Source organism: Micromys minutus (assembly GCF_963924665.1).
Source record: "Micromys minutus genome assembly, chromosome: 12".
In the NCBI taxonomy this organism is placed as follows: domain Eukaryota; kingdom Metazoa; phylum Chordata; class Mammalia; order Rodentia; family Muridae; genus Micromys; species Micromys minutus.
In genome coordinates, this window is record NC_137981.1 from 50,039,361 (window position 1) to 50,183,165 (window position 143,805).

The 143,805-nt window shown below is 43.0% G+C and overlaps 4 protein-coding genes across 8 annotated transcripts; 3 read left to right on the forward strand and 1 right to left on the reverse strand.

Moving 5' to 3' along the window:
• Positions 1 to 20,047: 20,047 nt before the first annotated feature.
• On the reverse strand, positions 20,048 to 24,300 carry DOK2 (docking protein 2). Its single transcript, XM_080926137.1, has 5 exons — positions 24,178 to 24,300; positions 22,947 to 23,228; positions 22,622 to 22,709; positions 21,680 to 21,861; positions 20,048 to 21,218 (listed from the first exon to the last, which is right to left on the reverse strand). Exons 1-5 carry the CDS (start codon positions 24,247 to 24,249, stop codon positions 20,604 to 20,606), a joined length of 1,239 nt encoding a protein of 412 aa, XP_080782263.1. The 5' UTR covers positions 24,250 to 24,300; the 3' UTR covers positions 20,048 to 20,603.
• Positions 24,301 to 31,957: 7,657 nt separating this feature from the next.
• On the forward strand, positions 31,958 to 120,003 carry XPO7 (exportin 7; the record flags this gene model as incomplete). 4 transcript variants are annotated; one of them, XM_080926354.1, is made up of 28 exons in its annotated part: positions 31,958 to 32,089; positions 74,435 to 74,581; positions 76,896 to 76,989; positions 77,786 to 77,952; positions 79,009 to 79,101; positions 81,590 to 81,694; positions 83,669 to 83,834; positions 84,674 to 84,747; positions 86,216 to 86,335; positions 87,636 to 87,782; positions 89,194 to 89,366; positions 91,792 to 91,985; positions 92,350 to 92,455; positions 94,639 to 94,774; positions 95,248 to 95,321; positions 96,454 to 96,534; positions 97,316 to 97,379; positions 97,776 to 97,884; positions 98,809 to 98,915; positions 101,954 to 102,042; positions 102,890 to 102,997; positions 107,188 to 107,270; positions 107,660 to 107,874; positions 108,238 to 108,376; positions 109,637 to 109,797; positions 110,387 to 110,485; positions 111,940 to 112,067; positions 119,930 to 120,003. In XM_080926354.1, the coding sequence occupies exons 1-28, from the start codon at positions 32,072 to 32,074 to the stop codon at positions 119,958 to 119,960; spliced, it is 3,228 nt and encodes a 1,075-aa protein (XP_080782480.1). In that variant the 5' UTR covers positions 31,958 to 32,071. The 4 variants fall into 4 exon arrangements, with proteins under 4 accessions (XP_080782480.1, XP_080782478.1, XP_080782479.1 ...); XM_080926352.1 differs by lacking the exon at positions 119,930 to 120,003 and adding an exon at positions 112,958 to 114,470; XM_080926353.1 differs by lacking the exon at positions 119,930 to 120,003 and adding an exon at positions 112,958 to 114,470 and having other exon boundaries at positions 79,009 to 79,074.
• A 6,098-nt stretch (positions 120,004 to 126,101) lies between these two features.
• On the forward strand, positions 126,102 to 132,890 carry NPM2 (nucleophosmin/nucleoplasmin 2; the record flags this gene model as incomplete). The annotated part of the gene is made up of 7 exons (XM_080926752.1): positions 126,102 to 126,159; positions 126,275 to 126,360; positions 126,452 to 126,565; positions 128,635 to 128,728; positions 130,241 to 130,401; positions 130,527 to 130,567; positions 132,731 to 132,890. 7 exons carry the CDS (start codon positions 126,102 to 126,104, stop codon positions 132,888 to 132,890), a joined length of 714 nt encoding a protein of 237 aa, XP_080782878.1.
• A 5,022-nt stretch (positions 132,891 to 137,912) lies between these two features.
• Positions 137,913 to 142,838, forward strand: FGF17 (fibroblast growth factor 17; the record flags this gene model as incomplete). Of its 2 annotated transcripts, none has more annotated exons than XM_080926249.1 (5): positions 137,913 to 137,947; positions 138,114 to 138,150; positions 140,682 to 140,859; positions 141,060 to 141,166; positions 142,545 to 142,838. In XM_080926249.1, 5 exons carry the CDS (start codon positions 137,913 to 137,915, stop codon positions 142,836 to 142,838), a joined length of 651 nt encoding a protein of 216 aa, XP_080782375.1. The 2 variants fall into 2 exon arrangements, with proteins under 2 accessions (XP_080782375.1, XP_080782376.1); XM_080926250.1 differs by having other exon boundaries at positions 140,715 to 140,859.
• Between the last annotated feature and the right edge of the window lie 967 nt (positions 142,839 to 143,805).

Consider the following 143,805-nt stretch of genomic DNA (forward strand, 5'->3'; position numbering starts at 1 on the left):
CCTGAGACCTAGACTCACACTTGTGACTGCTCAACCACCATAGACAATCAGAAACCACATCTTAAGTAGGACCCCTGAATCTCCCCACCAGGTCAGTTCTTCCCTCAGCCTTCCCCCATGTCAATCAGTACTGCTCCATTCTTTCCTGCCCCCAAATCACCCTCACAGGGGCTGTAACCTGCAAGCATCATTTCCCAACATCCACCACCTCACTACAGTTACCCAGACATTCACCAACATCATGTGGCCTGGTTTACTACAGTGGCCCCTCTATGCTTCAACTTGTCCCCCAAAGCCTGGTCTCAGTACAACAGAATGAGATGCTTCAAATTCAGTCAGATCCAGAGCATCTGGGTGACCCAGTTAGGGAGAAGCATCACTATAAAAAAAAGAACAGATTGGATCTGGTGTGGTAGTGCAGTCCTGGAATCCCAGCACTCAGAAGGCAGAGACAAGCTAGTTTCTGTGAGTTCCAAGACAGCCAGACTCTGTCTTATAAAAAGAAAAGATAGAGAAGAAAAGAAAGAAGGGAGAAAGGGAGGGAAGAGGAGAAAGAGAAAAAAGAAAGAAATGGAAAAAAAAAACAAATAAAACCAATGCTCCAAAGAAAGAAAAGAGCCTCCACAATCCACAAAGTTTAGGCTGACTGAAAGAGAAAAAAATACCAAAAAAGATGGACCACACACCTAAAAGAAGCTAATCTGAACACTGCCCCAGTTGTATAGTTCCCTGGCAGGGAAGGAAAAACAACCTATCCAGAAGTATACCAGACAGCCTAGGGGGAAAAAGAGTGGGTGGAAACCCACACAAACCTCACACAGTTGTGGGGTTAGCACCACTTCCTCCAGTATATGGTCAGCAGTGGTGCACAATTCCATTGTGTCTGTCATTCTGTATGACTAGCAGGACAGTGGCCAGACACCACCTTCAGAGCGGTCCTAATCTATGATACTGAGAAACGCAGCTATCTTGAGAAACCAAAGAGCAGAAACAACCACAAATCTATCCTGCCAGAGACAACCCTGAGAGGCAGTTATAAAGAACAGGAAGTCTAGACACAGATCAGCCAGGAAAGTACGGACAACAGGAGGCTTTGCTCACATAGTCTTCTGTGTCCCTGTGCTCAGAAGTTGGGAACAGGGCTCGTCAACTGAGGCAGTCATTAGAACTTGGTAGCCTTGAGCCTGAGGCCAGTGGGAGAATCAACCTCTGAAGTCAGCTGCCGGCCATTCAGCAATGCAGAGCTCAGAACTCTGGAGTGCGTCCCTCCCTTCATCGGGGAGACTAATACTTAGGGCATCTTGAAAACGCAATGACATGTCCTTCATCTATAAAGATCACAGTACTGGGGTTACTTCCTCTTGGGAAACAGCCTCTAAGATATTAGTCATCCCCTACGGACAATGAGCTTAGGAATATCCAGAGTGTAAGAGAACCAGCCCAGCTCACAAGCTAAAGCTAAGTGTGGCCAGCAGATGCCCCTGCTATACAAAGAAGATGAATAATAAATAGTTCTGATAGGTATCACGTTGATCCAAGGCAAACTCAACACCCACATTAAACCACAAGAAAGAATCTGCAAATGCAACTGACCCTCCACAAGCCTGCACGTGCGACTGTCAGTTTCTTAAGTTTTGTGGAACACAAAGAAGCTGCTCCAAGAGCTGGGGAGTTTTCTTCTTTAATTCTGTGTCCTCTCCCTCTCCTCCCACATTATGCTTCCTCTTTTCTTTCTGCAGCAACTCTAAAGGCCGGATGAACATAGACCAAGTCCTGAAAGTAAGACCTTCCAACCAAGATTGCTGCCTCCAGCAAAGCTGTTACCGAAAACGGACGGATAAATAAAGATACTGCAGGACAAGCCCAAACTGAGGCAGTCCGTATCCACCAAGCCAGCAGTGTGGACAGTGCTCAAAAGAAGACTGAGGAGGAATACAGACAGGCTCAACCAGAAGAGCACAAGAAAGAGCCAGTCTGATGAGGGGAAAAGACGAACCAGGGCCAGCTGGGAAGGAACCCGTTATGTCAAACCTAACACTAATGGGAGAAGAGTGGATACTAACGGAACCACCAGAAAAACAAACCAGAAAAATCACAAGGATTAGTAAACGGGAAACCAAAGCCAGGTATCCACAGTGTGTGTCCCAAATCATAAATCAAATTAAATAAAACCCAAACAGGACATCTGTGACCGGCAACCGGCACAATGGCAGCATTAGCCAAGTCGTCCCCATGCTTGTCTCACCTGTCCACGCCGATTGTTTATCCTCTTTCACTTGGGGGCCCTGTGCTCACATCCAGCCAGGCTTCCTCTTGTCACCCAAGAAAACCACTGTGATAAACTGAAATCAGATGATCTTCAAGTCAGAGGACCCAGGTGACAACCACATCACTGTTGCCAACATGATGAGTGATGTTGGGTAAATCCCTTGGCCTTCAGCTTCCTTCCTGCAAGATTTCAGATTGTTCCGAATCTCTTCACTTGGAGTTCAGTGTTCCTGAGATCGTAGTGATCTTATGAGCTCACTCACAGAGGAAAGTGTTCACTGCAAAGAGACCTGGAAAGGTGCTCAGTGTATTGCCAGGGATATCCAATGATGAAATTCAGATTGAGTGGCACACAGGGTACTTTCTTAGATAGATGGGATGGGACACTCTGAGCACACAGTTAGCAACCTGACTATATGAAAAACCTGTTTAACACTAGATTCTAGGCCTACTATGAGCCTCAGACCCTACCTACTCAGCAGAGCCGTGTCTGTTCCCCACTAAGTATGACCTTCTCTTCTATCAAAATCAAGAAGCCGGGATAAAGGCAGCAGTTTTGATCTTTGAACAGAAAATACTGTAGGTATTTTATTTACCTAGGTGTCTGTACACATGTATGCATACAAACACAAAGAGAGAACAGAAAACTGTAGGTATTTTATTCACTTAGGTGTCTGTACACATGTGTGCATACATACACAGAGAGAGAGAGAGAGAGAGAGTGAACAGAAAAAAAGTAGGTATTTTATTCACTTAGGTGTCTATACACGTGTGCATGCATGTATGATGTGCATACAGAGAGGGAGAGAGAGAGAGAGAGAGAGAGAGAGAGAGAGAGAGAGAGAGAGAAAGAGAGAGAGAGAGCAGGGTGGGGGAGAAAGGATATTAAGGGCAAGAAAGGGCCAGGAGGAAAATCAGCCTTGACAACCTAATAAATGTCAATTTCTGAGGGGGGCTGAGTGGAAGATGAATCCTTAGAACTTTAATTGGAGACATGATGCTTTCCCTTTGCCAACAGCCCTGCCTCCTGCAGATCCCTCTACAGATAGTAAGTCCCTTGCCTATCTCTAATTGATGGTAGGCCTCTGCATGCTAGGATTTGTTTCTGGGCTGTCCAGATGCTAATGCCCCTCAGAGAGGAGCAGAAAAGCAGCAGGACAGGGCACCCCCAAAGTAAAAACCCCAATAGGCTGATCGACCTCACAAACAACACTCTGAGAAAAGACATAACCCCCCGCCCCCGACTGGGGATACTTACTTTAGACCAGGCAGCAAGCCTTCCTGCTGTCTTAATAGCTCCTAATGACAGCAGGTTAAAAAGACAGCATATTATTATTATTATTATTATTATTATTATTATTATTATTATTATTATTATATAAGTACACTATAGCTGTCTTCAGACACCCCAGAAGAGGGTATCTGATCTCATTACAGATGGTCATGAGCCACCATGTGGTTGCCGGGATTTGAACTCAGGACCTCTGGAAAAGCAGTCAGTGCTGCTAACCACTGAGCCCTCTCTCCAGCCCTGGAAAATGGCATCTTAAAGAGACATCTCCTTTTATTCACTGCTGAGAGTAGACCCCAGAGCCCCCTGAATGGTAAGCAAGTGCTCTACCACTGAGCCACACCTCTTGCCCATAGATACCTCTCTTGATGAATACTGATATCTTTCCAATGTTTGCCTGTTGCGAGCATCACTACAACAAAGAGCTGTAAAGAGATCCTTGGCACTTATGCAAATATAAGATATAGTCCCAAAAGTGGGATTGCTAGGTCAGAAGAGCTGTGTATTTAAAACATTGATAGCTATTGCCAAATTACCCTCTGCCAATGCTCCGCACACTTCCCTTCCCATGAGAAAGATGAGGGTGCCTATTGCTTCTCAGCATCGCCATTACAGGGTGTTATCAACTTTCTGGCCCGTTGCCAATCTGACGGGTGAGAACATTATTTACCAAGGAGTAATTTTAACTTACATTTCTCTTATTCTGCATGCGGTGCCGAGTAGCCCTCTGCATTTAAAAGCCATTTGTGTTTCCTCAAGTCAGACACACTAGCCGTTTATCCCTCTGTCCTTTACATCCCTCTGAGATGCACAAGGCAGATATTCATATCTGCATTTTAAAATGACAAAGCAAAAGCGCAAAGCATCTCAGACTCTGGCTCAAGTGTGAAGAGCTTTTGGGGCCACTTGGCAGGAATTCGACCTTGGGCCAGGACTGGGAAGCTCAGGCAGGAATCTGATTTTAGACTAGAACAAAGAAGTAGGCTTCAGGCAAGAGTATGACTTTGGGCTAGGACAGTGAAGTAGGCTCAGAAACAGAAACATTGATCAAGGGACTATGTTTATTGCCTTGTTTGTTCTTTGACTGTTTGTGTTTATTGTCTTGCTAGTTCCTTAACCTAGAACTGACCTTATTACTTGCATGTAACTAAAATGGTATAAAAGCAGATTGGGAAAAAATAAACCACCTCTGCCTCAGAACTGGCTGGGATCATGCTACAATGTTGTCTAATTGTCTTTTTTCTTTTTAATCCTCGCTCCTAAGCTGGAGAACCTGTTGACTGACTGAGCTGGCTTGTTCACTCAGAGTTACAAGTTGATGAGGCAGGTCCAAAGCACCTTGGAGGGTTCCCCCTTCCCTGGGCTAATAGTTTTAGTTTTTGTCATACTTCTTTTGGATCAACACACACACTCACACACACACACACACACACACACACACACAATATCAGGATGTGTTAGAAAAGCAAGCAAGGGACCAGGAGTCAGGCTTCTGGTTGTAGTGAGTTGCTGTGTTTCTGAGCAAGTCCCTTGACTCTCGAATCAGACCTTCCATATTTGTTAAACCAAGATTTGAACTAAATCACCAAAGCCCCTTTCTAGGAAATGTTTGTAGTGGGCAGAACTCCATGAATTTTTTATTATTTCTTTTCAAGTAGAGGAAGTAAACATCCTACGGTGAGAACTTTCAAATCATAACCATCTGTGTGAACTTAGTTTAATCAAAGGTAGGGAGTGAATAAGCAGGAGGGGGAGGGGAAGGGGCTTCAGGAAGAGTTGGGAAGGAAAGGGGTGTCCTTACAGTTCTGTGCTGGAGCCAGACAGACCCAGGAGTTCATTGTAGAGTTTGCAGCTGATTGGTGTTTGGTTGAGGGCTTAAAGTTGGCCACGGAGGGAATCAGGTCACTGTGGAAATATTTACACCACAGTGTTGAGCAAGTGCTGCAAATGACTCCTTCCCATCACCAGCTCTGCCTGAAAGAGAGCAAATAATAATAATAATAATAATAATAATAAATAATAATAATAATAATAATAATGAATAGAGGCACTGAGGTGTTGACAAGCAGGTTGGAGGGTAAGAGAACAAGACATTCTCCCAAACGACATTGTCATGCTTAGACAAGAGCTATTGACCACAGACGTAGTTAGGGCATCAGTTGCCTCTATGAGGAAGAGCTCAGGCCCTAGTGAAAACTGCAGTGTTTCTATGTCCACTCCTCATATGCCAGCTGTGTGACCTTGAGTGAGTTAAGGCTGTGCCTAAGGTTCTCCATCTGAAAAATGGGGAAGAAATGAGCTCTGTTGCTCTCTTGGTAGGGGAGTGGTGATGAGTGAGCAAAGCAGAGCAGATGTTAGAGCAGGTGTTAGAGCAAAATGGTAGCTACAGCTACACTGAGCTGAAATCCCCAGGCATGAGGTCCCTGGTCTGCCAGTAACCATAGGTTCTGGGCAATTATTTTCTCCCCTCTATACCTGGTTCTATTCCTATAACCAAGGGTTTGGAGCCAACCAGCCTTCTCCTTCTGCAGTGTCATGGTCCTTTGACCCATCACACGATGAGCTCCACTTTCATTATTAAAATGGCCTCCCTACAGTAGACCACAATGTTCTCTTCCCCTTCTTTCTCTGCAGGGGCCTCCCCTGTGGCTTGGCATTCTTCCTTTTCCCCACCACACTCCAAGAGCATTCTAGTATGACCGAGGATGGGTCTCTTAGTCTACAGTGCTATTTTTTTTCTTCCTCTAGCTTAGGGTTGTTTCTTTGACATCATCGCTAGAAATCTGTGATGCTCAAGTAGTTGGACCTCCTTCCCCTGGACCTCAGTACCCCAGAGCTATTCCCCATCAACACCCAGCAGCATCACACCACACCATGGGGAGCTGCCAACCTCCCTGACTAAACTCTTTGGGCATCTCTGTGTAGTTTTCTTCTATGCCCCTTCACCTACCTAGAGAAGGTCCCCAAAAGAAGAGTAGAGCATAGACGGAGTCCTAGCACAGTGTGAAATGAGCCCGAATCTACCCTGCCTGTCCTCACACCATAACACATCTTAGCCTGGTGATTCCCCAGAGCTGAAAATGTTAGTGTGGGAAAGAGAACAAATCCCCCAGCCTGGGACCTGAAAAGGACACTCTAACCTGTTGGGCTGCCTAAAGGCTATAAGTGGCCTTGAGCTTCTCAGCTTTTGTGGGCTGTCACCCATGCTGGGGTGGGTCCTGGTGATGCAGCTGTCTTTGAGTCATTTCTGCTCCACTAGTTCACCAAGTTTGACTTTGGAGGTATCCGTAATTAGTCTGTCATGGGCTTCCTCTTGTGAAGGAGGAGGAGGCTTCACAGGATGTGTGCCTCTAGGATGCAGTAAGAATCTCTCCGTCAGGACCATCTTCCAGGGGTCTTTCCCCTCATCCTGAAACTTTTGGTCATGGGCTGGTCCGAGCCAAGCCCTGCTAGAAGGTTGGCCCTTTTCCCCAACTTGCCTCCCCACCCCCTGCTGCACATTTATCTGTCTTGATTGCTGCCATCTGATTCACATTCACCTCTAGTTAGGCTTGTTTCTTGTCCTTCTTCCTCATGTAAGCTCCACGGGGGCAGAGGTGTTTTGTGTCTTTGTTCAGTCTCCATTCCGACAGAACCAAGACTACCATTTGGCATTCTAGTAGTGTCTGATCAACATTTGTTGAATTAATTAAAAAAAATAAAAAGCTCATGCCCCCAACTCAAATACATGCACACACATGCACACACATGCACACATGGAAACTATTAAGATCAGATTTCTGGGTGCCACCTAATTCCTACTGAAGTGATCATAATTAGGTGTTGGCTGATAATGAACTCCAGGCATGACCACTTTATGGGGAGCATTTGCCTTTTATAAGGTAGGCTTTTAGGAATAATAAAATATTTTATGAGCCCGTGGAGGGTAGCCATCATGGACCGATTATATGGCAGAGGTATTTAGTGCCTTGAAGAAGGTCTGCACGTAGGAATCAGGCCCCCAAATCACACAAATCAGCCTCAGTCCCTTGTCGGAGCCCTTAGCTCTTCAACTCTTAGAGAAGACACATTGTGTTTCCAATAGTCAATGTTCCCAGCATGTTCCCCTTCCCCAGACTGGCTCTCCATATAAAAAGCTCATGTTGTCTTTGTTCAAAGGCTTCTGTACTTACAAGTGGATCCTGTAGCTGGGATGCTGGAAAGCCTGGGTCTCTACATCAGGGTTCCTAGCCAGGCGGAGAGCAACATGTTTCTGCTCCTAAAGCTCCTGCTATCTCAGTGAGAAGTCATCAGACCAGGGACCTCAAGTGCCAGGAGCACTAGCACACTGGCCCTGAACAGTAGACCCCACATCAAGGGCCATGGTGATGGCAGGTGACGTGAGAGACTTTAGCAGGTGTGTCCAACCTTTAACACTGTGACATGACACTGTCACCTACAAAGTTCATGCTGTAGAACTGTCCGATTGAGCTATAACAGCCACAACACAAAGACAGAAAAGTCTCCCAGTGGTTTGGGATACATTTATGGCTTTGTAAATCGGGTTGCTTTCACAACCACTCTCTGACACCTCTGACCTGCCTACTAGTAAAGGGAGCCAGTGAGTTTATCCTGGCAGAGCAGGGCCCTGGGGTAACTGTCTCCCACCCCTTACCCTGATCAACTATGGTCTTGGCCAAGACACTGACTTCAGAGGATCCAGACAGGAGTACCTCTGAAAAATGGAGGGAGGAGCTGCAGGTTGTCCCTCCCCCCCTTAGTTTGATGGATGTAGAACTCCAACATGACGGGCAAATGCTACCCTGCCTTGGGAACAATGTAAAGGGGACAGAATCTAAACACACACACATACACACCTATCTCCTGGAGGAGGAACACGTGAGCAGTAGCATGTCTATAAACATCCAGAAGGTGTCTGCTTGCAGACACTAAATGAGGACCATTTGCCATCCTGCCCAGTGTGAACAAAACACCTCTTAACTACCAGGACACAGACTCATAGCTAGACAATATAGTGTGAGGGCTCCCTCACTATCTTGCCCACTGTGAGCAGAACATCCCCTAAGCTACCAGAATACTGAATCATAGCTACTGACACTCTCAGGTCTGGAGGAAAGAGTCTCTTGTGGGCTCTATGGGAAGTGCTTCTGGGATTTCCTAGAGACAGGGAAAAGGCCGCAGATAGCACTGCTCCCTTCTGAAGGGGCAGGGCAGTAGATTCCAGGCCCCAAATCCAGTTGCTCACTACTTAGCTTTTAAGTGCAGCCCCACTGTGCGGATGATCTCCATTGATCTGCCAACTGGTTTGTTCTCCCATCAAGTCTTCTTTCAGCTCTCATCTCTCTTCCTTAGACCACCATCCATCTCCCTGCCTGGACTGACAGTAAAGGGTATGTTCTTAAAGAAGTCAGAGCCTAGCTCTCGGGCACCTGTCAGAAGTGACAAAGCTCCCTTGGTCCTAGGGCTCTGTCATGGTTTGGCTACTCCTGAAGCTTCTGGCTGAGCCCCAGAGAGAGCCAGTGGAGCCAAGAACAGGTGAATTATCCAGGTATGGTGACGTACACCTATCACCACAGACAGAAGGACTGTACATTTGAGACCGACTTGGAGGAAGAAACAAAACAAAACTGGCGAATATAAGTTGTTTGTGCCTTCTGTGAGTTCATCCTGTGCTCTCCCCATTGTTCTACATGATAACTCGAAGACTCCGACAACCCTGCGATCTGAGAACATTGGCATTCGATTGTCATCCTTTGGGGCCAAGGATGACTTGATATTGAATAAATGGACGCAATTTCCACTTACCTTATTTAACCCCAGTGGGGTTGGTGAACGCTATTACTCAGAGCTGAGCGATAAAAACACAGAGACTGAGATCTCTCCCCCAGCCCACCCCTGTCCCTTAGGAAATTTACCTCTTGGTGTGGACCCAGAGTATCCTTACCCCTTTCCCACAACTTCTCTCAGCCATTATTTCTCTTATAAAGACACTATAAGGTAGACCATAGCCAACACACTTGTCTAGGACCCAGAGCATGCAGCAAACAACCAAAGAATGGGACACCCACCCAGTAAATGTGAGACCAGATATCTACACCAAGAAAGACTCCAAAGGGCATAACTCTAGGTGCCTAGATTCCTGAAAACCAAATAAAAACAGCATAAACAGCCTAGACAAAATGCCTCCTCCAGACGCCAGAAACACCATTGTAATATGTCCCAGAAAAGAGCAATTTAGCTGAAGTACAAGACAAAGACTTCAAAATAGCACTCAGGATTGTGTTGATGACTTTAAAAAGGATAAGAATAAATGCCTTAATGAGACCATGACCACAAAAAAATAAATAAATAGTTGAATGAATAATAATGAAAACAATTCAGGGGGCTGGAGAGATGTCTCAGCGGTTAAGAGCACTAACTGCTCTTCCAGAGGTCCTGAGTTCAAATCCCAGCAACCACATGGTAGCTCACAACCATCTGTAATGAGATCTGATGCCCTCTTCTGGTGTGTACTGAAGACAGCTACAGTGTACTTTTATGTAACAAATAAACCCTGGGGGACAAAAACAATTCAAGACATAAATACAGAATTTAACAAAGAAATACAATCACTAAAGAAAACCCAAATTGAATTCAATGAAAAAATCTCAGGATGTCAAGCAAATCCTCAGAGCTAAGCCTCAGCAAAAGATTAAAAGACATAGAAGAAAGAATTCCAGGTGTTGTTGAAGACAAGGTAGAAGAAATGCATATAGCTAAGTCGAAGAAAAATGTTAAATGAATCCAGGCACAAAGTATCCAGGAAGTCTATGGACACTATGAATAGACCAAACCTACAAATGGTAGATATTGGAAAAGGAGGGAAAAAACCCAAATCAAAGGGTCAGAATACATTTTTTAACAAAATCATAGAAGAAAATTTCTCCAATCTAAAGAAAGAGATGTCTATCAAGGTACATGAGGCATATAGAACACCAAATAGACTGGACCAGAAAAGAAACTCCCCGAAACTTTCTTAACAGGACACCAACAGCACAGGCACTAAGGCCAGTGGTTAATAAATGCAAGGAATCTCATGAAGCTGAAAAGCTTCTGTACGGCAAAGGATACCATCATCCAGGCAAAGCAGCAGCCCACAGACTAGTTTAACAACTAGACATCTAAGAGGATTAGCATTTAAACATACATACAAATAAACAACATCCAAAGCAAAAACAAACAAATAACCCAAAATTTTGGATCACCTAGGAGATGGCGCATGACCATGGGTGTGCCTTTCAGAACATTTCCAGAAGGAACTAGGAGGAAGAAAGCCATCTTGAATGTGGGTGGCATCATCCCCACAAGGCTTGGAGAGACTGAAGAGCAACACCGGATGGAAGTACCAGCTTCCTCTTCTCCCTCTATCTCCAGACACACCAGGCTGTGGGCTGCTCTCCTCTGCCCCACCCCATGGCCACAATTGACTGACACTTCTGAAACCATATGCTGAGATAAATTCTTCCTTCTGTAGGCTGTTGGAAATTTCAGTCACAGTGACCTTAGGATCACTTTCCTCATTCACAAGGTTAGCCCTCGGGTTCAGACAATCCAGCCTCTCCAGCCACTTGGCAGCTCCAGGAGCTGTTCTGTTTCTCAAAGGAAGGGCTTCTGGGAGGCTGGGGGTGTGGGGTGTCAGCGAGATATTGACCTCAGTTTCCCAGAACCAACATTTAAGAAAACAAAAACAAGCCAGATGTGATAGCAAGCATCTATAATACCAGGTGGGATGAGAGTCAGAGACTAGAGAAGCTGAGGGCTAGCTAGCCTGGAGTACACATCACAGCTGCAGAAACCCTGTCTCAACGGCAAAGAAAAGTCAGCCTCTGATCTCCACGCCCACGCAGTGGCATGAGCACCTCCCTTCCCTCCACAAGCACAAATGAGACGAAACGTAAGAGTAAGAAGAAGGAAATAGAGAGGGGCGGAAGAAAAGGAAGAGAAAGAAGAGCTTCCGAGCTTCCTCCTGCCCTGAGGCAGGCAGAGTTCTTTACATCAGCTTCTGTTCTCCAGCTTCTTATAGACTCCCACCCCAGTTCCAGGCACCTCTAGTAAGCCTATTTATCTATCTATCTGTCTATCTATCTATCTGTCTGTCTGTCTGTCTATCTATCTATCTATCTATCTGTCTATCTATCTATCTATCTATCTATCTCAATCTCTCTATTCTTCCCTCCCTTCCTCCTTCCTCTGTCTGTCTATCTTTGATACAGGCTCATTCTTTGTGACTCCACATTGTCCTCCACTGGGTCCACCACAACTCACCTCCCATACATCCTCCGCCTTCTCTCCACCAAGCCTGCACCACCCACCTGGACTAGGTGATACAGTTCGTGGGAAACAGTCTGGTTGTTGTGCCCTGTTTCAAATTGCCTGCAAATCAGTGTTCCTTGGGGGCTTCAGCACAGGGTAAGCAGGGGGAGTCACTACCAGGGAAAACAGAAAGGGACAATGTCCACAGGTCCACCTAGCTTGCATTTGGTGCAGATCAGTGAGGTAACCAGAAGGAAATGAACAGTCTGGGTCTAGGCTGTCCTTAGGTAGCACAACCTTCACACACACCCTTGGGCATTTCCTCTAGGACTCACAGGGAAGTGTTGTGGAGGGAAGAAATCCTTGCTCAGAGAGACCTGTCCTTTTAGGAACATAGAATAGGGGAACAGGAGTCCCCATATTTGTGGTCTCTCTCCTAGCCATGTACAAAGCCACAAACTAACTCCCTGTGGGTGTCCAAGGCCTCCACATTAGAGACTGTCCTCTGCATGCAGCATAGAGTCTCATAAAAGGTAAATATGGCTGAGAGATGGGGAAGTCCCTGAGACCTCTGTTTCCTTAGGTGGGAAGTGCGGCTGTAGGCCAGAGGGTGTCTAAGGCCCCTTCAGGCTCAGACATCCTGCCCCTAGCATTCTCAGCCCCAGGGGCCTCCAGAGCCTGAACAGGCGTGGAATAAGAAAAAGAAGAGGGGTCTGGGGAAAGACGTGAGCATCTGAGGTGAGACACGGCCATGCCTAGGGTTGTTTCTGAGCTGTGGCCCCTACAACTTCAGAGCAAGCTGCTTTAAAAAAAAAAAAAAAAACCTCATCACCTCCTGTTTAGTCTGAGGCATTGGACACTCTAAACATTTTGCAGGAGAGCATTTTAAGAGAACAGCCCTGGGTCCTATCCCCAGAAACACACAAGCCCGTGCACACACACATGCACGCGCACACACACACACACACACATACACACACACACAGAGGTCCACTTGGCAAGATAAACATAGGTTCCTGTCAGGCAGAAATGAGAGATGAGAAGCTTCTAGGCAGGCCCTCCTCATGAGCATCACTGTACATTTTCACTAAAATATTGAAAAGCACCTGTGTTCCTCCACCTCAAGAAAAAGCTGAGTTGCATTTGTCCTTTCGATCAGGGTCGAGCACTTAGAAAGCTCAGGTAGGAAGAGGGTGATTCTTGAAGCCAACCAGGGCTACGTGATAAGATCTAAGGCCACGACAAGAGAAAAAGAATGGGGTTGAGGGGAAACAAAAAGAGAAAAGAGGAAAGAGAAAGGAAGAGAGGCAAGGAAGAATTAAGGGCAGGAGAAAGGGAAAAAGGAGAAACTATACTGTGTTGTTTTCTGAGTGCCTTATCTTATTTTATTTTTATTCATTCAGTCATTAATTCATCTAGAGACACATTCTTACTATGTAGCCCAGGCTAGCCCCAAACTAACAACCCTGACTCAGCCTCCCCTGAATTGGGATTGTGGGCCTGCTTACCAAACTTGGCTTCCAAGCCGTCTCTAGGCTTTATGCTCACTCCTCCTCAACTTCCTCCTTCATGTCCCCCAGTTCTTCTTTCTGGCTTCAAGGCAGTGGTCCCAGGATCTGCACAGACCGCACCAGTTGGCCAGTGGCACTAACTGGGCCACCTGATACCTCTTCCCAGCCAGCCAGCGGCTAGCTCCCTTGCCCCAAAGTACTCACTGCCTGGTACGAGTGGATGCTGTGAGCATGAAGGGGGTATTCCCTGAGGCTGCCTAGTCTCCACTTTTGCTTCTAGTCAAGTTCTTCTAGCCTATGCAGTAGCTTGCCCGCCTGGCAGCATATTCCTAGGCCTAATAGATTATGCAAGCACCAGATTCATCCACAGGAATCTGCCCTCCCCTACTGAATCTAGAATAGCCATATAAGGAACCATAGGACACAGTTTTTTGCCCCTGGAAAAGAGCCAACAGCTCATGGGGCCCCTTGAGTATTGATGATCGCTATGGGTGTAAGGCTTGTTTGTATAATAGTGTGCATGGTTTCATGTTCCTCCTTTGAGGAATGTTCTCTCTGCCAAGGTTAATGACTCCATGATAATCAGAGACAGCAGGAGTCTGGGAGGCAAGAGTGTGTGTATATCTCGGCAACATGGTAGAATGCTGTGACCTTCAGGACAGTCCTTAAGGCTGTGGGAAAAAATGTTGAAAACATGAGTTCAAAAATATATAATCTCTCAACCATGCAAAGTATGAATTGCATAAAGAGCCTCGCAGATCTAAAGGAACCGAGACAGCTGCACTATAAGACAACTTGTCAGAAAGACACAAAGACAGGCAGATTCCTGAGTTCAAGGTCAGCTTGGGACAGAGGGAATTTAGGTCTGAAAGGTAATTCCAGGTCTGTGCTTGCTGACTCTTCCTAAGAATCAATGGGCTGGGGTCATGAGATGCTGATTCACTGGACCTTCAAAAGGAAACCTGGTGTGATGACTGAATTGGTATATAAAATAAAAGGCTGGGCTTTTAATTTCTAAGAGATGAGCTATCCAGAGAATTTTTGGAATAACAAAAGAGAACTGCTTGGAGAGCACAGAGCAGTTTGGAAACCTGTCTCGAGCAGAACACAGGCTGCCAGTTTGGACCCAGGATTTAACTTCAAGTCATTAGTTTCACAGGTCTCAAACACCTCTCTCTCTCTCTCTCTCTCTCTCTCTCTCTCTCTCTCTCTCTCTCTCTCTTTCTCTCTCTCTCTCTCTCTCCCCTTCTCCAAGAACCCCTTTCCAAGCTGAAGCTAGTCCTCGACACTCCCTTCTCCTAGTGTAGAAAGGAAAGGCCACAGCAATGCATTCCTGGCCTCTCCTTGACCTTGACCACTCGTTCTCCTTTCTTTGCTCTTTAGAACCATGTTTCTCTCACCCAGGCAAATCCTTCCAACCCTACAAAGCCCAAGTCTTCTCTGCAGGGGGAAGCTGCTCCTTGCCTATGACCCAGTGATCCTATTAATAAAATAAGAATAACTTGCCTGCTGGTGTGAGGGCAGATGAGACTGTGGTGGAGCTCAGCATGTGCCAGGCACTGTCCTGGGAGCTACACTTTCATTCGTTCCTTTTAACTTTGCCACAAGCTTCAAAGAAGTGAAGCGTTACTCCTCTCCTTTTCCACCAGCAAAAACTGAGGCAGGTGCCAAAGACACAGCTGCCATTGAGCAGAGGTAGGACTTGAACCCCAGGGAGTCAAGCTGCAACCTGAGTGCCCCGCCCACAACATTAAGCTGTCCCAAGCACTCTACAAAGACGGAAGTGTTGTGAACATTCTGCACACCACTGCCCTCTCCCTACCAACCCTGGCCACTGCCTGGAGATTGATGGTCTCTGCTCTGTGCCGGGCAGTAGAGGACCAAAGCCAAGCAATGATGTACAGCCTCCTGCCAGGGGGAAGCCAGCCCAGCACCTAATCAGATCAGACACCCCTCCCAGGATTCCTCTACCTCCTCCTCTCAACTCACTATCTCCCCAGCCCTGCCCTGCCTGAGGTTCTGCAGCTGCCCCAGTTGATTTTATAAATGGTCCTTGCAGGAGGTGGGCACCTTGGCTAATTGAATCAACGCCCAGAAGGCAAGAGTCAGTAGGCTGGTTAGCATCAAGGCCGAAAAGTGGTGGCAGCAGCAGCCTGAGAAGAGTCCCCAGGGAGGGCTGAGTAAGCCAGAGAGGCCCAAGCAATCCAGGCTTTTTCAGATGATGAAAGTCCACCAGTCCACGGTGGAACCTCCTGGGGGGCCTGACATCCTCACTGTAAGTATGGGGCACGTTTGCTTGGATCAGCCAACACACACACACACACACACACAGAGAGAGAGAGAGAGAGAGAGAGAGAGAGAGAGAGAGAGAGAGAGTTTATGAACTCTGAAGAAAGTAGGAGAAAAGGACGAATGGAAATGATGAAGCATTCAGCATTCAGCAGTTGTGAATTTGGATACTTACCTCCAAGGTGGGCACCTGAACTCTTGTCTGCCCTGATGCCAAAGCATGGTCCATGGTACACAATGACTCCTCATCAATGGCAAGCTGTATATAATGCCTTTAAGATTAAAGCAGATGAAAAACTTCCACCTGCCTGGTATGTTTATGGTTTCTCTCTCTTGGATGTTTATATACACAGATGCCATCATGTAACCAATGCATCCGGTATTTCACATATAACAAAGCTCTACATGATGTATCCTAAATGAAACAGGCTATGCCATACATAACTATAATGTAGACATATTATGCATATATTGTGATCATATAGAATATATAAATATATGCGTGTGTTATATCCTACATAGCAAATAGTATAAATTATATTTACACACAGGTATATAGAAACATACATATCATGTACCCTAGGTATGCAGTTATCTATCATATAGGCGTAAAAATTTAGTGGTGCAAGATAACCTACAGAATCAACTAGCCTGGGCCCTGCTCACAGAGACTGAACCACCAACCAGGGACCAACCAGGGAGCCTGCATAAGGCTGACCCTCCGCACATTTGTTACAGTTGTGTAGCATGATCTTCAAGTGATACTCCTGACTGCAGGAGCCGGGGCTGTCTCTGACTCCGTTGCCTGCCTTTGGGACCCTTTCCTCCTACTGGGCTGCCTTGTCTAGCCTCAATAGAAGAGGATGTGCCTAGTCTTACTGCAACTCGGATATGCCAGAGTTGGTTGGTGGGAGGTCCCCTTTTCTGAGAAGAAGTGGAAGAGAAGTGAATGGGGCTTGGCGGGAAGGGCTGGGAGGAGAGGAAGGAGGGGAAACTGCGGTCAGTATGTAAAGTTAAGAAATAATAAAAGAAAATTCAGCGGTGACGATGTGTGGTGACAAATTTCTCAGAGCATGTCCATTCATTGGGCAACCTATGGCTTCAATTAAAAGATGAAGCCAGTCTGTAAGAGTCCTAGATACAACTAAGCATCGCCTAGAGTCCAGAGACCCTCTCTGGGTGGCAAGGTCTTTGTAACTCCTTTGCTCTGCCCCGCAAGGGCAGGTCTGTTGCCTTCCTTACGTATGTATGAACTTTCCCCTGGCCGCCCATGTGGCTCAGCGGCTCTTGAAAGAGGCCTTGCCTCACTGTCTGAGGTGCTCTCAAGCTGCTTTTGTCACTGATCCAGCAGCAGCCACCTCTACCTGCTGCTCCCCACAGCTAGCTCCTCCAGTTGGGTCTGGGGCTGGGGGGGCCTTCCAGAATCCCAGCTTCTGGAGGAGGTGGGGCAGACAAGTGGGAGTTCCTCTGTAGCATTACTGAATGCATGCTGCACACATCACGTGTGACAGAGGCGCAGCTAAAGCTCTCTGAGAGGCACTTGAAGCTCCCTCCAGAATGGGCCACACCCACTGGCGCATTTCCTCTGAGGGCACCGAAAGTCTAGTCAGCATTTCCCCAACAGCCCTCTACAGACTTTCATTGCCCCTCCCAGCTTCCCCAAATGCTCTACTTCTGCAGCTACCAGTTCCTCACCCCACTTTTCCCCAGTCTAGCTGTCCATCACTTCCCCTGCTGAGATCACGTGATCTCAGAGTAGAGCAGCCGGAAAGTTCTGTCTCTTGAAGGTGGAAGGCGCATAAAGATAAGGGTTGTCTCAAGATCCTTTATTTTGAAAGAGTGCCCACACTTCCGGAGGGGAATCCCAAGGGTCTGAAGGAACCCGCTCTAAAATGCAGACTCCTGAAGCTGTCCCCCACCCCCAGATCCTCTCAGGATCAGGCACTCACCGCGTTTCGCAAGCTTAATCTCTAGTTGAGGTTTCCACAGGCTAACACTGCCCCCTGCTGGGAACATTTGGGATGAGCACGTCAAGTGCCACGTGAGGAAATTAGTAATGTGGCCTCCTCTGCTTTGACGCCCCAATGCTCTTCCCCCATGTCCCGAGGACCCTGGATTCCTTGGAGAATTGGCCCCGCACAGATTCTGGAACTTAGATTGAATGCAAACTTTGGCGCAGGCAAAAGGGGCAGAGAACCTCTCTCTCACTGTTCCAGCTTACTTACTGCGTTAATTGACAAAAAACCTAGGTGGCCACACACCGGGGGTCTTGAGGACATCGATCGGTGTGTGTTGCTCACTGCTCTCCTCGACACTAGAACCTCGTTTAGCTCTAGCCTCACTGTGGCTGGACCTAATGCAACCACCTTTTTGTGTGTTTGTTCGTTCGTTTGTTTTGTTTTATGGGTTTTTTTTTTTTTTTTTTTTTTTTTTTTTTTTTTTTTTTTTTTGGTTTTTTTGAGACAAGATATCTGTGTGTCTTGACTGACCTGCAACTCTGCTCTGTAAAACAGGCTGGTCTCGAACTCAGAAATGCATCATCCCCTCTGGAGTGCTGGGATTGAAGGAGCACCCCCTGGTCTCAGCAGACATTTTAACCACCGCATGTGAGGATTTAAGCTCATTACCTGAAATTTAAGTTTCCCCCTGGAAACTGCCCTTCCCCACGGGCCACTTCCAGCAGATACCCTTGCTCCAAAGGGGCTAAATCTGTAACACCCTTTGAATCCCAGGAACCCTTTCTTAGAGGAGACTCTAAGCTTTACCTCTCACCCCCAAGTCCACCTTCCCAGAGCTGCTATACTAATGATGTATTCCTGTGCCATTCCTTATTCAAATGCCTCAAACCTCCCCTTCCTGCGCCCACTAACTATAAGCTTCCCACAGCATACTCCGAATCTACCGCTGCAGACACTTACCACCTACAGCAGGTTTCTGTGTTGCTAAGACCCCTCAGTGTTCACGTTATCCTGGGTCAACGTTGCATGTGACACACCTGACCTACCAAGAGATTGGAGGCCATTGCCAGTGTCCGGTCCTGAGAAAAAGGAACCATCCATAGAGATCAGCAGGGGAGGGACCAAAGTTCAGCCTTCAAAATGTGATTTCTACTGGATAAATGTTTCCTGCTGTCACGAACTCAAGATCAGGTCTTCCCTCTACTCTGAGTCTTCAACTGCTTTCTGACTCCTTCTGTAGCTCTCTCTCTCTCTCTCTCTCTCTCTCTCTCCAGACACCTTAAGTACCATCAAACTCCTTCCCACCCTGAAAAGCTACCTTGAACACCACCTTTTGCTATGAAGCCTTTCTCAGTTTCCCAACAGTTACTACCTTCTGAAGCACATGGCCTCTGGCTGCCTCTGGTGGCACTTCACATTCCCTTCTTAAGGACAGACATCTATGCCTTGTCTCTCTCTCTCTCTCTCTCTCTCTCTCTCTCTCTCTCTCTCTCTCTCTCTCTCTCTCTCTCTCAGCTTTACACATAGATGCATTCAGGAGGGGGGGGGGTGAGGGAGGATAGGAAGGGCTGGCCAGGGCCCCATGACAGGTAAGTCTTATTTCTAGTGCATAAAAGATACAATGTGTTGTGCAGGTCTTGGGACTCATGAGATGGTTCAACGGGGAAAGATCAAAACTGATGAGCTGAGCTCCATCCTGGAACCCACGTGGTGGAAGGAGAAAACTGACTCCTGCAAGCTGTCCTTCATCCTCTGTGTGGGAAAAGTGGCACAAGCCCTGCCTGCCACTATCCTACCCCACCCTCAACGCCCCCCACAGAAAGAGGGGGGAGGGAGGGGGGAGGGAGGGAGGGAGGGAGAGAGGGAGGGGAGAGTAAGAGAAGAAGAAGGAAGAGAAGGAGGAAGAAGAAGAGGAAGAGGAAGAGGAGGAGGAAGAAGAAGTAAATAAATGTAAAAATATATTAAATGCTAAGTCTTTCTCCAAATCCAGATTTGCCATCAACCCTTCATGCATCTACTGCCGTTTTTCCATCCTTGAAAAAAAGAATAAACAAGTAGACCTTTGAAGGTTTTTCATGCTTTTAATGGACATTTCATGTGTTGAAAACAAAATCTCCAAAGTTATATGCTCATGGATTTGGAGGTGGGGCCTTTGGGATTGGCCAATGAGAGTGCTGCTTTTGTAGATGGATTAAGTCACTCAAGGACAAGTGCATTATCCAGGGAACAGCTTGGCTCTCTCTGTGTGCTTGCTGTCTTCCTGACGTGTCATTTCTGCTGTCGCATTGTCATGCCTGAAGACCCTCACTGGATACCACAAACACTGTGTGGACTCCCAGCCTGAAGATCCATGAGCTGAAAATAAAATCTTTTTTCTTCATAAACTACCTAGCCTGTGACATTCAGTTATAGCAACAGAAAACAGATTACGATAAACATTTTCCTAGGGACCCAGACCTTGTGGGCCCTCTGACTCTGTAGACAGAGGCTGAGGATCCCGGCATAGGCCCAGGGAAGACATCACAGCCGGGGGAGGGGGAGGGCAGAAGCAATCCGCTGGTCAGCTGCAGCATTCTTCTCACCTCGTGGCATTCACACCACAAAGGAGGAGTTCAAAGTCGGCTTATTGGGAGCTAGAGGAACAACAGCCACTCTTGCTGCTACCCAGAAGCCAGGGTTGTCCCAGGATCAGAAGCCTGCACATGCCAAGGAGCCAGGACATCTGTGGAAATCCTTTGTCTTTAAGAGAAATGGCCCCAGTTCCCTTTAGACCCAAGGCAGAGGAAGTGGAAGAGTGTAGGAGGAGGGTAGGTTCCTCAGGGCCCACTTCCTGCTCCAGGCTAGTGACTCACACAGTACACAAACAAGTCACACCAAGCCTAGGGCCCAGGAAGGGGCAGTAACCAAAAGGACTCTACCAGAAGTCCTCATTCCCCCACCACAGCTTCTAAAGGCCTCCCTGGGAACCACATATCCCACCTCCTGGCCATCTCTTTACTTTGGGCCTTTTTTAAGTATGACATTGTCATACTCGGTTACCTGTGGCCAGCCAGGTACAGAGGAGTCCTGCTGGAGGGAGTTGGGACCCCCATCAGCAGTGGTCTGTTCCCTCCAGGTCTCCCCTGAGGGTTTCTCTGATCTCTCATAGAGGGACAGGGCAGCCACACCCTCAGGCTCATCATATATATGGTCAGGTAGGAGGGTCACAGGATCCTCCTGAATGCTGTCATATAGTGGGTCAGGAAGAAGTGGAGGAGGACCTGTCAGGATGCCCCTGAAGCTCTTCCTCAGGGAGTGAGCCACTGTGTCAAAGGGTACAGCATACTCCCCCTCTGCGCCCCCTGGCCTTATGCCGGGCACTGGTGTGCCCAGGGACGGAGAAGGCAGAGAGTCGTGGGGCCGGGAATAGGGGCTTTCCGGTCGAGGCAGCACAGTCGGCGTCAGGGACCCTGTGGCTGGCAGGGGTGGAGGCCCAGAAGGGGTGGCATTCTTCTGGGCAGCAATGGCCTTTTCTAGGGCTTGGAAGATCTCATTGCCTTGTCGTGTTTCAAACTCAAAGCTGCCCTCTCCAGAGACACAGCGTCTGCCAGCCTCAAAGGAAAATGTGACCTGCAGTGAGGGGGGAAGAGGTTAAGGAGCTCTTCTTTCATTGGCCGTCACCGAAATCTACACCTGTATCAGAAACTTCTCTTGGAGCTCTTTGCCCTGCCTTTTGTTTGTTGCGGTTGGTCGTTTACTTGGGGAAAGGCTCTCACTATGTAGCCCAGGCAGGGCCTTCAACTCTGTTGCCTCCTGCCTCAGCCTCCTCCGGGCTGTCATAACTATGCGCCACCATACCTGGTAAGAGTACTCTCCTCTCCCTTCCATGCACGGACTGAGGCTCAAAAAATGTCAGCAGCTCTTCAGCCCTCCCCATCACATCTCCTCACCTAAGCCTCTTGGCTTTCACTCCTTCCCCTCTCTGGACCTCCCATCTCTGCTGGATTACCTTCCTCCTCCCTCCATTCCCCTCCCTGGTGGTTCCTCTTAGGTCTTTGGTCTCTGCCTGCTCTGTTCAGCCGTTTACTCACCTTGTCACGCCCAAAGCGTCGAAGAAACCTGTAGGGCCAGTCATACAGCTGTGTGCCTGGCTCAGGGCCACCCCACAGCTCCAGGGCACTCACCCCGGTCCGGAGAGTATAGGACCCTCGGAGCCGGCAGCGCTCACTGGCTTCTGTGGGTCGGATGGTCACCGCGTATTCCTTGCAAACCCCTGGGAAGAAGAAAAAGAGGGCAGCTACAAGAAACAGCGAGCTCCTTCCACACCAACCCATCCTTAGTAAGCATGCCAGAAATTCTCAAGAAAAACCTGTTCGTGTTACCTGTGATCCCACCACAGATCTTAAAGCCTCAGATGCTGACCCCACTTACTCCCCGGGAAAGCATCTTTCGTGCCCTCAGCCACACCACTCCAAGGCTGGGCCCACATCCTTCCTGACACTGGTGCCAGAGCCACGGTTCGGTTTTTCTCTATACCATCTCTCCCCAAGTCCCCGATGTTAAGCTACACGTGAAGCCTAAGACCCTCCTATACCCAGTGCCCCTTCATGTGGGTGGAACTTAAACGGAAGCGGTTTCTCTCCTGTGCCTCCATGCTGAGCCTAGAAAGCACCAAAGAAAACAAGAACTGGGCCTTCCTTATCAGCACTGCCATTTCCCTAGTCACAGGACGCCCTGCACGGCCCCAACAGACACAAAGCAATTCTGTCCTCACACGACCACTTTCATAGCCACAATGAGAGAGAGACAGAGAGTCAAGACCGAGACCCTCAGCCTCGGGCAGGCAGGACAGGCTGAGCCAGGGGTGTCACTGGGGCAGGCTGGGTTCCAACAACCTTGAGCCACACCGAGAAGCCAGGAAGAGAAGTTAATAAGCTGGGCCCAGGGTAACCACAAGGCAGGAAGGCTTGCCCCTACATCCAGCCCATGCCTCCTCCTTCCCACGCCGAGGGCCCCTCGGCCCCACCCCTCACCTGGAGTGGAGCTGCTATACAACTCGTTCTCCTCCATGCAGGGACTGCCATTCTTTGGCTCCAGTCCTGGCGACTCTTTCCTCTGCCCCTGAGGAGGCGGGTCCCAGGTCTTAGCATCAGAATTCACCCCAAAGCCTCCCTCTGACCCACACTTGCAGCGTGCAACAAGCCTGCTGGTTCTGAGTGCACTTCAAACGAGCTTCCCTTAAGGAAGAGTTTCGTTTGCCCCTAAAAAAAGAGTTTTGTTTCTTCCACCACCTGCCCACAGGAAGTACCTAGTATTGCCCTCCCCTTGTGTGCCTATGGGCCGCTTTGTAGCCCTCACCAGGAAAGCCAGCAGGCAGATGGCCTGTATCCAGTCACTGCGCTCTGCTGAGGGGGCTGCCAGCAAAAACAGACGCTCCTTGGTCTCCAGGATGAAGGCACTGGTGTCCCGAGGACTGCTGGCCTCACTGCCTACCTCTGCTATCCGTAAGCAGTCACTGAGGCGGACAACCTTCCGCGTGGCCTCTCCTCGCCGTGTCTTCTCAGGGCCATCCTGGAGCTCTAGTCTGGCTAGGGCACAGCCAGACTCTCCGTATAACACTGCTGTGAACCGGCGCCACTTCTGAGCCCAGGTACGGCAGGTAGAAGCCAAGTGAAGACCATCAGAGATAGAGAGACGGTCATGAAAGGGGAGAAATGGAACTATGGGAGAGGGGGGGGGGGGGGGCAGCAACACAGGATGGGGAGAAAGATAAACATCAGAGATGAGCCAGAGAGGCGGAGAAGACAACAGAGACCATGGGATGAGAGAGGTGACAATTAGCCAGGAGGCCAAGATCTGCAGCTTGGCAAGGGCCACAGTAGTAAATGTCCTATATGGGTGCAGAGCCCAGAGAGTAACAGTGACAAGAGGGTAGCCTAGACCCTGGACAAGCCTTCATTTTACCAGAAGGCTCTGGCTCCAAAGATTCCCAACTCCTTTCCTTTCCTTTTTTTTTTTTTTTTTTTTTTTCTTTCTCACTGATTAACAAATTGGACCATGAGAGACAAGCAAAGAGACTGACAGAAACACAGAAACCTAGGCAGGGTGAGGTGGAGGGGGTGTGGGTAACAGCAGGAGGCAGAGGAGCTTCACCTTCAAGAAGGCTAGTGAAGGAAGAGGTCAGAACACCCTGGGGCCACAGCTTAGTAGCAGTTAAAGGTGAGAGGAACCTCCGCTGTCATCCCGAACTGGCCCCCCCAACTCTTCCTTCCCTATCTTCCCACGTTACCCCCAAATTCAATGCTGGGCAAGGTAATGAAAAGAGAGAGATGATGTCAGCTTCTGCTTCCTTCCCCACCCCACAGGAGAGGACAAACGGCAAAGAGAGCAATTTGATTTAAGTGCCTGGTTTAGGAAGCAGGGCACCTTGAGAAGGGAGACATCTTCCCCAGGTAGAGTTCTAGTCCAAACGGGTGGAGCCCATGGTCTCTAAGGGTCCTGAACATTAACACACCCCTCTAGCCGAGATAGTCGCAAGGCCCTCCTCCAAGCGCTCCGCCCAGCAGGAGCCCAGCCTTACTATGATTACCTTGCCAAAGGTCTGCTGCTGCTGAAGATGCAGGAAGCCCTGCTTCACGGCCAGCTCCTCCATCCTGACCATCGCAGCCTCAGCAGGCAACCGCCATGGCCACTGCCCTCTCTCCTCTTCTGGGCCTGTTCCCCCTTCGCTCTAGTTCATTTCCTCTCTGCCTAGAGTTTTTCAACACTATTCTAGTCTGCTTGATGACGACAGGCCGATAGGCCCTGTGGTTTCTTGCTCTGTGTGCGCCTCTTTTTTTTTTTTTTTTTTTTTTTTTTTTTTTGAGTGCCCTTCGAGCTCAAGCTTCCTTCCTGCATTTCCAGTGAGTAACATGCAATTTCAAAAAAAAAAAAAAAAAAAAAAAAAAAAGCCAAATTTCACACTTTTGTAGACACTGGTGTGAAGAACTGGGCCATATGAACAAAGAGACTCCTACAATCAAGTTCAAGAAAACCAGCAGCGAGGGCTCTACATGTAGGCAGGATGCTGAGTGTGTCAGGGCTGGAAAAGTCTTTGGAATCAATCACCATAACCTACTCACTGAAAAGAGAGAACTGGTAGAGATGGTGTATAAGGCTACCAGCCTTGAACCCAAGTCTCCCAGCTCTGGCGAAGCGGAGCCATATGTCTGGTAATGTACAGACAGATAAAGCATGCGTGCACACACACAGCTACACACACACACACACACACAAACACACACACACACACACACACTCACGCACACAGGTGTACCCGTCCCATTGTATGAAAGTATTTCTTGCCTGTCACATACAATACACAACCAACCCTGGGAGAATCTAGAAATAAAAGCATTCTCTTTAGAAAAAGAGTTACTCCCCAAACACATCTCAGCTGTTGGCCTCCTTCCTCGAGTGTTCCACAGATACGTGGAATTTACCTTAAGCCACACGAGCTGCAGAACTCCCAGTTCTAGATTTGCCGAGCCTGGTGTGGCCCTAGTGGAAACAGTTACATGACATGGCTCCTGCCCCTGAGACAGGGCCCTGGTGTGAGCCTCCACCAGTGTCCATGACTACTGTGGGCGTGAGGCTTGTTTGTGTATTCTCACATTCCTCTGAGGAATGTCCTGTCAATGCTAATGACTCCATGAGAGTCTGAGAACATGAATCCATCCACAAGGCGAAAGTGTCAGCTAATGAGGCTAATGTCTCAGCAAAGTGGTAAATACTGGGACCATCAGGGCAGTCTTACGTCTACGGGAGAGAACTCTAAATACATGAGTTCAATATGTATGTGTGTGTGTATATATATATATATATATATATATATATATATATATATATATATAAAATTTCTCAACTATGCAAAATATAAGGATGCAATATGAATTATGAGGGGTTTCATGAATCTAAAGGAACAAAGGCAGCTACACTATGAGCCAGCTTGTCAGAAAGAACAAAGGTAGGCAAATTCCTGAATTCAAGGTCAGCCTAGGACAGAGAGAGGTTAGGCCCAAGTGTGTTCAGGGCAGTGTCCCACCTTACTAGCTTATTGTCTGTTCTTAACAGATCTCTGAATTCTTTTGCAACATTGGGGTGGGGGTATGCTTGATGTCGCCTAAGAATCAAAGGGCTGAGGTTGTAGAATATTGATTCATAAGAAAATCAAAAGCAAACCTGGAGTGAATGACTGGATCGATGTGTAAAATAAAAGACTGGACCTGTGTTCAGCAAGAGATGAGCTTTCCAGAGAATTTTTTAGGATAAAAAAAGAACTACTTGGGGAGCAGACAAACACACAGACACACACGAAAGCAGGACACGGACAGAGAGAGCTCTTAAAATAGCGAGCAAGCAGAATATAGACAGAGAACTCCCCAGAGAGAAAGCAGAGAACAGAAGCAAACTGCAAAAGCTGGATCAAGCAGGACACAGGTCATCGGCTTGGATCTACCATTTGACTTGGAGTGGTTCTTTTCACTGCTCCCAGAAACCCCTTCTCTCAGAACCCCTCTCCGTGATGAGGTTAGTCCTTGGCATATACTATTCCACCAGCCACATATTTACTCTGTGACAAAGGCAGGGTGGGCATAAGCACCCACACCTGAGATCTCAGAACTGTGAAGAGGGGTCAGTAGATTGTTAACGCAGCAGGGTTTTGATTTGTTTGTTTCATTGGTTGGCTTTTGATCTTTTGAGACAGAGTCTTCTTTTTTTAAGATTTATTGATTTTATGTATGTGAGTACACTGTAGCTGTCTTCAGACACACACAAGAGTGTGTCAGATCTCATGACAGATGGTTGAGAGCCACCATGTGGTTGCTGGGAATTGAACTCAGGACCTCTGGAAGAGCAGTCAGTGCTCTTAACCACTGAGCCATCTCTCCAGTCTTTGAGATAGAGTCTTATGTATCATAGGCTAGTCTCTAATACATGTGCCATCATGCCTAGCTAGTACAACTTTTTAAAAATCTTTCGTGTGTGTGTGTGTGTGTGTGTGTGTGTCACACATACAAGCACACTGTGGAAGTCAGAGACCAACCTCAGCTATTCCTCCTCACCACCCACCCTGTTTGAGACAGGATTTCTTGTCCGCCTTCCTGTAAGTCAAAGTAGCTAGCCCATGAAAGGCAGCTTCTGGTAATCCTCCTGCCTCTGGTGCCCACCATGCCTGCAGTGATTGAAGGAGCTACTATGATATTGACTTGCATAAACTCTGGAGATCTGATTTCAAGTCCTTGGGCTTACATCACAAGCAGTTCAGCCATGGACGCATCTTCCCAGATGCATTAGTTAGGCAGCTTCTCTCGGGCCCTAATCAGAATGTAGATGCCATGCAGAAAGAGAATCTCTTCTGGGGAAAGCCTGGAGAAATCCAACTCAGAGCTAGATAAATGGCTTAAGGAGGCAGTCTAGACTAGTTGGGGGAAACTGAGGACCCAACCATACTCCTGGGAGCAACCCTATGAAGGGTATTCATATAACTTAGCCCCTTTCTTCTACTGAGGGGCTTCAGTTGCGTGTTGTTCAAGCCTTCTGCTATAGATGCCAGGTGCAGAGCAAAACAGCTCGGAAAAATGAGCATGAAGGCTCTGGGGTTTGGAGGTGTCCAGCTCACCCCCCTAACCTTGCTGCCAGGATTGGGCCAAACACTAAAGGAGAAACACAGAGTTCTTGGGAAGTGGCCATGGAGTTCTTCCTAGCTTGGGAAGTGGCTAGGAGTGTGAAACGGGGCATGGCCTCCTCTGTCCTTAGAACATCATAGATTTTTCACGTCTCAATCCTTATCACCTGGGAAACTTTACTTGAGCTCAGGTATATGAAACATATACAAAGCAAGTATTTACTGATGACCAATCATAAACTTACTCTAAAAAAAAGTCTTTGGAGTATGCGTTAGCATTTATTAATGACAAGCAGGACTGGAGAGATGGTTCAGCCATTAAAAGACTAGGCTCACAACCAAAAGTATAAAAACAGAAGCAAATTTATATACTGAGATGGGTACACTTGCTCATTTTCACACAGTAACTACATGACGGCTGAATATTTGAAAATAAAGAATGTGGAAACCTCATGAATCAATCAGTCGCCACAATCTGCTCATTGAAAAGGAAGGAAACTGAAGCTAGGGGTGGTCTGGAGAGCTCCTTAAAGGGAACCAGGATCTTCCAACTCAGGCAAAGCTAAGCCATATACCCAGTTTTGAAAAGCAGTTTCTCAAAATTTTTCTCTCAACGTGTCCCATCTTGCCTGCAGGAATTGCAGACACTACTACATTATCAATTTACATAACCCTGTTCTCAGTACTTTTCAGAGTTGAATGCTATTCTGATTTTATAATCATCAATGCTGAGAATCCGCCTCACACTCACATAGTACAGCTGGGCATGGTGGTCCACACCTGAATTCCTAACACTTGGGAGGTGGAGGCAGGAGGATTAGAAGTTCAAAGTCATCCTAGGCTACACAGGTAGTTGATAAGGTAAGCCTTTAATACAGAAGTCCTCTTCCCCCAAACCACGTACATACAAATATACATACATACATACATACATACATACATACATACATACATAGTATGAAGTAGCACTAGTATGTTTAGGGTCATATCAGAAACTGTTGGAAATCCTATACAAATTTCAAGTCAAAATACATGTAATACTATCTTTTGTGAAACAAGTGAACAGCTCAAAGAGCAGTTTTTAAAATAAAATATTCAAACAATGTAATCCAAGGACATACTAATTTTATAGATGCTGAGAAATGACTGTAGAAAAATACTGTCTTTTTTTTTCTTTTTTCTATTATCAAGCCATTATAATGGGAGGAGAGGCCTTTGGCCCAGTGAAGGCTTGTTTTCCCCGTGTAGGGGAATGCCAATGTACTGAGGTGGGAGAGGGAGCACCTTCGTGGAGGCAATGGGAGGGGGAGGGGAAAAAGTCATTATGTTTCTATAGCAGCAGAAAACCTGCTGTGTACAGTAAAGATGCATCAATTCGTGGTATGTAATAATCTTGGATCTGAACTAAGGCATAGTCTTTCAGGCATTACACAGTTTGACAGTCCACACAACAGTGAGCATGCTGTCTGTTCAGAACCATGGCTGCCATGAAGTCTCGTGTGGAGAGTTTTTGGGGCAGCTTGGCAGGAATTTGACATTGGGCCAGAACAAGGAAGCAGGAATCTGATTGGGGTAAGAACAAAGAAGTAGGCTTCAGGCAAGAATATAACTTTGGGCTAGGACAGGGAAGCAGGCTCAGATATCTTGGTCATCCTGATAGCCCTTAGAAACAGCATCAAGGGACTGTTTATTGCCTTGCTTGTTCCTTGACTCTGTTTCTTGTCTTGCTAGTTCCTTAACCTAGAACTGACCTTATTACTTGCATGTAACTAAAATGGTACAAAAGCAGATTAGGAAAAAACAAACCACCTCAGCCTCAGAACTGGCTGAGATCATGCTACAGTGTTGTCTAATTATCTTTTTCTTTTGAATCCTTGCTCCTGCCCTGGAGAGCCTGCTAGCTGAGCTGGCCTGGTCAGCCTCACAGAGCAACTGCCAGAACCCTCCTAGCTTCATTACACATTTGGTTTTGAATTCATTTTCAGCTTTGCATGTCCAGAGACCTTTTACAGTTGCCTTTTTTTTTTCTGTTCCCCCTCCCTCTATGTTTAGTTTCAAGATCCCCTATGGGGTTGAGACCCAAAAGTTTAAGAACTTAGGCTCTAGAGAGTCTGGTCTACCTGAAACCTGTGTGATCTTTGCCTCTGCCTCTTAGGGACAGATCAATAGCCTTCAAACTCTAATGTGCCAATCTTGTTAAAAATGAACATTTGCACAGTAGTTGAGCATGCCTTTAATCTGAGCACTCAGGAGGCAGAGGCAGGTGGATCTGAGTTCAAGGTTAGCCTGTTCTACAGAGAAAGTTCTAGGACAGCCAGAGCCAGGGCTTCACAGAGAAATCCCATCTCAAAAACAGGTTCTATAAGCCCATCCATTGGGAGGTAGAGACAAGAGAATTGCATAAGTTCAAGGCTGGCCTGGTCTTCATAGTGAGTTCCAAGCCAGCAAGGGTTACACAGTGAGACTGTCCTGAAAACATCAAAAGTGAAACAACCCTGAAAAGGATACAGATTCTTATCAGATGGCTCTGGTGTGACAGTTCGGTGATGTTTACCAGCACATGCCTCACCAGAGTGCAAAGGATGCTTTCTTTCTCAAACCAGATATATATCAATGAGAACCACAGGAGGGCGCCGGAGTTTACCAGATTCCTTGGAAACATTCTAAACCTGACCCTAAATATTCCTGACACCCCCATCCCTAATTTCATTGCCAGCCCTAGCCCTTTCCCCATTAAGTATGTCCTCCTGTATCCATGGTTTCATAAACTATAAGCCAAAAGTATTAAATACTCCAGAACAAGCAATCCTTTATTTTAATGCATAATGCCATGTTTTCATTGCTCTATTCTATTATCTATTATTCATCTTACTGCGGCTACTTTATAAACTTTATCTTAGGTATAGATAGAGAAAACAGCATATAGATGTTCCCTGCTATGTAGCTTCAAGCAACATATCCTCCGAGGATAAGGGAGACATATTGTGCTAAGAAAAAGAGGGGGTTCAGTTCTCGGCACCTTCGGACCAGGACAGGCACTAAGTAATTGCACAGGCAAGAAGAGAAGAACTGAGCCAGAAATAAAAAGAGCCTTGTGAAGAAGGGGGGGTACAGGAGAGGTGAATCAGACCATACAGCATATACTAAGAGTCCTCTCAAGGACTTTAAACCAGAGTGTACATTATTTATTTTCTGGGGTCAGTGTTTGCAGCAGTATGGAGATTGAGCTCCCAAGGAGAAATACAGGAAGGGAAACTATAACAGAAATCAAAATAGAGCTTAGGGGGAAAAAAAGTAAGTCCCAGACTAGGATATCAGCAGTGAAGACAGGAGCTGAGTGGGGTGTGCATTAGCTATATACTCAACAGGACAAGGAGGTGAAGGCTGTGGCGGACTAACAAGGCTGAATAATTAAGATTACTCCTGAGGTTATTTTAAGAAAGTGGGTGAACTGGGTGAGGTAGCATTAGAAAAGTAAGAGAAAGGGAGAACCCAACGAATCAAAAGATAGTGGGCAGAGATTTGAGTAGTCTAGCCTACCAAAAGCTACCTAATCAATCAGTCAAGAAGAATGTCACTGCCACTGAGACCCCAAGTGTCTACAATAATAGTGCAACACAAAGTCAAGAATCCCCCACACTACCTCCCCTACACACACCCTAGCCTATTTACACTCACGGAATTAATGACTGGCTACTGGAGGGTTGGAGAAAGGGGGAGAGAGAAAGAAAAGAGGGCGAGAAAGTGAAAGATTAACAGGAAGAGCTTGCCAGAAACAACAGCTGAAAGCTCTGCCTTACTTCTGCCTCCTAAATCTTCTGAGTCAGTCTCTTTTCACAGAGCCAATTTTGCTGGCTGAACGCCAGTTACAAGGAAGTCTGGGTAATGTAGTTCCTACTTGTCCTACCTTGGCGAACTAGAAGACACACCAGGAGGAAGACACACTGCTGAAAACCAGCCCAGTAAATCCGCAACAGTAACACTCTGGGCCTCACTACCACCTTCATTTGCCCCCCAAAACAAGGCAGATGTAGCCCTTGTTAATAACTAATGTTATTTAAATCCTGCTGATTTAATCTAGGAGCCTGAGCACCAACCGGAGAGAAATCCAATAGGCATTATCTAACAGAAAATTGATGGGGATTCGGCCTCGCCGTTCAAATATTGCCCTCACCCTACCCAAGAGGGATAGCGGCTGAGCACCTCTCCAAATATCTGACCCCTTCGGGGGAGGGGAGGAAGTGGGGTGGGCTGCCTGTTAAGAACAGTGTCCAGGGAAGTGAATGGTGCAGGTATCCCGGTGGGAGGTCTTTGGCCCTGGGGCAGGAACGTCCAGAAGCAAGTCAAGGAGGCCGCACGTGGACAGGCAATACCCCGGGTGCAGAGTGCAGGGTGGAGCCTTGACAGCACACGGAAAGACAGGCAGCGTGGTCCACTTCCACGCGGTGCTGGCCCGCGCGCGAGTTGGAGCGCGGCCCCTTTAAAACCCATGTAAACAAAGCTTTGTCCTCCCCCACCCCCAACCCCAGATCCCCTCCCTTGCGCTTCCACGGCCCTCCGCTTCCTCCCACTCGGCGTCTCCGGGCCGCTGACGTTGCCCGCGCCTCTACGCCGTCCCAGCCACGCTGCGCATTCTCCAACCCAAGCCGGCCGGCCGGGGCCTGCGCAGCCGAGCGGCGCTACGCCACGAGCGTAGAGCGCCGAGCCCCCAGCGCGCAGGCGCAGCGGCGACGGCGGCGGCAGCGGCGGCAGCAGCCCCGGCCGAGGTGCGCGCTGGGGGGGAGGGGGGGCCTGAGAGGAGCATGAATGGAGCAAAATGGCGGATCATGTGCAGGTGAGCGAGCGCCGGGGGAGGGGGCGGCCGCGGGAACGGGGCCACCGAGTGCAGGGCGCACGCGGGCCCCGGGGCTCGAGCCCGCCCGGGGCCCGACAGGCCGCGTCGCGGCCGCTCGGAGCCGCCGAGCCGCCGCCCGTCCCGCAGTGCAGGGCCTTTCCCGCCTCCCGGACCGGGGGCCTCCTCCATCCCCTCCCACCCGGCCCCACGCCTCACACGAGGCGCTGGAAGGGCGGACTGGTCAGCGGGCGCGTACAGCCACGGCCCGAGGCCTCCGCGCAACCCTTGGGGAACCCTCCAAACAGGGAGGGAGAGGACCCCACGCTGACTGTCCTAAGGGGCCCCCCAGGTCACACCGCTGGCCCTCCGTGATTAACAAAAAGAGAGCCTCACCACGAGAACCCCGCTCTCCTGACTCTTTCCTGTCGCCTTCCTTCTCACGCCCCCGAATCCGAGGACCCCTTTCCCTGTCTGGCCCTCTACCTTTGCCCTGAAACTACCTCCGCTCCCACTTTTCATTGGCACAGCCAGGAGGCCCGAGCACCCCGTCCTCCAAAATGGGAGCTGAGGCCTTGCTCGCCTCCCCTCGCGTCCCCCTTGCTATAGCCTAGGAGTTGAGCGCCCACACCTCCAGTGAAACACGGGGTGGAGGGGGGTGTGTCTGAAACCAGAGCTGCTGGGGTTGGGTGCAGACAGCCCTCAGAAGGGTCTTGATCACGCTCCGGAGCTGGGCGGGGGATGCTTTGGGGCCAAGCCACGTTTACCTTATAGAATAACATAGGCCGGGGGCCCGGGGTGGGGGGAGTCCACACCTAACCCAGTAGTACTTGGAGCAAGTGCAAGCTGTTTCTTGCAAACTAAGTAAAGTTTTTGCTATCTGGGCTTCTGATACTATGACAGTTACTGATGTAAATCCATTGTCAGGAACCTTCGGATTTTCTGTGTAACAAACCCCACAGTTTGGAGCTTTGGGAAATAAAGATTAGGGAGCAGAGTCGCCTTTATTCTGCATGCAGTGTGGCATCTTTCCCCAAGTTCAGAGAGTAGTCTTATGCCGAGTAGGTTCAAAGAAAGTGGAATGGTGAGACTTCTAGTTGTTTCTTTGACAGAGAAGAGACTGATTAAATACTCACTTCGAAGGCTTGAGATTGGTGGAGTTGCACTTTGGAGTGGGAGGGACTTATCACGGTAGAATTATATCGCAGAACTTAACCACAAATAGAAGACCACAAGATTGTGTTCTGCAGCAGTGAGTGTGGTGGCCTACTTCAGGAGCAGCAGTAAAACAAGACCGAGTGATAATAATAGTGTAGAAGGTATGGTAGTAGCTGTTTCTACTACCAAGGCATGAAGGTGTTCATGTGAATTTTTTCTCATCTTAAAAAACTAGGTAGTCTTGGACTTAAGGGAACAGAATCAAAGCTCAACTGCTGTGAGACTTGCTTAAAGTAAGCCCAGGTGAAGCGAGGATTTTATTTATTTATTTATTTATTTTGAATTTTGAGTCCAGCTTCTGCTGAAGGGGTAGAATGTGCAGTGAGTATTCTAGAACTTTCTGAGTGTGCTAAGGCTAAAACCCAGGTCCTAGAGAATAGAGCTCATGAACAGTGCTTTGGAGAGTGCAGGGGAAGTCTTTCAAGACTATATATACATCCTTGTGCATATGCCTATAGAGAGAGAGTCAGGAAGACGGTTCCCAGCACACACATGATTACCCACAGATACCAAGAACTCCATATCTAGGGGACCAGACACCTGACTTCTATAGGCATCAGGTACACACATGGTATACACACAAGCGCTCATCTATGTAGAATAAATTTTTTTAAATTTTTAATTGAATATTTATCTATGGGTTCTATTTCTAAAGAAGTGTCTGTTCGGGGAGCCCTCCAGTCCAGGATTTATTTTTTTTTTTTTTTTAAATAGAATCTTGGAGAAACCTGGATCCAACCAGGGACCTTTAGATCTTCAGTCTAACCCTCTCCCAACTGGGCATCCAGTTCAGGATTGTTTTAAATAATGTTATCATTACTAATTAGAATACCAGAATGCATCAAAGCCACCTTCATAGCCTTTTTGCCACAAAAAAAGTCCTCATTTTTTAAAGGGATTTTTTTTCTCCCATCTACCCAAAAATGTTTTTGGTTTCTTTTTAGATTTATTTATATTATTTTATATGAGTACACTGTAGCTGTCTTCAGACATACCAGAAGAGGGCATCAGATCTCGTAGATTAGATGGTTGTGAGCCACCATGTGGTTGCTGGGAATTGAACTCAGGACCTCTGGAAGAGCAGTCAGTGCTCTTAACCGCCGAGACATCTCTCCAGCCCAACTTAATCAACTTCTAAAGGAAGAGAAGCATGCTTAGGACTATAATGTGTCACTCTGAATTAATTTGGAGTGCTGGGTTTTATTAGACTAACAAGCTAAGTGTTAGTCTTAAAATGGGTATTTAAGACTCTTTATAGTAGTATTTTAATCCAAAACCTTCCCATGAAAAAGACATTCTTCCCCAGGTTGGTTAGAAGCTAGTCTGCAGAACACTGAAGAAGGTACCTGATCACACTATTGACCACACAGCTTAATAAAGGAGTCTACAGCTGATGACTGGGAAGCTGCATGTGTAGAACTATAGAGTACATCTATACTTTTGTAGAACCACTAGAGTGAACAATTTTTTTTCTCTTAGTGACAAGTAAGTGTTATGACAGATTTTCTCAAGGCTTCTGAAACCTTAAGACATTATTTTTCTAAGGTATGTAGGGGCTTGGGGTTCTTTTGGATATGTGTGTGAGAAGCTGGATGGAGTCCCCATCTGACCTCAAACTTCCTATGTAGACAAGTGTTGGCCTTGAACTTCTGATCCTCCTCCCTCCATCTCTGAATTGCTGGGATTATAGGTGTGAGCCAGGTTGTGTTTTATTGAAGATTTTAAGTGCTGTGAAACTTTAGTCATGGAAAAATTATAATACTTGGTTTGTCTGTGAGCCCTGTTATTGTCATAGTCTAGGGCCTTTAGAAGAGTGGCCTTAATGTAATGATTTTCTTAAAAGGTGTGATCTACCTTGAATCGTCTAGTTACAAACCATTACTGGGGGGGGGGGCTAAAACTATGCAAGCATGATGGAAGTGTGGGTGGGTGGGTGGATGGATGGATAAGTAGGTAGATAGGCAGAGAGAAAAAGAGAGGATGTTATATAAAGTTAAGTAGAGGTGATGTGGCAATTCAATATCTTCCCATACTAGCTTGTTAATGCAACTAAATAAAGATAAGTCAGAGAACAGTGATACTGCAAAGATTAAGAAGGAACTTGCTAACTTTAATAGCCAACAGGAATTTGAGACAAAAAGGAAGGAATCCAGCATAGTTATGTATTAAATAGGTTGCTTAATATGTACATGTGTTAGACATACAAATTTAATAAGAAGAATAATTCTGGAGTTTTGATGTGCTATTAAGCTCTGCTTTATAACTATGTAAGACTGCAAAGTAATCATGGTTAGTTTGAAATTTCAGGTGCAGTAATTAAATATTGACTGCCAGTGTAACTCTAGGAAGTTATGAAGAATCAGTACAGCTGGCAGGTTAAAATTTAACAGAGTCCAAAAATTTAGCCTGATTATATAGCAAAAGTGATTGTTTCAGGTTTTTGAAGTGTGCAAGGAAAGGAGAGCACAGTAAGTCCATTTTGAAAACTCTACATGAAAATAAATAGTAACTTTCGTAACGTTTTCAACTAAACATATTAATACCAAAATTCTTACTGTTTGTATTGTGTAAAAGATTCAGAGTGAGAAAGACCCAGGAGCCTGAAGCTGAAGTACTAAGTACTCATGTCTTCTTTGCACAAGCATCAGAAAGCCGACTTCAGCCACACAGGTGGAGACAGAGGGAACACATTTCCCTTCTCCAAATCCCTCTCAAATGACAATTTACAAAATAATGTTTGGGATTTGTTTTATTTTTGACATAGGATCTCCTTGTGTTGTCCTGGCTGGCCTTGAACTCCCAGGTTTAAGTGGTTCTTATTCCGCCTCCTAAATAGCTAGAACTGCAGGGGTGCTATTCTGTTTACATGTTTGCAGATATGTCTATCTTAAATCTCCTGTTTATATTTACTTGATAACTCTGCTATTTGCTATTTCCTCTTGTGAGGAAAGCCTTGAGAACAATGTATGTGTGTATGGTACCATTCAAACAGTAAGCAGTAAAATGGAGTGTGACTAGGATGAAGTAGTCTATAATTTGGGTTGAGAAGATCCCAGTCTGTATCTTACAGGAAGTAGCTTCCATAGTAACCAGCTGGATTTTCTGTCCAGGTTGGATTTTAGAAGCAATATGGTACCATTGCCCTTCAAGAAGGGAGAATAGTTCGTTTAAGCCAATAAGCTAATAGCTCTCTTGAGGTGCAGCTACTTTGTTCCCTTCAGTATGTGTAAAGAAGATAGTGTTTTGAATTTTTTTTTCCTTAATTTAATGCCAGACATCTTATCTCACAGATTTTTTTCAGGGTCAGGGACCTGGGAGTGGCTTATCTCAGTAGTCCTGGTTCAGGGTCTGGTGTACAATCTGCACTGTCAGCTGGGGCTGCAGTTTCAAGGCTTGACTGCGGATGGAGAATCCTCTTTCAAATGCACCTTCTTTGATCGGCTCAGTTCACTGTAGGTTCTTGGTTGGAGTGAGGGCTTTAGTTCCGTACCACCTGCTGTTTGGAGGCTTCAGTTCTTCACCACCAGCCTCACCTAATACACCGTTTTACAAACATAACTTTTCAAACTCCAATGATTTCTATACAGTATGAGTGACTCATCTTTGTTTCTTTTCTAAGTTACTAAAATATGGTCTATCTAAAGACAGGTAAAGAAATTTCATTATTCAGCTTGATGAAATTTTATCAAGTGAATATTTCTTTGTGACCGGCTCCCAAATTAATATTGTCAGTACCCAGAAGCCCTGCTGATGCCTCTAAATATGAGACTATTTATTAATTACTCTTTCCTCACATTCTAGTACGTCTGAAGAGTGCAGTTCATTCTTACTTATAGCCTCTTTGAAAACAGGAAAATCTTAATAGAATGAAGATAGCAAGAGGGAGCTGATTTAAGTTTGTGTTGCTGCAAAGAGCAACACAAACCAAAAAGCATGCTGGGGAGGAAAGGGTTTATTTGGCTTACAATTCCACGTCAAGGCAGGAACTCGGATAGGGTAGGGACCTGAAGGCAGGAGCTGATGCAGAGGATCTGGAGTGGTGCTGCTTACTGGCTTGTTCCTTGTGGCTTGCTCATCCTGCTTTCTAGAACCTAGAACCACCTACCCAGGGATTGTGCCACCCACAATAGGCTGGGCCTTCCTCCATCAATCACTAATCAAGAAAATGCCCTACAGGCTTGCCTACAACCCCATTTTATGAAGGTTTTCTTAATTAAGGTTACCTCCTCTCTGATGACTTTAGCTTATGTCAAGTTGACATAAAACTGTCCAGGACAGGAGCATAAGTCATTTGGAAGGGAAAGGAATTTAACCACAAAAACTAGACCCTTAATAATTCCGATATCCTTGGCTCTTAACTACTTCACACAATTATGTACTTTTATGTATGCCTGCACTCTTACTGCCATAAAAGTTATATGGATGTATTTGAGAGAAAATAGAATTAGAAACTACCTACACATTAGCACTATTTGTTCTTGAGGTGCTTGCCATTTTATAGTGTTTTCGTTTGACATTCAGAGCCATTCTATAAGATAGGTATTGTAGAGATGTTAATAATGGAATTTTCCTTGAATTGGATTGACTGCAAATAAAGATTTGCTATTCCTAGAAGACTGGAGAACCATTGGAAATTTAGATAAGAGTGTAGTGGTTGTTACTCTAAGACTTAATGAAGATAGGGGAAGAAGGATATCATCATTTAACTTTCACAGGAGTTTGCAGATCTTCTTTGGGAAAATATCATACCTCACTTTTATTGCCTGAATTTTGGGAAGGGTGAGTAATAACCCAGCTTGTTTGTAACCAAAGCCCAGATTGGCAGGAACCAAACTCAGAAATTACTTGATACTTTTTTTTTTTTTTTTTTTTTTTTTTTTGCTGTGCCATCCTGGGATTTCTACTGCACTGTCCAGATGATATCCTCTGGCAACAAGTCACTGTTTCAATTAAATTTAAAATTAAGTTCTTTAGTCATACTGTGTGTCTAATTGCTGTCATAATATATCATGCAAATACAAAATAATTACATTCTCATGGTCATTTTGTTGTGTGTGTCCATCTACAGGCTAGAGGTATCTAGACGTAGGGTATCATTCTCAATCACTGTCTGTTGGGATTCTGTAAACCCCACCCCACAATTACCTGGCAATAGCCAGGTATGCTCCACCCCAGTTACCTAGCACTATAAAAGGGGCTGCCTGCTCCCTCCTCTCTCTCTCTTGTTCTCTTACCCTCTTAACCCTCTCTTGCTCTCCCCCACCCCCTTGCCCTTCCTCTCCCCATTCCCTTCCCCTCTCTTTCTCCACATGCTCATGGCGGGCCTCTACTCCTCTACTTCTCCATTCTCCTCTCTGTCTCTGTCTCTGCCTCTACTGCCCTTTTAACCCCCCCCCCCCAACTAAACAAACTCTATTCTGTACTATACCATTGTGTGACTGGTCCCTCAGGGAGAAGGGATTCCCAGCATGGGTCCCCCAGAGGCATTCTTCTTGCCCCAGGCCTCGCCACACCTCCATGGGCCATATCCCCCCACTCTCTTCATCCTTTTTCTAACATTGGTGCCGAAACCCAGGTCATCATCTTTTTCTTTTTTATATACACATCATTGGTGCCCTGTGTGAGGAGACTAGATTTCCTCACAATTAGATATCTCTTTTTCCTTTCACTGTCCACCCTATTTTTCAGACAAGGTCTCACTGAACCTGGAGCTCACCAATTTGGCAATACTCACTGTCCAGAAAGCCCCACAGTTACTCTTGTATTTGCCTCCTCCACACTGGAATTATAGGTACCTCTCACTGACTTGGCTTTTTGTGTGGGTGCTGGGGATTCAGATTCAGGTCCTCATTCTTGCCTGGCAATGTTTTAATCATCTGAGCCATCACCTCCTATCCTAGGCATTTCTTTTGAACAGTGCTAGTCTAGAATAAGTATGCTTTTGGACCAAAGGATATGCAGAAGTGGAACATGAGTTCAAAAGTGGTGTGTCCATATGCCAATAAAAATAAGCTAAAGTATCCTTTCAGGTGTATATAAATACAAAAAGATGTATTGGGCGACTTATTTAAGATTATTTCCTATACTGTCTTCCGTTCTCTTGGCCAAGTGATGACAAGAAGCAGTGTACTCATAAATGAAATTTAAGAACTTTTTTTTTTTTGCCACGAGGTGTGTTTTATTTTCATCAATCATACAAATAATTTTCTATAATATCCCAGGGCAAACCGTTGAAATTTGGCAGTCTGATTAGTGGGGGGGGGGTTCCCTTCAGAGACCCACAGGCTGGTGGCATCGTCGCAGAGTGCCCAGTTCACAGTACAGCTTGTGGCTCGCGTCCGTCTTGCAGGTGGCTTTTAGGAGATTTCACTCCTCTTTGGTCGGCAGGGTGTTCTTCTCCTGCGTCTCGGTTTGCTTCAGCTTGGCCTTATCAAAGCTGGTGATTTCCCCATGTCTGGTTTTCCTGCCATTTTCTTACAACTCGTGGATTCTTGTTCCGAACTCAAGCTCCAGGTGCTCCCACTCTCATTGCTGCAGCAAGAGACCGAAATTTAAGAACTTAAAAAAAAAAAATCAGTTTAATGTTTCTTGCTCAAAGAACTTAGCCAAAGCAAACCTAGGTGATATTCTTTATATAGGTGTAAAAAAAAAAAAAGTCACAAACATAAAGGTGTCTTAGAGGCTTTTAGAAAGTTCATGTTAAAACAGCTTCTGCCATTTCTAATTTCAGACATAACTTGTCACAGTGTTACAACTTCTCACATCTTGACATTTTTCAGATGTCCCCTAAATGTGTCACCTACTTCCTAAGTAACAGGCTGGCATTGAAGTACCTGGCAGTCTCCAAGTTGATGAGTACACACCAACAGAGAGTACCATATGCAAAGTTATGTGTTTCCGGATTATTTCTGGAAAATAGAGGTAAAAAGAAGTAAGGTGAGGAGTAAGGCTGATGGTAAGAAGAGACCAAAACATGAAGAAACCTGGTAGGTAGCAGAAACTAGCAAATGTGGAGAAAACTGACTCAGTGTAGACAAGGTAAGAAGTGAAGCAGTAGTGTACACCAGAGACAAACAGCCTGAGGGAATGTTACCTGGGGATAGGAAATAGAGACTAACCCAGGTAGGAGACAGTTGACAAGTATAGTATCCATGCGTGGTTTGTAGTGTGTGTACACCAGAGCTCAGTGGCAGGTAGCTTTCTCGGCCCTCGTTCCCTTAATAAAACTGTCTCAACCAGTTAGTAGTGATAATAATGTGGAAAGAGAGAAAGCAGACCCCATCTTTCTCAGCTGCTGAGTGGAGCATGGATGAGTAGAACACTGAAACAGTGAGTAAGGTGAGTCTCAAGAATGGAGTCTGGGGTACTTACACACACTTGAACACAGAACACAGATTCCCATCAGCGTTTGCTTTTCAGTTACTACGCTTGATTAGAATCCATATTTTTTTCTGTGTATGTTTGTTTGGCTTTTGAAACAAGCTCTACTATGAAGTGGGCCCAGGCTATCTGCAAATTCATGGTGTTGCCTTAGCCTTCTTTTTTTTTTTTTTTTTTTTTTTTTTTTTTTTTTTTTTTTTTGTCATTTCAAACATGTGCCACTGTGTTCAGCTCATATTTTCATAGTCAAAAAAGACATTTAGCCTTAGATGTTATAAATATGTTAAAGTGTTAGCTGCCTAGCTGGTCACGTGTACACCTATCCTGTTATCCTTTTTGTTTGTTCATCTTCAAGACAGTTTCTGTGTGTAGTAGCCCTGGCTGTCCTAGAACTTTAAACTCAGAGGTCAGCATTCCTCTGCCTACTGAGTGCTGGAATTAAAATGTGTATCTCTACAACTGGCTGAGTGTCTTATGGCTGACAGCAAATGAACTTGAGTGAATCCCTCATGGGTGTTTTGGGGTTTTTTGTTTGTTTGTTTTTCGGGGTTTTTGTTGTTGTTGTTGTTGTTGTTTGCGATAGTAGTATCTTAGGGTTAAAATTGCTATGACGAAACACCAGGTCCAATTCAGGAAAAGGCTTGTCTTACACTTTCATATCACTGTTCATTGAAGGAACTCAAACAGGGCAGAAGCCTGGAGGCAGGAGCTGGTGCAGAGGCAGTGGAGGGGTGCTTACTGGCTTTGTCAGCCCACAGTGGGCTGGGCCCATATTGATCACTAATTAAGTAAATGCTTGAAAAAGGAGGACGTTTTCTCAACTAGGCTCCCTCTTTATGACTCTAGTTTCTATCAGTCAAGTGGACATAAAACTAGCCAGCACAACTAACCTCTAAATAAACTTAAATTTCATCACTCTTAGGCCACAACCTTTCCTTTCTTGTGTATCTCCAAGATCACAGATTAATATAAGCATTACAATATAAAACATTTTACAAACTTAAAAAGTCCTACAGTCTTTATGAATTCAAACACTTTAAATTTCAGTTTCTTTAAAATTCAGTCTAATTGTGGGTGACCACTGTAGGCTTCTATAAAATCAAAATCAAGTTAAACACTTTCTTCAAAGAAGGAAGAACCAGAGCCAGAGCACAGTCCCAATGAAACAAATCTAAACCAAACTTCATCTGTTTAAATACCTGTGTCTAATGTCTGGGGCTCACTTAAGAGCTTTCGGGTTCCTCCAGAGGCTTGGGTCACTTTTCTGTCCCTAATCTCTGCGGCAGATGCAGCTTGTTTCTACACTCTGCTGGCTCCACAATGCTGCTGCTGCTGCTGGCCATCCCATCCATGGTTCTAACATCTCCAAGTGCTGTGTCTCCTGCTGCAACTGGGCCTGGGCTGCACTTTCATCAATAAGGTCTTCTGAGCTCTCGTCAGGGACTCCAGTTCTATAACCCTGGTTAACTTGTAACTTGCTGTAGAGAACAGGCTAGCTACCATCTTACAGAGGTCTTCCTGCTTCTGTGCTATCTAAACTACCCAGCAACTAAAAGTAATTCAACTGCTTTCCACTTATCTTATGCTGTAGATGGATGGACATTGTTCTAGGATCCGTGGCTTTACACGTTATAAGCAAGAATTCTATCAAGCCTTCCCATCCTGTTTTTTTCTCTTGGAAAAACATTCCCTTTTCTATATTGACCTTTTCTGCTTGTCCCCCATCAACTTGTTTCAGAAATATCCAGAAAAGACTTCTCTTTAAAACTTCTATAAGAAGATTCTTTTAAATCCTTGACATCACAATCTGTCTGGTCTTAATTTTCCTGAAAAGTGCTTTTCATAGTTTATACAGCAGTGTAAGTCTGAAAAATGAAGTGAAAATGCTTTAGATTTCCAGAAACTAAGAGGAACCAGAACTGTGTGGGGTATGTATGCCAAGCCTCTTAAGAAATATCTACTTGGGATTCTCTCACTTTTTTTTAAAGAGAATAAATATGGAACTATGCTATTTTTTTTTTCCTTCTCAGAATCAAAGTACAGTGCTCTAAGATTAAGTATTTGTGATTTCTTTTATCTTTTTTCTTTAATGTTCTGTTTTGAATTTTCATATGCTTCTGCCTTGTTACGTTTTTTAAAAGAGTTCAGAGTGTGTTCAGGGTTTTCTCATGGGAAGAGATAAGGAGAAATGAGCAGCTTTCTTGTAGATTTTTATGTCAGTAAGAACTCTGTGTCCTTTTTTGTGCCTATATCTCTTGTCTTTTCTTTCATTCTTCCTAACTTTCAAATGTTTATATCAGGACTTAGGCAACATGTAAGTAGGCCAGAGGAGATTCTAAGTCTTAAAATACTAGCAGCTAGTATCAAAGTTGTAGGTTGTTCATTATGTATGTGATATGAGTCTAAAGAAATAAAAGTCAGCATTCAAGGAAAGTTAGTTGGCTGTTAAGCTGTTTGGGAATCAAGGACATGTTTCTATGGAGTATGGAAGTATTACTTTGTGTAGGATATCCTGTCATACTGTTCTGCCAAGGTTGTAGGCAGAAATCACATTCTAGGACTTTAGAAGAGACGTAAATTGCCTTCTCATTTTGGTGGATTTTTTTATTAATGTCTTATGTGTACAGATAATTTGTGTTAATGTATGTCTCTGTACCACAAGCATGTCTAGTGCCTGTAGAGACTAAAAGGGGGCATTGGAGTAGACATAGAGCCAATCCTAAGCTACCATGTAGATGCTAGGAGTCAAACCCCAGTCTTCTAGAAGAGCAACTAGTGCTCTTAACCATTTTATGTTAGTATTTTTACTGTTCTCTATCTGTACTATAATTTGAAAATTCCTGTACTTTTGAGACTTCAAAGCTTTATAAATCACTAGTTCCCTGGGCACATGTACTTTTTTTTAACATTAAAATATTGTCCTGACCCTTGTTTTTAAACAGATACGGGAGCTAGAGAGGTGGCTCAGTGGTTGAAGAGTGCTAGCTACTCTTCCAGGTGACCAGGTTCTATTCCCAGCACCCACATAATGAATTAGAACTGTCCCACTCCAATTCCAGGTGACCCAACACCTCTTCTAGCCTCCATAGGTACCAACTACATACATGACACACCATTTTAACACCCATAAACATAAAGTTAAAATAAAAAAATTTTAAGTGTATAAGTAAACAAACAATTATGTAGAACAGTAGTTTGCTTCATGTTGAGTATAGAACAGTAGTTTGCTTCATGTTGAGTATTTTATTTTTATTAGTATATGGGTATATAAGTTAACACATCTCTTCCAATCTACTGGTGTTTTTGTTTACTCATAGCTGAATATTTGGAATCTTTCATTTGTGAATGCAATAATTTTACTATATATCTGTATTTATCTGAGTAATAGCTGTTGGGAAAATGAAATAGGATTTATTTATTTATGTGTACTGAGTGCTTTTCTGCATTGATGTATACATACAACATATGTGTATAGTATCCACATATGCCAGAAGAAGTCATTGGATCCCTGGAACTGGAATTTCAGGCTGCCATTTTGAGTGCTGGGAACTGAATCCAAGTCCTCCAGAACAGCAGCCACTGCTTTTTACCCACTGAGCCAACTCTCAAATTTGTGTACCATCTGAATTTCAGTTGCAGGGTATTATAATAGCAAAAAGAGTTAAGAACTTTATTAAGTGTATGCCAAAACAAATTATCATTATTTGTGTGACTAATTAAAAAAAAAAGTTTTCAACTTGACTTCTTGTTAGAATTTGCTCTTTAAAAAATAGTATAAAACAGGTCATGGTGACACACACCTCTAATCCTAGCACTCAAGAAGCAGAGGCAGGTGGGTCTCTGAGTTCAAGACTCCAAAACAGTCAGAGGTACATAGAGACAGAAACCCTGTCTCCAAACACCAAAAAATTAAAGTAAAAAATAAAAAAAGAAATATTAAGCCAGTTGTGATAGCACACATCTTTAATACCAGAGGCTGGTGAATTTCTGAGTTGCAGGCCAGCCTCATCTGCATAGTGAATTTGAATTCTAGGGATATGTAGAGAGACCCTGTCTCAAAAAAACAAACAAGAAAGAGCTAAAATAAGGACATTTGCATTAGTAAATAGACTGCCTTTCAATAAAATGTCTTTTTTCTTCGTGATAATCTCTTAGCACTGCACTAGTTATGGTAACTATTTTCAAAAGGCTTAGCACCAGAAATATTTCAGATGTGTGTGTAGGTTTTGTTGTTGTTGTTTTGTTTTGTTTTGCATTTTGGAATGTAGGTCTTATATTTTATAAGATCTTAGAGATAAGACTGAAGTTTAAGCATAAAATTTGTTCTGTATTACTTTTTGCATATAGTCTAGTTATCCAGTCTTTTCAGTGTAGTTGGACTATGAACCCTCACCTAAGGTCACTTACAGAATTTGCTGTTTGTGGGTTCATATCAGCCTTTAGAAAGTTTTGTACTTTGGGTTTTCAGACTAGAAATGGCCCACCTACGTACTTAAGTTATATGTTAGCATGTGTGTGCTTAACCTAATTTTTAATTCAAATTGGTTCTTAATATCCTAGTATCTTACAGTAACCTAAACTTTTCATTAAGAACATTTAAATTCTTTGATCAAATCTATTTTATGTTGCTATTTGTATAAAAAAGAACTGTATGTTTTGTTGGGTTTGATTGTATCTGTTGAAAATCATGTTGAATCAAGATCTAGTCTTGTTCCTCCTACCCCCAAGAAGTGTCTTAGATTTTGGTAGTATAGTCTTCTTAACCTTTGTCTGGAATCTATATCTCTGTCCTTGTGATGCAGGCTTCCTTTCTCAGTATTTATTCCATGAGAGTTACCTGCCCCCCATGTGTGTGTTCCTATACCTGTGACTTCCCTTTTTCTTCCACCCCATCCTTTGTTGTTTTCCAGAACAACAACCGTAAGATTGGTATTTTACTTCGAGTGTGCATGGCCTAAGTTTTTGTCTGTCTGCTTGTTTGTGTGGGATCTTGGGGATCAGTTCAACAGTTTCTTATTCATGCCAGGCAAGAACTTTTCTGCTGATCTTATTTAAATACCAGCTGTTGATGTTTGTGGCAGGAAAACTTAAAGCTAACTAATTTTTCATATTGCTGAACCCAATGCTCGCTCACTCGCTCACTTGCTTACTTAATTTACTTGCTAAGGCAGGGTCTCTTCTGTGTGGCCCTGATAGATCGACTGTGTAGATCCAGATGGGTTAACAGTCTTAAATCCTTCTGCCTCTGCCTAGGTAGTGCTGGGATTGAAGGTGTGCACCACACCACACCTGACTCACTCAGTCTAATTTGCAGAGTATTTTCATATTTTTTTATTTCAAGCTTTTTCCAGATTAACAAACTATTTGGAACATGATGTGATCTTTTTACTCAAAGCCATATAACCAAAGAGAGCCAGGATTAAAGTTTTAATCTTAAACTCTGGTTTAAATGACAAATGTTCCCATGGTCTCTTGCACTTGAATACTTGGTCAGTTGGTGGTACTGTTAGGGAGGTTTGAAGGTATAAAATAATACCTTCCTTACTAGGTGGTATTAAGGGTAAAATGCAAGTGAGAGTTGAGAGCTGAGTGGTTTACTGTGCTGCTGTTCACTGTTTAACTTAATGTCTCTTACACAAGTAAGTGTCTTAGCACAGTCAAAACTTACACTGGAGCCCACAGGATAGCTCAGTGTATAAAGGTGCTGCCAGAGCATTTATGCTAGAAGGAAAAAACTGACTCCTGTAGTTATTCTCTGAGCTTCACATGGGCACCATAGCACATAGGTATACATTCATGAGTGAGTAAGTATATGGTTTTAATATTCTAATTAAAATGTTTTAAGTTCTTATTATTTGTGTTTGTGTAGATTTGTAATGTCTGTATCATGTGCATGCCTGATACCCTTGGAGGCCACAAGAAGACAGCAGATCTATTCCCTGGGATTGTAGTTACAGATGGTTGTAAGCCACAGTGTGGGTGCTGAATATCATATCCAGGTCTTCTGGAATAATAGTCAATGTTCTTTACCTATGAACTAACTTTGCAGCCCCTGAAATGCTTTTTAAAAAAGCAAAACAAAAACAAGAGTTTACTCTATCATAAGCCCTAGGTCAGTCTTGATACACTCAGGCGTCATCAAATCTATGTTCCAAATTGTATTATATTCTTTAATGGTAAGCATAACAAGGTCTCAAAGAAAATGCATACCTGCGTATCTTCTGTAGTTTTCAACATGTGTGAAAACTGTTTAGAGTAATATCTATAATTTATGCAATTATTTATAGATTGTAAATTATCACTATGAAGCACACACAAATACATATTGATTGCATTTACTACATTACAATTTTATTTGAGTGTAAGAAAGTTATTCTTTAAAACAAACTTGAAGAAAAGCATGGTGACAAACTCTTTTGCTTTACCCCAGCCTTTGGGAGGCAGAGGCAGGCAGATCTCTGAGTTCCCGGGCAGCCTGGTCTATATAGTAAGTTCCACAACAGCCAGAGCTACATAGTAAGACCTGGCTCAAAACAAAACAAACAAACAAAAAAAAAAAAACGATTTGATTTTTAAAGTATCTTGAACCATTGCATTCAAGCTGAAGCATTTTGATTTCTTTTCTTCTCAAAAGAGGAAATTTGTTAGTGCTCGTGTATAATAGCAAAGACATTTAACTGATGTTGTGCATAAGCTGGACTTAGTGTCCATTTCAAACATATCTAGTTCTTCTAGATTCCAGTGATGCTCCTTTCTGTTCCCATCACTGCTCCTTGTCACTGCAGTGCCCCTTTGCAATTCCTGCCAGCTGGTGGCACAGATATTCCATTTTTTGAATTAGTTACTGAAAGGTATGCTAAGGCCACTAGAAGTCACTGCCTACTAACTTGGTTTGACGGTAGAGGCTCATGAAAAAGCTGAAGTATCCTGAAGCAACAAGGAAGGTTGTTGGTACCTGATTCTAGGTGTCTTTCTTCCTCTTTGATGAAACAATGGGAATTTTACCTATACAATGTGCCCATTGTCTTCAAGGAGTAAATATTTTTTAGATTTATTTATTTATTTATGTATATGAGAACACTGTAGCTGTCTTCAGACACACCAGAAGATGGCATTGGATCTTATTACAGATGGTCATGAGCCACCATATCATTGCTGGGAATTGAACTCAGGACCTCTGGAAGAGCAGTTAGTGCTCTTAACCACTGAGCCATCTCTCCAGCCCAGGAGTAAATATTTTTAGATATATAGTTTCTTTTTGAACTTCATTGTTGGTAAGATAGGATTTAATTTGTTTTAGAAATAACTTTCATATACCCAAATAGAGTTGGTTGACTAAGTAATCAGTATGAATTTTTGTATGCTCAATTGTGGTAATTTATAATCTGTTAATAATTATGTAAAATATAGATGTTCTAAACAGTTTTTTTTCCATGTTGAAAACTACAGAAAATATGCAAGTTTGGATTTTCTTTGAGCCCTTATTACAACATTAAAAAAAATACAATTTTAGAACATGGATTAAAAAACCAAAATGGAAAAAAGAAAAGGAAAACTAACAGACTTCCAACAAATAATAAAATATAAGATAAAACTAACACATTGGAGTTTAATAATACAAACAAACAGAAGGAAAATAGTCCAAAATAAAGTGAGTGAGGGGGGGAGAGAGAGAGGAGAGAGAGAAAGGAGGGGGAGGAGAGAGAGGGGAGAGAGAGAAAGGAGAGAGAGAAGAGAGAGAGTGCAGAGAGAGAGAAAAAGGGGGGAGAGGAGAGAGGGAGGAGGAGAGAGAGATGGGAGAGAGAGAAAGGAGAGAGAAGAGAGAGAATGCAGAGAGAGAAGGGGAGAAGAGAGGAGAGAGAGAGAAAGAGAGGGGGGAGGAGAGAGAATGCAGGGAGAGGAGAGAGAGAGAGAGAGAGAGAGAGAGAGAGAGAGAGAGAGACTGTGAGTATAAGCAGTGAGGAAAGCCAGAGGTATCTGATCTACCACTGGTGTTATGCAGTTGTGAGGTGTCTGACGTGAGTGCTTAGAATTGAACTTGGTCCTGAGTCTTCAGTTTGATTCCGTTGATCACTGTGCCTGCTTTTGTACCAATACCATGCTGTTTTGTATTACTATTGTTCTGTAGTACAACTTGAAATCTGGGGTTGTGATACCTCCAGAAGTTCTTTTATAATTGAGGATTGTTTTAGCTATCCTGATTTTTTTTCGTATGAAGCCGAAAATTGTTCTGTCAAGGTCTGTGAAGAATTGTTTTGAAATTTTACAGGGATTTCATTGAATCTGTAGATTGCTTTTGGTGGATGGACATTTTTATTAATGTTAATACTGCTGATCCATGAGCATGGAGATCTTTACATCTTCAGACATCTTCAATTTCTTTCTTCAATATCTTAAAGATTTTTATCATACAGATTTTTTATTTTCTTGGTTAGGGTACCCCCAGATATTTTATATTATTTGAGGCTGTTTTGGAAGACATTGTTTCCCTAATTTCTTTCTTAGTCTATTTGTTGTTTGGGGTGTGTGTGTGTGTGTGTGTGTGTGTGTGTGTGTGTTAAGACCAGTTTTCTCTTACAGCCCTGGCTGTCTTGGTACTCACTCAGTGGGCAATACTGGTCTTGAACTCAGATTTGCCTGCCAACACCCAGCTCCTTCAGTTTTCTTACTGCTCTTGCTAAGATTTCAAGCACTCTTATAGGTACGAAGAGAGTGGACTGAAGTTTATTTATTTTAGAAACTTAGTTGTATCATGTGATGTTTTTTAAAAAAAATAACTGTCTTATAAGAGGATGTTTTTGCTGAAGCAGATGTTTTACTAAAAACAGACCTATAATGTTTCTCTGGAGACAGCCTAGAAAAAGGATATGTGATATTTTGCTAGAGTGAATGCTTGAGAGAACATGTGATGTTTAGAAAGGATATATATATATATGTAAAGCCCAACAGATAGTGGAGCATACTGAATGGTATTGGTGTGCCTTGCCATTCTTTACTAATCATGGTTAGGCCTTGCTGATGCTGGGTGGTATTAGCACACCTTACCATGGTCATAACTTCATAGAGAACAAGCACCCAAAAACTTCTAATGGCTGTTTCTTGACACCCCTGCCAGAGTCAGTCAAATTAGCAGAGCCTTAAGATTTCTTCTAGAGCAGCCTGATGTTCATAAATGGTGTTTGCTAGTCCTGCTGTTGCTGATTCATAAATGGTATTTACAAGTAGACTGAGCTGACACTACTAATTTGTATAAACTAAACTACCGATATCCTGACAACACAAATTAGATTTATATTTTTTAATTAAATATAGATTTTTATATATATTTATTTAAAATATATTTTAAAACATCTAAACCTACAATGGACAACATTGTTTTGTTCCTAATTTTAATGGAATTTCTTTGATCATCTCTCCATTTAAGTTGATGTTGGTTATGGTCTTTCTTTATGCTTTTATTATATTGAAATAAGTCCCTTGTATCTCTATTTTTTTTTTTTTTTTTTTGCTTGTCTATTGCTAAGTCAACTTTCCTCACTTTCTAATCTCTCTCCAAAAGGTTTCTTAATATATTATTCTTATGATTGCTGGTGTGTGTGTGTGTGTGTGTGTGTGTGTGTGTGTGTGTGTGTGTGTGTTAGAGAAAGAATTACTATTGCTATTACTTTCTCTTCTCTTATCCTCTTCATCACTTAGGTCTAGCTTTGTAACAATTTTCTTGCAAGTCATTCATTGACCTCAGTACCTTTTTTTTTTAATTGAACAACTTTATTTTAAAAAAACAAAGAGAAGTGTACAGATTTTAAAAGCATTTTTGCATAAAAGTATATGAATACATTTTCATCAGTACTTGATTTTTTTAAAGGTTTGATTGTATGCATTAAAATCTTACTAGTTACAATGAGCATAAAGTACATGTAAAACAAGATGCAACCTGGAAATAGTCAAAGTTTTCTTGGTGTGTAAAGATTAAGCATAATGGTTTTTCATTTTCTTTTTTTTGGGGGGGGGCTTTGTTTTTCTTGAACTTCATATAGTCTGTGAGTTATTTCTGGGGTGTCCAGAGCTTTTTGGGGTTAGTATTCAACTATCAGTGACTATATATTATGTCTGTTCTTTTGTGACTGGGTTACCTCACTCAGGATGATATTCTCTAGGTGCATCCATTTTCTTAAGAATTTCATAAAGTCATTGTTTCTTATAGCTGAGTAGTACTCTATTGTGTAAATATACCACAATTGTTGTATCCATTCATCTACTGAAGGACATCTGGGTTTTTTCCAGCTTCTGGCTATTATAAATAGGGCTGCTATGAACATTATGGTGTATGTATCTTTCTTGTATGTTGGAGCGTCCCTGGGGTATATGCCCAGAAGTGGGATAACTGGGTCTTCAGGTAGTACTATGTCCAATTTTCTGAGGAACCGCCAGACTGTATCTCTAATTTCTTTAGAACTTTTATTATGAAGGGGTGTTAACTTTGTTTAAGGTTTTTTCTGCATCTAATGAGATGATCATGTAGGTTTTTTCTTTCAATTTGTTTATATAGTGGATTGTATTTGTTGATTTCCATATATTGAACATCCCTACATCTCTGGGATAAAGCCTACTTGATTATGGTGGATAATCCTTTTGATGTGTTCTTGGATTCAGTTTGCAAGTCTTAAAGATATTTATTTCTTATATAAGTGCACTGTCGTTGTCTTCAGACACACCAGAAGAGGGCATCAGATCTCATTACAGATGATTGTGAGCCACCATGTGGTTGCTGGGACCTGAATTCAGAACCTCTGGAAGAGCAGTTAGTGCTCTTAACCACTGAGCCATTTCTCCAGCCCCTGTAATTTTTTTTTCCTTTGTTGGGTCCTTATGTGGTTTGGGTATTAGAGTAAATGTGGTTGTAAAAATAAATTGGGAAATGTTTCTTGTTTCTATTTGGTAGGATAATTAATTTGAGGAGTATTGGTATAAACTCTTCTTTGAAATCCTTGTAAAATTCTTAACTAAAACTATCTGGCCCTAGGTTTATTTTGTTTGGAAGACTTTTTCTTAACCCTTGAGCCATTCTCCAGTCCTGGTTGGGAGACGTTTAATGACTGCTTTTATTTCTCTAGGGGTATTAGGTCAGTTTAAATTTCTTATTTAATCTTCACTTAACTTTGAGAGATGATTTTGGGTTTTCCAATATGGTGGATTGCAGGGTTTTAAAATATGTCTGGGTTCCCTAAGTGTTTTTATGTCCCCTTTTTCATTTCTGATTTTATTAGTTGAGAACCAACTTTTTTCATGAATACTTTCTATTGTTTTTGTTGTTATTCCCTCCCCACCCCTTTAACCCTGAGTTTGATTACTTCTTGCCTTCTACTCCTTTTTCAGGTGTGTTTTCTAATTTTTGTTCTAGCACTTTCAGGGGTGCTGTTACTAGTGTGCCATCTCGATTTTTTTTTTTAATGTGGCCATTTAGTGTTATGAACTTGCCCTTAGAACCACCTTCACTGTATCATATAAGTTTGAGTATGTTAATTCCTTTTCATTCAGTTCTAGAAAGCTTTAAAATCTTTCTCAATTTCTGTCTTGACCCATGTTTCAGTCAGTAGTGGGTTGTTCAATTTCCATCAGTTTGTAAGCTTCTCTTCTTCCTCCTGTTAATATCCAACTTTAATCTGTGCTAAGATAGGATGCAGGATATTATTTCAATTTCCTTGTATCCATTGAGATTTGCTTTGTGTCTGAGTATGTCAGCTTTGAAGGAAAGTTGTTTGAGGTGCAGAGAAAAGTTGGGTTTATTTTCTTTTCTGTATTTGTGTGTGTGTTACAGTTATTCTTGAACTTTTTATATTGTCCCAGACTTCCTGGATTTTTTTATGCCAGGAATTTTTTAGATTTAACATTTTCTTTGATCGAAGTACCCATTTTTTTTCTATCCTGTCTTCAGTGTCTGAGATTCTCTCTTCCATCTAGTGAGACTTTTCTCTGTGGTTCTTGTTCAAATTTCTAAATTTTTCATTTCCAGATTTTCCTCAGTTAGAGTTTTTTCCTTATTGAGTAGGTTTCCACTTTCAGGTCTTGAACTGTTTTCATTCCTTCTACTGTTTTTGTTTTGTTGTTTTCTTTAAGAGATTTATTCATTTCCTGTTTAAGGACCTGTAGCATATTCATAAATGATATTTCAAGGCCTTTTTTTTTTTGTGCTTCAGCTATGTTGGAATACTCAGGGCCTGCTGTGGTAGGGTTGCTGGTCTCCAGTGGAGACACACTGTTCTGGCTGTTACTGGCTGTGTTCTTAGGCTTTTATCTAGGCATCTGGAATTGGGAAGACTGATTCTAGGTGCTGATAGCTGTGCTTGTCTTTGTTTGGTGGATATTTTGTTCCTTGGTTTTTGTTTCCTCTCTGGTTCTTAGGAGAGTGTGGTGTCTTTGTTACCTGGTAAGAATTTCTTCTGGGATCCTGATAGGTGAAGCTAGTGAAAGTTTCTGGTAAAAACGTGTTTCTGGATATTGGGGAACTAAGATTTAGGAATGGGATGGACTAGCTGGGGCTGAGGGGCCTACCGGAGCAAGGAGAGCTGGGTATTCCACCAGGTTCTGCTTATTCCCCTGAAAATGGGGACAGAGACTAAACAGAGACCATAGCAGAAGAGCTACTACAGGGCTGGGGATAAGAGTAGGGGAATAGAGGAAGAGTTGAAGGTCTGCAAGTGGCCAACCTGTTTCTCTGCAGAGTGGCCTGTGGGTTCCAAGGGAGTGCCTGCTAGAGTTGAAGTCTGAGATAAAACAATGAGTGAGGAGAGCGAATTAGGAGATCTGTGTGATCCACTGGAGATTGGGAAGAGGGAGTGACTTAGTCACTGTTCTATTGATGTGAAGATGCCCTGAAAAACAGTGTGAAGGTTATACCTCGACCAAGGCAGCTGTTGTAAACCTTTTTTTGGAGCTTGCTTACAGTTTCAGAAATTTAGTTCATTATCATCCTGGCAGGAAGCATGGTGGCTGCCCTGTGGGCACTGGAACAGTAGCTGTGAGTAGCATTGTCACAGAGGTAGAACTGAGCCTGGATGGGCTTTTGAAAGCCCACTCTTAGTGACATACTTCCTCCAACAGGGCCACAACTCTTAATCCTTAAATAAAGTGCTGATGATTAAACATCCAAATAGATGAGCCTAAGGGGGCCATTTTTATTCAAACCACCACAGTGGCCACAGCTGGTGATCTGTTGAAGAGCTGGAGATGAGACCTGAGATTGAATTTAGAGAAGCCAGAGGATCTACAGTTAGCGTCCCTGCTTCCCTGGTCAGATTGCTCATTTAGGCATTTTTTTAAAGAATATAATTAGGAAACACATTTAATCTAAGTTTGTTATCTAAACATGTGGGTCAAGGTCCATTAGTTCTTATTGATACTTAAAAGCATAATAAAATAATTGGTCAACTTCAAGCAAGGTAGGAATCAATGTGTATTGTCCACAAAGCTGACATGGCAAAGAATTGAAACAGCCGGTGTGGTGGCTCAGTGGGTGAAGATGGTACTGTTGAGGATTCCCTCTTTGGAGCCCCTCCCCTCCCACATTGTCACTTTTTCATAATAAATCTACCTTTAGTCTGATCCAAAAATGAAGGTGGGGGTGTATGTACTGCCCTTGCAGAGGGTTTGGCTACCAGGGATTCAGCACACTCTTGTGGACTCTGAGGGCACTTGCACCCCTGTGAACATACCACACATAATTTAAAATTAAAGAATTGAGGTATACCCTGGCCAGAGAGATGGCTCATCAGGTAAAGGCACTTGTTGCCAAATTTGATTTAATTTAGTATTTAAATAACCCAGACTGGCCTTAAGATCTCACCTACCTCAGCCTCCTGGTGTTTCAGTTTTTGTAAACTTCTTCCAAATCTAGCTTCATAGAATACAACTGAATTCTCATGTTCACTCTCATATTTAGCCTATGATGATACATTCATTGTATTGAGTACAGTCTCACGAACAAATATTGTAATGGAAAGGGAAGAGAATTTTAATAGCCTTTGCAGATTGTTTTGGGTATACTGCAAGTGATAGTTTTGTGAAAGTTAGTTGCATTGTGTAATCTAAAACCTTTTCTGAACATCCATTCCTTGTAAGTGAAAACCTATGGTCTGAAGAAATATTTTATAATTCTCATATTGTTACATACAAATATTTTATATCAGTGTTTTAATTGCACTACTAATTATGTCAGAAAACAGGATGTGAGTGTGGTCCACATGATACTGTGTGGATCCCAGGTATCAAAACGCAGGTCATCAACAGCCAGTGTCTCTACCACTGAGTCATTTCTTTGGTCCTTACAATTGAGATTTAGTAAAAGTACTTTTTCTCCATCAAGCACAATCTCAAGTAAAACTGGCTACATTTTTATTTTGCTTTAAAGGAATGGGTGGCAGCCAAGAATTCAGAAACTGTCCATATGCTTTGAAGTCACTGTCGGTTTGCTCTAAGTACCATTGGATTTATCTATCACTGCTTTAGTGTCTTTTCTGTACCATTTGTGCAAGTGTCAGTACAACAAAAAGATAACATATTTTAGTGCCATTGTGTACAGTAGCTTGGGTTTTTAGAGACATTTTGGAAATCTCAGGAAGCACCAGGAGTCTGTTAACTATATTTTTGAAAACTTTTAAGCCAGAGGATTTTGTATATATTCGGCACTCTTCTTGTTTGTAATTTGAAGAAAAAATTGGAAATAACATGTTTTTAAGTATCTGGCGCACAGTATGGCTTTCCTTGACTCATCAGAAATTAAGAACTTGATTTTTTATGGCTGTTCCTTTAGAAAGTCATCAGTTAAATAAAATATTTAGGATTGTAATGTTAAGAGTTGTGGAGTGATTGACAGTATGTTCCAAAATACTCTTTCTTGTTGTCTGAGAAATATGTAAGCCCCTTTACTCTTTGGATTGCTATAACTGAGCACATATTTTTCTTCCTCCCAGCACATTTTTTTACAAGTGTATGTTTGCTGCAATACATATGTTTGAAGAAAAGAATTTTAAGATAGAAAAATAAATTTTGGTAATACTAAGGGATGGGTTATATTGTTAAACAGGCATACTATTCCTTACGTTGTTTCCTCCTATTTTGGGGGTTAAACTAAAATGAGAGTTCTCATTTCTCCCCAAGTACCACAGACCTTTTATAATGAAGAAGTCTGTATTTAGGCCTGGTGATTCTTGCCAGTAATCCAAGCATTTGGGAGGCTATGTCAGAACTGCTTTGAGTTCAAAGCCTGGGCTACATAGTGAGTTCCAAGCAGACCTACCTTGTCTCACAAAACAAAATAACCAAATTCAGTTATTGGCTGCATGCATGCATATATGTATGCACCACTTACAGATTCAAAGTTATTGAATATTGTAATCAAGTAAGTATAAACTCATACTGAAGTGCAAACACAGACCATGTATGGGTCTGAGCTATGTCTTCTGCATATTTGTACATTATAGTTGTGTGGTTTGATGTTCTTGTGGGACTCCCAACAGTGGTAGTTGGGGGTGTCTCTGACCCTTTTACCATTACTTAGGACCCTTTCCCTCCTACTGGGTTGCCTCGTCTAGCCTTAACGTAAGGGTCTATGTCTAGTTTTATTGTAGCTTGTGTCATGTTTGGTTGATATCTTTTGGAAGCCTGCTCTATTTTGTTTTGTTTTTTAAAGAGGAGTGGATCTGGGAGAGGTTAGGCGGGAGAAAGAACTGAGAGGAGTCGGGGAAGAAGCTGGTTGTGTAATGTATGAGATGTAATAACTGATGTAATAATGTATGAGAGAAGAATAATTAAAATTACAAATCAGAGTTATAAACTCATTAAACAAAGAATAAGTTAACATGATTGTTGTAAAAATATGTACTGCTGAGAATTTGAGATCAATATGATCTGAATATTCAGAACTACTTTAGGAGGGGTTAACTTTCTGTTTTTAAGACAGTTTCATTATGTAGCCAAGGCTTATCTTTCAGATTTGCCATCATTCTGCCAACATGTTTTAGGAATGTTTGGGTTTTAAGAGTCCACAACCACATTCATGAGAGATTTGAAACAAACCAGAAATGTCAATAGACATATTTTATCTGGGAAACAGTAATGTATTTGATAAATATAAAAAAATCTCAGAATATCCTTCGATATTGAGCAGTTGGATGAAACATAAAATGTAATGTCACGTGTTTGTTGATCAAAGTCAAGTACTTTATTTCAGAAATGCTAATCAGTGAATGAGTCAGCATCTTTGGCCAAAGTCTTTGATTTGTTTTTTTGTTTGTTTGTTTGTTTGTGGGTTTTTTAATGTAAAGTATTTTATTGGTAACTTAAATTTAAGACTTTTAAAATTATATTTATTTTATTCGGGCGTGTGTTTGTCTGTTTGTGTACCACGTGGGTGCCTTGTGGAGGCCAGAAGGGGGCATTGGATTCCCCTGCAACTACATGGCAGACGATTGTGATCCATGCTGAGCAAGCTGTCTCTCCAGCTCCTAGATAAGAACTTTTATTCAGTAAATTTATTTAATGACTTCTGTGAACTGTGTATACAAAACTATCCTGTATAATCTCAGCAGGTAACACTGGAGCTTTTGATTCAGGAGACTCCACAACAATCCACTGAGAAAGAAGTTTAGCACACTAGTCATACAGCATAAAGACAAATATTCGGGGATTATTTGGTTTTTATGTACAGGATGGAAAGATCTCATTAGGCTGAAAACAGTATTCCATTTCTAACAATATAAAATTGAAACACAAAGGTGGGGTCCTATATGTAGGTGTGGAAAAACTGTGTGTGTATGTAAAAAATCCAGTTTACATGCTTAGAGGGTGAGAAAGACTATGAATTTCTGGAAGTTTGGCATAATATGGTACCTAAACCTGCTGTATAACCTAAGCAGTGGCCATTATAAAATCTTTTTAAGAATGTTGCTGGTGGTGCAGGAAGGGGAGGAAGAAGAGGAGGTTGGAGGTAGTGACGTGGTGGTGGTGGTGGTGGTGGTGGTGGTGGTGGTTAAGTATTTACAATCCTTTGAGAAATGATAGAGGAGGCTGGAGAGGTGGGTCAGAGGTGTCAAGCACTTGCTGCTCTTCTTAGCTCCAGGGGATCTAGCACCTCTCTGGACTCCATGGGCGCTTGTAATTCAAATGTGCACATTGACAAATAGACATATACTTTAAAACGAAATATTTTTAAAAATCACAAATCATGATAAGAAAATTTAAAAATCATTTTTATATATACTAGGTTGAGCCATACAAAATAACCATTTAAGCAGGTCAAGAGGAGTGAATGTTTTGACATTTCATAGGATTCAACCAAAAGAAGATGAAGAATTGAGCTTTTCTGGGTTTGTTGTCTTGTTCGTCCTCAGGAAAATAAGCATTGGACTATATTCAAAAAGCATCTATACCAGAATATTCCTGAATGAACTTATTACTTTACACACCAGAAGGTATCTCAGGTGCTAGTAAATGTTACATTCTAAAACTAGTGGGTACGGGATTGTTTTCGTGAAACTGTCCCTTTAAAAGTCAGCAAGAACTTTAGTGAATGTGGGCACTAAATGTATATGGTCTCCTCCATGGCTGATAGTTCTTACCAGAGAAAAACCCTGGTCAGTAATAGCAAGCCAGAAATGGGAACAAGCAGAGTCAGAGTAATGTTGTAAGGTCTGCTGGTATCCAGGAAAAGCTCAGGATATATTACTAGTTTATGCTTTACTGTTGAATCACAGCTTTCCCCCAAATCTCATAAACTGACATAGTAGTTGCAGAGGCTTACACCACAAGCCAGATTTGTTTATTAATCCTCTTCATATTTATGTTAAGTGGCTTCAGATGGAGAAGTCTCCTAGTAGAATCATCTGTTGTTGCTCATTGGAATTCAGTTGTTGCTCCAGCAACCATCAGAGATTGACCCAGACAGCCTCAGCTTCTTGCCTGTAGAGGCCACTGCTGGGAGGGCCACCTTCCACTGAATAGAATGCCCTGACAGAAACTGAGATGTGTGATGCCTCCCTATGACTGCCATTCAGTGAAAGTTGATTTTATGCATTAATTGTTCCTAAATAATAGTTACAGAAAGGGCTAGGATTTTAAAATCCCCACAAGAAGCAGGGTGGGAGAGAGAGGAGTGGTGTGGGGGGGGGGGAGCATACCTGTGTTAAAAGGCCAAATCCCCACAAAAAGCAGGGTGGGAGACAGAGGAGTGTGGTGTGGAGGGGGGTGGAGAAAGAGAAAGCATACCTGTGTTAAAGGCCAAGGGCTTAATTCTCTTTCCCCAGTCTACCTCTAAAGTATGACAGCCATTCTCTAACTCAAGAGTCCTGTGAGGTCTTGTTAGGGACTTAACGACAGATATTTACTTTATTGTAGTTTAGAAAATCTTGAATTTCTGGTAGAGCACTTTAATTACCAAAATGATAAGATAATTTTTTGAAGATTTTTTTATTATATATAAGTACACTGTAGCTGTCCTTAGACACACACACCAGAAGAGGACATCAGATCTCGTTACAGATGGTTGTGAGCCACCATGTGGTTGCTGGGATTTGAACTCAGGACCTCTAGAAGAGCAGTCAGTGCTCTTAACCACTGATCCATCTCTCCAGCCCAAAAGATAAGTTCAAAATACAAAATCTGTTTTCTTTTGTTTCGCTTTGTTTTGTTTTGTGACAGTGTTAATCTGTGTAGCCCTGACTGTCCTGGAACTTGTTTTGTAGTCAGGGCTGGCCTCGAACTCAGATATTGGCTTGCCTTTGCCTCCTAAATTCTGGGATTAAAATGGGCAACCACAGCCCAGCATTGGATCATTCTTATTTGGGATTTAAGTTTTGTTTGTTTGAGGTTTTAAAGATTGTAGTACTAGGAAGTTTGGTTTGCTTTGTTTTGCTACTTCACAGCCATACCCTAAAATAATTTTGTATCCAGTTGGGCTGAATGGACCTAAAATTACCTCATATCCTAAATGAAATGCCTTTAATCTTACTTATTTCTAGACTTTTAAGGACATTTCCAAAGAAACACTTGCCTGAAGATTTAATTAGCATAATACCATTTGTGGAAAGAATACTTCATACTCAGAAACTACAGGAGCTAATTTCTGCTCATCTAAGGAAGAGCAGATTGTCTCCCTGTCAGACGTGTAAGATTTGTTACTTTTTACGTGTAAGATTTGTGGACTTCTGCTGAGATGTTTAGGAAGCTCGTGTCTGTGTTCTGGGAACATGGCTATTGTCATTTCAGCTGCTACAATGTCAAGTTAGTGTCAAGAGTACACAGAATGTCTGCTATCTGCCTCGGGATAAATCCTTCTGCTAACTGCTGTGAAAATCATGTGTACCTTTTAGTATACTTTAAATAAGAATTACCAAAAATCTTCAATTTGTACAGAAAACAAAACACATATACAGTGTCTTGCACATTTTACATCTAACAAACTAATCTTCCTTTTAGGAAGACAGTGTACTATAATATCCACTCAAGAACCTTTTTTGGAGACACAATAGATGTCCCTGCCTATTAAGCTAACCCCACTTGCCCACTAAAAGTTTGAATTCAGTTTTTTACCTCTCTCTCTGAGAGCTGTCTTAAATATTCAAGACTATCCCTCAACCCTGTACACCTGATGGTGCTTTCTGTTTTTCATAGTGTTTATCGTCCCTCACATTCCCTATAATGTGCTTTATAGATTTAGTACATTGCTTTCCCTCACTGATGCCAACACCAGGAGGCCAACAATCTTTGTTTTGTTCACTAATATTACCAAGCATTTAGAATGGTGTTTGGCACATAGTTGGCATTCATATCTGTCATCTTATTTTACATGTGATAGGAAAGGGGCTTTGAAGAGAAAGACTATTTCTGATGTTAGGAAAGCAGTCCAGCAAAACTACATATAAACTACTGCAGACCTTCCTCAGTGTTCTCTTCAGTGGCCTACCATGCTGCCCATTTAGCTTAAATATCAATTCAGCTCAGCACTTGGTCTCACTTGAGAAAATAGCAGCCTTAGATACACGATCAATTGGTGTGTTACTGTGTTACTGCTGTTTTGAGAACATTATGTTCTTAGCCAGTAGTTTAAGAAATCCTTTTTAAAGAATATTTATTCAAATTTACTTAATGCTGACAATAGTTATACACATAAGTGGCTTGTATCTGACTATGAATCATGTTGATGTCAGTGCTGCCAAGACAGTGGGAATCCCTAGATGTCATGGAGGATTGGTGACAACCCAACCCAGCTTTAACAGACTAAGTGAAAGTCATCCAATCCCACACTCATGTTGTAACCTCCTAACATGTCAGATACATTCTCCTTGTCTTTTCTTTATAAGAATTTAGGGCTGGAGAGATGGCTCAGTGGTTAAGAGCAGTGACTGCTCTTCCATAGGTCCTAAGTTCAAATCTCAACAACCACATGTGGCGCACAACCATCTGTATAATGAGATCTGATTCCATCTTCTGGTGTGGCTGAGGACAGCTAAAGTATACTTATATATAATTAATAAATAAATCTTTAAAAAAATGAACTTAGTTTGGAAAAACATGATCCTAGCTTAGGAAGTAAACTGAAGGTAAATTACCTTTAGTCACTTCCTGCAACAATTTTCAAATGTATAGCTAAAAATAAAGACTCTGTAATGTTCTGTGACATCTTCTGCAAGTAGATCTTAGCAATGAATTGATTTTGAGTTTCTGGGTTTTTTTTAATTGAATATTTGTATTGCCTGTCATAAAGGTATTTTGGGTTTTTTTGTTTTTTGGGGGGTGGGTTTGTTTGTGGTTTGTTTCTATGTCTATTTGAGACGGGGTTTCTCTGTGTAGCCTTGGCTGTCCTAGAACTTGATCTGTGGACCACACTGGTCTCAAACTCGGAATCAACCTGCCCCTGTGTAATACCTCCTGAGTGCTGAGATTAAAGGTTTGTACACCACCACCCCTGGCACCTCATTGGATGTTCCTTAATTATTACTACATTGATTTATTGGGGGAATGTAGAGGTCAGAGGACAACTTTCAGGAGTTGGTTCTTTCCTTCCACCATGTGAATCCCACAAATCTGAATTCGGATTTTTAGAATACTAGTACCTCTACCCACTAAGCCATTGAGTAAAAAGCACAGTTTCTATGTAACCCCTCATCTCCTGTCCTATGCCCTGTGGTTTCCCTGTATTTCCCATTTCTCTCTCTGTGGAAAGTGTTGTGAAAGTTTTAGCAAGGCTGTAATATATGTATCTGTTGTTACAGTGGTATACAGTCATTTCACTGTTCTAAACACCCCTGTGCTCTCCTTGTTCACCCATCCAGCTCTAAACTGGCAAGTACTACAATTTTTTACTTTTTCTACTCTATGGTGTATTTGGTGAGGTATCCTGATCTTCAAGAGATTTGGGGTTGGGGGTTGGTTTGGTTTAGGAAGTTTTTTGGTTTTGTTTTCTGGTTTGGTTTGGTTTTATTAAGACAGGGTTGAACTCTTTAACCTGGGCTGACCTCAGACTCAGAGCAGTCTACCTGCCTCAGCCTCCTAAGTGTGGTAAAGTTATAGATAGAGCTACTGTGCCCAGCTCATTCGTGTGTGTGTATGTGTGTGTGTGTGTGTGTGTGTGTGTGTGTGTGTGTGTGTGTTTAATAGGGATGCTTTCTTATTTTCGAGGTGGGAATCTTAAAGGAATTGCTGAGTTTTAAACAGTCTTTGTATTTTTTCTTTTATATCTGCTGGTTTCAGGATTTTGCAAATATTTCTCTTCCATCCTATTGCTAGTCTTTTCATTCTTTTAAACAAGTTAGATTTCCTTTGTTAGTGCATTTTGTGTTAATCATAGAAACTGTAAGGGCTAGAAATGTAGAGAGAAGGGGGAATCCTGGCACATGGACAATCTAATCACTGGGGCTCATCCTTGGTGACATAGCTAATCTAAAGCCTGAAATAGATAAATGTGATCACTTCTTTCCTTTGTCCTGTTGCATATGATTCAGCTTTTACTATTCTAATTTTAATATTTTACTATTTTAATAGGTTTTTGCATAAAATACTCTAAAGTTTGAATGTTATACAAAAATATTAAAAGCATAAATTTAAAATCATCAATGTACACTACCCAGCAGCAGCCCATTACAGTATGTTACCTAATAATTCAAAACAAATAGCTCTTGAAAACTAAGTCTACCAATGTAAAAGTTGATGTAACATTCATACTCTCTCCTTAAATGCTTAACCAGTAGGTTATCACTTTCTGAACTTTAAAAGTCAACTCTAGCCATTTGTGCTACATAATAAAGATCACTATTAAGTTTCTTTAAAATCTGATATCAAGATAGTAGCACACCAGTTTGACTTGTTAGATGTGGGGTGACACTGTTAGCAGAACCGTGAGAAGGATTGTTCTTGTATAGTCCTGCTTATAGAAACACAGCTTTTAGGGAACTGGTTTGTTAGTTATGTTCTTGTTGCTTTTATAGAATACTTGTGAAAAAACAACTTAGAGGAAGAAGTATTTATTTATCTCACAGTTTAAGGAATACAGCCCATCATGCTGGGGAAGGTGTGGTGGTGGAATAATCTCTGGGCTACAAAGGTAGAACATTTGGTGTCTGTATCTCATCGTTTGGCAGCTGCCCAAGACTTGAGCGTCTAATCTTAAGTACAGCTTCTATGGCCTTATAACATTGAGGGCATGTCTACAGTGTTCCATAACCCCCCAAACCAGTGTTTCCAGTTGAGGACCAAGTACATGAGACATGGGGAGCAAACCATAACAAATACAAAATAGCAGGGAAAATGTATTTACATGTAGTTGTTTTAAACTGCATGTTTGGGCTCCCAAATAACTAGGTGTCCATTTACTTTCTTGAGGTGACCTGCTTGCCATACATGTTGCTTTTTTATCTTGCTATTTTCATAGCAATATACACTGTTTTGGTCTTTTAATACTGTTAACCTGAGAGAATCAAGTTTTATTTAAAATTTTTTTTGAGAGACAGCTTGGTTTTTTATGAAGAAGGAAGTGAAGGTGACAAAAATTAGTGGGTAATTTTTTTTCCTTACTAGAACGCCAAAAACAAAAAAGTCCCACATACAGGCCTGTGGAGATTCAAACCAAATGGGTACCAAAACTGAGAAGGGTGAGTAGACATGGGCTCCCGCCCCTAACCGAGAAACTGCCTGCAGTTGACACCCACCAGCAATCGAAATCTCTTTCTCCAGCGGAGTCTCACTGGGTCTGTTAAACCACATCTCGGGGCTGGCCCCATGTCCAGGAGTAGTTGACCAACACAAATGAATTTGAAGTTGATTTGTTTTATTAGAGTTTTTTGTCCCATTTTGCTTTATTTGTGCTTTGGGGGGCGGGTATTGGTCTTTTACTTGTAAAATTTTATTTTCATTTGTGGTTTTGGGGGGGTGTTTCTTGGAGGTTTTTGTTTTTTGGTTGGCTTGTTGGCTGGGGTGTTTGTTGGTTTTTTTTTAAGAGAGAGAAAAAAGACTGTAAAGTTGGGTAAGTAGGGAGTGGTGCACATTTAATGCAAGGCAGTGGTGGCACAATTTATTCCAATACTCAAAGAGGCAGAGGCAGGCAAATCTGAGTTCAAGGTCAACCTGGTGTACAGAGCAAGTTCAGGGATAGCCAGGGCTACATAAAGAAAATCCATCTCAAAAAATAAAATTTAAAACTAAAAAAAAAAAAAAAAAAAAAAAAAAAAAAAAAAATCACAGGCCACAAAATTCTGTAACCTAAAGCCTCTTTTTAAAAGATTTTTAAATTATATGTATATGTATGTTTATGGATAAGTATTGTGCACTCGAGTGCAGGTGTCCCTAAAAGCCAGAAGAGGACTTTAGAGCTGAAGTTCAGACTGTTATGGTTGCCAGATATGGATGCTGGAAACCAAACTTCTGTTCTTTGGAAGAGCAACAAGTGCTCTTAACCACACCGAGCCATCTTTCCAGCCCTTATGTAGATCTTCCTGTGGCTTTTTTTTTTTTTTTTATAGTTCAGAATAGTTTATTCAGGTCATGGGGGAGTTGAGAGGGGGGGAGGGGGGGAGATTTATAATATTTTATATAATATTTAATATAACATATAATTTAAAAATCTTTTAAAAAGAGGCTTTAGGTTACAGAATTTTGTGGCCTGTGATTTTTTTTTTTTTTTTTTTTTTTTTTTTAGTTTTAATTTTTATTTTTTGAGATGGATTTTCTTTATGTAGCCCTGGCTATCCCTGAACTTGCTCTGTACACCAGGTTGACCTTGAACTCAGATTTGCCTGCCTCTGCCTCTTTGAGTATTGGAATAAATTGTGCCACCACTGCCTTGCATTAAATGTGCACCACTCCCTACTTACCCAACTTTACAGTCTTTTTTTCTCTCTCTTAAAAAAAAAAAAACCAACAAACACCCCAGCCAACAAGCCAACCAAAATACAATTCTATTACACAGTGCCAATTTAAAATTTTTCCGGTGGTAGGACTAAAACCCATGGCACAGGGCAACCTGTTGAAGATATCGAACTTCATCTTGTGTTTGGAATATTAATTTAAAATACTGTGCAGCTCAGTAGAATTTTTATTTTGTAGTTAAAGTTGTTATTTTACCAGCCTGACTGCTTTCTTTCTATGAACTAAACTTTAACATGGATTAAGTGGCCATGTCTAACCTCTGGGGTGTATATTGCAATGTCAGAAGGTTGGAAATCCCTACATTTGGGTGAAAACTTAAAAGTGAGAATTCACCCTTTCTCATAATGCTCTGTCTGCAGTTACAGGGGTCAGGGATTGGAAGTGCTTGATGGCTAGACATGACTTCCCCTTAAACTAGTTTGCTTTTATACAATATAACTGTTGTCTTCTTGGGACACTAAACTATCCTCTTTGGTATTCTTAGCCTAACTTGGATTTCTCTTACCTTCTTACGGATTCCTCCTGTTTCTTAAGCATTTCCTAGAAAGGAGAGCATAAAGAGAAAGTAGTGTGTCTTTACATGTTTCTTTGTACTGCCTTCTATTTGCCTGAGTAGAGCCTTCTAGGCTGAAATCATCTCTTCTGTTTTCTGAAGGCATTGCTTTTGGATCTTCTTCTGTTGTCACTCATGTTATTGTGATAGCAAGAGCCATTAGATCCTTTTATTATTTTGTCCTATCCCCTCCTTCATCCAATCAGTTTTCCCTTTTTTTTTTACTTAGAAAAAAAAATTGTTTGATTTGTGTGTGTGTGTGTGTGTGTGTGTGTGTGTGTGTGCACGTGTGTGCGCGCACACACATACACACACACACGTACCACAAGACACATGTGGAGGTCAGAGGACAGTTTGAGGTATCAGTTTTAGACTTCCAGTCCATGTGGTTCCCAGAGATTGAATTCAGGTCATCCAGGCTTGTAGCAGATTGCTTTACTTTTGGAGCCATACCATTGTATCTTTGTACACAGGGCTCTTGGTTGTAGGTTGCCTTTCATCCATTACACTGGGCACATACGTCCATTACAGTGGATCATTCTAGTCTGCTGTTGTTGAGTTCTGAGAAAGCCTTTGAAATTACTCTGCTGAGAATTTCTTCTTCCCTGTTCTTGGTTGTCTGTGACTCCTACTAACTCCATGTTACTAGAACCTAGACTCACTGATCCTTGTCTTATCTTTGCTCTTATTTTCTCTTAGGCTTTTTGCTCCTTCGTGCAACTTTATTACCAACCTTTCTCTGCCATCCAATTTTATTCTCTAAAATCTCTTTGTCTCTTCAGTGTCTCTTTTGTCCCTAATACCTTGGTATTTCACAGTCATGGTTTGTTGTTATTTTAAATCTAGAGAGTCCATCCCTTTCCCTTTTTTCTTGTCCTTTCCTGCTTAGTTTCTGTTCATTCTTGTTTAACTCTGCCTTCTAAACTAAGGTCTTCTGCAGATAGCTGGTTATCCTTACTTCCTTGGTCATAATCAAGATGAAGAGCCCACCCTGGAGCTAATAGGAAGGTCATAGGATGAGGTAGGCGAGCTCGGGTGGCATTGTAGTTGTCTGTGTGCATTTGTTCAGTCCATGTCAGTGTATCTTCAGTGCTCAGCATTTGAAGGGGAAATTTGTCCAAACTCCTGCCTGAAGAGCAGTGTCTATCCAGTCGCATGTGGAGGAAGACTCAGTCTACTCCATGTGAAAGCAGCCAGTGTGAGCATGTTTGCTGTATAGAGTGCATGTCCTCAAGTGTACTTCCTATTGTTCCTCTGTCTTCCATACTTATAAAGAGGCATTTAGAGCCATGGGGTAAGGGAGAATATCAAGGTATCTGACTTTTTAAAAGCTTGCCTATACTATTTTGGGGCCAACCACTTCACTCTACTGTGAGCATGCACTATAAATCAAGTTTGTTTTCTCCTTTATCCCTGCTGGAAAGGAACTACACTATCTTAGAACATTTAAATCAGCTACTACTGACATTTCTGGACTTTAAAGTCCTCTTTTCTATCCTTGTTTGGTTGAGTTGACTTTTTTGTTCTCTCTAATCTTTTTACTTATTTTGGTTAAGTTTGGGGAAGAGTAAAATTAATGTGTGCTCAATTGCAATTTTAACTCTAAGTCACCAGTGTTTGTATTAGTGTTCAGTGAGAGAGAGAGAAATAGCAGTTGAAGCAAACATTTAAAATAATTGTCCAAGAATTTGAACTACATTATAGACATTAATATAAAAGTTATATAAATAGAATAGTAAATTCCTATTTGATCAAATATGAAGTCAGAAACACAGCTGTATTATAACCTCATTATCTCCTGTAATTATACTGAATAAAATGGCTAGGGACACTGAATTAGCAGCTTCTGGAACATTTCTCCTAGGAAAAATACAGGGTTAGGTTCCTGCCAACCTTTGGACACATTTTAATCTACCAGTCAGGCTGGCTTCTGTTTAAAGACACATTATTTAGTACTTATTATTGACACATTAACATTGAACCCAAGCACTATATAATTCATGCCTGAACAGAGTTTTATTTGGACACATACAATTTCTTCTTAAAGCACATCACAACCTTCATAAACAAAGGAGCACTAACTAGAAACCACCGCTTGAGAACTATGTTTCAGGGCCATTTTTAACAATGAAATCATCAATAAGAAGCACAAAACTACAAAAAATGAAACCCCAAAACATATTATTAAATAAAACACAAAAAAAGACTGTATGTTTGTTATATTGTGAGAGGCTTTCTTTAGTCAAAATTATATGCCCAACAACTCTGGCCTTTCCCTGTGTATGTCCAGTGACTTAAGAGAACTGAGAGTGAATATAGATTTGTGGGCTGTAAATATGTTTTAGCAGGTAAATGAGTTCAGAAGAACAGAATTCATGAAGAGTAAGAAACTTTGCCCTCAGTTCCTCTAGCTCTACAGGAAAAAGACATTTATAATCCCTTTAGTAGAACCATTACAGACTTTGTACATTTGTGTACAAGCAAATGTAAAGGCTCTTCTAGTGATGACCAGTAGCAATTTATATATATTGCCTTATGGATTTTTACAACCTTATGAAGTAGGCATGACTTCTGTTTAGAAGAAGGAGAAATTAAAATAATTTCAAATATATTCTCTTTCCTTCCCTACCCTCAGCTAATAGAATAAGGATTAAGTGTAATCACTCTTTATGGAAATAGAGGTCAGTCTTGGGTGTCATTCTTCGAGAGCTGTCCATTTTGGATTTTTTGGAAAGGGTCTTACTGGAACCAAGGAGTTCACTGTTTAAGCTGAGCCACCTGACTTGCAGTTTCTGGGATCCATTTGTCTCATCCTTCCAGCACTGAGTATATGCCACCATGCCCCACTTTTTTAACCCCTTAACAGAAGTTTGAACTCAGATACAAGCCAAGCACTTTATTGACTAAATCTAACTCTCTTGCCTATAATTCACTCTTAAAGAGAAAAAAAAAAGTGCCCTAATAGTTCATGAGCACTTCAGTATTTCTTGTCTAATTAAAAGTAGAAAAATAAGCCACAGTGAGTTATGCCTTCATCCCCAGCACAGGGAGGCTGAGGCACCTGAGTCTCTAAGTTCTAAGACAGCCCGTCTACATAGTAAGTTTCAGGATAGCCAGAACTACAGTGAAACCCTATTTCCAAAAAACAAAAAACCAGACATTCATGTAATGAAATCTGCTCGTTTCTACAGGAAATGAGACCCTGTAATTAACTTGCCCAGAGTCACACATTTACAAGATTAGTATCTAAGCTGTGTTGCATTTACAATTACTCTTCTCTACCTAAGTTTTATGTCACCCTCTGTGTTCAAAGGATTGTGTTGACAAACTTTGGCAGTGTTAATAGCAGAGCTTAGCCAAAGTCTATTGTACATTCAGAATCGATCAGGGTCATTACATCAGTCCCCCTGGAGTGAACCACTAAAGTGAGGGTTTGTAGTAGGACACAAGAAAGAGCCAGGTCTTTCCCAGGGAAATATAGGAGTCTGTCCCCTAGAAGAATTTTCTTCTTGGCAACATCTGTCTAGTGACACTACAAAATAAAGAACTTTTTGTAGAAAGCTGGAAACCCAGATTTTATTCAGCAGTTTTGTCAAACTTTAAAGCTATACCTGAGGCCAAAATGAGAAATATCTCTGTGTCATTTCAGGCTGTTTGTGTGAAACCTCTATTTGCAAATACATCTAAAAGCTGCAACTTGTAGGCCTCTATACTGTTTATCGCTATGACAAGGAACCTAAGCCAGCTTCTAGTGACAGAGTAAATGAATGCTGATGGGTTAAATATATAATTAGAAAGAACACTAAATGTTCAACTAGTCAGTCTGTTTATTTCATAAAATAATTTGTTAACATGTTTTGGCTATATATTACCCACAATTCAAAGATCATGCGTGTTTATTATGTAAGATTGATTCATATTTTGAGTTAGTATGGTATTTTGCAGTCTCACATGGTGACACACTTGCTATCCTTATCTAATGCACACAGCCCTCTGCCAAGCAATATCAGTCACTGAAGTGTACATTTTATCTTGCTTTAAGTCAATAGATATTACGTAGCATCTGCAGCCAAAATATGTTACCTTCTCAGTACACTTAAAAGTAGAATGTCCCCAAACACATCCAGAAACCTTGCCTTAGCTATTTGCTAAGCAAATAGGCCTAGTTTCAGTGGCATGAGTTGATATAAATAGTCTCCAGTGTAGTTGCAGTGTATTGACATCTCTCTATTAACATCAGAGAAAGATGGACAGAATAATATGTGGAGAATTAGGAAGAGCTGTGTCATTTGTCTATGTGTCAAAAAGCTGCACAAATTATAAACAGCTCGGTAGATATAAATAGGCATTCCTGGGTATTCTGTACTCAGAAAAGAAGCAAAATATTATCCATACTGCTATTAATGGCAATTTGGTGTTTCACTGGGGAACCACTTCCACATAAGTTTTAGCTTTAATAGATACTACCAGGTTCTGACATGTTTGAGTCGGCTCAGAATTGACTAAGAGTGTGTGAATCTATTTGAACTATAGCCCAACAGTGATCTTGGCTTTTCCATTTTAGCCATTCTAAAGAATTTCTTTTTGATTTAACTAAATCCTGGAGATGCCAGAGATTATGAACCTTTGCCTGTTGGCTCTTTGGATGCTGCCTCTGAAACACATATGGATGTCTTTGTACACTGGTTTCATAAACATTTTTCTTAAACATTTTTAAAGAATTTGCATGTGTAAACATACAGAGAACTGGGTAATTTTTCCTGCTGACTCCAACATAAGTGTTTCTAAAATAATTTAAGAGAGATTGACTAGTAAATATGTAAATAAACCAAATTAACCAAGCTGACTTGGCCCCAAAGATTACCTTCCAATAACTTTTTTTCCCAATAACTTTATAAATAGAAGACCTTAAATGGATTTTTGCTTTTTCTTTTTCTGTTGTTTGTTTTGTTTTGTTTTAAATCATTTAAACTACCAATGTTGGTGCTGGAGAAATGGCATAGTGGTTAAGAGCATTTACTGCTCTTCCAGAGGAACCAGGTTCAATTTCCAGCACCTACATGGCAGCTCACACCTTTTATAACTCCAGTTCCAGGGGACTTAACACCATCACAAAGACATACATGCAGACAAAATACCAGTGCACATAAAAATAAACAAATTAATAAAAAAATTACCAATATTTGCCAGGCTTGGTGGTTCATGTCTTTAATCTCAGTAGTTGAGAAGCCAAGACAGCCAGAGCTCTGAGTTCTAAGCCAGCCAAGCCCACAAAACAAAACTACCAGTATTAAGGACAAAATAGAAACTAGTTACAAATACAATTTTTCATTAGCTTCTGGAATAGACTCTTTGTCTTTTCTGGCTTTGTAAATTCTGATTGCTATTGATAAATTATTGTTGACAGGTGTGATGTACATGCTTGTAATCTCATGACTCTGGAAGCAGATGCAGGAGGATTGATGCAAGTTTCAGGCTAGCCAAATCTCATATATATATATATATATGATCATTACTTATGATTTCTAAAGGAGTTAATTTCTATAAACAAGAAAGAAAGAAAAAGAATAGTTTGGGCTAATAGTTTGGGTAAGACATTTTTTCCTGTCTATAGAGTATCTTAAACCTTGACATGGGTGCTGAAGAGATAGATGCCCGCCGTTTAAGAAAGCATGTTGTTTGGGGTGTGGTGTCATGCTCCTTGGAACCCAGCACTTGGGAGGCAGAAGCAGGCTTCTGAGTCTGAGGGTTAGCCTGGTCTAGAGAGACAGGTCAGCCAGGACTATACAAAGAAGCTCTGTCTCGAAAAAAACAAAAAGGATCCATACTGCTGTTACAAAAGACTGTAATTTGGTTCCCAGCATCCACATAAGGCAGCTGCCTATAACTGCAGCTCTAGTGGACCTACAGTCCACTTTTGGTCTGCGTGAGCTCCTGTGTTCACATGCACAGATACACACAATTAAAAATAAAATATTTTTTAAAATAAATGACATAGTTGTAGTAAAAACTTCAAGTTATGAGGTTGAAGAGATGGCTCAGTGGTTAAGAGCACTTATTGCTCTTCCAGAGGACCCAAGTTCAATTCTTAGTACCTAAATCATGTGGCTTACAACTGCCTGTAACTCCACTTTTAGTGAATCCAACACCCTTTGGCTTTCATGGGCACCCACATACACATGATACTCATAAACTCACTTACGCACACATACACATAAATAAAAAGTAAATCTTTTTAATTCAAGTTGTAAACAAAGTATAACGATATGCCTTCTATAATTACAGCACTCAGACAGCACCAGTGACCTAGACAAGTTTGAGGTCAGCCTGGTCTGTGTACTGAGTTCCAAGCCAGTCAAAACTACACAGAAATTTCTACTTCTCTGTTTAAAATTTTTATTTTGGGGGGTGGGGTGGGCAGCAGAATGGCTCAGCAGGTCTTACTTCCAAGCCTGACCTGACAACCGGAGTTTAATAACTGAATCCCATGTTGTGGAAGGAGAGGCCTGCAAATTGTCCTCCTCTTCACATTCCAGCCATAGCAAGTACACACACACAAATTAACTAATGTAATTTTAAATTTCTCAAGATACAGAAATTTCTACTTTCCTATAATCTTACTTCTCAGTGGTAACTAACTTTATATTCATCTACATATTTCTTATATAAATTAATATACTTGGCTGTTTTTTCTGTAGCAGAGAGCTGACTCGCTCATGCTGTGTGCGTGTGCGTGTGCGTGTGCGTGTGTGTGTGTGTGAACACCATCATAAGGTCAGGTTTATTTTGTTGTTCTGAAACATTCTTGTTTCTTGAGCTGAGAACACATTGCCAGTCTTACTCATCAATATGCTTTGTCTGCTAAACTAGCAAGTCAAAATAGCAACTAAAGTCCTACCATAACCTGTATAGGATGCTTATCCATCCTAGAATGAACAGCTTTGTTGAAATAAACATGAAGAGTTGCTATGGGGAAGCTACTAGAACTGATTGATCAGACCTTAAGGAACATCAGGTCTGTTCAGGGTGTTGGAAACCTCAGTGTGCTCACTGTGAAATTTAGGCATTTGATGTGGTTACCTAATATCAAATTTAAAGCTATGCTTTTCTGCTTAGCTATGGTGTTTTCTTGATGTTATCCCTGTTGCCTGCTTTAAATAATTTGTTCCTTTCTTTGTAAGAGTCAGTCATTTTACATGAGGAAATTTAAGTCCGATTTGAAACAAACCTTGTGAAGAAGACTTAATCCTTTGTTCAAAAATGTAGGGATTACCAAGTATGGAGGCACACATCTTTAATCCCAACACATGAGAAGCAGAGGCAGGTGAATCTCTATAAATTCAAGGTCAGCATGGTCTACATAGAGAGTTCCTGGATAAGTTTTTTTTTTTTTTTTTTTTTTTTTTTTTTTGTGTGGGATATATAGTTAGATTTCTCCTCTATTTCTGTGTTTGTAAGCCATGTGGAATGGGTGAATCAAGTAGTTCTCACAGAACTTCAGACTTGAAATCTGGTTTCACAGCTACTGATTCCTCTGCTCTGAAGCTCAGGCTGTTGAGAAGTAGATGAAAGTCAGGAGAAACAAGTGAGTTATTGTAGTCCCAAGACAGTTTTGTTTATTCTTTTTTGAGAATGAAAGATGGCATTTTACATTTTGAGAGTTTTCTGGATTGACCCCAATGGTATCTATCTTTGCTTAATTGTGGGGATTTATTAATCATGTTGAATAAAATAGGAATTCTGCTCTAAGGGCTTTCCTGCCTTCTGAAGTCATGACTGAAAGTCACCTTTAGGCAGGCATGTAGTACATTTCAAGGGATTTCTACAGCCTGTTTCATTACTTCTATGTTTATTCTTGTCAGAATGGTCACTTCTGAAACCACTGAACCCAAGCTCTGCTTACTACTGTTAAATTCTTAAAGTCCAAACCATTCCTTAACAACTAACAGATGTGTGGGTTAGGTGTAGACTTAACTAGTTCTTTCTGCCTTTGCCTTGAACACCTATTGACTGGAAGTAGATTTGTTTGTATCTCTCTGTGACCAAAGCACACACACATACTCTTCCTGCCTTTCTGGAACGGGTTCAAGATTTGGAGAGACGGGTTTGTTTGGGGGCGTTTCCCTTGTCTTATCTCCAAGTAAGCAGATGCTAGGGTTGAATTTATTTTGACTCTCTCACTTTAAATGTGGAGCTGAAGCAAGAATTTAAACACATCAGAGAGGGTGTGCTGCACGTGAGACATGCGGGACTCGGGGAGAAAGGTGTGTACTATATTCTCCAATGTTCTCTAGAAGCTTTTTGGAGGGTAATGTCTTTATCCATATAGATGGCTGCAAGCTAGCAATTGTTACCCAAAAGGAAAATATTTAAGACCAAGTAAAGATCTATGTTGTATTTTAAATTGTGTTTTATGTGCTTGGTTTTTAGCTGCATTTCCCCTATAGTGCTTTTACAATTGGTGACAAAATAAGTTTTGAATTTCTGTTGACTTTTTTTTTTTTTTTGAATTCAGGAGGTAGTTATTTGCAAGAGAGTATACCATTTGTGTTTATTTCCCAAGACAGTGACTCAAAACTAAATAGATATTTTAAGTATTCTGTCATTTTGTTTTCTGCTTCAAATAAAGAGGAGGGCATGTGCTTATTAAGTAAAGGCTACTCAGCTTCTGGTAAGTGGCAGTTCTTGCTTCACTGAGCATGGTTCCCTTTGTCCAAGAATTTCGAGTTAGAGCACATCAGCTAGTTGCCTAGACTGACATTTTTCTTTCTGATCTTTTCCAGAGCCTGGCCCAACTAGAGAATCTGTGCAAACAGTTGTATGAAACAACAGACACAGCCACTCGACTGCAGGCAGAGAAAGCCTTGGTTGAATTCACCAACAGCCCTGATTGCCTGAGCAAGTGCCAGCTGCTCCTCGAGAGAGGAAGTGTACGTAAGAACTAACAAGCCCTAAAGGGTAGCAGAATTAAGGGAAATGCTCTGCTTCTAACTTGGGGGACAGACTGTGATAGTCATTGCTGAGCCTTTAGGTCTCCGTATCCATTTCACTCTTGAAGACTACACAGCAGCCAGGTTAATGATGGCCTCATCAGTAAGCTCTCTACACATAGATTTCTGTGCTGCACCAGATTCCTGAGATGCATTCTCTATGTTTATGCTTCAGTGTCACCTTCTGTCCTTTACACAGTATAAGGTGGCATATAAGTCCTTGTTTTATAAACTTGATTGTCTCCTGTTGCTTTTCTCCTCAGTTCTGCTTACTGCTTACTTAACAAATCTAAGGAAACATGACCATGACAGTGAAAATTAAAGTGTTTTATTAGGTTTTTGAGGCAGTCTCACATAGTACAGAGTTGTCTCAAATTTACTATGTATCTCAGGATGACCTTGAGCTCCTGTTGCCTTAGCCTCACATGCTAAGATTTAATGTGACCATGTCTGGCTAGGAAGTTTAGGTTTTAGAATTAGAATCTCTTCCAACTGAGGCTGAGGAGATGGATCCATGGTTAAAAGCACAAACTGTACTTGCAAAGGACCCAGAGTTTGGTTCTCAGCACCCATGTCAGGTAGCTTGCAGACATCTGTAACTCCAGTTTCAGTGGGGATCAACACCTCCCTTAGACAATGAAATAGCATACACTTAAATTCAGTCCTGTTTTTTTATGTTGTTTTTTTTTTCCCCCCAAGACAGGGTATCTCTGTGTAACCCTGGTTGTCCTGGAACTCGGCTTTGTAGACCAGGCTGGACTTGAACTAAGAGACTCTCCTGCTTCTGCCTCCCAAGTGCTGGGATTAGAGGCATGCAGCACCATACCCAGCTTGGTTTTGTTTTTCTTAATGTCCAAACAACTTTCTAGATATGCCTACCTATATTATCTTTTTTCACAGATAAAAGGAAACTAAGAAAAGGCACAAATATTAGCTGTGAGCCTTGGTAGATTGGAAATAGAAATGATGGTGCAGTTTTGTGTCTTGAATAATAATGAATCCTTTAAAAACTTGCTTATAAGTGTTTAATTTTCAGAAGCCAGGGGTAGTGAGTAGTTCATGCTTGTAATCACAGCAATCTCCATGAGTTCAAGGCCAGCCTTGGTTATAAAGTTAGACCCCTATCTCTAAGAAACACCGAAGTAATAATAATTTATGTTCTAAAGAATATCCTTTGGGCCAAAGGAATATTAAAAAAATGTAAATGGGCTAATTTTTTAAGAATAGAATTCTAATTGACTTACTGTTTAGTTTTCATTAGCATTATCCAAATGTTACATAATAATTAAATTATAAATGTTAAAACCATCCTTTTGAAGTTCAGGGATCTAGTTCTTTTTTTAAAATATCTGAAGATTACAAAGTCATGGCAGAATACTGGTCTGGTTTGGGTCTGCACATAGTATTTGTGCATTTTCTTTAGTGACTGTGAACTAGTGCAGAACATGTGTCCTGGGACGTGTACAGCCAGGTCTTTCCTTTCACATCTTGCTCCAAGCCCACTGCACTCTCTGAACTGTTGACTCCAGTTTCTCAGTGACAGGATAGAGGAAAGCAGAATTAGTACAGTGCTGTGAAACAGTTGTGCAGACTTCTCAGTGGCTTGGCAGGTCTATTAAATTATGAATAAAAACTTTACAGTTTATATTTTTACAGTAAACTGCAAGTGTATGAATATAAATCACATCCAAGCCACTTTTAAAACTTTTTTTCTGTTGTATTAGTCATTTGGTTTTGTTTTTGAGATAAAGTCTCAATGTATATAGCATTAGCTAACCTTGAACTCAAAGTTGCCCTCCTGCCTCAGCTTCCTGAGTGCTTATAAAGGTGTACCACAAACATTTTTAGTTCTGTATCTGTTCCTGTTGCGTGATATGACATGTAAGATCACCACACATGATCACTCCTGGTATGTTAAGACCACTTGGAATGTAAGTCCAAAATGTATTAAAAGCCCCACTGGAGAATAAGATAATATTCCATTATTACGACATCATTTTCTCAGAAGTGGTTGATCTGAAGTTACTGTAAAATCATAATATGCACTTCCCAGAGCTGTGCTGATGGACAGATACAATTTGGAGATGAGCTATGCAGCACAGTAGGCTATTCCGTCTAATGTCTCAGTTTCCCTTTTGTTCTAACACTATACCGCAGAAGTGTCACAATATGAAACTTTATGAAATATCTCAAACAAAAACCATATAGCTGATTCACCCAACACAATGTTCAGTGTCTTCACTCTTTTCCACAGTCCTCCTACTCCCAGTTGCTAGCAGCTACATGCCTTACCAAGCTTGTGTCACGAACAAACAACCCCCTACCATTGGAACAGCGGATAGATATCCGTAAGTATAGAAGAGTATAATTTAAATGTATCTAAAATTCAGGGTCCCCCCCCCCAAAGTTTTGGGTCCAGTGCAATTACTTCAGGTGATTCTTAAGCCATCCTTTTGGTTGCTAGCACACTTTTTAAATCACTTTTTTTGTTTTTGTTTTAGTTTTTGAGGTAGGACCTTCCTGTGTGGCTCAGGCTGGCTTCAAGATCACATTCCTCTTATCTCACCTCACACCTGCTGTGCATGCACCACCACGCCACTGATTCCTGGGGAGAGGGGGGTGGTTAGGGATTTTTTAGTTTTGCATAAACATCATTATTTACCCATGTGGGAGTATAGTTTATTTTAGATTTTTCATTATGATATAAAATTCTAAGTTTAAAAGCCTATATAATAACTTTTTCTGTAAAGAAAATCATGATTTTAAATATCTTCATCTTGTCCATTTATAAATGTCAGCACTCAGACTTTGAAAACACTTTAAAAAGTCTATAATAATCTCTGAATTATTCTTGGTAATCTTGATAACCCTTGCCAAAAGTGAAGTCAGCTGAGCAAGGTTACAGTAGCCTTCATTTGGAGGCTGAGAATTGGCTCAGCGGTCCTGAGTCAGGCACAGATCCCTGGATTCAGTCCCCAGAATCATGAAAGTCATCACTATCTTAAATCTGAAGCCTCATTTGTTTCAGTAGCATAAAGAATTAAAAGAGTTAAGTCTGAATTTGCCATTTCTGGCTATTTAATGTATTTTAAACATTGGCCCTCTGTTGGAAGCCTCCTTAGCATGAACTATTTGGTTTCACAGGGAACTATGTGCTCAACTACCTTGCCACTCGGCCAAAGTTGGCAACTTTCGTGACACAAGCACTCATCCAGCTATACGCCAGGATCACAAAGCTGGGCTGGTTTGACTGCCAGAAGGACGACTATGTCTTCAGAAATGCAATCACAGACGTCACACGGTTTTTACAGGTATGTTGTTCATATATATGAATATGTGTCTATATGTGCACACATGTGTGCCATGATAAAAATGGGGAAAGCACCAGAAATGGACTCAATGGCTTATCTACTTTTTAAAAATTACACAAGATGTCATTATCTGAAATACTCTTCACCATCTTTTTTCACCTGTGTGATCATTTTTGCATATTAGCATAAATAAATCCTGTCTATTCTGAAGATTCCTACACACTGTACCAAATTAAAATGCAGTAAATTAATTAACTGGTGTTCTATAAATGACCATTTACTTTGCTTCAGTTGGGAGCTATCAAGGGTTTAGTAATTATCATAGCACATACATCCTGTCACACTTCAGTATCTGTCAGGTGAACTAACCTTGAAGCTAATCCTTTAGAAGGATAAAAGTATTCTGGCTTTCAAAGGTATTTCCAGATTATCTTCAAAAAAGTTCAGTTTCTAAGAATAGATTCTTCCTGTACATCAGCTCTTAGTAGCTAAGCATTTTTGTTTTTAGGTAAAAATATTTAATAGCATTATTTGGATCATGAGCGAGGCAGAATAAGTTTTTATGTGTTTATTTGTTGGTTTATTTTTCTGTGAACTTCCTGTCCAGTGTACGTGGTCATTTGACCTACATGTATGTCTACGGACCTGGTGCCTGCTTGGTGTTCCCTGGGAGAGGAGTTTATTGTGAAACTCCATGTGGGTTCTGGGATTTGAACCCAGATCCTCTGGGAAACTGCTGAGCTGTGTCTCCAGCCCCCATCTTTACCTTTTAACTTTGTTATTTATCATTGATCTTGCAGAGATAGGCTTTATAGCTTCTCTTTTAATAATGTTTATGCTGTGGTACGTTGGTGAACTTCCAAATTTTATAAGGTCAAATGCAGCAGTCTTTTTTTTTTTTTTCTATAGAAGGTGGTTTCTGTGTTCTGCAAGGCAATAGGTTGAAACTAATTGCTTAATGCCTTCTCTAGGCAGTTTTCTTGGTAACAAGGAATCTATAATTCAGTAGTTTGAGTATATTCCATACCAACTGTCTCCTATGTGTTTGCTTACCAGGACAGTGTTGAATACTGCATCATTGGCGTCACAATTTTATCTCAGCTCACCAATGAAATTAATCAAGTAAGTGCTACAGCCTTCCTTATTGAAGTAAGTGACATTTTTTTCTTAGTATTGGTGCTTTCTGCTGTGTGTGGGGTGATCTTTTTTGGCAGTTGTGTGCTTTTGCGGTAAGTGATTAATGCCTTCTTGAAACAAAATAGATCCATTTGGTTTTCCTCTGTAAAGGCAACCCACATCACTCTTTTGATTCTGACCCACCAGAGATTCTGATCTCAGAGAGTACCAAAGTAATTTATTCTCCCATATAAGCTCTCCTCATTATCAGTGTTCTCTTTAGAGATGAGGATGATGGTCCTATGTCAAACCATACCAACGTGGGAGGGTCTGCTAAAGTTATTTAAAAGTCAGTCCCCAGGCTTAGGGCTTTGGTCATTGGTGAAGTGCTTAGAGAGACCAGACCCTGATCCTTATTAGACCCACACACTCTAGGCATAGCGGTGCACTTGTCTAAATCCCAGCAAATGGCAGGGGTAGACAGAATGATCAGGAGTTCAAGGATGGCCTGGGCTAGAGATCTTGTCTCAAAAACAAAACAAAAAGATAAAGTACAAGTGTGTTACTTCTGAAGACCATGCTAGGAATCCTCATAGTGAATAAAATGTTCCTTCACCAGTCATCCTTTCAAGTATTCACTGATGTCACCAGATACTACAGAGGAAAAACCAATGGCTGTTTCTCTCCTCCTCTTCTTCCTCCTCACTCCTTCTTTTTGCTTTGGCTTTATTGTTTTGTTGTTTACTTCTGTATTTAGCTATAATTTTATAATTATTGAACAGTCCAATATTGATATTAGTTGTAACATCTCACACTTAAATTGTCAGCATATTAATTACATTGGCATTACTGTTGCTATTGCTAATAATTATGCAGCTGTTTTATTAACCCTGAAAACTTGTATTTTAACTGTAAGTCGGTACTCTTTTAATGCTCTTGATTACAGCCTGTTGAGGTTGGAAGTCCTGTTGTGTTATCTCTTAGATGCAGTTGTCATTGTGAGCAATCGTTATCAAAGCACTAATAGCTTACTTAGCCTTTTGAGTAATTATTGATGGGCCAGCCACCATTCTAAGCTCTTTAATGAAAGGTAACTGGTTTTATTCTCAATAGTCTTATGAGGTGGGTATTGTGGCTCCCATTTTCCAGATGAGGAAACTGAGATACATGATAATGTGTTCAGTTTCACAGTTAGTAAACAATAATATCACTTTGGGCCTATATAGTCACACCTAATGGACTGTTCATCCACTGTTACATGTACAGTCGAGAGAGCAGCTATTAACTAAATACAAAGACCATGGGCCTAACGTTCTCTCTTTCAATGCTTGTTCCCCACTCTCCAAATACACAAATGTTGGTATAAAAAAACAAAAAACCAAAAACTTTTCCTGGGTTTTCCTTAAGTGATTGGGGTAATAAACATAGCTCCATGGTAGAGCACTTACCTACAAGCACAGGGTCCTACAGTTCAGTTGCCAGGGCAGGAGAATCAGTACAGCAATGTATGGAACTCTATGTATAAGATCTAGCAATTGTCTGGCTAGACATGTCATGGTGGCACATGCCTAGAGTCCCAACACAAGGGAGGCAGAGGCTAGTGCATCTCTATAAGGACAGCCTGGTCTATAGAACAAGTTCTGAGACAGCCAGGGTTACATAGTGAGACCTGTTTGAAAAAACATACCTTCATCATGTGAGACATTATAACATAGTGACATGGACATCAAATTGGAATATTTTGATCCTTTAAATAATTCTCCATTATTTATTGATTGGCACATTTAAATCAGAAAGTATACTTCTCTTTACTATTCTTGTTTGAACCTAGAGGTGACATTATGGAAACTTTAACTATATATGGCTCTTCGGTGTGACTAAAACAACGTGAGACCCTCTTAGATGAATTGATAAATAAATGAAAGAATGTTAAGTTTTTAATTAAGGTTACAAGTATCGCAGACAACCTTCTTTCTTTCATTTGTTGAGTATCTACTGTAGGTTAAAAATACAGGATCTTCTGTCCTGTAGCTGCTAGGAAAGAAAAAATCAATGAAATGAGGAACCCTTAGAACCATTTAAGTTCTCATTTCCATGTTGAAATAGGTTAGAAAATGAAGTGAGGCTACAGGCTGGTCCTTTATTCAAGTTTATGGTTGTTGATGGTTTTGGTATCATTCAGTTGCTTCATCCCTGGTGGGTTAACTTACCAAAGCCCAGCCTTGCTACTGTGCCTAGTTAAGCCATGATATGACATCACATCAGTTGCTAGCAGTGTATGCCAACAGGGTGTAGTTTTGCTCTTCCTCTATACACTTTAGAAATTTGAGATCGTGATAGCCAAGAGTAACCCCCTGGCTTCACATGGTCCTACTTGATTTGATTTAATAATAAAGCTATAAAAATGAATTTTGTGTTTATATTGTTATTGGGCAATCCTTCTGGTTTATTTAAAATATATGTGAGCTCCCTGTCCCCCAATTAATTTTAAAACTTGCATTGGCTTATTCTTTTTACACAGGCAGATACCACCCATCCTTTAACCAAACACAGAAAAATAGCCTCTTCTTTCCGAGACTCATCACTGTTTGATATCTTCACGCTTTCCTGCAATTTACTAAAACAGGTATGGTTGTAAATTAGGTCGTAATTCCTAGTTCTTAGAGAGTAAGAGTGAATCGGATTTGTCAGAGATCAGCACCTAACTGAGTCTATCATCTCATGTTATATACATCTAGAGATGGAGAAACAGGTAGCCAGGTTGATCACTGTCTTAAAGAAGGATGGAGTGGTTTCCCCATTTAAAAGCTGTTTCTCTAGGTAAAAAGCAGTAGGTGAACATTTATCCCTTGTTCCTGTCTTCAGGGGATCTAGTTTACTACAAAGTTAGGATTTTGCTGTTTGTTGTTTTATAGCCACATAAAAAGCCTCTATACAGATTGGAAGCATGTTAGCTTTACAGTGTTTAGAGTCCTAAATGCTCTGTGAGCAGGTTCAGTCTACATTGTTACCATATAAAACTAGGTGACTTCTGTTTCCTGCTGAGTTAATAGCAGCACATAAACAAGCAACATCTGTAAAGAAGAGTAGGTTTTAAATTTTTTTAGCATCCACTTAGATTTAATAACCTGAAGGGAGAAGCAGTATCCCATAAGGAAATTATCTGCTTTAAATAGAGAGTTGGTTTTAATTTCATTTATTGATATCATTGAATTAATAAAAAAAAAATCAGGTAGAGCACTTACCTACTATGCGTGAGAACCTGGCTGGGTTCAGTCCCCAGTGCCACAAAAACACTTGTCACAGTACCACATGCCTAGGCTACAGAATAAGGTCATGTCTCAGAAAGACTAAGGAAGGGAGCAGGGAGAGTCATACACATTTACAACAAAGTCAGGTGGCTTTTTCAACATAGAGAATTAATTAGGGATAGCCTCTAGCTTTTTGGTTCACTCTTTTTTCTAATTTTTTTATTGGATATTTTATGTATTTACATTTCAAATGTTATCCCCTTTCTCCCTTTTCCCATCCCCCATTCTACCACCCCTCCCCTAGCTTCCATAAAGATGTTCCCACTCCAACCACCCACTCCCACCTCATCCTTCTTGGTTCACTTTTATGTGGCTTTATTCTCAGTTTCTAATTTTTTTCCATTTTTAACTTCAGAGACAAATTTGTATTCTTTCTGTTGTCCCTATTAATGATGCCCTTTGTTTGGTTGGTTTTTTTGTTTTGTTTTGTTTTGTTTTGTTTTCTATACTCTCACATTTATCAATGTTCCTTTGTCCAGCAAGCTACCAGACAAAGCTGTGGTACCAACAAAGCCATGGCATCCACTGAGAAAACTAAGGATCAAATCCCCCTCCTTATCCTATCAGAAATAATTCTCCAGCATTGTCCCCCCACCTCCCAAGTAGTTGCTTGGAAACTACCACTGTTCTTATGGTACAGAATGTAGCTGTCCATCTACATACAAATACACTGCAGAAAAGTATGTACTCTTCAGGAGCAACTTTGTTCTACTTCTCATTAGAAAAAAATGCTTTGGTGATGATGGTTTTATAAAGAGGAAGGAAATTGTAAAGCAGACTCTGAACTCTACCCATAGTTTTATTTGAGCCATGCCTAGAAATTACTAAGATGGAACATCCAACTGCCATATCCCGTGTTGTTTATGATTCCTAGTAGCCATTATGACTACAACATATGAAGAGTGTTAACTACGGGATTTCTCTAAATATTAGCTTCATACTCTTACATACATGTTAATACTAAAAGAAAGCAGGTTTTTTACAATGACGTTGTATAACAAAAGTGTAGCATCTGCTGGGCAGTGGTGGTACATACCTTTGATCCTATCACTTGGAAGGCAGAGGCAAGTAGCCCTCTTGAGTTTGAGGCCAGCCTGGTCTACAGAGTGAGTTCTAAGACATCCAGGGCTATACAGAGTAACCCTGTCTTGAAAAACAAAAGAAGTACAGCATCTTTCTGAAGTAAAGATTTATTATGCAAAAGTACAGTCCTTTTCCGGCTTAATAGCCTACTTCTGAACCTAGGAAGAGAGAATTCTTTGGAGCTCATTGTGTGACAATTTTTCCAGGCATCAGGAAAGAATCTGAACTTGAATGATGAAAGTCAGCATGGCTTGCTAATGCAACTGCTCAAACTCACCCACAACTGTCTGAACTTTGATTTTATCGGCACATCTACTGATGAGTCCTCCGATGACCTGTGTACAGTTCAGATTCCCACCAGCTGGAGATCAGGTAACAGAGAGCTCCAACCTAAGTCTAAATCTGCCTGCCCTGTGTCTGTAGGATAATCCAGAGAGGCCTTGTAATTCTTTGTTTACTTTGAACAAAACTTAGTATTTCCATGCCTTTGTTTACAACATGGTGAGAGTTCATGGAGTAATAAATTTATGGAGAACTTAAAATTACTGAATATCACCTCTGCCCCAGACATTTTTGGGGGCTGGGTGGGTTTGTTTTTTTAATTTTATGTGTATGGGTGTTTTACCTACGTGTATATCTGCGTACCATTTGTGTGCCTGGTGCTCTCAGAGGCCAAAAGAGGATATTGAATCTGCAGGAACTGGGGTTACAGATAGTTGTGAGCCACCATGTGGATGCTTAAGAACTGATCCCAGGTCCTATGGAAGAGCATCAAGTCCTTTTAACTGGTTAGCCATCTCTAGCCACTATTTTTGTTACTTAAAAACAATGTCATGTGGTGTTACTCACTTGTGGTTCCACCCGACACGAGAGGATCCCAGATTCAAGTCCAGAATGGCAAGACCCTGTCTTAGAAAAACAAGAAGTATTTTTTCCTAAGGGTAAACATGTGGAAAGAGGGGTTACGATTATCTAAAGCTCCTTGAGAGTCAGAAAGACAAACGCTCTGTAGAGGAGTTTAAATTGGTACTTTTTTTAACCTAGAGAAAAAAGAAAACAATCTCTAATAGTCTATCACTTTCTAAGAAAATGATACTTCTTTGACAAATAATCAGAAGAATGTGGTTCCTAAAATATAATGTGGGTAGAAAAATGCAAGTAGGCCTATACAGGTATAGTAAAGGCATGTCCTTTGTCTTTTTTTCTCCTAGCATTCTTAGATTCTTCAACTCTGCAGCTGTTTTTTGACCTGTATCATTCCATTCCTCCATCGTTCTCACCTTTGGTAAGTCAGAACCACAGTTTGTAAAACAAACCTGTTTTTAGAAAGTAGTGTTGCTAAGTAAATGGTAGAGTAAGCCAGATGTGATGAGAGGAAGGGCTCTGTGTGTTCAAAGACAGCTTTATTTATAAATCAAGCTTAAGGACAGCCAGAGCTACCTAGAAAAACCCTGATATAAAGGAAAAGAAACACCACTAGGATTAGTTACCCAGATGATGCTGAGGTTGTCCTAAAGGTTAAAGTAGCAGAGTCTTCATTGTTTTTACTTATTCTTCATTCTGTAGTCAGGTTATGGCTGTCAGCTCTTTTTGTCCTGTCTTGTGTCTGTAACCCTAGAGCTTGCCACAAGCTAATGTGTGAAGATCCATTTGATACTTGTCTAGCTAAACTTTGAGACTGGCATGAGATGTTTTTAAAATCCTTCAGGCATTCCTGTAATCCCATCACATGGGAAATAGAGGCCACTATATTGGAAATTCAAAGTCATCCTTTCTCCCACATAACAAGTTTGAGGGAAAAAAGAAAAGCAAGTCCCTGGGGCAAAGTCACATAGTGATAAATGATAAAAATGAAAGACCAATGTGCCTTTTTCCAAAAAAGCATTGGGGTGCTGTCAAGAATGGTATGTCTGTCCTTTAAAGCAATAACTTAACCTTAAATCAGAAGGTCATTCAAGTTCTAAAACTTTGTAGGTTCAGGCATTTATAGACTTAAATACTATTGTACATGAAATATACATAGGAACACAGTAAAGTAATGGATGGAAGTCACTTCAGTCAGGAGGAGTAATCAGTGAAAACAGACTTTTTTACAATGGAGCAACTCATAGTGACCCAACAAGGCAGGTGACACGTGCCCTTTAGACCTTTTGGAGCTGGTGGGAGTGGAAGCCTAGGAGAGCTCAACCTATATACTAGGAGACAGCATTATAGCAAAAGCTTTTGACAGGATATAAAGAAACTGCCTGTTGAGGTCCAGTGGGAGTGGGAAGGAGAGCACTTTTGTCTTTGTACCACTGACCTCCTAGTGCTTCCCATATGTCTGAAGCTGACAAACGTTCACCTTCCCGGGAACAGATCATACAGAAAAGACCTGAACCTAGATCTGGAAAGACAGACAACAAAGAACTAGCACAGTATTTCCTACTTTTTTTTCAGGATTTCACCTGATTATTTTATCATAGTTCTGTAAGCATAATTTTATTTTATTAAAACAAAAAATCTAAACCTCAAGCTTTATTGAAACTGTAAATTACTTGGCATTTTTAAGGCTTAAGTATAGATAAAGCAGGACCAAAGAAGTGATTGGAGTAGTCAGAGATACTATCTAAGGGAATTCTCCAAGCTGAATGTGGCCATGGTGCGTTGCTGTGATGAACTTAGGTTGGGTGCTTCTTTGATAAAGCAAATGAATATTACTGAGGCCATAGATGTCAGTCTTACTGAATGTGTGTGCTGTGCTTTGCTTGCAGGTATTGTCCTGCTTAGTACAGATTGCCTCAGTCCGGAGGTCCCTGTTTAACAATGCTGAGAGGGCCAAGTTTCTCTCTCATCTTGTTGATGGTGTTAAACGAATACTGGAAAATCCACAGGTAAGATTTCTGAAAATATATATTCTGAATTAGAATAAGGCTGACTGTGCAAGTCTGAAGGAAATTCAATTTGGGCTACAAATGGCAGAAATCCTGGGAAGCAGCTTGGCCTGCACCTCTAAAGATAAATGGGTAATTGTAGGGAGGATTTGCTCCAGAGAGAAGCTTGGGCTGTGTAGCTCCAGAATACAGTAATCAGGAGGAGAGGTCATCAGATAAAAGCCAGCAAAGATGGAGCCATTTTGATATGAGTGACTTAACATATGAGGCATCTTTAGGTTGAAAGGGAAATACTTTTCTCCAAAAATACATTTCATAAATTTGGTGGCTTTTTTTTTCCCCTTTAAATACCGCTTTTTTTTTCAATATTCTCTATAGTTTGAAAAGAAAAAATTCTAGAAGTGGTGGGTTTTTAAATATATTTAACTTTGTTCCTCTCTTTAAAAATGCCTTTATTCATTCAACAAACTGTATTAAGAGTTGCTATATACCAGGATTGTGTAAGTGAATAGTTTCTGTCCTGATCACTGGTAGAGAATAATATTCAGGGAGCTGGAGAGATGGCTCAGTGGTTAAGAGCACTGACTGCTCTTTCAGAGGTCCTGAGTTCAATCCCTAGCAACCACATGGTGGCTCACAACCATCTGTAATGGGATCTAATTAATGGATCTAATTAATGTCTTCTTCTGGTGTGTCTGAAGACAGCGACAGTGTACTCATATAAATAAAATACACCTTTTAAAGAAAAGAATCATTGATTAACTTTTAAAAAAAGAATGATAGTCATAAGAAAATACAAATATACTGATAATTTACATTTTATAGTACTGGATATAATTATATACTAGTATATAATATACCTCTAATAGTTGTGATATAACATGAAACACTTGTTCAGCTTTTGCTAATTAAAAAAAAGACTAAGGTGCTTCACTTAGCAATCATTTCAACATATGTGGAAATGAAATTAATAAGCTTCCCTTTGGTCTGTGAGAAACAAACATATCTGCATATAGTATGAGCCCTCTGGGTCCTGTTTCATACTCTGCCACTTGAGGCTAATGATCCCATCTCATGAGTAACCCGTGTTTTCAGTTGACAGGATAATGAATGGAATCAAACCTTTTAAAAGTAACGTTTTACTTGTTTCCAAGCCTTTTGAACTGTGTTGTTCTAAATCATGATTATTTGCAGACCAGAAGCTAAAAAATGCCCTTCCCTTTGCCATGCTAGGCACATGTTATTCTTGGATTGTGGTGATCATATTTTCCATTTTACTTTCTTCTTATGCTATTGCCAGAGTTTATCAGACCCAAACAATTACCATGAGTTCTGCAGACTACTGGCTCGGTTAAAGAGTAACTACCAATTGGGAGAACTGGTAAAAGTGGAAAACTACCCTGATGTTATTCGGTTGATAGCTAACTTCACAGTGACCAGCCTACAGGTTTGTCTCTTTTACTGTGTCTTTCTGTTTAATTATTGGGATCTCTCCTCTTACATAATAACCTTAAAAAAACATCATTGGAGCTGAAGTATAGCTTGGTGGTTGAGCACGTCCCTAACATGTATGAGGTACTCATTTCAATCTTCAGAAACACGGGAAGAAAGATTTTATACCTGTAAAATACCCTGCAGAGTAGTTACTATCATAGACTATTTACATCCATGAGTGTAGGAGATGAACTGGAGTTCTAGTTCAGTGGTAAAACACTTGTCTCATGTCTTTGAGACTGCATTTGATCCCAGCACCACAAGAAACAGAGTTCAGTAACTTTGCTTAGAGGAACATGTAGAAATTATAAGGACAATATTTAAAACTGAGAAGGGCTAAGGACATAACTCAGTAGTAGAGTGATTACCTACCACACTTTAAGCCCTGGGTTATATCCAGGACTAAGAGAAGTCTTTATTATCCCTCTGAAAAGCAGAACATAGAACAGGACCTAGACTGAAGAATGAGAAAAATAGATACCCCCCCACCCCCACACACACACACACTCTCTCTCTCTAATCAAGATCTTTTGCTGTGCAGTTTACATCTCACACAGCATTCATCTGAGAGCTTCAGTCTCATCCCTGGGATTTCTGGCTCACTAGTTTCAGAGTGGGACTTTGCCATCTCAGAATTTCCTAGAAGCTGACCAGCAATTTTCCTGCATTCTGATGTCTCAGACCCACTTCCATGCATCATTCTTTGTCATCTGGATTTATGCAGCCAGCACTGAAGCACCTTCTCATTAAACTCTTGAATCTGAAGTACTAATGTTTTCATAATTTTTTTGATAGTATAATAAAATACCATGACTAAAAGCAACTTACAGAACAGAGTTTGCTTGGTTTGTGGATCCTGAGGGCTGAGTCTATTGTAGACCATACATGGTGGTACTTGTCTTTAATCCCAGCACTCAGGAGGCAGAAGCAGGTGTATCTCTATGAGCCTCATCTATGTAGTGAGTTCCAGAGCTTGATAATTAGAGCCTGTCTCAAAAGAAAAATACAAAGAGTCCATGCTGATAGAGGCAAGCAGCAAAAGAACAAGTATGGTGGCTGGATTAGGGAGCTGAGCTCACATCTTCAGTAGCAGGAATAAACTAAGAGTGAACCTGGAAAACCCTGATCCTGTAACAGACTTCCTCTAACAAGACTGCACCTAAACCCTCCCAAACAGCACTGCCAACTGGTAACCAAGTGTTCAGTGCCCAAGCTCATGGGGGACATGTGTCAAAACACCAGAGCTAGTATCTGCTTTGAATTAGCATACACAGATGCGAGCCTCTAAAAACTTATTTGTTATTCTTTGTGTCGGCCTTGGATTTTGTGTACAGAAATGAAATGTGTTTTTTTGTTGATTTTAGCACTGGGAATTTGCTCCAAATAGTGTGCACTATCTCCTGAGCCTATGGCAACGGCTGGCAGCCTCTGTACCATATGTCAAAGCCACAGAGCCCCATATGCTGGAAACATATACTCCAGAAGTCACCAAAGCCTATATCACATCCCGTTTGGAATCTGTGCACATCATTCTGAGGTAAGAAAACATACTGCCACCACATTCCTTTATCAACAGACTCGAGTCAGATTTATTAGAAATCAACAGGTCCCAAACAAACAAAGGAGAGACTAGCACTGTTTTTTTGTGGCCAACTGTCTTTGTCTTTCCCTCTAGTACCTTGTTCATGTCCTTTTGTATTACTAGCCACAGCAGTATCTCATGTGCTTGCCCTTGCCACTGATAGTCTTTAAATGTGAGCACACAGGAAGTAAAGATATAATGTCTAAGTATGGAATTTAGTGGGACTTCTAAAGAAATAAGTAGATAAATTAGATTACAAGGTCAAGTCATGACTGACTCTTGATTTCAGAGCTTGTAAGGAGATGTAGTTCAAGCAAACTTATCATTGATTTAACATGTTAGCATAAAAGTTTTCATCTGTTTTGGTGACTAATTGGACCAGAAATCCATAATTAAAGAAATGTCAGACTGGCTCAGCAGTTAAGAGCATTGGCTGCATGTTCAATACCCAACACCCATGTAACAGCTCACAACTATCTGTAACTCCAGTTCCTGGGGAATCTAACACCCTCACATAGACATAGATGCAGGCAAAACACCAGTGCCCATAAAATAAGACAATTAAGTCATTTTTAAAACGAAAATTGTCAGGCCTTTTAAGACATGTCTTATATTAAATCAGATTGCCTTTCTTTAGGGATCTTTCTCAGATCTTTTCATTGCATCTCATAATATACTTGGATCTGGGTCTACAATATTTGGGTTTGTTTGTGATATTTTATTGTTCGGTGTTTTGGTTTGTGGGGTTGTTTGGATTTTGTCCTTTATTTACTCAGAGTCAAGGACATTCAGTTGTCTTTAGTCTATGGTTGATGGATGTTTCTCTGTCTGTGTCTATTTGTTTCTTCTTCCACAACCTCGTCCCAGGGACCACACTCACATCATCAGGCTTGACATCAAGTGCCTTTATCTGCTGAGTCATCTTACAGGCCCAAGTTTGTGCTCTTAACTATTTATGACTTAAGTCATTTCAAAATAGGAGCATTCATGAAGTTCACTGGAAAGCCTTTGTCTAGTCATTTGGCTTCCAGGAGGCAGCGCTGGGGTGGAGAAATGTGCAGAGATTCTAGACCCAATGAGCCAGTTTTAATAACTCTATACACGTGGGCATGTTCTTGCATTTCCTTTTTTATAAACAACAACTAGTAATAAGACCACCTCATGATCTTATGAGAATTAGTACAACTTAGCATTATATGTAGCATGTGAAAAACATACAGCTGCTGGCTGCTGCTGCTTCTGATATTGCCATGCTACAGTAGAACAGTCTCACCACAGGACAAAGTGTTATAAGAAATCTGAAGAATAGTAGATAAGGTAGGACCTGGTACAGAGCCACAATTAAGAAACCAGAGGTGAGAAACTAAGCTACCAGTTTGGTACCAAAGTATACAAGGCAAAATTGGGTATAAACCAAGTTTATAATAATAATAAACTTGAATAATCTTTGTAAAAAAAATTTTTAAATCATACTTTGTGTGATTATTCTTACAGTTATGTGTTTTCTGTATAGCAAGATTGAGTTTGATAAAATATGGGATTCGTCTAAATTTTCGCATTGCTGGGAGAAACATACTGCCTTCCTCATGAAAGTTTTTTAATTCCTTAAACTCATTTGACCACAGTAACTTCAGTTACAGAAAGAAGTGTTTATAGTCTTCAAAGTATACAGTTATCAGAAGGATGGGCTAGGAGGCCTAGGTAGTTCAGCAATAGAGTACTTGCCTGACATGTACCAAGTTCAATCCCAGCACCACAAAAACAAATTTTTAAAAAAGGAAGGGAAAAGAAGTTACTCTTTATGCTTGCCTCCAACACTGATTGACAACCCATCAATTCTCAGGACCAACTTGGTAAAGCAAAGAACTGATTCCTATAGATTGTCCTCAGATCTACATATGCACACTTTAGCATGCAGGCATACATAGTAATAGTCTTAAAATTAATTTTTAAAGAATTTTAAATAACTGGGTGGTAGTGGTGCACACCTTTAATCCCAGCATCCAGGAGACAGAGGCAGGTGGATCTCTAGTTCAAGTCCAGCCTGGTCTACAGAGCAAGTTCCAGGACAGCCAGGGCTACACAGCAAAACCCTGTCTCAGAGGGGAAAAAAATTTTTTTAATTAAATAAAAGGAAGCACGCAAGTTCAGAAGGGTTAGAAACATAAGACTGCCAGGTTCAATATCAATATCAGACAAACACCAAGGAGTCAGGAAGATTTGGGGTCAACAAATTAATCTGATGCTGGGACAAAGACATTTGTCTTAAAACTTTTTAAATACCCTTCCTTGGGTAAAATTACTATTGCTCCTCTATGGTTAGGGAGAAAGAGCTGCTGTATCAAGGAAATTAAAGAGCTGCCTTCTTTCTTGGGAGTAGGGATGGCCTGGAAGATCCCCTGGAGGATACAGGTCTGGTCCAGCAACAGTTGGACCAGCTGTCCACCATCGGGCGTTGTGAGTATGAGAAGACATGTGCGCTCCTTGTGCAGCTGTTTGACCAGTCAGCCCAGTCCTACCAAGAACTGCTGCAGAGTGCCAGCGCCAGCCCAATGGACATTGCAGTGCAGGAGGGTGAGTGCAGTGTGCAGGGAGCACAGAGGTAGTCGGTCCCTTCCTCTCCATGCCTCCCTTTGCTCCCCTGCCAAAAAAAGGTTTATTGTCCACTAAAACACAGAGTGAATGAATGAATGAACAAGTGCCACAGAGGGCTAGGGCAGAATAGCTAAGGAATCTTGCATTCCTGAGATAATCCTTGTCTGATAGAGGAATGCTCATTATCTGATCACTTTCCCTCTTGATATCAACCTTAACAGAGTAAAATGGTAGCCATCTTCTATCAGAAAAGTAAGATTTATTAGAGGATTCTCAAGATCAAGGAGCCTTCTAATAACAGCGGCAAGGGGACAGTCACTGAATAGTCTTTTTCCTACTTCAGGACGACTGACGTGGTTGGTCTACATCATTGGAGCTGTAATTGGTGGCCGAGTTTCTTTCGCCAGCACTGATGAGCAAGATGCAATGGATGGTGAGCTCGTCTGTCGGTAAGTGTGCCCTATCATTCTACTTGACTACACAGTACCTGTTAGGGCCCTACTAACACTTCCTTCCCGTCAGTGCCAGGAAATCTTCAGCAGCTGGATGCCCATGAGGACATGGACCTGCTGTTGTGGCTAGCTCTCTTTGGTGCATGTAGTAAGAACTCTGCCTTTGACTTACACTAAAAACATGTTAGCAGTAATCAGTGGGGAAATGTTGTGTCTGGAATTAGGAAAACTAATGAGAGGATAATGATTGATCTATTCAGGGCTCGTGTCTAAGAGTTAAGAGAATGTGGGCTGTATTTGCAGTGCTGACAAATCTAAGAGGAAACTGGTTCCTTGGTGTCACCAAAAGTTAAATGGCAGCACTCCTATAGCCTGTCACAGCCCTTTGCCATACCCTTGTTTACCCACAAGATCTCACATTATATTGTATCTGTAATTCTCCTATTAAAAAAAGAAACCACTGAGTGTTGAAAGTTACTTAAAGTTTTTTAAGGGAGGAGGAAGAAGTAAGTAGATCTGTGAGTTCAAGGACAGTCTGGTCTACATATTGAACCCTAGGCCACCCAAGGCTATATAATGAAATTTTGTCTCAAAATAAATAAATAAAAATAAATCAGTTTACTGTAGTAATAATCCCATTACATGCAAACACAAATCCTTTTAAGACCAGTATGGTGGCATAGGCCTATAATTTCAGCTACTCAGAAAAGACTGAAGATAAAGATTTTGTCTCAAATTTCTACAAATGGAAAAAGGGACTGAGGATACAGGTTGATAGGAAAGCATAAGCCTAACATCCTGAAGACTGTGGATTCAATCTCAGAAACAGATAACTGAATAAGCAAGAAGGGAGGTTATGAGAAAAATTACTCAGCAATTTTCAAATCTCTGTCATGTAGAAGATACCAGGACTCTCATCCCTGCATCAGTATGTGGTAATTACACACTCTACAGCTTCTAGAAAGCTACTGCACATTACTGTAGAGTACAAGAAGAATGGACCAGATGTTGCTGTATGCTTTAAAATGATTGTAGAGCCCTGCAGAGAGCTGCCACCATTAAACATTGTGAACTTTTCAGATGTCCTTCCTAGGGAGGACACCCAGGAACCTGTGTCTTACATAGTATTGATCCCTAGACACTCTGTAAATCCAAGTCTTCTAAAGAAGACTTCCCATTTGTTTCTTTCTACCCCATGTTGTTTATCAGATGCTCTTTTGGCTTTTCTGTTGTAGAAGTGTACATGGTATTGTCCCATTTGCAATTCTTTTTTTTTTTTAATTTAAATAATTTTTAATAGATGTTTATTTACATTTTAAAACCACTAGCAACTCTTAAAGGTAGTGAACAAAGAAGCCATAAGAATGAAATTATAATGCCTTTCTGATACCACATATGTGTCATAATAAATATAGTTTAGACAGTGGCTTGTAGGCTGTCCTCTTGGGTGTTGCAACACAGTAAGTGAATCTAATTTACTTATATGTCATAGATAATTGCTGTGTTTCTGTAAAATGCCCAGCTATAAGAATGCCATTTTTGTTATGTGTAGTGTTCTGCCTATATGTACACCTGGAGGCCAGAAGAGGGTGCCAGACTACATTATAGATGGTTATGAGACACCATGTGGTTGCAGGGATTTGAACTCAGGACCTCTGGAAGAGCAGTCAGTGCTCTTAACCTCTGAGCCATCTCTCCAGCCCCAAAATGCTTTTCTTATTTATTCTACTTTGACCACATCCTTGTTTGAAAGAGAAGGGTACAGAGCAAGAGATTGAAGTCACTGGTGGTGCATCTGTCATTTGTTCCTGGAAGTGGTTTCTGCCCATGGTCTTTCTGCCAAGTCTCCCTTACTTTCAAGGCTCTGTGAGAAAGGAAGATGAAGAAGCAATGGGCTAGTCCAGTCCCATTTATCTGCATAGATGAATTTCAATGCAGAAGATGGCTTCATCCACAGTCTCATGGAAGTTCCAGAAAAAGATGATTACCTTTATATTTGTGCTTACCACTGTTTCTAAGTACTAGAGACTTGGTTTCCTCACCAATATTTAGTGCCTGCAGGAAAGATAATTCCCAGAGTGAGGGATAAAGACATGTTTGATGATTTTGAGCTAGCTTACATTGTTTACAGTACCCAAGATATCCTGCTATTGAGAGAATCCTTGCTCCTCTTCTTCCAGGGTGCTCCAGCTTATGAACCTGACAGATTCCCGCTTGGCTCAGGCTGGTAATGAGAAGCTCGAATTGGCCATGCTAAGTTTTTTTGAGCAGTTTCGTAAGATCTACATTGGGGACCAGGTGCAGAAATCCTCAAAGGTAACAGACTCACAGCTCTGTTTCTCTCTTCTCAGATGGAGGGGAACAGTTGATCACAGTTACAGTAAGGGTCCAGATTTCCAGTACTGAATCGTCCAAATGTTTTTAGAATAATCAATGCATTGGGTTTGTTTCTTTAGTGCTCCATATGCTTAACAAATGGCCAGTCGAAACATCTGTTGGACTCCCCCAAATTGGCAATTCTTGGTCTCTATACATACATGAATTGATGTAGAGAACAGCCGGTGGTTTTGGCAGTGTTTGGAGAATTTCAGGATTGAAAGGGACCAATAGGAGAACACAGCCTCCATCTAGAATTTAGACCATTGAAGCTAGCCTGTCCTTCAGTATATACTTCCCAGGACTGTCTGACATCTTGCACCCTGAGTGTGGACATATTTTAGAGATCATGGGTTTGTGATGGTTCTGATCTGTGTCATCTGATTATTTTCTCTTACTTTGCATAACACCAGCTGTACCGCCGACTCTCAGAAGTTCTGGGGTTGAACGATGAGACGATGGTGCTGAGTGTCTTCATAGGAAAAGTGTAAGTGTTGTGGCTTGCCGTCAGCAAGAGGTCCTGCTGTCCTGTTGCAGCTGAGCAGTGACCCAGGCACTGTGTTGCCACTGCCTTACTATTCCACCCTTGATCGTTTGCGTCAGAGAATTGTGCATTTGAGTGTGTGACACGCTGTGCTTAGATATGGCCCGGCCCCAGAGCATTCCAGGCTTGTGTAGAATTTTGCCCAATCTTCTCTTTGCCTCTGGAATCATAGTTCAAATCATGTCACAGCACTAACAAAATGGAACTGCTCCCTGGTGATTGGTGTTTGTCCTTTCACTCTTGACCATTGAGCTGTCTGGGATGCCCAGAGTAGGCATTTGTTTTCTGGTGCTGATTTCCATTAGGAATGCCTGCCCCATGCCCATGGGAAAGCCTCACTCTCACATGGGCTTACTGTTTTCAGGAAACATCATTTCTTCCAGGAGTCTTGAGTCTCCAAAATTTGCTCTTGCTATTTGAATGTCTTCAAAGTCAGTGCTCCTAATTGGCCCTTTTTCTGTTTTTGTTTTTGTTGTTTTTAAGTTATGTCCCTTGGTTACATTTTCCTCTTTAGGAGCTCAATTTATCAAAGTACACACTAGGAGTCAAATATTAATAACCCAGGGCTGTGTGCAAAGTACCATTTTGCTTCCTTGCAACTGTCCCAGCCTAAACACTGATATTCATGAGCTGGTTAATAATTTAAAATGGAAAAAGCAAAGGGGGTCTAAAGGACTCTGCCAGCCAAGAATCCAGAAGCAAGGGCTACTAGAGTTCTGCAGCTGACAGTGGATGGTGCAGGTGCAGAGTTGCATACGTCTGCATGTTATCACTGCCGCAGAAATCTCTTACCCTTGCTGCAGAAATCAGCCCTGGAGTGCCCCAGAATTCCAAGGGCCTGGGTATGGGCCAGTGTAGCTTTGGAACCAAGTAGTGAAGATTATCTGAAGGATAATTTTTCTAGTCAACCAAATGTAAGTACAGAGATTTTATGCCCTTTTTGTTTTCCTGTGGTCGTGATGTCTGTGAACTGGTGATGCAGATGTGTGGTGATTTGATTGATGAATTTCTTCTTTCTCCCTCAAGGAGATCAAACACATCAAAGTCTCTCTTCTTTTTTCTTTTTGTCCTTCAGCATCACCAACTTGAAGTACTGGGGTCGTTGTGAGCCAATCACCTCCAAGACACTGCAGCTTCTCAACGACCTCTCCATTGGATATCCTTTAAATTGGACTCTGAGCAACTCAGACACTTCCGTGGTTTCCTGCTTGTACTCCGGTGTATTCTGTTTTCCTGGCACCAAAGGCAGTACCTACACAGAATCTAGAATAATCCTAAGTCTCCAAAAGTGGAGCACCACACAATATAATAGTTGACTACAGATTTATCCCTGACTGGTCCTAAGATTTACAAATTAGTGCTAGGGACCCAGAATATAGCTCACTGGTATGTTCTCTAACTAAGCTTTTAGCATCCATAGTGGGGAAAAAAAGCCTCATGGCTCTTCGGTGTAAGTATTCTGACACTAGGCTTTCCCACAGAAGTAATGGCTTGCTATCCTTGATTTGAACAATGTCTGCTATAAAGTTTGTATTACTCCACAATCAGGAGCCAGTAAATACAGGAACCACTGTACAATTCCTTAAGCAACTTTTTCTCACTTCTTCAAAGACTTTTTATAGCTAGTGCCTTTCATAGTAAGAGACGCATTTTTCACAATGCACAGTGGATACTCAGGCAGGGCTTTAAGGCAGAAAGTCCCTCTTGAAATCCCTGCCAGGAGGAGCTACCATAGGATAGATTCTAGATCTAAGGAGAAATTGCTGTGGTACTGATTTTCTTTTCTCTTAATTAATTAAATACTAACAAACACTTCCTATTTGGCAGTACTGTACTCATGTGGCTTAAAAAATAAGATATCTAGGGAAAGCATACTTACTCTGGAACATTTCTTAGACTGTGCCACACTTTCCTTGACTGTGACCCTTTGTCTTTACATACAGTAGTGTAAGGAAGCTAGTGAAGCTTAGCGCTGTCCAGTTCATGCTGAACAATCACACGGTGAGTGATATCAGCCTCTCTCTTGTTGGTTCTCCAGCCATCCACACACACTTCCTTAGCACTGCAAAGCAGTTGTTTAATTTGAGGCCCCGGGTCCTGCATCTCTGCCAGATTACACTCCCATCACAGAGCTGCTTTTGGGGTCTGGATGCCTGAGCTGTATTAAAGTCACCTACTGCTGTATATACTTGGGATAAACCAATAATAACAGTCACAATAACTTTAAAAAGGGAGGTATCCATGTATCCTTAAAGAATGTTATGGGGCTAGCGTGCAAGGCTCAGTAATTCTGAAATTACTGACTTTCGTTCTACCTCTTAACCCATGTTTTTACCTTTTTAACTTGTTTTCTTTTCTTTCTTTCTTTTTTTTTTTTTTTTTTTTTTTTTTTAATAGAGCGAGCACTTTTCATTTTTGGGTATTAACAATCAGTCCAACCTGACAGACATGCGGTGTCGGACTACCTTCTACACAGCACTTGGGCGTCTCCTCATGGTGGATCTAGGTACTGCAATAAACCCTAGAGGTTCAAGACATAATCTGGCCCTGTACTAAATTTTTATCTGAGAACACAGAGTAGAAACAGGGCGAGTCTTCTCGATTGTTTCCACAGTGACGAAAAACATCTGAAATAACTCCCTCTTTTCACAAAAAGCACATTAAACTGCCATGCTTCCTCTACTGGTATAGAGTAACAATTCGCAACCAAGTTTTCATCTCGATATTTCATATCTTTAAAATTCTCTTCAAGCTGAATACAGTAGTATAAAGCTATAATTCCATTGTTTGGGAGACTGAAGGCTGTGGTTTTGAGGCAAACCAAAGAAATATAGTGAGATCCTTGTCTAAAATAATTTTTCAAAGATAAAATTCTTTGACTACAATATCTATACAATATGAGAACTATTAAGATTTTTTTATTGGCCAGAACTACCTTCACCCCTCACTAATGAGCAACCCACCTGACCCAGTCAGCAAAGCTTTAACTGTGTAGGTCTACAGTGCATATGAACAGGGAAGGTTAGTCACCTATGTAGCACTGGTGGGTCAACTAATCTTTGTTGCTCGGTACTGATTGTCATTGTGGTCTTAAGTTGTTTTAATTTAACCCTACTAAAATGACAGAACACCTAGGTTTATGAAAGATGCATGTGAGTAAAGCTTCCAGAAGCATCTCACCTAGTTCTAATGCAGTAGTCTTGGTCTGTTCTCACTGAGTACAAGATAAACAAACAGCAAGTAGTGCCTTGTGCATATATGTGTCTCAGCTAACTCTTGACTTGCGTTACTACTAATACCCATTGGGATAGTTAAGGGAGCTTTTGGATTACCTTGGGACCTCATCCTCTTTTACCAGACGTATTTCTCAAGCATTCACAGCTTGGATTTGTTGGCATCAGAGTCACACCCAGGGTCGTTTCCCTTGCAGGAGAGGATGAAGATCAGTATGAACAATTCATGCTTCCACTGACAGCAGCATTTGAGGCTGTGGCCCAGATGTTCAGCACTAACAGCTTCAATGAACAAGAGGCAAAGGTGAGTCCTCCACCCATGAACCAGTTGGCTTCCAGCTGACAGCGGCCCCTGTAAATCAGAGGGTGCAGCTCATCTACAGACTAGTTGACATCTGAGTCTCTTGTGCTCTTAAGATTTTAAATTGAAGTCTTCATATTAACGTGGATCTTAATCCATGCCTGGAGATTGTTTTTTAGATATGTTAACATGAAATAACAGTTTTCTTACTGTCTTTTGAATCACTGCTATATCTTGAATTGTGCCCCATTTTAATTTCTAATGCTGTTTCCTGGTAATTTCACTGTATTTTTAGAAGTGTTCTGTGGGTAATTTGTCTTTGCAAAAAACAAAAACACATTTTTATGTTTTCTACCTTTGTTTTCATGTTGTTTTTTTTTCGAGTTACTCAATTCTTTCTAGCTCTTTCTTATTATAAAGCTATAAAACTAGGCATATTGTTCCAAAAGTATTTCTCTGTGTGAATGTTTTTAGTTTGAAAGTAAACTTTGTCATCTTTACTGTTTCATATGTATACTGTTAGGTGCTTCTCCATTATCATGAAACTTTTTCTTCTTCTTCTTCTTCTTCTTCCTCTTCTTCCTCTTCCTCTTCTCCTCCTCCTCCTCTTCTTTCTCCACTTCCTCCTCCTTTCTTCTCTTCTTCCTCATCCTCCTTTCTTCTCCTCCTCCTTCTTTTAATTGCAAAAAATGTTTTACACACCATATATTTTTATCGCAATGTCCGTTCCCCCAGCTTCTTTCAGGTTTTTCCTACCTCTTTAACCTCTCAAACACATTTTCAAAACCCATAAATAATGGCATTTTCATTATCATTGAGTTTTTGCAACTCCTTATTTCTGTAAGATTTCTTTTGAGGAACCTAGGAATTGTGGCTCTGTCATAGGCCACTTACTAGAACACTGGAAGCACCTGGGTTCAAACCCCAACACGACAGTAAAAAATATATATATATTCTTTAAATTTTCATATTCTGTGTGTCAATTTCTGACTCTCAAATTTGTCATTCGATTGTTACTCTTCTGTTTTTCCTTGTACATACATATTCACCTGACCTTATCAAATTCTGAAGACCTGAGGATGGTAACATTGGTAGTAATACTGTTGCAGTATCCTAAGGGGACCCAGGCTGAGCAGAGAGCCACCAAATACCAAAGAGGTATTGATGAGAAAAATGTGAGGTTTTAACCTGACAGTATCACTGAATACCAGCTCTTTCCCATCATCTTAGTTCCATTCAAAGCAAGTAATAAGACTACCTAAAGAAACCACATTGGCAATGAGCTGCAATGGTCACCCATTATTTCTGTCATGGCCCATGTACCAAATCTTTTAGGTTGATGTACCTTAGGCTAGAAAGGTGAGCCATGGTATCAGCTCAGAGAACTGTTTACTTAAAGATTACTGTTCATAGAGTAGTACAACAGCTTTTGTTAAACAAGTCATCCTCAAATCCCCAGGCATTCTAATGATGATAGAATATAAATGGGTTTCTGTTTTAGTCTTTTTTTTTTTTTTTTTTAAGGCAGGGTTTCTTTGTATAGCCCTAGCTCCCCTAGAACTTTCTCTGTAGATCGGGCAAGCCTCAAACTCACAAAAATTTGCCTGCCTCTGCCTCCAGACCAAAGGATCTGGGATCAAAGGTGTGTGCCACTACTACCCAGCTTATATAATAGGTTTTTTAGTCATCTTATTAATCAGGATGCCCAAGTAGACATTCTATTGAGAAAGAAACTGTTGGATTTAATAGCTTGAGAGAGAAAGAGAGAGTATGTGGTCTGTGGTGCGGGTGTGTGGTGTGTGTTACAGAGTGTATGTAGAGGCAGGAAACAGCTCTCTGCAGTCAAGTCTCTTCTACCTGTAGATGGGTTCAAATTTAGGTCACTAGTTTGCAAAAAAAGCACACTGAGCCATCTTACAAGCATCAGATCTAGCATCTTAATAGAAGCTCCGTGTCCTACACTGAGAAGCAACACAACCATGGAAAAGTTACCAGGCCTCTTCTGTAAAAGGAGAGAGTATAATGTATAAACAGCTCTGAGGGTTAACACATTGGTCTTACAGCTAAGTAGCCAGGGTACAAGGGAATATACTATGTATACTCCCTTTTTCTTCTTAGAATCTACACTTAAGTTCCTTTAGGTTAAAGAACTTAGGACATAAGCCTCTTCTACCTTTATATGAGCTTTTTCCCCCCTTGCTTTGATACAACTGGGTTATTTTGCTTTCCTGTTGTGTATATATATGTGTTTGTATATATATCCTTAATGTCTTAAAATTTTAAAGTTGTCTATTTGTAGCATACATGCAGCCATGGGTTCAAGCTCCAACATAGGGAATAAAATAGCTTAACTTTATTTTTGCAATAGTGAGCATAAACCATACTATTATTCTGAGTATAGGGTATCTGTCTCTTATCTGAAATGCTTGAGCCAGAGATGTTTGAGATTTCAGATTTTTTAATAGATTTTGGCATATTTGCATATATATATAATGAGATATTTTGAGACTGGGGCTCAAGTATAAATACAGACCCCAGTGTGTTTCATATTTTGTGTACTTCGCCTGAAGATAATGTTGTGCTTTTACTATTAGTCATGAGGACTTTGTTTTGCAGTGCATGGGTCTTGGGGATCAGAACACTGACCTGTCTCCTGCCCCAGTGACTCTGTGTAAGAACAATCTCATAACGTAGAATTTTCCACTTACTGAGCATACTGAAAATTAATTTGAGATTTTTAAAATGTAGGATGTGGGAATCAGGTAAAGTGCTTTTTCTTACACATGTGAGGCCCTCAGAATTGCCCCTGCCCCACTTACCTAAAAAATATTTTATATTTATAGAGTATTTTGAATTTTAAATCTTGTTACAATAAATCTTCAGCCTGCATATCAAGTTTCCAAAACTAATTTTTCAGATGAAAAGATTCCATTCTAACATTAAGAAATAGATTCAGAGTATTGGGGGAGGGTGTTTTGCTTGGAATTCCTGTCAGAGAATTATAATTGGAGTGTTTTTTCTGTTTCTACATCCTGCTACAGAGAACTCTGGTTGGCCTAGTGAGAGACCTGAGAGGGATAGCTTTTGCCTTCAATGCCAAGACCAGTTTCATGATGCTCTTCGAATGGATGTATCCTAACTCAGACTGAGAACATTGCACAGACCATATATAACTGGAATGTAGTTATAAGATAGGAGTGTGAAGGAGAAGGGGAAGGAAGGTTGGTGGTTCAAGAAGATGGTTATCCACTGCAGTGCACTCAGGACACAACCCTGCCCCCTGATTCGTATATAAACAGATATACTTCCCTGCCCCCTGATTAGTATACAAACAGATATACTCTCCTGGTGTCTGTCTCATCTGAGCTCCAAATAAGCGTTGCTGTGGAAGCAAATCCCAGCATAGGCAGCAGCTGCTGCGCGTGCATTGTACTGTGTGCGAAGAAGCCACACATGGCAGTACACACCTTTAATCCCAGCACTCAGGAGGAAGACACAGGAAAGAGGAGCTTTAACTTGGAGTCCAGACTGGTCTACACAGCAAGTTCCAGGATAGCCATGGCTACGTAGAGGAAACCCTATCTTGAAAAAAGAAGGGAAGGGGGAAAAAAAAAAAGCCAGACATGGTCTCCTGTACAGGTGACTATAAAAAGCCTTGTAGAGTTAGGAAGAAAGTCTTAACTATAAACCTTGTGTCAATCATCAAAATCTGAGTACCTGTTTCTCCAGCATAAAAGAAAGTTGATCTCCTGTCATATAAGTGGTGCAGTATAAATAAAAATACGAAATACACTGTGGTAAAGGCATTGAGAATTAAAATGTATTCCTTAAGTCTAACAGACAAACATTGCTCACTCACATAGAAAAATTCCGCAGGAAAATAAAGAGCTCTAGTATGGATTGTGCTTGATAAGCACTGAAAACTAAAATCTCTGACATCTAGATTCAGAATTTCTTCCTTAGCACCTCCTTTATAGATATCCCTCCTACATGCCAATTCTCCAGCGGGCAATTGAGCTCTGGTACCATGACCCAGCCTGTACCACGCCTGTGCTCAAGCTGATGGCTGAATTAGTTCATAACAGGTAAGCGTGATGGGAGGTGCTCTGCTACTTGAGAACCCCGAAGATAATTCACTTACTCGTGCTGTGAGCAGATTGGGGCACACCACTATCAAATTTGCAAACTTCTAAAAGTGTATGTGTTCTCATTGTTTGAAAAATAATTTCCAGCCACACAAAGCCATTACTATCTGCAGGAAATGCATCACCAAGGGGGCACAGGATATCCTGTTTTATTTGTCTGTTGTAGAGAGGGAAGCAGGGTGTTCTGTTCTGAGACAGGATCTCTGTAGCCCAAGGTGAGCCTGAAACTCCTGATCTTCATCCCTCCTCCTGGGTTCTAGGATTACAGGAGCGTACCAGTATACCTGGTTTCTGCAAGCTTAGGACCAAACCAGGGCTTCCTGCATGCTAGAAAATATTCTTAACTAACCAAGGTAGATCTCCACCCCAAAGTGGCTATCCTTTTTTCCCCCACTGCCCCTAGGATACATTTTTTTTTTAAGATTACATATTACATATACGTACACCGTAGCAGTCTTCAGACACACCAGAAGAGGACATTGATCTCCTTACAGATGGTTGTGAGCCACCATGTGGTTGCTGGGATTGAACTCCAGACCACTGGAAGAGCAGTTGGTGCTCTAACCACTGAGATATCTCTCCAGCCCCATACATATTCTTAATAAGAAGTAATCTTGGCGGCCCAGATTGGTTTTTGGTTGTTTTTTTTTTTTTTTTGTTTTGTTTTGGTTTGGTTTGGTTTGGTTTGTGTTTTGTTGTTGTTTGGCTTGGTTGATTTTGTTTTTAGCCTTGGCTATTCTAAAATTCACTCTGTAGACCAGGATGTCCTCAAACTAATGGAGATCCATCTGCTTCTGCCTCCCAAGTACTAGGATTAAAGGTATGTGTTACCAACACCCCACCCCACAAACACACCCTGGCCAAGAGTGGTGTTTGTTCTCTTCCACTGCCCAAATATACACAAGTTTGTTTTCTTCCACTGCCCAAACATACACAAGTTGATGGTGCTGGCCATTTTATATTTCAGAATAGGGATTTATAAGAAAAGATACACTGTCTTAAAGTACCCATAGTTTGTTTGAGAATTTTCTTTTTAATTATGAGTGCAGGTGCCTGCTCAGGTAAGAAGCATTGGCTCCCTCTAAATAAATCTATAACATAATTAATTACAGGAGGTTGTGAGCCACATGACATGGGTGCTGGCAACCAGATGGTGGGTCCTCAAAGACAAGACTTCTCTGTGTAGCTGTGGCTGTCTGGAACTTGATCTGTAGACCACCCTCCTGCCTCTGCCTTCCGAGTGCTGGGATTGAAGGCTTGTGCCAATGCCGCCCAGCTTAAATCTTTTCGTAATAAAGATTTATTAATTTAACTGAGTATTTGGCTCTCTTATAATACTAATAACAGGAAGCTAAGGCAGGAGGATTGTTTCAGGGTTATCCAGGCTACAAAGTGAAATCGTGTCTCAAAACAACAGGAAAAGGCTAAGGGTACAGTGTTTGCTGTATACATGTGAGGATCTGAGTTTGTATTCCCAGCACCCATAGAAAATTTAAGTATGGCCATATCGATTAATAGTCCATACACTGAAAGAAGAGATAGGCAAATTCTTACAGTGTGCTGGCCAACCAGTATAGGAGACACTGTCTCAAAATATAGTGGGAAATCCAGGAATGATGGTACGTGCCTTTAGTCACAGCACTTAGTGGGTAAGGCAAGAGGATCTCTGAGATTGAGGACAGCCTAGTCTACATAGTGAGACCCTGTCTCAGAAAAAAGATGTGGAGAGCAGTGTAAGGAGACCGTAGCCTTTCTCCAAACACATAGGAAGCACACGTGTACACACATGCATACATCACTCTCTTGCACGTGCTCCCCCCCCCCCATATAAACAACATGGGGAGGTGGAAGGGTGGAGAGATAGTTGTTTATTAGCCTAACTATAGGTCCACCTTTTTTCAAGGTAATAAGAATTTCAACACACCTAATTTTAGATGTGTTTTACTCTTTAGGATAAAAAGGGGGGGGGAGTGTGCCTTGGCTCTGCCTTTGTGGGTATGATCAACAATTTCTTTTGGCACTGTTGATCCCCCCCCCCCTTGGATTTTTTTTTTTTTTTTTTTTTTTTTTTTTTGAGACAGCTTTCTTTGTATAGCCCTGGCTGTCTTGGAACCCACACTGTAGACTAGGTTTGCCTCAGTCTACCTGCCTCTACCTCCTGAGTGCTGGAATTAAGTGGGATGTGTCATCACCACTTAGCTTTTAAAGGAAAGCCGCAGGCAGCAACCATGGCCTCCTGAGTAAATTTCATTCAGGGCTTGCCCCCCCTGTTTATTTGTTTGGGTTTTAGTTTTTCAAGAGAGGGTTTCTCTGTGTAGCCATGGTTGTCCTGGAACTCTCTATGTAGACACAGGTTGGCCTTGAACATTAATTTTTAAAACTACTATAGTGATGACGTGTGTAATACTCAGAGGGGCCATAACTTCTCATGAGGCCTGTATTCAGGAGCTGTTAATTTATAAAATTAGTATCTTAAAGCACCTGGTCTTAGTCAAGCAACTTCTCAGCTGTTGTAGACAGTCTCTGCCCTCAATTAATGTAACATAGTAAAAAAAGACACTAAAGATGAGTTTAGATTGCTGTGAATTTGAGCTCAGGTTGGGCTTTAATAAGTACCAGACCAGCCTGGGGTGTAGTATCAGACCCTATGCCCCCAAAAGTAAGATGCACAGAAAGAATTTTAGATGTGATTAAATATTGTTTATGAAGAAGTAATTGTAAGGAGTTGGAGAGACGGTCAAAAAAAACTTTTAGAGAGACTGATATTTAGGCTGGGATATAAAACTGCTTTAACATCCTAAGATAGTCTCAACTTGCTGGACTTGTGGCAGAGCATTGCCTCTATGAGTGAATCCTGGTGAACAAGCAAGCTCATAGAGTAAGTCAAATTCATGGGCCAAGGTGTCAGTGCTCAGAGCCTTGATACAGAAGTACCAAGTAGTATTGAAGAGTAGACATTTTCCTCAGTGAGAAGGTACTAAGCATTTTAAGCAACTTTGTCTATGATTTGGTTACATCTCTGGTTATTCTGGCTGCCAGCCATATAAAGAATAGACTGACAGAGAGTACAAAGAAAGCACATAGGAAGTAAGTGGCTTCAGGACTTAGTCAAGAAGACATCTTGAATGTCAGCAGGGTGTCACAAAGGTAGCTAAAACACATATTCTGGCTTTAAGAACGATCAGGAATCAAAATTAAGATTATTAGCATTTATTCTTCCCTGTCTGGTATTTGAGTTAGAGCATTCCAGATCTCTTTGTATTCTTAGAAAGTGCTAACAATAAGCCAGGCAGTCAGTGGTGGTGCATAACATTAATCCTAACACTCAGGAGGCAGAGACAGGCCTGGTCTACAAAGTAAGTTCTAATACAGTCTGGGTTAGACTGAGAAACCCTGTCTCAAAAAGCAAACAAACAAAAACCAATGGTTTTGCCAGGCATAGTGGCATAGTGCTTTTAATACCTACTAAGGAAGTAGAGACAATCAAATCTCTGTGAGTTCAAGACCAGCCTGATCTACTGAATGAGTTATAAGAGAGTTACAACCTGAGACCATGTCTCAAAAATAAAGAAAGAAAACGTGCTCACCCCTCTTCTTGCCACCAAGCCTGTGAGTATATGAATGGTAGAAGCTTTACCATGAATAAAACTGAAAATTTAAAAGCCTTAGTTTTATCTACTATTCCTGTTGTTTGGTTTGGTTTGATTTGGTTGTATTTTAATGTCTTCATGCTTGAGCAGAACTTGAACCTAAGTTGTTGGGCTTTCAAGAAATCCTGTCTTGAAGAGAAGGGGGGGGGATGAAAAAAAAGAAGCAACATCAGCCAGTAGTGGCACAGGCCTTTAATCCCAGCACTCAGGAGGCAGAGGCAAGCAGATCTCTTTGAGGCCAGCCTGGTCTACAGTTTCAAAATAGCCAGGGCTACACAGAGAGACTCTGTTTAAAAAAAAAAAAAAAAAAGAATAAGTAAATGAATGAGAGAGATGGGGGGGCAACGTCACTGAGTAAGAAGTGTGGTTCTTTCCTCAGTGGAGTAAGCAGTTTGCAGCAGTAGTGCTGGGTCACCATGGAGGATCCTGATCTCCTAAGAAATACCTTTGACCTTTTGTCTTTCTGTATTTTCTGCTCAGATCTCAGCGACTCCAGTTTGATGTTTCATCTCCCAATGGTATCTTACTTTTCCGAGAAACCAGCAAGATGATAACAATGTATGGTAGGTGCTTTAGAGAGATACGGCCCTGGAAGTGAATCCGACAGTGTGTGGCCTCAAGTTAGATTAACAATAGACAGGATAGCATTTCCATGGGATCCTATTTTCTTTATTCATAAGTATTAGACTACCAGATGTCACCAAAGAGCTGCTGAGATGTACATTGTATATGCCTCTGGAATAGGAGTGTTAGGATGACTATAAAATTAGGAATATTAGGCGTGGTGTCAAATGCCTTTAATCCCAACACTTGGAATTTACAGGGGCAGGCAGACCTCTGTGAGTTCAAGGCTAGCCAGAACTTCATAGTAAGACCCTATTTCCAAAAAAAAAAAAAAAAAAAAAAATGCTATGAACATGGTTGTATACATAGTTCCTGTATATTTTTGCAGGCAATCGTATCCTGACACTAGGAGAGGTACCAAAGGATCAGGTGTATGCTTTGAAGCTCAAGGGTATCTCCATCTGCTTCTCCATGCTGAAGGCTGCCCTCAGTGGCAGTTACGTCAATTTTGGAGTCTTCCGTCTCTATGGAGATGATGCCTTGGAAAATGCCCTACAGACCTTCATCAAACTGCTCCTCTCTATTCCTCACAGTGACCTCCTGGTAAGCCCTAGGCACCATTGGCAGCTTCATACTCAGATTGTATTTATTCTTTCTTCTGCCTGTGACTATGATTTAATGTTTTTCCTAAGGAACTACAACCTCACACCTTAATCCCAACACTTAGGAGGAAGAGGAAGGCAGATCTCTGAGTTCAAGAACAGCCTGGTCAACAGCAAGGTCCAGGCCAGCCAGGGCTATATAGAGAGATCGTGTCTCAAACAGACAAGAAACTACAACCTTATTCTTTTCTACTATAACTAAGTCTTTTGTTTTCTCAACTGAAAGAACTATATTGCTAATGACCTCCCTCCCTGCTAAAGTACCAAATGATTCAACTGATTTTCTTCCCTTTCCTCTGCCCAGGATTACCCCAAGCTCAGCCAGTCTTATTATTCACTACTGGAAGTCCTGACCCAGGACCATATGAACTTTATTGCAAGCCTGGAACCTCATGTCATCATGTACATCCTCTCTTCTATTTCTGAAGGACTCACTGCACTTGGTAAGCACCTCGGTTATCTGGTTTGTGCCGTAATTACACCTCATATGGTATGACAGGTGAGTACAGAGGAATAAGTAAGCTCCAGGTCATAGGAAGTCCATGAGGACTGCAGGAACAGCGAGCACTAGCAAGCACAGGCAAGAGGAGACCAGGAAGCCTGGCTTGTGCAGAAGGGTTATGGAGGAATAAATAAGCAGGCATAATACAGAGGAGGCAAACCCCCTTTAGGCACATTAGGAGGTTGATACTCTCCTGAGCATAATAGAAGCTATTGAAGTACATACCTTCTGAGACCTTACTGTCTTGTCAACCACTTTTACATTTAGGCTGAATTGTTCTGATAAAAAGAACTTTTGAATTATTCACACCTCTCTGCCACTTCAAGATCAGTCCATACTTCTCTCTAGGACAGAGCAATATCAAGGGCAGTCTAGCCCAAGGTGTCAGACCTTGCCTTGGGAGGCTCTCTGCACATTGCCAGGTTTCTCGGGAGAATTAGAAATTATTAAGGTTCTCATATATTCTTCACTTAGCCTAGTAGCGTGTATTACTGTGTCTCTTGGTGAAAAGCACACATAAGCTGTGGATCTCCCCAAAATGCTTTGGAGATAGAGACCAGTGCACAGCCCATTCTCACCAAGGTGGGTGTTCTCAGGCTGTATAAAATTGTCTTTGACAATGTCCTCTTCCACCAGGAACTCAGGCTTATACTTATATCTACAACTCTGTTTCTAGCAGTGTGATTTTTAGATGAGTCTCCAGAGTAACAATGGCTTTCTTTTTTCAAATACTTATTTATGTATGTGAGTACACTGTAGCTGTCTTCAGACAGACCAGAAGAGGGCATCAGATCTCATTACAGATGGTTGTGAGCCACCATGTGGTTGCTGGGAATTGAACTCAGGACCTCTAGAAGAGCAGCCAGTGCTCTTAACCTCTGAGCCATCTCTCCAGCTGGTATCTCATTATCTCTCCAGGCTGGTGTCTGTATTGCCAGAAGCCACGCTTACCTCCTAGAATTCTCAAGAGCTTTAGCTTTATTTATTGTGTATATACCATTCTGCCTGCATGAATGCCTACGGGCCAGATATATTATATTTTAGACTTCATTTTAAAATTGGGCCTTGTGTATATTGAATGATGACTTTGGCTAAGGTCTCAGGCTAACTGATTACCTTTATGGGATTGCAACCAATATTAATCTGTTCGCCCAAATCAGCAGCAGCTCAGCATTCCTGCTCTTCTACATCTTTTTTCCAGACACCATGGTATGCACAGGCTGCTGTTCCTGCCTGGACCATATTGTGACCTATCTCTTCAAACAGCTGTCACGTAGCACCAAGAAAAGGACCACACCCCTGAACCGGGAGAGTGACTGCTTTCTGCATATCATGCAGCAGCATCCAGCTATGATCCAGCAGGTGGGGAGTCTGCGGGCTGGTTCACGCTGGTTCACGCTGGTGTGTCCCACCGTGAATAGGCATCTTTCAGAGAGGAAGGCCAAAGTGACTCACATCTCACTGTGCTCGTGTCTTAAAATGGCAGTGGATTTTTAATTTCCTAGATCTGAAAAGCATCTGAAATGAGCTGAGTTCAGCAACCCCACACCGTCATCCTGTCTCAGGAGCACTCTTCCATGAAAACTGCATCCCTCTCTCATGAGTATGGGTTCATCGTGTCTAACTTTCTTAGGGCTGGCTTGTGCTCCTTTTTGCAAAGTAGGAGCACAGAGCTAGGGATGTGGTAGCACTGGCTGGGATGCACAAAGGCCCTAGGTTCAGTCCTCAGCACTGACAAAGAATGTAGAGCAAAATTTTAAAACTTTTTAAAAGAAATAAACAGGAAAAGACTACCTGTAAATAAAATTTTACTGTGAATATTTTCCTTAAAACAAAAGACAAAAATGAAGCTTCACAGTTTTTCTGGTTTACCTTACACAGAAGAGGCCCCTTAGGAGCCTGTCTTCTCATCTTAGGTAGCCAAAGCAGATCACGGCTTTCTTACTTCTAGATGCTGTCCACGGTGCTGAATATCATCATCTTTGAAGATTGTAGGAATCAGTGGTCTATGTCTCGACCCCTGCTTGGCTTAATTCTACTTAATGAAAAGGTAAGCAAGGACCAGCAAGAGTCTCTGAAGCTCAGGTACTTACACCCAACCCTGACAGCCTAAGTTTAAGGGTTTTTGGTTTTTGTTTTTGATTAAAATATTTTCTTTATCTATATGGGTGTTTTGTCTGCGTGTGTGTGCCTAATACTCTTGGAAGCCAGAAAAAGACATGTATTTCCCCTGGAACTGGAATTACAGGTGGTTGTGATGCCATATGGGTGCTGGGGACTAAATAGAGGCCCTCTAGAAGAACAGCCAGTGCTCTTAGGTGTTGAACCATCTCTCCAGCTGCCACTGCTCCTCAAGAGAGAGTGTGTGTGCATGTTGATAGATGTGATAGTGTATAACTGTAATCCCAGACTCAGGAGGCAGAGGCAGGATGATCTCTCTGAATTCAAGGCCAGCCTGGTCTGTATAGCAAATTCCAGGACAGCCAGGTAATAAGACTCTTGATCAGAAAGAAAAGAGGTCTGAAGAGATGCCTCAGTAATTAAGTCTGTTAGCTATTCTTCCAGAGGTACCAAAGTTTAATCCCTGGCTCCCACATCAGACAGCATTCAACCATCTTTAACTCCATTCCTAGGAGTCTAACACTTCGCTATCAGTTGAAGGCACTTAGACTCAAACACATACAGAAAAATAATAGAAATAAAATCTCTGAAAACAAAAGGAAAGGTAGGCAAGCCAAAAGCTTATAAAGTAATAAGTATTCACACAGCTATGATTTTCAGACACTATAAAACACCACTTGTTAAGCAGGTAGATGGAAGGCATTGACTAAATATGTCCTGTTCCCATTTCCTGTTGAAGTACACTGTCTGTACACAGTCAGGCTTGGTGGCCCATGCATATAATCCCAGCACTGGGAAGTGAAGGCAGGAAGGTCAAAAGATTATGATCATCCACAGCTAGACAATGAGTTTGAGGCCAGTCTGGGCTACATGAGACCCTGTCGAAAACAACAGCAAAAAGTCCACAACACAACCAATTAATAGAAAAGATGGAAGAGCACTTTTCTTTAAAAGAGAATGATGTTGCTAAACTCCAAAGCACCTAAGACTCTTCAAGCTCTAGGTCTAGCTCTGTCACAGAGCCTGAGATTCCCCTGCAGGGCATCTGCTGCCAGTAGTAGTAGCAAGTGCTTACAGCTCCAGCACTTGGGAAGTGGAGGAGACAGGCAGAATCATGAGTTCCAAGACGTTCTGAGCCATCTGAGTTGCCCTGCCTTAAAAATAAGTATGGTGACCATCCCATGTTTGCAGGGAAAGGGAGGCACAGTAATCTTGAATAGGCTACCTTACAAATTTAAAGGTTTTGTTTTTAAATAATATGAAGACATCATCCTTTAAGTATTTGAAGTTTTAAAATATGAATTGAATTATGGTAGATACTGCCTTCTTTGGAGAATATTCATCTGCCTTCTTTCACTTTCTTTCTTGTTCCTTGACCCACAGTATTTTTCGGACCTAAGAAATAGCATTGTCAATAGCCAACCACCAGAGAAACAGCAGGCCATGCATCTGTGTTTTGAAAATTTGATGGAAGGCATTGAGCGGAATCTTCTGACGAAGAACAGAGACAGGTAAGTGTCTGGGTCTTGCCAAGAAGTGCTATTATTTTTCAGACCATTAAAACAAACACAGTTCCATAAGTATCCCTACTCACCAGATGTGACTTACTTAAAGCAGTGCTGTCTAGTAGAGAGGCAAGCTACATGTGTAGGTTAGATTTCTCCTAGTGATAACCAGAAGCATCTACTTTGGTGTATGATGTCTTAAAATTGAGAATGTAAACTTTATTTATTATTGAGAATGTAAGTTAATCTTTAGAAGCATTTCTATATTACAACTAATAGCATACCTAAACTGAGATGCTAAATTTTTGTCAGAAACACCTAATATGAATTATATTTCATAAACTTAGAGTTGATACAGGATTCTGTACCCTGGTTGTGCCAGACATCAAAGTTTTCTAAGAATTGAATTAACTGTCTGGTTTTTCTTAATTATATAATGTTAGTGAAAGTATTTTAATATAAAAGTGATTAGAGTGTGCATGGAGAACTGAATTTAAATATTATTTGATTCAGCTCTCACTGTATAGGCAAGAGCTCCCTAGTCATTTATGATTAGCAGCTCTATGTCCTTAGTCTTTAAGCTCTGAGAACTGTGCCAGCCTCGTGTCATTTCTGCCTTTACTTCCTAAGGTTAATTCCCATCTCTTGTGAAGCAGTTTATATGTCTATGTTGCTGCCACAAGCCAAAGGTGGCCCTCCCAGGTTCAAGTTTGACCATCTGGTCTGCTATGAAGGGAAAACGTAGAGGTGTAAATAAGGCCATCTTTCCCTGGCAGTCCTGAGACCAAAGTTAGCTGATGAGACACAATTTGCTATGTCTGTTTCTCGGTAGCTATTTCTGTGCTTAGGAAGAGACCTTTCCTTTCTACCCGATCCCACATGCATCCTTCCTGCAGGTTTACCCAGAACCTGTCAGCATTCCGTCGGGAAGTCAACGACTCAATGAAGAACTCCACTTACGGAGTGAATAGCAATGACATGATGAGCTGACACCTCTTGGACTCTACCTTGCAGAGCAGCGTCCCTTCGGTCTGCTCCAGAGGGTGGACAGTTGCAAGGGAGAGAGCCTGGCTGACCCCGGCTCCTTCCTCCAGGGGGATGGGAGAAATGGCAAAGGTCAGCTAGCTGTTTCCCCAGGAAGTACAGGGGTGCGAGTGCACTCACTGAGGGGCAGGGCGCTGCTGGTTCCTGGGGGACTGGGTGGGAAGGGTGGTGGGAGGAGACAGAGGCACAAGCATCTGAGACTCCAACCCACTCCTGGGGTCACCCATGCAGGGAGAACCCAGTGTCCTGCCACAACCTGCCTTGTATAAACATGTACATTTTTTCATAACATTTTGAACAAGGTTTATATTGACTCAAGTTTAAAAACAAAAGTGTGATTGAAAAATTTTTACAGAGTCTAGTGCACCAATGCTGATGTGAGGGGTTATGTATGGCGAGTGAAGAAAATGTGTATTGTGGCCTGAAGCTTTATTGGACAAGGATGTGTGAAAGTGCAGAGATATATTTAGTGACACAGTGTAGAGAGGCAAAAAAGGAAAAACTCCAAATGTATATTTTTTCTTAAGCCCTTTCCCCACTCCCAATGGTGTGTTCCTGATGCTGTATTAACCCTTGTTATTAGGAACTCTGAGCTACGTGGGAGCACCATCCTCCCCATCCATGGATGCTGCCCTGGCTCTCCCAGCCTCCTGCAGTGACAAATAACTCCAGCTAAAAGTTTCTGGTGTTTTATCTCCATCCTTTCTCCCATTTTACTTACCCTCGTCCTCAGAAAGATGCCTCTTGCTGTTAAAAGTTGGATTTATGTTTTAGGATTCTTGGTCTCTGTAAGGAGACGACAGAGAATTGAGCCATTTGCTCTCTTGTTGAGCAATTTGCATGAGTCCACCAGAGGCCTAATATGTGTGGCCATAACTTTTGTCTTCCCCAGCCCTTGAGGCAGTGTGTATGGATGTGTGTAGCTATTTATGTGTGTACCCTGCACTCATGAATGTATGAACTGGAGGGAGTTGCTACAGGGGAGGGGTTCTTAATAACAAGGTCTACCTAGCATGAAGTATTTAACATCGCCCTTGAAAAATATACATTTTTATAAAATAAAAACGGTAATAAATGTTTTGAATATTAAAAGAGAAGTGAACCTACTGAGGAACGTTGGATGGAGAAAGCTATTTGCCTTGGACGTTCCCACAGCTGCTGCTAGTTGTGCACATCTCTAGTTCAGCTCCTGCCCATGGGACACTATCAATTAGGTTTTATTTTCCTCAGCCCTCACAAACAAGCTTATTAATTTTCCTTCTCCTCTGGCAACTGTGTGGTGAATCATTTCTTGCGTGATCAGGTTGCGGATAGACTTGTAAGGGTGTTTGCTGCATACAGTGTAAGCATTGTGACCGCCAATAAACTTCAATGGTTTCTACTGACCTGGTTTCAGCAGTCAAGTGTAGTGTGTTCAGGGATGTGTCTCTCTGTAAACATGTGGAGATATTTAAACACACTTTTTTTTTAAACCAGTAGGTACAGAGGTCCCTCTACCTTGTAAAAGTTAACTCAGACTTTGTCTGACAACTCTTATGATTGGTTCATCAGACATACTCAAAGCATAATGTTCTCCAGAGTTGTCAAAATAAAGACACTCTGTCTACCTCTTTCCAGGTAATAAGGTGATGACCTACATATAAGCAGTAGCCAAAGAGCCCCATTGTGCCATTGTGTTAGTCCTTATATCTGCCTCTCTGATATAGGCTGGGCTCCATTTATTAGGCCTTGGCAAGGTCAGTGGCAAATGTTTTTTCCTGAAAGACTACAGAATGAACAGGCCAGATTAAACAAATAATGAAGACTAGTTTCTGTGATTTATGGCCCTGTACTTGCACAGTGCTTTCGTTGTGAGGGGTCTCAGTGGCTACGATCATTGCAAAGCACAAGCATATGGGGTAGTTGTGTGTATCTTACTGCAAGGGCCCAAGAGCCAATCCTGAATACCTTCTCAGGAGTCCTAGAAAAACTCTCCTGGCACATGCTCAACAGAACCTGGGATACTAACTCTAAGTAAATTAGACAAAGGGGCTGGGAACCTTTCTCACAAATACTAGAAAAATCTTGAGGTAAGAGTTGGTCAGCAAAATCCCAGTGTCCTTCCTTCTCTCCTACAAAGTAATCCCAGAGGCAAGAAACTCACTTGGGGTGATGGTATGTTTGGTGCAGTCAGCGCAAAGTTACAGCTGAGATCTTCCACGCCTCCAACTGTGGAAGTATTATACTCAGTATAATAACTTTGTAATAATCAGCTGACAAAGTTTTTGCCCTGGCACAGTATTGCGTGCCTTAAGCCCTCGTACTTGGGAGGCAAAGATAGGCAGATTAAAGTTTGAGGTCAGGCAGGACTACAAAAAGGCCATGACTCCCCAAAATGGAGTGTGAAGAGAAAGGAAGGTTTTTAGGATTTTGGAAATGAAAACATAATTAATACAAGATATATCTTGGCTACACATCAAGGCCATTCTGGACTATGTAATACCCTGCCCCCAAGTACATGCACACACATTACTAATTTCATAAAATTTAACCTAATATGAAGTTCAGTTATCTTTTTTTTACTTTATTTTTTTTATTAATGTCTTTTTTTTTTTTTTACAGTCCAGCTGTTATCCCCCTCCCACAGTTCTTCCCTCCCACAGTTCCTCATTCCATTCCTCTTGCCCCTGTCTCCAAGAGGATGACCCCACACCCCGCCAGGCTTCCCCATTCCCTGGGGCCTCAAGTCTTGAGGGTTAAGTATATTTTATCTCATTGAGGCCAGACCAGGCATTCCTCTGCTGTATATGTGTCAGGGCCCTTGGACCAGCTAGTATATGCTGCCTGGTTGGTGGTTCAGTGTCTTGAGAGATCTCAGGGGTCCAGGTTTGTTGAGACTGCTGGTCTTCCTATGGGGTCTTCAGACAATTGGTTGGGTGTAAGTATCTGCTTCTGTCTCAGCTGCTGGTAGAGCCTCTGGGGGCGGGGGGCAGCTATGCTAGGCTCCTGTCATGAATGTCCTTTTGGGACTGAGATACCTCACTCAGGATATTTTCTAGTTCCATCCATTTGCCTACAAAACTCATGATGTCCTCATTCTTAATAGCTGAATTGTATTCCATTATGTAAATAAACCACATTTTCTGTATCCATTCTTTCATTGTGGGACATCTGGGTTGTTCCAGCTTCTTGCTATCATAAATAAGGCCTGTATGAGCATAGAGGAGCATGTGCCCTTGCGGCATGGTGGAACATCTTTTGGGTATATGCCCAGGAGTGGTATTGCTAGGTCCTCAGGTAGATCTATTTCCAGTTTTTTGAGGAACCTCCAGATTGAGTGGTTTTACTAATTTGCAATCCCACCAGCAATGGAGGAGTGTTCCTTCATTTCTCTTTCTCTCTCTCTCTCTCTCTCTCTCTCTCTCTCTCTCTCTCTCTCTCTCTCTCTCTCCCTCCCCCCTCTCTCTCTCTCTCTCTCCCTCCCTTCCTCCCTCCCTCCCTCCCTCCCTCCCTCCCTCCCTCTCTCTCTCTCTCTCCCTCCCTCTCTCCCTCTCCCTCTTTCTCTCCACATCTGTGCCAACATGTGCTGTCACCTGAGTTTTTTATCTTAGCCATTCTGGTTGGTATAAGATGCTATCTCAGGATCATTTTGATTTGCATTTCCCTGATCACTAAGGACTTTGAACATTTCTTTAAGTGCTTCTCGGCCATTTGAGATTCCTCTGTTGTGAATTCTGTTTAGTTCTATACCACATTTTTTTATTGGATTGTTTGGGGGTTTTTGGAGGTTAGCTTCTTGAGTTCTTTATATATTTTATATTTGACCTCTATCAGAGGTGGGGTTAGTGAAGTCTCCCCCCCCCCCATCTGTAGGTTGTCAGAAACCCATTATCTTTAACTTGCTATTTTCTCAGATATCATGGAAAAGTGTGTGTTGTGGTTATCTGTGCTGTTCCTGGACACTCAGGTATCTAATCTACACGGTGATTCCTGGAATAAGCTACAGTGAACCCTACATTCTTTTACTGATTATTAAATTTTATTGTGTACATATGTATTTATTAATTTAACCCAAATAAAAGTAATATTTTCCTACTGAAGTGCAAACCAAAAATGGGATTTTACTCAGAGTCAATGTATTAGATTTTTATATTCTGTTGTTTTATTTTGCTGGTTTTTCAAGACAAGCCTTCTCTATGTAACAGCTCTGGCTGTCCTGGAACTATATAGACCAGGCTGGCCTCAAACCCAAGAGATCTGCCTGCCTCTGCCTCCCAAGTGCTGGGACTAAAGGTGTGCACCACCACCTCCTGACTAATTTGGTTTTTTTTGTTGTTGTTTGTTTGGTTTTTTTTTTTTTTTTTTTTGATATGTGTTTTTATGTAAGCCAGGTTAGACTCAAAGTTAACGTAACTAAGTCTAGCCTTGAGTTTTGGCTCTCCTACCTCTCCTAAGTGCTGGTATTATAGACATGTGCCACCATGCCCGGCTAGGCTTTGAAATTTTAAGAAGTAATGACTAAGCACATAATCTGTTTCTAAAATAGCCATGGTCCTAGAACATGGATTAACCTAGACAACCAAAACATCACTCCAGCCAGTTCTGTCCAAACCAGAACTGTCAAGATCTACAAAACTGTGTGGTATTTACTAATGTGTCAAATAGCAAAGCAAAAATGGCGAGGAAGAACAATTCGATTAACCTGTAAAAGCCTTACTACACTTAGGAAAACAAATGTGAAGTAACTAAAGTGTGTATCCTCAACTACAGTGAAACTTCTATTAGCTAGACCTGTCGAGGGTGGGGGTCCTCCTTTCACCTATTTTCTAAGTTGATAACACTTGAGTGTTTTCCAAATTTTAAATGCTGGCTGATCAGCCACTTTGGTATACTTGAGAGAAAGGATCTCTATTCAAGGAAGCTGCTACCGGACAATGGGGTTGAGGCCATCAGAGTGAAGGGTAGAATCAAGTTTGAAAATGAACTTTCTTAGAAGTTCATGGTTCTCTGTACCCTTGCCATCTGTCCATTCATGACACTTGCCATCTTTGGGACAGGGCCTTTTTGACAGTGAGCTTTGAACCCACTGAATCAGAACACTTAGTTCAACTATTTTGCACAGAACCCATTAATAGTAAACACTGACTTTAAAAGTGAACAGGGCAGGTTGTAGCCCAGTGGAGGTGTTTGTTGAGCTTGTACAAGCCCTGATTTTAATCCTCAACAGTCCATCCCCCCTAAGATCAGTGAACAAACACTATAATAAAAGTAGTATACACTGCGTTTGTTCTTTGTGTACTGGCTGGTTTTGTGTCAACTTGACACAAGCTGGAGTTATCACAGAGAAAGGAGCCTCAGTTGGGGAAATGCCTCCATGAGATTCACCTGTAAGCATTTTCTCAACTGGTAATCAAGGGGGAAGGGTCCAGCCCATTGTGGGTGGTCCCATCCCTGGGCTGGTAGACCTGGGTTCTATAAGAAAGCAAGGGGAACAAGCCAGGGGAAGCAAGCCAGTAAGTAACATCCCTTCCATGGCCTCTGCATCAGCTCCTGCTTCCTGATCTGCTTGAGTTCCAGTCCTGACTTCCTTTGGTAATAAACAGCAATGTGGAAGTGTAAGTTGAATAAACCCTTTGCTTCCCAACTTGCTTCTTGGTCATGATTGTTTTGTGCAGGAACAGGAACCCTGACTGAAATAGCGTGTGCTGTTTTGGAGTCAGGGCTTCTCTCTGTAGCGTTGGCTGTCCTGGAATTCACTCTGTAGATTAGGCTGGCCTCAAACTCAGAGATCCTCCTGCCTCTACCTCCCAAAGTGCTGGGATTAAAGGCACTGTTTGGTGCATTTATACTTTTAATTGAAGACTTCATTAAAGCATTCAACACTTAGTAGCCAGACCCATCTCATCACTGGGTTGCGAAGGAGTGAAACCTGAGCAGAAGGGAATCACCTAACTCCTACTAAACCACAAATCATGCCAGTCACAAACATCTGGATCAAGGTCTAGAGGACAAGCCCATGGGATAAAAAAGGCAAAAGCTGGATGCAGTGGCTCAGGCCTGTGATAACAGCTCTCAGGAGAAGGCCGGTGGAGGAACACCACCAGGTCAGCCTCTGTGATGGTGGAGACAGGCCAAGAGCACTTGCTGCTCTTGAAGAAGATCCGGGTTAGCTCCTAGCACCTACATCAGGCAGCTCACAACTGCCTGTGGCTCCGTTTCCATGGGATCCAACAACCTCTGGCCCTGCATTCACATGCACATTTTTTGTAGAGAAATGTTTTGAATGGATAGTGGGCATGGTCTTATGAAAAGGCTCAGAGGAGTTGCAAATGGTGGTACACACCTCTAATCCCGGAAGTAAGGAAGCAAAAGAATCAAACCAGAGCTAAGTAATGACTGCCTTCTTCCCAACAACCACCTCCCCCCCCAAGGCTCAGAAGAGCCACTTACACAATCTAGTAAGTACTCCCCACAACTAAGTGGAGAATATAGCCCGCTGTCAGAAAATGCAAGCCTCTCCCCAGCTCTCGAGTAGTTGGTATTAAGAGTGGAAATGCCGGAAAATTCAGTCTGGGGCACATGTCACAAAAAATAATCGTGTTACAGTTTATTGACAAGCTATAAGCACCGCAGCAGAACCCTTCCACTCAGTTTCAACAGCGGTCTCGGCAGCCACACTCTTCAGCGTCCCTTTTACATCTGTAAAACCCGTCTTTGTCAGTGTATGAACTATATTCTGCTTTATCTGCAGACCCAAATCTTCCCTCCCTACATTCCCCATGTCTAGCTTTAGGACCTGCGCGTTTGTTTGAGGTGTTCCTAATCTTGTCCCTTATCTATCCCAGCAATCAAAATCTCCTTCCAAGACAGCACTGAAGTATCAAGTCATGTCCTGATGGATGACAAGGATGTGACTTATGGTCGCAGATGCGTTTGCAGAAGACAGGCAGAGTGTGGAAAGAAGTACTGGAGTGAGTGAAGTTCCTGCAGACACCCCAGCCTGACCAGCCACGGCTGACAAGCGCAAAGGCTAAAATCAAAGTCTGTGTCTGTGCAGCCCCGGATATGATCCAGCGTGCCTTGCGTCAGAAGCAGCCACGGCGCCTAGATTGCATCTGGGCTGCGCCAAATCCCCAGACCAGATCCCGCCTTTGTTTCACGCATGCGCAGTAAGGACTCATGTGCCCGGTGGTTTCTGGCTGTAACTGAGAGGCTAACCTACTCCAGGTACATCTCCCCTAGGCCCCGCGCTTGCAGAAATCTGATTTTATATGCATCGCGTCCTCAAACCGAAATCCGCAGCGGCTGTCCTAGAGTTCCTGTCCCAGAGTTGAAGTGCTGAACCTGTGGAGGAGATGAGACGTAAAGGAGAGCTCGGCCGTGGACATCTCCCAGGGAAGCCCTGATCAGACCAAGAAGTCATGACAAAAAGACGTGAAGCACCTAGTGAGGAATAGCGAGTGCAGCCCTCTTCGTGTCAGAGTAAAGAAAGGGCCTTGGTCCTAAAAAGAGGTTGGGCTTTGATCCTAAAAACCAGTTTCTAAGCTCCAAAGGCGCCTCCCTGGTGAGCAGTCCTTGCTTAACCAAGTGTGAACCAAGGCCAGGGCTGTGAGATGGAAGTTGAGGAACAATGAGAGGTGGACTCAAAACTGATCAATCAGCTGAATTCAAATGAGTCTCCTATGATTCCCTAGTTCCAGAATAGTAATGCCTGACTGGGAAAGAGAAATCACTGGGTAGAAAGCGCACTGGGTGAACCTAAGAGGCCATTTCTGCAGAATGAATGCCAATCACACAGAAACTCCGAAGTCATCATTTTACTGAGCCTCAAATAAAAAACCAAAGACATTAAGGGATAACGGGTTAGTGGGCTGGAGAGATGATTCCACAGTTAAAAGCACTGCTCTTGTAGAGGACCCATGCTCCATCCTCAGCACCTACATTTTGGCTCACAACGATCTGTCACTCCAGTTCCCGGGAATTCAGCACCCTCTTCTGGCTGCCTCAACCCAGAGGCACACACATTGGGCAGACTTACAAAACATCCATATACATAAAATATTTTTTAATTTAAAGCTTATAGGCTACTATCTCTTATGAATTTAGATGTATTCTTACCAAGATATATGTCAGAATCAGTATGTAAAAAGGAATGATACAACATAATTAAGTGGCTGAGTCTAGAATGCAATGTGTATTTAATTTCCAAAAGAATAAGGCTAGGGGCTGGAGAGATGGCTTTCAGTGGTTAAGAGCACTGACTGTTCTTCCAGAGGTCCTGAGTTCAAATCCCAGCAACCACATAGTGGCTCACAGTCAACCATATTAAGATCTGATGCCCTTCTCTAGAGTGTCTGAAGGCAGTGACAGTGTACTCACATACATAAAATTAATAAATCTTTTTTTTAAGGCTATAGAAATGTTTCAGCAGCTAAGGACACTTGCTGCTCTTCCAGAGAGCACTAGGTTCAACTCCCAGCACCTACATGGTTGCTCACAACTGTCTGTAACTTCAATTCCTGGGTATCTAACTACCGCTTTTGGGCACTAGGCACTCAAGTGCTCAGACATAGCATGCAAACAAAACACCTATACACATAAGTGTCTTAAATACCATTCTATAAAAAGCATAGCTGTAGCAACACATGAGCTAAGGAAAAATTAGAGATCATCTCAGTAGATATAGAAAATATACATAATGAAATTTTAAACTCATTAGATTTCAAACCAAAACAAAAGTCAGTATTATGCTGGAGACATATCTCTGTGGGCAGATGGCTTGTCTAGCATCCCTAGTACAAAATCAAGCCCAGCACAGAAAATTACAAGTCCAAGGTCATTCTCAGTTACATAATAAATTCAAGGCCAACTTGGGGGTTGGGTGTTGTTGGGTTTTGTTTTGTTTGTTTGTTTTTCAAGACAGGCTTTCTCTGTGTAGCCCTGGCTGTCCTGGAACTTGCTGACCTCAAACTCAACGAGAGCTGCCTGTTTGTGCATCTCAAATGTTGTGAATGCTGGTATTAGAGAAAACGGACTCAGGGCCTTGTACTTGACACCACGTATAATCCTAGCAACACACTTAAAGGTTAAAATGGACTCTGTCTCGTTTAAAGAGCGCAAAGGGTATCTGCAGGCCTAACACTTGGAAGGCTGAAGCAGGAGGGCTCAAAGTTCAAGGTTGACCTGAGAGGAAAGGGAGGAGGCAGTCAGGCCAGGCTTGGTAGTACACACCTTAACCCCAGCACTCAGGGAGCAGAGGGAGCTGGATCTCTTTGAGTTCAAAGCCCTCCTAATCTGCATAGCTAGTTCCAGGCCAACCAGAGCTACATAGGGAGACACTCTTTCAAAAAAGAGTGGATGCTTTACCAAAATGTCCTAGCCAAATGAATGCAGATGGAAAAGAAAAGGTACATGGATCTCAAAGAAAAGGGGAAATCTTGTCTTTATTCTCAGATATCATGATTTAGAGTACCAAAAAGAAAAAAGAAAAACAGCCACTGGAACTACTAAGTTGAATTAAGCAAAACCACAGAAGACAAAAATCTATTATTAATATCAATATATTAAAGTAAATGGTTCTTGAGTTTTTAATTTTCAAGTTATACAATGATTTTCATTATGGTGCTTCACATACATGTGCCATGGTTTGTTCTCCTTTATTCCTCTTTGTGCCTTCCATATCAACTAGTTCCTGAGAAAAGCCAGCCAGAACATGTCTTACATGTCCAAGGCCCTAGATTTGCCTCGATTTGTCCTATACCACCTCAGGGAATATTTTTATGGCATACAATAACATGAAATTCACATGAATAATTTTAGATCTGTACTGAAATCTTATTATAATACCAAGGAAATCCAGACTGTAATCGGTTAACAAATCAAAAAGGCTGTCATGTTGGTTATCCTCATAGTGGGTTTTTTGGTGGTGGTTGTTACAGAGATAGAACATACATGCCAAGCAAGCCCTTTACCATGAAGTTACATCTCCAGCCCCTGACTCTGACCTCTATATTCAATAAAATCTGAAAATTTTCAAAAAGATTATATTTTTATCGGTGTATATTCATTGTACATAGAGATTGGTTGCATAAAGACATTTTTTTACATCAGGTTCCCACTATGCAGCTCTGCCTGTCCTGGACTTTTCCTAAATTTACAGAGATCTGCCTCCCTCTGACTCCCTCATCCAGCTCCATAAAACGTTTTCATTTATGTACTTTCTCCAATAGAAATTTGAAAAGGAACCAGGCAGTAATGGCAACCACCTTTGACCCCAGCACTCAGAAGACAGCAGCAGGCGGGTCTCTGAGTGGGAGGCCAGGCTGAACTACAGAATGAGTTCCCAAACAGCCAGGGCTACACAGAGAAACCCTGTCTTGGGGTGGGAGGAGTGGGGATTCAAAGGTCTTTTTATAGAAACTAATGTATTGATTGTATATGTGAAAATGAAAAATTCAGAAATAGCTACAAATCTTGTTTCTAATTCTTCTAGATTTATGTGCATGAATGTTTTCCCTCTACATACATATCCACTACATTAATTTGCCTGGGGGTGGGAGGTCAGAAGAAGGCATCAGATCTCCTGGAACTGGAGGTACTGACAGCTGTTAGTGCTGGGATCTGAACCCCTCTGCAAGATCAAAAAGTGCTTTTACCCACTGAGGAGCCATCTTTCCAGCCACTACAGTCTTTTCTTTTGGTCTGCACAGGATGGAACCCAGGGCCTTTCGCATAAAAGCCAAGTGCTCTACCACTACATTACACCCTCCACCTTAAAATATTTGTCTAAAATAAAAAGATCGGCTCGGGCATTCACGCTGCCTGATCCCAAGATCTACTCTCAAATCAGGGGGCCTCTAGCTTGAGGGCACATGCAGACCAATGAAACAGAAGCAACCCAGAAAGAGACGGACCAATGTGATCAATAGACAACAAAGATGCCAAGGTCAGTGCACAAGAGTCTTTTCCAGGGTTGGTATCAGAGGATATATTTGGGGAAAGCAAGAGCAGAGGGATTGGCGGTGAACCTTACCTACTACATAAATAAAAAGGGACTCAAAATAATGGAGCAGCATATGCCTGAAGCCAGTTCACAAGTTCAGTGCCAGCATTTGCAATATGTGACACTGTTTCGGAGTTCATGGCCCCTGGGGAAAGACCACAGACTCAATCGGATGATAATTAGTTAAATTTATTGAACCTGATACCAGGACAACAATCTCTGAACCAAAAGAGATTGATATGTGGAAGGAGTGAGGGAAGGATTTTAAAAGGCAAAAGCCACCAGACCTTGATTATCTGCACAAGCAAGCCAAGAGCTGTCCTGTCTGCCAAGATTAGGTACCCAAGGCAACCTCAAAATAGTCCTTGAATGTTTACATAAGCAGATTATAGAAGCCAAAAGGGAGTCTTAGCATAACAAATAGCTGGCACAGCTGTACATCTTGGGTAAAGATGACTACATTTGGGTCACTGAGAAGTTCTCTTCCAGGGATTGGAGTCAAAGACAAATGGCTAGTGGGTGTCAGGATGGATGTCTGGTATACAGGGAGTTTCTTTATCCATCACAGCACCATCCTAAAAAAGCTAACTCAAAATATATTATACACCTAAGAATTAAAGCTAAAATTAGAGTCAGGTGTAGGGGTGAAGGTGCCCACTTATAATTCTTAACACTTGGGAGGGAAAGGTAAAAGAATCTTGAGTTCAAGAACAGCCTTGTTACGTACCCAGACCTTGTTTTGGGAAGGAAGGAAGGAAGGAAGGAAGGAAGGAAGGAGACAAGACATAATTTGTAGTGAGAAAAATCTTTGAAATACATATATTTGACACAAAACAAATATTCAGTATGCATAAAGAACATCTATAAATAATAATCTCAGTAAAAATAACCTCAAGCAATTAAATTTTAATAACTGAACAGGCATTTTGAAAATCCCAGCTTACACATTACCAACAATCACCTTAACATTCAACCTCTCTTATCAAGGAAATGCAGATTAAAAACTACAGTGAAATACCACCAAACAGGCTGGTGATATATCCCAGAAGTAGAACCCTTGCTCTGAGGGAAATAAAAACCAAATGAAATACAGCCACTAGAAAGGCTAAATTTCAGAACACCAGCAATGCGAACCGTTGGCAAAGGTACGAGAGCGGTTACCATCTTCATGTACTGCGTGCACGATGATCGTCATTGCTGATGCTTCCTACCAGATGGCAAAGACAGCCTCTCTCGGTAACCCCAGTAAGTCCCCACTGGCTGTGAACAGTGGTTCTCACATAGGGGATTCTTTCTGGGCCAGTACCAGCAGCTTCACCTGAAAGCTGGTTGAAAACGCAAATTCTCTTGGCCCTACCTAGACCTGCTTGCTCAATGGGAAACAGCGGAGGTGGTGCTCAAAAATCAAGTTGGAATCGAGGGCCAGGTGCTTCTAGAGTAGGAGGGGATTGCACACCTCCCCTTCCCTCCTCTTCCCCAGGCTTCTTAACAGCCTGGTGTGAGAAGCTGACCCTTAGATGAAGCCCTGAAGCCAGACTGAGGACCTGCAGCAGAGGTGCAACCCATGACTGGCAGCGCTGGCAGCGCTGTAAGCTTCAGCAGGGGATGAGTGGGACTCGGATCCAACTGGGCACACATCCTGGTGTCCCCTCCTTCTCCACACTGGGGTTCTGGGAGGGCCCCAAGGGCAGTCATGTGGTCTCTCAGCAAGCTTCCAAACTTGGGCAAGACAAAACCACCATTCTTTGAACTGCTGTGTTGAGTGTATCTGTCTCAGGTCTGGGGATGCTCTCATCAGCTGGGTGGTAGCGGGAGGGAAACTTGGCTTCTAGTTTTGAATGGCTGTTGGCTAAAGCCAACATTCTCAGGACTCAAGGGAGCTTCCCTTATGGAAGGCTGTGAGCTAGCCTTTGCATTACTCAGAAAACAGTGAAAACTGCTGAGCTCTAAGCTTGCCTCGCCACAGACGTAATTCTTCCCCGAAACACCGGCGCCAAGCCACCCAGGAAGTCAACATGAGTCGCCACAGCACCAGCAGCGTGACTGAAATCTTGGCAAAGAACATGCTCTGGGGTAAGGGCAAAGGCTGTCCCCAGTAAAGGTGGAGTGGGTTTGCTGGTGAACTGTCCCTCTAATGTAGAGGAACTCATGAGCCTCCCAGCCCCACACCGCCATCTCCTCTATGCAGGTAGTGAGCTCAGTCAGGAAAATCAGACGTGCACCTTTAGAGCCCAAGGCGAGAGGAAGGACAGCTGTAAACTCTTGCTCACCACGGTGGGTGTCTCCCAAGGAGGAGGAGAAGGATGGAGCAGGAGTGAGTCTCCAGCCTCATCTGCTAACAGCTTCTTCTCATCACCCTTCTCAGATCTGCCTGGGGGAGAGAGCCAAAGAGGAGGTGAATCGTGTGGAAATCGTCTCCCAGGAAGACAGAAGGTCAGCAATCACTATTGCTACACTGAAGGCCTCTGTCCTGCCTATGGTGAGTCTTCTCTCCCTGCCGGCCCAGCGAAGCTGCCACTGCTAACTTCATCCAGATGGGCCTGGATGGAAGTGTGGATGCTTTCATGCCCCAGGCTTCTAGCCATATCATAAAGATGACCGGGGAAAGCATCCCAATTCCTGCTTTCCAGAGCCTGTGCCATGAGCAAGCCAAACCTCCTCTCCAACGGTGTCCTGTTTAAGCTGTTTTCTACTAGTCGCCAACACATTGTCTGTGGCTTATCTACATTTGGGCTTTGAGTCTGGAAGTTCTTTCTTCTAGTAATGTATCTCGCGCTGTGCACTTAATCATTTGTTGTGAATAATGGCAGGTTAGCAACTTGGAGCTTTTTAAAATTACTCATGTATGAGAGGAGGGAAAGAGGGAGAGGGAGAGAAAGTGTTCTTTCCATTCCACAGTACATATGGAGATCAGAGGACAACCCAGGAGTTAGGTGTCTCCGCTTGTGGGTTCCAGGAGTTGAACTCTGGTTGCCAGGCCTATGCAGCAAGTGTCTTTACCTGCCGAACCATCTAGCCTGCCCTTGTTTGTCTGAGACAGGGTCTCATATTGTATCACAGAATGGCCTCAAAGTTATCTTCCTGCCTCCCCTTCCCTTTCCTTTTTCTATAACCTCGCTGCATTGCCTCATAGGCTACTCTTAAAAAATGAACTTGTGAGTTGAAAATATCAACTGGAGAATGATTTACTATGCGTATTCCCTGGAGCCCGTCGTTCAGCACCATGCATGCTATAGAGGTATCGGTTGTCTCCCTTAGAGAAACTAGGGCACATAGGGCAGCAGGATGTCCACTGAAATGGCCAGGAATAAGCAGGATTTTTATCATACATCACTGGCCCAGGAAAAGGTCAAAACTCAGAATTCAGGTGTATGGTTCTGCTAAACGGTTAACCCTTGCATCATTGTAAAGTCAAAAACTCCTGAGTAATTGGAAACTGTAATTGGGTAAATGTGACCTGAAAGTTTGACCTTTTCCTCTTCCCTGATTTAAGTTGGCTCTCCATGAAGTGCTTGACGGACATGCTTCACCAAAGTCATGAAGCCCCATCTGGGACTGCTGTGCTTTACGGTTATGTTTAGTCCTGAACAGGGAGACGTTTTCTCAAGCACTCTCTTTTTATTTTACATGTGTGTTTTGCCTGCCTGTGTTCTGCAAAGCATGTTCACACCTAGTTCCTACAGAGGTCAGAAGAGGGTCTTAAAGTGGAGTTACAGATGTTTTGAAACACCATGTGGATGCTAGGACTCAAACCCAGCTCCTCTGGAAAAGCAGTTAGTGCTCTTAACAGCTGACCCTCAATTTCAGCCCCTCAATTGTTTTTGTTTTGTTTTGTTTGACTCGCCTGATCTCAGATTCTTTCTCCATCAATCCATTAACATACCACCATGTTGGGAGAATAACATACGAACCTTTTTGGGTACCTTGATCATACAAATGCTGAATTCACTGTAACATGTCTTTCTGTTAAGGATTGCTGGGGTGGGTGGGGTTGTAAACATGCATGCCATAGCATGTGGTAGTCATAAAACAGCTTTGTGGAGACGATCAGGTCTGCTCAGCAAGCCTTCCTGCATGGAACCACGCCACCACCTGCTACCTCGATTTCCCTTCTTGCCATCTGCTTGTTTTATTTTGTTCTTGTTGTTTGAGACAGTATGTAACCCAAACCAGCCTCAAACCCACAGTGGTCCCCTTGACTCTGCCCCCTCCCAAGTGCCGGCATACCGGTGTGCACCATACTGACCCAGCTGATTATTTATTTAAGTGTGCTGTAGCTGTCTTCGGCTGTCCATTTTTAATACCGAAATGCAGAGAAGCTATTTATCCAGTGTAGTCACATTGGGACGGGGAGCGTTGGTTTATGTGTTTGGAGTTTTGTTTTGAGCCAATTTCTCTTAAGTCACCCAGAATAGCTGGAACTTAACAGTCGTCCTGCCTCTGCCACTTCACTGGTGGGATTGTGCAGCACTGTGTGACCAGCACCTACCAGGGGCCCGGATGAGTTACCTGTATCTATGTTGCCCTGATGTCTTCTTCCCACCACAGGTGACAATGGCAGGTATGAAGCTTTCTCCTCCAGTAACTTTTCGCCTCAAGGCTGGCTCAGGACCTGTGTTCCTCAGTGGCCAGGAGTGTTATGGTAAGTTGTATCCTAGGTACCCGAGGCCTCAAGAGATGCTTGACCTTTTGTACGGATCCTCCAAAGCAAAGGATTGCCAGTGGCCTGAACTAGAAAGCAGTGACAGAGCTGTCATCCCAGGTCTTCTTGCCTTTCCATGTCTTTTGTGGGCCTCAGGCCTCAGCTTTATCATGAGTGAGGTGGCCCTTGTTTCAGCTTCAGAAAATACTGTAGGATAAACAGGGTCTTCCAAAAGACTCTTCAGCTGAGCATGGTGGCACGGGCTTGTATTTCCAGCTCAAGGAGTGCCTGAGATATATAAACAAGACCCTCCACCCAAAAAGAAGCTCCTACTATAACTAGTGTTTAGGAGTATTTTAAAGATTAGCTACTAGTAAGCATGAAGCTATAGTGACAACATGGGCCACAGTAACTTATGTTGGCACCTTTAAGATCCACTTCACAGCCTGCAGCTGGTGGTCTACATCTTTAATCCCAGTACTGAGGGAGGTAAAGGCAGGTGAATCTCTGAGATAAAAGACCAAGCCTGGTCTACAGAATGAGTTCCAGGACAGCTACGGCTATACAGACTCATTCAGAAAGAGACTCGGACAGACACACAGAGAGACTGAGACTCAGACAGAGAGACTGAGACTCAGACAGACAGACAGAGAGACTGAGACTCGGACAGACACACAGAGAGACTGAGACTCAGACAGACAGAGAGAGACTGAGACTCGGACAGACAGACAGAGAGAGACTGAGACTCGAACAGACAGACAGAGAGAGACTGAGACTCGGACAGACACAAAGAGAGAGAGAGAGACTGAGACTCGGACAGACACACACAGAGAGACTGAGACTCAGACAGACAGAGAGAGACAGACTCAGACAGACAGACAGAGAGACAGACTCAGACAGACAGACAGAGAGACTGAGACTCAGACAGACAGACAGAGAGACTGAGACTCAGACAGACAGACAGAGACTGAGACTCAGACAGACAGAGAGGAGAGAGACAACTCAGACTGACTCAGACACACTGACACTCAACTCTCAGACACACACAGACAAAATCTATCTCAAAAACCAGCAAAGATTACACCTCATGTTAGACCTCAGAACAGGTCCCATGACCTCAACATGGCGTTCTGGGGACCAAGTTTCCAGTACGTCACCCTTTAAGGGCCAAGCCATACTACATTCCCATCTACCTCTCCTTCCGTGTTCGCCCACCTTCAGCCTTGGCCCAGCCAGTTCTCAATACACAACTGCCTCCTGCCTGCTCTCCTTCCCCCAACATCCCTGTAGCTTTCCTGCCCCATCGCTTTGCCCTGGCCCAGACTTTTCGGGAAGGGAGAGAAAGGATATGGCCCACTGCAGAAGGTGAACCCTCTCAACCCAGCACTTGCCTGGGGATAAATTCAGAGCCAAGAGAGACCTGGATTGGGAGGTAGGCGTTGAGCCTTAAGGTCAGATGCTCTGGTTTTCCCCACCATGTACTAGTCCTGCCTTCTTCCTGTACCATTCCAGAGACTTCAGACCTGGCCTGGGAAGATGATGAGGAAGAGGAGGAAGAAGAGGAGGAGGAAGAGGAGGAAGATGAAGATGAAGATGCAGATGTATCACTAGAAGTGATACCTGTCAAACAAGTCAAAAGGGTGGCTCCCCAGAAGCCGACGAGCATAGCTAAGGTGGGACATCGGGAATTTGGCACAGGCCAAGGCCTCCACCACTGACGCTCTGCAGGTCTCACCTGGGACTGCTCCGTACTCAAGAGTCTGACTCTTTCCAAATAACACTTGGTTTTTGTTTCCAGAGAAAGAAGGTGGAAAAGGAAGAGGAGGAGGCAGCAGCAAGGTAATTCACACTGTGAAATCCCACCACAACCAGCACTAACCACAGACTCGAGTCTTCTGGCAGGTTAAGCAAACAGGGTGTTGCTTGAGCCACAGCCCAAGACTTTGTGTTTGGCTTGGTGTGATGGGTGTTTTGATTTTTCACGATACAGGGCTGTCAGTAAGTTGCCCGGGCTGGTCCTGAACTACTGTATGGCTCTGACAGGACATGGACTTGTTATTCTTCTGCCTCACGTTCCCTAGGAACTGGGAGCAGCCTGCACCCCAGGCCCGGCTGAAACAGGGAAAGTTCTTCCTGTGCGAGAGCTAGTGCTGGGAAGCAGGGTACAGGCAATGTGGTTACTTGTGTGCACACATCTGCCTCAGCAGCTCTGGAAAAGCATGCACTATCCTTCTGACTCCGTCGGAGGTAATCCATTCAAAACCAAACAGACAGTTCAAGATCTATGCTCAGAAACTCGCTCTATCCTTGGCATTCTCAACGTCAGCATAAGAACTGACCAAACAAGGTCCCACCATTTTTTCTTCTCTGTGGTACAGGGTAAATGGAGCGTCGCATGGTAACAACGCGGAAAGGACCAGAATTAGGAGAAGAGAGGGTCGCTTCATGATCATTTCATGTCTGTTTCATGCCAAGTGTTTTAGAAACCGCTTGGCCATGAGTTCTACAAAAGATTAACACTGGGAAGTGATGAACAGCATGAGTGAATGGTTCTAACAGCTGCTTGCTAGAGTGTGTGCAGTGAGGTTACCGTTTAAGGTGAAAAATGTGCTATGTCAACTTTCTTCTCTTTTTCTTTCTTTCTTTCTTTCTTTTTTTTTTTTTCTTTTCTGAGACAGGGTTTCTTTGGGTATCCCTGGCTGTCCTGGAAATCACTTTGTAGACCAGGTCTTTTAAGAACTTTCAGCCTGAGAAAGCATGGGGCAAATTCTTGAGGGTGTCGAAGCTGTGGACACCCTCTACTAACCAGAAATTTCACCTTAACCCAGTCCAAACTTCCACACACCTAGAGGATGTTAACTCCCCTAAGCAGCCAGCACCACAGAGACGGCATGGTGCATATGAAGACCAGGATGCCTGAGGTTTGCCTAGACAATCCTGGAGCCAAGTATAGGGGTAAATGATAGTTTGGATGCAATGATGGGAAATTTGAGGAAACTGAAAGGAAGGTGGAGAGAGCCTTTTCCTTCGCTGCCTATGTAGGCACAGAAGTCCCAAAGCAGGAATGGACCTGTCGTGTCCCCAGGATTAAAATTGTCCCCTGCAATGGCAGAGCAGCAGCAAGCATACCCACCAGCGTCCACGTGTGCAATGGACAAACCAGGCATGTTTTGGAATCACTGGGAGTTTGGGGTCTCTTTGGTTTGTAATCCTGAAGACAAATCTCTTCTGCATCCCCCTATCCCAAGAGATCAGCACATCGGCCGTGTCAACAAGATTCTGTAACGACGTCTGAACAGAACCACTGCTCAGTCTGCCTCTCCACACTTACATTTTAAGCCTAAGTGTGGTTGCACACACCTTTAATCTTAGCATTCAGCAGGCAGAGGCACGTGGATCTGAGTTTTAGACTAGCCTGGTCTGCAGGCTGAATTCCAGGACAGCCAGGGCTACATAATAGACCTTGTCTCAAACAACAACAAAATGTACTGAAGTATATATTGTCTGTTGAGCCTCTTCTCCCATGATCCCAGCCATCCCTCTACCACTAGTCCCCCTCTTGGTATGAAAAAAGCACTTTTTATACCTGAAAGGAAAGCAATGGAAGTCCAAGAAAACTCTTAAAGAGGTGGAACAGAAAAGGAAGGAGGCAGAGTTGAGGCTGTGCTCAGTGGCAGAAGCTTAACTAACATGCCAGAAACAGTCTGTTCCCTTAAAAAAAAAAAAAAAAGTGGGTTGGGAATACAGTTCAGTGGTAGAATGCTTCCCTCCAGTGCATAAAAACTGAAAGTTCAATCCCTATCGCCTCAATAAATAAATGCATGCAAAAAAGACAAAACAGGAGGGGTGACCAGGTAGAGGAATAAAGCTGAAACATTCCCTCTCTGGGCCAGGTGCACTGTCTAGATGAACTGCCCCAGCTCTGCTCCTGCGTGCCGCTATTGGGAGGGCTCACCTGTGGCATAAAGCTCTCTTGCCCACCCTGTCCTTATTCCTTTCCAGGCCCAGCCCTCAGGACAAGAGCCCCTGGAAGAAGGTGAGCAATGGGAAGTTGGAACTGGCCCTGGGGAAGGCGGCCAGGCAGGGTGGTAGACTCTTCGGTCTCTTTTCTGTGCAGGGGAAATCTACACCCAAACCTAAGAAGCTGACGTCCAAGAAATGAGCTCATCTTAGCATCTTCTGTGTCCAAGGCAGGATGTCTACCAGCTGTGCTCTGGTGAAGGTGTCCAGCCCCACCCCCACCTCAGTCTAAATGTAATAAGGTGTTGTGGGAGCCACACAAGAGCCCTGCAACCCAGCCCTCCAGTTTCCGAATGCTCTTGGAGAACCCCTAGCAAGCAGGCGTGGGGCCACAATAAAATTTGCATGATCAGAACCTCCCTTCTGCCTCTCCCTGCCTGGGTGGGTCTCCTTGCTGCTGCGCTAACTCATGTGCCCAGCAGAGGGCAACCACGAGCAAGAAACCAGCCTCATCTTGCTTTTCCTAGGTTTCCACCGCAGGATTGAGGGAAGGCCTAGGGGGCTAGCCTCAGCTGTGTGATGTCAGTGAGCTGGGGCTGAGGAGGCTACTTTCTTTGGGCAGGTGAGATTTACAAGGGCGGAACTTTAGGACCCAACCTGCTTCTGCTACCAGAACGGGTCTGACCCAGGCCCAAAGTGCTCCATTTCCCTGCTCTTATCAGGCAGTTGTCAAAGGTATAAGGGACAATGAGGCGGGAGGGTGTCTTAGACTGCTATTACGGTCATGAGATGAAGGCCCTCATGACAAGCGAGCAAAAAGCTGCCCACAAATGTATGAGCCCAAGGAGGTTATAAACAAGTTTTGATACCTATCCGGTTCTTTGGCTGGGTCTCCTTGGCCCCTGGTGCAGATGAAGTTCATACAGCTTGGCTCACTGGAATCAGTCACAGCTCTTTAGGAAGAGCCTAGCTACCAACCTCCACCTCCACTGAAGTCACCTATAGGTTAGTGGTAAACACAAAGCCAACACCATGATTTCAGTTCCTGGCAAGTGCTTTGGAGGAAGGAAGGAAACAGGGTGCTAAGAGATCTGAAGAGACTCCTGGGAATAGGCGTTTGACATGGAGGATCTGGGAGCTTGCAAGACCATTCCTGTGACTGTATCTGCTGAGTCAGGGTACAACGCCAAAGTGTCCACCCAGAAGTATGACTGTCATAGCAGCAGTAACTACAAGCCCAGGCTATACGTGCTGTCCCCAGACTTGCTCCTCTTACAATGACTATACCCTGAGGTTAGGTTAGCTTCATTTCTTACATGAGAGAACCAAAGCACAGAAGTTAAGTCTGTACCAAGGTCATGGAGCAGAAGGAGGACCTAGAGAGTCTGGTGTCAGAGTCTTTGCTTTTGACCACTCTGCTGATGGAGAATTGCCTGCCCTGCCCGTTTACAGGCAATCTTGTGAGCTGGGGGTAAGGGCTGGTCAGTGCAGTCCTCAGGAAAGCTTATTCACGGCCAGGAACGCACAGAGTCCTTTCCTCCTACATCCCCAGGCAAGGGATGCCTAAATACTCTAGATCTGTACATGGCCCTGACCAACAACAGCACTGACCACTTGAGTGGATGTACAAACTTCCAGTAGAGTCAGACGTCAGTCCAATTAGCCACGGCCAGGCTCCCTTTTCTAAAGAACCTGGAGCCAGAAAACCAAAGGTTAGGACCCTTTGCTCTAACCCTCCTGTGTTTCTAGAGGATAGATGACTAGGCTGAGGCTGGCAGCAGTGTTTGCAGTAGCCGGACTGTTGGGCACAGGGTGGGAAGGCAGAAGGGGGTTGGACTTGGTACTGAGTGGTGGAGATTAACTAGAATTTTGGTAGCAACTTCTCTCTCCACTTAGCATCTCTCAGAGCCCCCCATAAATGTTAATAAACCCTCCCCGCTTACCTCATCAGGGGAGAGAGTCTGCCTAAGTTTAGGTAAACTAAGGCTAAACCACACAGAGGGCCATTGTTCCTCTCCCCCCCCCCCCTTTGCAAAATGAGTCTTTGTCTCAAGTGACATGATAGCCATTTCAAACTCAATCTGTAGACCAGGGTGGCCTCAAACTCAGATCTGCCAGCTTCGATCTCTGGAGTGGTGGGATTAAAGACATGCACCACTACAGCCCAGCTCCTTTTTCTAAAACAGAAGCTGGAGCTAGAAAACCAACTCTTCAAGTCATATGGCAAGGGATGAAGATAAAGACCCAGAACCCAGTTTCTACCCCAGCTCTCCATGAGCCTCCCACTTGTGGTCTGCTACTGCCTCCCCTGGGACATAAAAAAGCAAACCTGAAAGCCACGCCTGAACATGCCAAGAGCGAGAAGTCAAGGATAGCTCACACACAAAGCAGGCTACCCTTGCTGTCCCCCATGTCTTCCCAGTACCAGATCCTGGCTGAGCCTCAAGACCAAGTTTCGCTGCTGGCATCTGTTACCATGGAGACTTAGGCTGCACTGAGGGCTAGCCAGTAAGTGACAATGGGCCCTGTCCCCAGTGACAGGAACCAGGTGCTCAGACTCAGAAGCCTTGAGCAGCCAACCCCCACTGCCTCCTGGTGAATGAGCTTCAAGAGGGCAAGGCGTTGAGTCTCCTGCTTCCAGATGACACTGTCACCATAGAATTCCAAGTCTTTAGCTGTCTCCTCCATGTACCTGAGCCCTCTTACCTGCTAGCTGCCTGTGGCCTCAGATTAAACTCGGGTGGGGTACCTGGGAGCCAGTAGGAAATGTGGGTCAACAAGTCTGATGGAAAGAGAAGGTTTCCCAGGGACTGGGGTGAATCTTAAATGGTGGCAATAATGTGGAAGGTGAACATGTCTGGTGAGGGTAGAGGTGTGCCCAGTAGGACTGAACTGAGCAGGCTGAAGCTGGCTGAAGCACCATCAAACTGGGTTGCAGCCCAGTGCTCTGCTGGGCACCGTCCCCTTGGCCCAGCACACAGTCACTTGCTGTTAGACACAAGCTATCACTTACCTTCTAGTTCTGATTTGTTTGGGGTTTTGTGTTTATTATTTTTTTTCCAAGACGGGGTTTCTCTATATAGCCCTGGCTGTCCTAGAACTCCCTCTGTAGACCAAGCTGGCCTCAAACTCACAAAGATCCTCCTGCCTCTGCCTGCTGAATGCTGGAATTAAAGGTGTGCGTCACCGTGCCTGGCCTGGTCTGTTTCATATCCCAGGCTGGCCTCAGACTTGCTTAAGTATCAAGTATGACTTGATTCTTGAATTGTTCCCCTGGCCGCTTTGGGCCTCTGAAGTACTGGTTTACAGGTATGCAGCCACACCTGGCTTAAGCCGTGCTAGGGATAGGACCCACAAATTCATAAATGCTAGGCCAGCCTTCTACCAACAGAGCTGTGTCCCCAGCCAGCCCCCAGCCCTAGCTTTAATTCCAAACCCCTCAGCTCCCCCAGGCAATTCCCACCTTCTCAAACAGCTCTTCCAAATTCACTCCTAGGCCCCCTGCAGCGGTATTTTAAGTCTGCGGAAGAGAGGGCGGAGCTCTAAAGGCCCCGACTAGAGCTGGCCAAAGGCCTTGTTTAGGGGACCGGGGGAGGTATCCACTAGCTTGCTGGGAGTTGGTGGGGGGCGCAGGGTGGCAGACCACTTTGTGGATTGCTGGAACTCAGGAAGGTGAGAAGGCAAATACATCCACCTGTGTGCTGCTCAGTGAACTGAGGGAACAGGAGCCAGAGCTCAGACTCCCCGAATTGCTCCTCCGCTCAGAGAAACTGGTCACCAGTTTTCAGATCCTCGGCTGCCTGTCTCGTCACAGTCAAATGCAGTGGAGCACACCTTTAATCACGGTGCATGGGAGAGAGGCAGCTGGGCCTGGGATCTGGAGGCAAGCCTGGTCTACACGGTGAATTCTAGGTCAGTTGATGCTACACAGTGAGACCCTGTCTCCGTAGAAGGGAGAAGAGGGGGGAAATTCTGCCAAGGTCTCTAAGCCCTAAAATAAAAATATAGCCAGCGGCGGGCTGGGACCTTGGAGGGTGAAGTCACAATTCCAAGGAACACGAAGAGCCTAGATTCTGGGAATGTGACCCCTTCACTCATCAGCTGGTTTGTTCTGAGCCAGTTACCTCCCAATGTGTCTGTTTCCTATCCGCAAACTGCAGTTCATATAGGTGATTTGGGTACCCAGCTACATGGAATTAGTGGTCATCTGTCCGTACTTCTGGGCACTGCATTCCAGGCTAGGGGACACTGGTGAATTGGGGCCTGACAGGCTAGGGCTGGGTATCATCCCCCAAATAAGGCCCAGACAGCTTAGGGATCTCCTCGTTGGCCGTCATTTCATTGGTCCTCCAATACTCCGATAGCTGACACCCCCTCCCTTTTTAAAAACAGACTACAAAGATTCAGGCAAAAGTGACCCCCACTTTGCTTCGGGTTTCCGTCTCAAATCAGTTTTTGTGAGCATTGAGATCGTTCCAAGAGCCCTAGCTGCACCTGACTCCCCGTCTGTGGCATCAACCTGTTGCACCCACTGTTTACGGCCTTACCCCTCCTTCCTGGTGGCAAGGGGTGACAGCGAAGCTGAGCCAGCAGCCGCTCAAGCCAAGCCCACCCCTGCTCCCTGGAGGGAGGCTCCTCCTTTTAAGGCTGCTGCTGGGAATTCCCACCCCGAGCCAGAATTCGAGACCCCAGCCCCAGCTCGGTACCTGCTGCTCATTCTTGAGGAGATGAAGTTGCGGCATCAAACCTGAGGGCGGGAGCTGCTGACCCTGAGGAGGGGGAGGGCAAGGCGCCTCCCTCCCTGTGCCTGCCTCTGGCCCCGCACTTGGCGGAGACCGGCAGGTCCGTGCGGGTCACGAATAAATCAAGAGAGATCGCAGGGGCCAGCCTCCTGATAGAGGACGTTCTCGCAGCTCCATCCTTTGCACCCGGGAACCCCTGCCCGAGGCCAGTAGCCCAAGAGAGCGAGTACGCCAATCGGACCACTCCGGCTTCGCAGCCACTGGCCCCGGAAGGTGGACACCTCGCACCTCAGTCTCTCAGTTACGCCTCCCCTTTATCCCCCTCTGCTAGCTTTCCCCTTCCCTTCATTCCTTTCATCCCTGAAAACCTGTGGCTCCGAGAGACCTTGGCTTTTCTGGGACTCTACCCCAGGGGCCTGCCCACATCCGCTCCTGAGTTTGGGGAGCAGAGGGGCAAATCGCCCCAAGAAGTCTCTCCAGCGATGGGAGCTGCCCGCCTGATGCCTAACCTTACCCTGTAAGTGTGCTGCCTGCGCCTGGAGTTCTTTTCGTCTTTTTCAACCCCAGGAATGTTGTACCCCCCCCCCCAGGGACTACCATCGGGCAGGTGGGGCAAGACAAAGGTGGGGGATGGGTGTGCCCTGGGGTGCCCACACCTGGAACTGCCTTGTCTCCCCAAACAGGTGCTTGCAGCTATTGATTCTCTGCTGTCAAACGCAGGTAGGCACCCCTGCCTAGCCCCCCAACCCCCAACCTTTCCCACCTCACCTCGAAGGAGGGGAGGCAGGACTGGCCTCCCCTAGCCAAGCAACTGTTGAGGCTTGGAGGGTCAGTTCAGAAGGTGGGTTGGAGACCAGACTGAATCGAAATGGGGGAATAGACTGAGGTTTGCCTCTCAGGTCATTCTAACAACCATCCTGGTCTCTACTCTCTTCATCTCTCTGTGCTGGGTTTCGGAGGGCTGGGGGCCGCGTGTTGTTTATGCCTGAGGGAGTGAGAGCCCTGGGCAGTTAGAAGCCAGTGGAGGCAAGAGTTCAGGTAAGGTTTCTACCTGCAGGCACCTGAAGGGTTTGGGTTCGAAACAACGTGTTCGGTACACTGTCTATTCCTCCTAACATGTTTGGACCTGGGTCTCAGGCACAGTTGGAGTATCCAACCAGGTAGACCCATTACCGCTAGGGTTCCTAGGTCAAGCCTAAAGGTTTGTTTGGAATGGAATTCAGGGCTTACCTCTCCACCGCCCCCACCTCCCACACCCAAGCCTCAGCCCCCAGCTCAAGGCGAGGCCCTGTCCCTTTTTTTTTTTTTTTTTTTTTGTGATCCTTCATAAGAGTGCAGCTATTAAAATGCACTGGTCCAGAACCGCTCTGGGGAGAGATGCTCTGGCTTTCCCAGGCCAGAGGCCCGTTCCTCTTCCCATCCACTGGGGACTTTTTTTTTTTTAAGGTAAATGCCTTTTCAGTAGGAAGGGGCTGCCTCTGAAGCAGTGGGGGGGTGGGAGAGAGACAACACCCCCCTTTTTCCTTCCTCCTTTTTCTCTAGCCCGTTCCAGGCCTTTTGCTTCACACATCTAGGGAGAGTAAGAAGAAAGCCCCCAGCCTGGCAGGGAGGGGGCTGGGGGTGGGTCCAACCTGTTCTAGAAAGGAAATTAGCACAATGGTGCTGCTGGCCTAGGCGTTTATGGCCTGGCTGAGGCCCCATTCAGGACTCAGGGAAGGTGGCAAGGCTGTCCTTTCCCCCTTGAAGTGCCCCTTCACCCCCCTGGGGGGGGGCAACAGGCTGAACCACAGCCATGCTTGAGGGGCTGTCTGACAAGCAGCTGTCTACCGCGGTGGAAGGGGAGGTCCCCCCACAGCGGGAACATGAAAGGAATAGGCGAGGTCCTGTGGGAGAGGGACTTGTGGGCTGTGGGCTGTTGGGGGGGAGGGCGTGGGCTACTTTTGTGAAAGACTTGAAGGGGGACAAGGAGAGGAGGGGGCTTTGGAGGCTGCTATCTGCCCCTGACCTGGAAGAGACTGCCAGGAGAAGGCTGCCCGCCAAGTGGGGCGGACATCCTGAACCTGGGCCAGAAGGCTAAGGCCGAGATAGACAGGAGCCCACCCCAGAGGGAGGCCTGTGAGAGCTAAGCAGTGTGCTTCTCACCACCAGCGCTGCTCTCACGTTTCTCTAGGGTGGGATGCACAGTAGGTCCCCAAGATGTTTCTTATTCGCCTAGAGGTCTGGCAACTCCTGACTTTTACAGACTGGTGCTGGGAATGAGCAGGGACAGAGGAAGGGCTCAACCCTGAGCAGGTCAAACCTCGGCCTTGAGGTTACGAGCACCCCCCTAAGTTGACATAACCCACCCTTCTGTCTAGGATATTGTTTCCTAATACATGCTGAGCTGGGTCTAGCTCTGTCTTGGTCCAAGTGACTGGCCTTCCGCCTGAGAGCATTGTAGTCGGACTTAGGTATTAGCAGCAGGGGAGGGTGTCCCAAGACAAGTCTTGAAGGCTGAGTTGAAGCTATAACCAGCAGCTGGCAGCTGGCACCCTAGAGGGCACCTTGGAGATGGGGCAATGATGTTTCTATCCTACTCAGGTAAGGCTGGGTAAGGCAAAAACCCCAGTGTGAAGATGTGGTACTGGGCAGGCTTGACATATGGTGGAAATGGTTCCTTGAACCATCCTAGGAGGCAGGCTACTAAGTACCTAGGTAACTGCCACAGGCAGGCAGGTGACCATGAGAACAGCTATTGCTTGGACATTTTTAATAAGGACCTAAGAGCCTCCCTCAATGCCCCCCCCCCAGTGGTTAAGCACACCCATTTAACAAACCATCTGCTCTGTGCAGGTGTTCAGGGCTAGAGGCAGAGTTGGGGTGGGGGAGGTGGTCTAGGTCCTGATTAATAGAGCCAAGACCCCAGAGAAAAAGGAAGGGGTTTTGGCTGTGAGGTGCATGTCCCATGCACCTGTCCTATAGAACACGGGGACAGGACGGTCACACAGCCTTGAAGGTTTCTTCCAGCAGCCTGTTATGATTGCAGATGTGTACTGTTTCGTGTTTCCCAAGACTGACAATTACAAGTCTCCCAAATTAACAACTGGTCCATGCAGCATCCCGGGAAGATCGTGGGCAGAGCTTGCACCACACACTGCCGGGCTCACGGCCAGCCCCACTTAACTTAGGTCCTCACCCCTCTCCCCAGATGGGCCAAATGGTGGTGTCATCCAAAGCAAATTGACACTATTTTTCCCTTGGTAATCGCAAAGGGGGAGAATCACCCGTCTCCTAATTTTAACCAGTACGTGAGGGACCAGGGCGCTATGACTGACCAGCTGAGCAGGCGACAAATCCGTGAGTACCAGCTCTACAGCCGGACCAGTGGCAAGCACGTGCAGGTCACCGGACGTCGTATCTCTGCCACCGCTGAGGATGGTAACAAGTTCGGTAAGCCCTGGCCCCTGCCCCAGACAACTTATTCCCACATAGTCTAGTCCCTGGATTTTTCCCCACATTTCCTGGGTCAGGGGGCTTGAAGTATTGATCTGACTTTGAAGGGCAGACAGTTTGGGGAGAGCCCTTGCACAGACATCCCTGAGTGACAGCCCCAATAGACTCGGGTCTTTCTCCCTCTTCCCTGGTCACAGCCAAACTGATCGTGGAGACGGACACTTTCGGCAGCCGAGTCCGCATCAAGGGGGCAGAGAGCGAGAAGTACATCTGTATGAACAAGCGGGGCAAGCTGATTGGGAAGGTGAGGCCCTGGACACAGCAGCAGACAGCTGTGTCTTCCCTACTGGAGGAAGGGCAGGCAAGGCCACGCCAGTGCACCCCACTCCTGCTGCTGACCTAATTCACAAGTCTAAAGCCTGGCCCCTGCTTGACAGGATGAGGTCTTATTTTGACAAGCACCCCGTTCCCCCCCAATCTATTTAATCTTTTTTATTTGTCTAAAGGTTTGTTTTTCTCTTGTGTGTATGAGTGGTTTGTCTGCATGCATGTCTGTGCACCACGTGTGTGCCTGGTACCTATGGAGGTAAGGAGGGATCCCCTGGAATTAAAAGTTACAGATGGTCGTGAGCCGCCACGTGGGTGCAGGGAACTGAACTCAGGTTCTGCTAGAGCGGTCGGTACTCTTAATGACATCTCCCCGACTCCCTATTGATTTTTAAGATACTTATTCCTATCTTATGTGTATGGGTGTGTTATCAGCATTCATATCTAAGTACCACATGCTCATAGAAGCCAGAAGTGGGTGTTTGGTCCCTGTGAACCGGAGCTACATTTTTTTAGCCTCCATGTGGTTGCTGGGAATCAAACTCTAGTCCTCTGGAAGAGCAGCCAGTGAACTGAGCCATCTCCCCCCCACACCCCAAATCTCTATTTAAAAGAGTCCTTGTAGCTCCTGGCCTGCTGAAGGGACAGGGCATCCGCATAAAACCTGATACTGAGGTGAGGAATATTCCCCCAGCAGCGGCCAGGAGGAATTCACCATCCACACGATGTTGTACGTTGATGTGTTTGTGTGGCAGCCATATTTGTGTGCAGCTGAAGCTCTCCCAAGCTCAGTGGGGACCGTAACAGTGACAAGCAAGGCTCACACCAAGCACTGACTGTGTAGACAGCGCCACCCTGCCTTAGAACCAACCAATCTTGATGGCTAGCTCTGACTGATGCTCACCAAATAACCTCTCACTTGTCACCTGTAAGGCAAAGCTTGTGAGGTCAAGGGGGCGGCTATTTCTGACCCCTCTCCTATCCTGTCCCCTTGACAGCTTTCACCCAGACAGCATAGAATTCTCACGAGCCATGTAACCACCCCCCAGCACTGAATTATTATTATCACCCGATCTCGACCCTACCTGTGTGTATCCAAGGGGACTGAGATTCAATGTTCTCTCAAGGCTTCCTCAAGAGGCATAAGGACCAGATGACTTAAGTCCAGCTCTGACTCCAAGCACAGCCTGTATGTTCTACCCACTACTGCCTTGCTAACAAAGGTGCCCGTATCACCAGACAGAACACAATGACTTTTTGCTCCCACATGGGTTCTACAAAAATTAGGCCCAAAGGCAGACAACCCAGCCAGGGTGAATGGACAAACTCCCCTCCTCTGCTCCTTTCTTCCGCAGCCGAGCGGGAAGAGCAAAGACTGCGTGTTCACTGAGATCGTACTGGAGAACAACTACACAGCCTTCCAGAACGCCCGGCACGAGGGCTGGTTCATGGCTTTCACCCGGCAGGGCCGGCCACGCCAGGCCTCCCGGAGCCGCCAGAACCAGCGAGAGGCCCACTTCATCAAGCGCCTCTACCAAGGCCAGCTGCCTTTCCCCAACCATGCTGAAAGGCAGAAGCAGTTCGAGTTCGTGGGTTCCGCCCCCACTCGCAGGACCAAGCGCACTCGGAGACCCCAGTCCCAAACGTAGTCAGGGAGGCCCTAGTGTGCAAGGCTGGGTAGATGCCCCTCGGCAGCCTTTCCTCTCTTCTCTTAACTCATCCAAAGATGGGGGCTGGGGTGGAAGGTGGGGAGCCAGACTCCAAAAGGACCCCCGAGGCCATGAAGTTTCTGACTCCCACTGGGAAGAGACAGTACTTGTGTATCCTAGGATGGGCACCATTCTATGGAGCAGGTTTGAGGCCAGAAGCAGACCCTTGGATAAGAAATAGGATCCCCCTGACCTAAAATGCCTGTTTCCCAGCGTCTACCTAAAATAGGCAGGTCAGCAGATTCCAGATCTTGCACAACTGTGCTCAAATCTTGCTCCCAGAACCTCTCTGATCTGAACCAAATAACCAAACTCTTGGCCAGACAGTAGGGACTTACGGTTTTGTTTCTAAAAACAGAGACAGAAAAAGAGAAACAAAAGCCAGTCACTTCATATTTCTCGCCCCAGGCCTGCGTCCCCACCCCAAGCCCCAGAATAAAACCATTTTCCTGTAACCGGGTCGCTGAAGAAAGGTGGGCAGAACTCAACTGCAAAGTGTCTGGTGCTGGCGGCACGCACCAAGAAGTAAGGTGCTAGTTGGGGAAGATGGGCGCCTGGGCACACAGGTGCTGCAGCCTGCCTGTCCCGCTGCGCAGTACCGCGAGGCCAAGGCTCGCCCTGGTTCGGGGGACTGGCGGCCCCTCCCTCCGCGGGGCTCCGATGTCCAGGCTCACGCGACTTGTCCCGGCTACCTGTAGGAGAGAAGAAAACCCAACCCCTAGGCGCGGCCCTGAGCGACTGCTAGCAGGGACAGGCGTCCTGTGGGGCCCAGGCCGGGGGAGGAGGGGGGGGTGGCAGGATCACAGCCTGGAGACGCCAGAAGTCACCTCGCAGGGAGCAAGATTGCTTTTTTCCGGTGAGCTGGGCTGGAAGTGGGAGGAGGTCTGGGGCAAGCGGAAACGGGCGG

Coding starts and splice junctions, on each gene's coding strand:
- DOK2 (XM_080926137.1), bottom strand. CDS start 24,249: ATGGTCAGGATGGAGGAGCTGGCCGTGAAGCAGGGCTTCCTGCATCTT. Junction 23,229..24,177: donor AGCAGCAGACCTTTGGCAAG/GTAATCATAGTA, acceptor ACCTGGGCTCAG/AAGTGGCGCCGGTTCACAGC. Junction 22,710..22,946: donor TCTGCCTGCTGGCTTTCCTG/GTGAGGGCTACA, acceptor CCGCCTCCTCAG/GGGCAGAGGAAAGAGTCGCC.